We start from the raw sequence: 140,711 nt of genomic DNA on the forward strand, positions 1-140,711 counted from the left end.
CAAATCCGAGTGTGATTAGAGAGTCTGCGTGTTTTTGTAAAGTCTACTTTCTGACTCGGCCACATTGCAGACGCTGAGCCGCTCTTTTCAAAAGTAAAAGGCCGTGTAAGTGGCGTTCAAAGTCTCCATTATCAGAGGCTACAAAACACTGGAGTAGTGTGGACGAAAGACGAAAACGGAGAATAATGTCTGCCTCTGTAAAATGTGGACTTCGCCATAGTGAGCTAACATGGAAACTAATAAAGAGAAGAGAAGGTAACCGAAAGGACGAGCACAAGACCAAGCGCAGAGGAGGCCATTACACGGCGCCACATTTCACGTTTCTTCATCATAACCACTCCGGTCCTCCTGCTTGCAGGCTCTTCAGAAAGCTTCACTGTCACCTCTCAGGGAAGTCAGAAAGGAGCTATATAACAAAAGGGCGCTGGGCAATTCTTACCCGTGCATCACTGGGTCTGCCTACTGGCCACGGCTCCCGTTGCACTCAAATAGTTGAAGTTTGTCTTGGGAAAGGAGCCATAAAAAGCATTTGTTTCATTTCCTGTTTTCTTTCAACTGTGTGTGTGTGTGTGTGTGTGCGCAGCTGTGAGTACCTGTGGTAAACTCTTCACTTCGGTGCCCTCTGATTCCTGGCTGTCTGTTCTCCTCAATACAATACAGTTTATTTTTTGTTTAGTAGCCCAAAATTACACAATGGGTGACACAATGGGCTTTAACAGATGACAGCCCCCAGCCTTAATTCTCTAAGAAGACAAGAAAATCCTTGTAGGGAAAAAATAGAAGAAACTTCCAGAAAAGCAGTTCAAAGAGAGACCCCTTTCCAGGTAGCGTGGGCGTGCAGCGGGTGTCAAAAAGAAAAAGGGGGTCAATACAACACAATACACAGAAGAGAACAAATCCTCAATACAGTATAAAAATAAACATTTTAGAAGTACGGAGCAGAATTTAACAGTAGATGACATCCCATAATACGATTTGGATTTGTTTAGAGTCCTGGAGACCTCAGCCATCAAGCTGCCTCCCCCTGTTGGCCATTCCACAGCTGAGTCAGCCAATCCAATGACAGGACCCCTCTACCCCACGATTCCTGCGACCCTCCATCAGAGATGACTTTACTTTAGGCAGGCAAAACAGCGTGGCAGGTGGGCAGTGGCACCAAGTGGCACATTTGAGTACCAAGAAGAGAAACAGAACAGGTGAGGGTGAGTATCCAATTCTAACTCTCACGTTACTGATGTTTTAGTGACAACAGAGATGAAGTCTGTGCAGTTAATCAGCAGCTCTAGTCAGGGTGAGCTGAACTGAAGTGGTGAGTCTTTGAAAGCTGAGACCAAAGGGGCATCTCTTGTAGTAGCAGGCAGACCACTCCACAGTTTAGGGGTCCTGTCACTAAAAGCTCACCTCCCACTGTTATTTTATTAATCCTTGGGATCATAAGCAGACCAGCATCTTGGGATCTTAATGTGCGCTCAGGTTTGTAAGTCATAAGTTCTCAAGCCCTCATGCAGTTTCAGCAGCTGCAGTGGCACCCCTAGTGGCCCGAGGTGGCAGTTTCAAACCCTCGTGCCCCTGGTCAAAATTAGAGTGGCCTGCCCGTTGTGTGAATGTGTGTGACATTACGGGGGTCCACCTCTGACCTCGGTGTGGCCTGACCAGTGCTGCTGTCGGCACTCCCAGTTCGTGAGCTCTCTAATGGTACAATTAACACCCCACACACCCTGTTATCAAATGACACAGCGGCATTGGGACATTAAGGGACAATGAGGGCTAAATGTGCCCGGGTGGGCCCTGTGTGTGTCTGCTCTGCACTTTGTCATGATGTTGTGTGACGTCTCCGGTGGCTGGAGACCCTAATGAAGTTACAGGCTGTCTGTCTGTGAGGCAGTGCGGATGTGTTTGTATGTTTCATATCTTATATGGCGCCTTTCCGATCAACTAATCAATACAATTTGTGTATTGCGCTCTTCACTGCATGCAGGCTCAGAGCGCACATCAGCAGTATGTGTTATATAGCGCCTTTCATATCTACCTTATAATAGAACTATAGACATGTGGAATAAATGACCTCATAGTGTGGTGGAGTTTGGGGACCCCCAAATCTCGACTTGACTTGAGGGTGAGCCTCATCAGGCTGAATGGCTCGTTCTCATCAAAATCATTCAAATGTCTTTCCCATTTATCTCTTTATAGTGCCTTTGCAATCTATTTACCCCATCTACAGGGAGTGCAGAATTATTTGATTAATTTTAAAATGGAACAAACACAGTGCTATCAGTCAATCCAAAATGTTAATAAACCTGAAACCTGAATGTTTCACAACGGAAATGTGAGTGTGAACATCATCAGGGGAATACATATGTGTGCACAATTATTAGGCAACTATTAGTGTGCAGATTTATTATGCAACTAAAGGAAAAATGAAAATGTTCCCATCTCACTTGTTTATTTTCATCTGTTATAGTGAGAATAATAAACAAACACCTCAAAATTTACAAATAAACATCTCTGACATTTCAAAAAATCAATCAATCAATCAATGACCAATATAGCCACCCTTCTTTCCAATAACAGTCATAAGCCTTTCCATTCATGGAGTCTGTCAGTTTCTTGATCTGTTGACGATCAGCTTTTTGTGGAGCAGTGACTACAGCCTCCCAGACACTCTTCAGAGAGGTGTATTGTTTTTCTCCCCCGTAAATCTAGCGTTTAAGAAGTGCCCACAAGTTCTCGATAGGGTTTAGGTCAGATGAGGAAGGGGGGCCATGTCATTATTCCTTCATCTTTAAGGCCTTTACTGGCTGGCCACGCAGTGGAGAACTTCGATGCAAGTGATGGAGCATTGGCCTGCATATAAATCATGGTCTTTTCCTGTATCACTGTTTGAAGAAAGTGTCTTGAAAAACTGGCAGTAGGTTTGGGAGTTGATTTTGAGTTCATCTTCAATGCAAAAGGTCCAACTAGCTCATCTTTAAAAATACCAGCTCATACCAGTACCCCACCTCCACGTTGGAGTGGAGCTCTGTGCCATTACTGATCCACAGGTCCATCCATCTGGTCCATCAAGAGTCACTCTCATCTCATCGGTCCATAAAACCTTTGAAAAAAATCTGCCTTCAGATATTTCTTGGCCCAGTTTTGACGTTTCAACTTATGTTTCTTGTTCAGTGGTGGTTGGGTTTCAGCCCTCCTTACCTTGGCCATGTCTTTGAGCACTGAACACCTTGTACTTCTGGGCACTCCAGGTAGGTTGCAGCTCTGGAATATGAAAGTACTGGAGGATAATGGGTTCCTGGTAGCTTCACGTTGGATTCTTCTCAAATCTTTGGCAGCTAATTTGCGTCTTTTGTTCTCAACACGTTTCTTGCGACCCTGTTGACTATTTGCAACAAAATGTTTGATGGTTCTGTGATCACACACCAATATCTTAGCAATTCCAAAAGTGCTGCATCCCTCTGAAAGACTTTTTACAATTTTTGACTTTTCAGAGTCAGTTAAATCTCTTTTTTGGCCCATTTTGCCTGAGGAAAACTAGCTGCCTAATAATTCTGCACACCTTGATATAGGGTGTTGATCTCCTTAGGCCACACCCTCCCTCATTACACAAATACACATCACCTGACGTGCTTAAATCCAATAAGCATTCAAGTTAATACAGCTTGGAGTTGGAATATACGCATTAAAAATGATGATATGGTCAAAATACTCACTTGCCTAATAATTGTGCACACAGTGTATAAATATATGACTCTCGTATCTATCACTATATATAGTGCCTTCTCTTTTTATTATATAACGTGTTTACCTGATAATCAACTATATAGTGCCTTTCTTCTCTACTTATATAGTGCCTTTCATAGTTGTTTGCCTTGCCCATCTGTCTACACACACTGCTACCCCTGATCATTCCAAGCCAGTTTTATGCCCCCCCGTGCCCCCCCTTTGGAGAGTGTGTCACCGGCAAAGCCAACGTGGGCCTGAGGTAACAAGTCTGGTGGGCCGAGACGCGGCTGCAGCACCATGAAGGCCCTCTGGGTGTTAACACTGGGACCATAAGTGAACTTGACGCCAGTGTCCTCTCTCTGTGCCCACTAACTGGCTTTTTAAATCAAATACTTTAGGAAGAAATGAGGTTTGGTGGTTGTGGGAGGAGAGCTGCTGTGTGCCAATCTGCTTCAGTCCTTCATTTCATTATTTTTGTTTTCCCCTAAAATTATAAGACGCGTGTCGAAATGTGTGACACACAAATGAAACGTGTCCGTGTAGAGAGGGAGTAGTGGAAAGTACCAGATGGAAGAAATGGAGCCAAAGGCAGCGCCCCTGTAAAGGATTTCGGGGTTTATGTTTGCACTGCGTTCTCATCGTCTAAGAAAATCACTGAAGGGATTAAAAAGGCGAATAAATGTTGGGTCATATCAGCCAAACTGTTGATAGTAAATCAAGGGCCGTTCTTCAGACCGTAGCTGGCGCCAGTGAGTCCAAATATGGAGTTCTGGTCACCTGAGGATGAAGGGACTTGGGGGCCGAGACTGAGGGGACCTCCTCCAGCTATTTAACGTTAACAAAGCACAATTGTGTCAACTTAACAGTGAGGAGCGCACCCCAGTGGGCATTAAGGGGAAGGTCGTTTAGGACTGAAGGCAGGACGCCCTTCTTTGTGCAGTTGGCCTCCTGTCATTTGTCACCTTAGCGAGGCTGTGTGTGTGTCTGCCTACTCGTTTAACTGAAACAAACACATTTAAAAGTCTGAGGAGGAGCTGCCTAATGGAGATGAGCTTTACTCAAAAGCGGACCCCCAAGACGTCTGCAGAGCTCTGTGATTCACTGGAGGAGCATTCCTTACACTACCTGCAGCCTTCATTCGTTTTCGAGTCATAGAGTACGTCACTTTGTCATTCTAAGGTGTTGAGTGTCACCTGATGTGATGACGGGAGAAAAAACAAACTCAAGTGATTGTAGTCTAAGGCTGCGATATCACAAGATGTGACCGAATGAAGGGGCTGAAGACGTTCTGAGGGCAGACCATCCACCTGAACTACTCCAAGGGTCTACAGAGCAAATTCTTAGGACCACCCTACTCATACCGGGTAAGGGTCTCCTTTCACTCTCCAAACAGCCTCAGTTCTTCATGGCATGGATTCCACAAGATGATGGAAACAGTCCTCTGACATTCTGATCCAGGATGGCATCACACACTTTCTGGACCTTGGCGCTGTGGCAGATTCACAGCACGAAAGGGTGAGACTGAGAAGGCCGCTGAAGAACACTGAACGGCTGGTCAAGTTCATGAAACCAGTCTGAGACAACGTGGTGCACCATCATGCTGGAAGTAGCCATTCGAAGATGAGCAAATTGTGACCATGGAGGGATGCGCGTGGTCAGCAACAACATTCAAGTAGGCCATGGCATTTGAGCAATGATTCATTGGTATTAATGGACCCACAGTGTGCCAAGATAAAATTGCACCACCTGCCTGGAGGGCTGCATGAATTCATGCCTCTGCAGCTGTCGAGGGCCATCAGAGCAGGCTCAGTCTTACCCGTCTTGAATTGTGCAGTTTTAAAGAGCCTGTGCCCACTGCAGCCTTGGTTTTCTGTTATTGGGACCTTTCATGGTGGTCTTCTTCTGCTACTGCTGCAGCCCTCCCATCTCAAGGCTGGACATGGGGTGTATTTTGAGACTCTTTTCTAATCACCAGATGGTTATCTGAGTTACCGTAGCCTTTCTGTCAGCCTGGAGCAGTCCGGCCTTTCTCTCCTCTGACCTTTCCCATCAACAAGGTGTGTCCTGACGCTCACAGGGTGCTTTTTGCTTTTCACACCAAATCCCAGGAGTTGCACAAATCCTCAGACCAGCCCTTTCTAGCACCAACATCCCTACTGCTGTCACCATCACTGGCATCACATTTTGACAGCCGTCTGGAGTTTGATGTGAACATTAAGTGAAGCTCCTGACCTGCGCCACCGGGATTTAACGCATTGTGCTGCTGCCACCTGATTGGCTGGTTAGATAATTACATACATGAACAGGTGTGCAGGTGCTCCTAATCATTTGCTCATGAAGTGTACAAAGGAAGACACTTTAAAAGTCCAGTATCCCATGACAATGGACGACAGTTGATCCTCCAGCGTAGGTGTTACGGGGCGGACAGTTTCAAAGATCAGAACGAAAGCCGTCTTAACCCTGAAACCTCCGGCCGTTTCTTTTCGCTTTTCACGGCTCTGTTACGCAATGGGAGAAGGCAAGGAGGAGGACTTAACTAAGACTGCATCTCACATGAACTGCATTTTGATCTACAAAACCCGAACGTGGACATTTTAATGAACGCAGGGTGCGTGCGGAGTGCAGGTTCAAGTCCACCCCATTCAGCTCGGTTTTTATCCTGCGCTCTTCACCTGGTAGGTAAGGTACGATTAGAACTTTCACAAATAACTAAATACACAGTGTAGGACCTTTTTAATGTGGAGCACAGCCGCAAAATAAAGCATTGTTTCTGTATAATGTTATCTTTTCCACCAGACAGGCGTATGTAGTGTATTATGTCTGTTTAACTGGGGGACTAAAAATCCCAATTCGGGTGACCAGACGTCCTCCAAAAGGAGCACATGTCCCCTTTTTTTTTTAAACATGGCTTCCTCCGTCCTACATTCATTCCAATAAATCATTAAAATGTCCTCCTTTCACAGAATCACGAACAGAGTTGACCGTTTTTGACTAATTACGTGTGAGATACACCGAGAATGAGCAGCCTTCGGCCATTCTCCATTCATCCGCGTCACATTATGTTACGTTATCAGTAATTGTAACATCAAGTAGCGGCAACACTGTTTTATATTCTATTTCCACCCGACGGCGCAACGGTCAGCGGGTGATTGGAGTTGGAAAATATTTGGTAATTTTTGTCCTCCTTTTTGACTGTCGGTGTCCTTCATAGTCGAACCCACCTGGTCACCCTAAATTAAACGCGCTGGGAATTTTTAACATGAAACAATCAAAAGATGGAGCCCCGCAGACCTTTGTATTCAATGATGAAACACCGCGCTGTGGCTAAAGCTCGACATCCTGCCGTCCCGAACTCTAAAATGACATCGAAGCGAAATAAAAACTTCAATGTGAAGACTTTCTAATTCTAAAGCAGCTACACTTGCCCAGGGAGGCGGACTCGTCCTAATGCCAGAGGCGACACAGCAGTTAAGAGTCGAATTCGACATGAGTAGAACGATCCGGGATCTCCTAACGAACTAAATACTGAGATAATCATAAAAAAAAGACTTTACAGGTGGAGGACACCGAGACGCTGCCATAAAACTACAAGACGTCACGGAAATCGCGGAGAGAATATCCCATCATGCCATGCGGCGCGTGGGCGGGCGCTTGAAGCGGTCTTAAAATCGCTCAGGTCCCTAACAATTACCAAATTATTTAAAAACGTACAAAAAGCTTTTGCTTATAATTTATAGAGAAATGTCGTGAACATGTTTAATACAGAGAACAGTGTAGTTTATACAAGTGTTAAAATAGGTTCATTTAAATGCATTTTTGCATATAAATAAGTATCGGATACCTTTTGATGCTGATTAAAAAAACAGGAATTTGTAGAGCATCCCTGAACTGCCAGTTTTTGTCCTTTCACTTCCGTGTATGAGCGGACCGCCCAGAGGCTGAGGCTGAGGCTGTGGTTGGGGTTCGTTGTCCTTTTATCGAAGCGTAACGTGTTGCTCCTGTTGACAACTGCGTGACTGTGCGTGTGACAACGGAGGAGCACCGCTGGTCGCGATGACCTGAACTGAAAGGGAAGAGCTGGGAAGAAGATGACATTTCCTATCACGGTTTTAGGTCTGCTCCTGCAGTTCCAGGTGTACCAAGGTAGCGTGTTCGTCGTTTTACTTTTGTTTTTTTACATCGTAATGTTGCACGCGTGTGGGAATTCCCCTTGTGTTTGGAGACATGGAACTGACACGCACCTTTACACCTGACGTGCTGTCAAGAAAGTAGGAAATGTGCGCGCTAGGAGAGCAGCCAACGCGAATGAAACCTTCCGTTTCTTTGTCATTTGCGCCGATTCGGTACGTGCGAATGACCGGCAGGTTGACGAGTCGATCTCCGGTCACCTTTACCCGGTGTCGCCCTGTTCGAGTCCTTGAGAGGTGACGCAGAGGTTCTGTGTACACCGGCGAGAGCCAGAAAACGTCCCAGCCGACTCACTTGCCATGTGTAGCCCGCAGTGTCCGTTCATAGCAGAATGTCTTTAGCTAGCGTTAAAGTAAAAGGGAATGATTACAAGTACTCAACGTAAACGTGTGAAGGAATAAACCCGCAGAGCTGTACAGACACGCAAGTGACGAGTCGGGAGGGCGATTTGAACCCGCGGCCTGGCAGAGGGGCGATTTGAGTCACTTTACGGATCTGAGACTTTGGAGCTGCCCGATCAAGTGAACCGATTCGTTGGAGTCATTTCGAGTCTGCCGTGTGTCGGACGTCCCTGGGTGCCCCCACCCAAACGCTTCACAAACCTCTAATTTAGTCATTTTTGGATATTCTGTATGTATGTATGTATGTCCAAGTGTATTCGTTATGTACTTGTAGTGGAGGACTGTTTTACAAAATGTGTTCATCTTTATGCCCTGCCTGCAGTAGCAAAGCGCCTATTTGACCGTTATACCTGTGAACATGGAGGACCAGAAATCTTACATACTGACCAGGGGAGGCGCTTGGACTCTGAGCTGCTGAGACTACTTTGCCATCATTTGCGTATTAAAAGGACGAGGACCTCACCATATAATCCTTGGTCAGATGGCCTGGTTGAAAAGTTCAGCAGGACTCTTAATAGATGAGTTTCCAAAGCTCCTCCGCTCTCGCTCTGGTGAATGGGATGTTGGTTTGTCTCGAGTTACTTTTGCATACAAACCCCTCCACGCTCAGTGCTAGGACTGGATATTCTCCACACTGCCTCACACATGAGCCTGAAGCTAGGAAGGCCTTCGGAGGTCTCAATTGGTCAGAAATCCTGGCTGCAGAATCCCCATCCAGGTTTGTTTCTGGACTACTTGGTCGTTTGGAGTCTGCTTGTAACCTGACTTTCATGGCGAGTGCAAGACAAAAGTCTTATCGTGACCCCGAAACGCGTCATGAACCGAACGGTACTCCTACAGAAAGTACATTAAAAACTGGAGTGGAGCCATTCAAATTAAGCACCGTCTGGACATTGGCACCGCATACCAAATTCACTGCCCATTTGACCCCAAGGGTCACATTCAGACAGTCCACTACAGCGGGCTCAGGACACACACCTCACCTTTGTCACTTACTGCTAGGGACAGAATGTCTTCACCTAACAATGAATTTCCAGCATTCCCTTCAGAAGATCCCTCCACGGAATTTTCCTGCAGCTGATCATCCGTCGGTGGCAGAAACGATTTGGCTAAACATTCACCAGCTGAACCAGCCTGGTAAGCATCAAGCCTTGTCATTAGAATTAGAACAATCTAGACGAGAACAGGCCATTCAGCCCCACAAAGCTCGCCAGTCCTATCCACTTGTTTCCTCCAAGAAAACATCAAGTCGAGTTTTGAAAGTCCCTAACGTCTTACTGTCTACCACACTACTTGGTCGCTTATTCCAAGTGTCTATCGTTCTTTGTGTAAAGAAAAACTTCCTAATGTTTGTGCAAAATTTACCCTTAACAAGTTTCCAACTGTGTCCCCGTGTTCTTGATGACCTCATTTTAAAATACAAGTCTCGATCCACTGGACTAATTCCCTTCATAATTTTAAACACTTCACTCAGGTCACCTCTTAATCTTCTTTTGCTTAAGCTGTAAAGGCTCAGCTCTTTTAATCTTCACTCCTCACTCATCCCCTGTAGCCCTGAATCAGCCAGTCGCTCATCTCTGGACCTTCTCTTGTGCTGTTATGTCCTTTTAGTAGCCTGGAGACCCAAAACTGCACACAGTACTCAACTGTCAATCTGTCATACGGCAGAACTATGAAGTTACCTGGCGATTTGAAGAATTTGGTGACCTGAATGTTGTTGAGCGTCACTTGCTTAATTGGGGGGTCCCAGGACTCCTGTTGAAGTTTGTTGGCACTGTTGGTGTTCGCTTTCCTCTGCTAATGAATATTCACAACGCGAATGAGTTGTAACGTTGTCAGCATAAACACTGAAAAAATGTGTGGCCTGTTCCATATTTCGTTAATGTTGGTATTCACTGGGAAAAACTTTTCTTTCTTTCTTTTGAATGTTAGACTGTTCACTGTTGGTACGGTGCCTGGGAATTATCACGCATGCGCCTTTGAATGAAGAAAAGAGGGGGCACAAAAATAAAAAGAGTCGGGATAAGCTTCCTGCTGGGAAGAGGGAATTGGGGGGGTGATCTTCTTCTTTTTTTATTTCTTTTCATTTATTTTTTTGCTCTTTGGCTGTTTTCTGAAGGAGTGTGGCGCCTACTAGAGGAGGGGATGCTGGCGCACGCTTGCTGTTGCCGCTCCTCCCTGTTCACAACACTTTTTTGTAAAATTCGCCTCAGTCCTGCACTTTCTTACGCTGGTCTCATTTCTTTATTGTACGTGTGGCTCGTGGATGCAGCTGGCTTGAATTGTATGGATTTGGATTCATTTACCTTGAATGGGAACGACTGAATCTGTGGATCACGGGATGATCCCAATGTGCCCGTCTGCCCACTAAGGTCCTCAGATTCTGCCAGTCTTGTTGTGCCCACACTAATCCACACTCCATGGGTGGCAGCAGGGCCTTCAGCTGTATAGCGAGTGCCCAGACCCTGGAACGACCCACCAACACAAATCGGGTGAGCTGACTCCATGAATTCACGGGACGGCGTTTAGCTCTGCTTGACTTTATTACTCTTCTCTCAGTTTACCTCCATGTCAAGATGTCATGTCACCTGTGAGTGTGTGTGCGTGAGTGAGTGAGTGTGTGTGTGTGTGAGTGTGTGTGTGTGTGTGTGTGTGTGTGTGTGTGTGTGTGTGTGTGTGTGTGTGTGTGTGCGCGCGAGTGTGACCATCAGTTGTGTTGTCTCTTAGGCTCTTCTCTGAATTCACGGTCATAATCTTCTTTATTATCTGCTTTAGTTCAATGCTATATACTGCATACCCTGCCGTTCATTCTTAAAGCCCGTGAAGTGCCTTGAGCCTGGGAAAGGCGCTATAGAGCTAAATAAAATGCATTATTATTAAAAACAGCTGGTGTTTCCTTCTGTTGGACTCTCCTTGCTATCCTCAAGCCCAGTTGCCTCAGGCCAGCGTCCATGTGTGTGTATCCAAGCGTAGCTGTGATTGTCGAGGGTCCCCAGAGAGTTCAAATTCGGCTACCAGACGCACGTTCAGGTGACTCGCCGTTCACACACCGAAAAAAAAAGAAAGAACCCACAGTCCGAGTGTCTTTTTTTTAAATATAAAAGATTTCAATGAAATTCAAAGCCAACAGTTGACACAAAACAATAAGAGTAAAAAGATGACAATACACAAACAAAAAAAAAAAAAAGTGGGAAATGGGAACTTTTGGTGTTCTGCTTGCGGATTAAACCTCGAGGCTCCATTTCTTGAGGTTTCTCTCCTTCACTGCATCGACGTACCCATCAAACATAACGAGGCGGTGTGAAAACTGGGTGCCCCCGATGCCCGTCTGTCTGACTTGAAGCCGCTGGACCGTCACGCAGGGCTGACATTGCAGGTATTTCAGCACCTCCGTTCTCTTCGTGAAGCTTCATTCTGTTCAAGTTCTGAAGCTAAGCAAACAAAGGTGCGTTTACGACCAGCGTGAAGGGTTTGGCTCAAGCGTGTGACATCATACAGAGTGAGCGAGCGAGTGAGAGAGCGAGGAAGACGACGGGTCACCCTTCATCTGCCAGTGTCCTGTTTCCAGACAACAGCATAACAACATGTTTAAGATGTATAATTAAAATAAGGCGTTTCGTTACAGACAGACAGACAGACAGAATTTGGTGTAGTAGGCAGGATTCGATAGAGAGATACTTTATAACTTCTCAGACTCCAGCCGCAGCGTACTGATAAGAACAATATTCAATTAAAGAGTGCTAACCATGCAGGTATACCTCGGCCCCTTTCTCTCTGTCGTCCTTTCTCTCCTCCTCCTCTTCCTCTTCAGGCTCCTGTCCTCTCCGTCCCGACTCTCGCCCCCATTGGAGTGCGGTGGCCTCCTTTATGCAGCACCCGCTGTTTCTTGATTAACATCCGGCAGCGGTTCCTGGTGTGGCAGAAGTGCTGTCGACCACCGTTCTGGAGCTGTCCAGGCGTCCACCCTGGCCCCCATGCAACCCAGGAAGGCTACCCTCTCACATTCTGGGGGAAAATACTTTCCCCCTCCCGGTCCGTCCCGGTGTGGCAATGTCCCCGGACATCTGTCACAAGCGAGTGACCGCGTGCACCTCAGGAATCGTTACGCTGACTCTCGGGTCGCGACTCGTTCACCGATCACATCCCCCAGTGACACGAAGGACGCTGATGACATCCCGCAGGGTAGTTCAGCACTGCCACCGAGCTCCACTGAGTCACACGGAGAGTTTTGGGTTGATGGGGTCACTGCTGCGCCTTTGTGAGACTCGGTGGTGGCCGCCACCGCCTGCTTCTGTGCTGTTGTCTGCTGGGCCGACGATGTAGAGAGATTTGCTTGACGTGTCTCTGCTGGAGGTGCTTGTTGCTGGCGTGAGCCTCCTTGGGGACCACCTTAGTAACGTCACGTTATACGCCATCAGGTCAATTCATCAGGTTACGGGACCATAAATTGAGAAGCTGGAGGTGCCGTAAGTGAAGGAGTCGGAGTCGAAGGTTTTGTGCGCCGTCTCCACGGCTCGGTGTGACCCGTTAGGCCCGCTCTGGTTATCCGTGTGAGCTGAGCACGGCGCGGACTTGTGGCTCTTTCCCGCCGGTATGCCTTCGTTCAGAGGTCGCCATTTGCTTTCTTTATTCCAGAGTGGATCTCGGTGTGTTTGGCACACGACTCCTGTTGGCTCATTTTGTATTCCCGAGGCCCGTTGTAATTTGGATTTGAATGGTACTCGATTTCTGACAAGGTGCTGTAATGCCACACGACCCCTCGGGTCTTATTGGAGTGACATTTCTCTTTGTCCCCCTAGTGGGTGCACCACTGGACTGCCACACCGTATTTTGTGTGAGCCCCCTGTATGTGCCAGGGCACCAGGGGAAGGCACTTTATAGGGCAGCTGTGCAGGTTCAGAGGCCACCACTGGTTTGTTGTGTGTCGCGTCGCTGCACTTTTTAAATATGAAGAACGTGTGTGATTGTGTGTGAGAAAGGTGCTATATAACAGGCAGTGTGGCCAAGCGGTTAATGCGTTGGATTTCAAAAGCTGAGGTTGTGTGTTCAAATCCCACTACTGACACCTGCCTGGGCTACAAATGGGGTAACAAAAGCGATGGAGCCAATCGTGTCACAGATGTAAGTCGCTTTGGATGACGGCGTCAACTGAACCAGTAAAAAAAAACGCTAAGAGAGCGTCAGAGGTTCAGAGAGCGCACCGTGTGCCACTTGGAGGCCTCACGTCAGTGTATGTGGGTCATGGGCTCAGTGATCACACGATTGGTGGTCCTGTCCCCAACCGTGACCTTCTGTATGTGACACCGTCGCTGCCAGCACTTACACGGACGAGGGCATTGGAGTCGCTCGTTATGGAAGGCGCTATATAATCAGCTCCCTTTTCACTTTCTGGTGTCTCCGTTGTGCTGCCAGGTCAGGTCTTTACCCTGTGGAGCGTTCAGGCTGCCTGTTGACTTTTGTTTTACGATTTTTAGTGTCTGATGAAGGCCAGGAGCCCCGTGGTGTCTGTCTTATCTTTTGAGTGATGTGGCGTTGCGTGGCGTGGCATGGCAGTCTTTGGCACTGTAGGCCACTCACACAGATCTTGGTCTTTGGTGCGTCAGCAGGAAAGGGCAGATCTTCAGAGCTCCACGTGCAGAAAGCAAAGCAACGCAACACAATAAAATCTCTGAATGTGTTTAAAGGACTGAACTCCAGCCCAGTGCTTGATGACGGGCGGGGCTCCTGACCAATGACGCCAAAGGGCTGAACTGAAGCTAAACCTGGCAAGGGACCACCAGACTGACAAGGCAGCTTACAGCCTGGCAACGGTGAACAAAATGACAAGACGCAAGGTGCTCATCATCCTGCATCATCAGGGTCTCGCCCTGGCACGCAGTGTGTTTCGGGTGTCCAGAAGTATAAACGGGCAAGGCCGAGGACTGGAAACGCACTGGCCACGCCAACAAGACCACCAAATGAGAATATACCCAGCAGTACCTTCACCTGGCAGTCCAGAGGGGTCTTCTCAGAAGTGGCCATCATGGAGAATTGCCATTCCTGTGAAGTGGAAGTAAAGCAGGAAAATGTTGGGCAAAAAAAAGGGCACTGGGTGCTCTGGACTGGCGAGTCCCGAGTTGAAATGTCGGGTTTTTACAGAAGGCCTGGAGAGCGGCACACGGAGGAGTGTTGCCAGGCACAGTGGAGGATCGCTGCGGGTTTGGGGCTGCATTTCCCCTCCTCTGCCAGCCGACTCTTACCCATCATGCAGTACCATCAAGGAAACATCTGATTGGTCCCAACTTCATGACCCCAAAACCCCTGGCCAATGTCATACAAAGAAGGACAGGTAACAAATACGTCCTAGTGGGTACTCGGGCAACTTACTTTAAAAGAAAATGCCAAGCGTCTGTGCCGCCATGTTTCCCGAGTCTGCTGACGGCTCGATGCACACGTCCTTCTCAGGACAGCTGAAGTCCTTACGAGCCTGGCGTGCTGGCACCGCACCTGGCTGTGCTGATACTAGTATTTATACTTTTATCTGTGTACGCCTGTGCCATGTTGCGTGGGTCACTGCTGTAGTCCTTGGCAGGAGTCGTTACTGGGGAACGGGAAGCAGGGTGGGGGCTGCAGAACTTTGTTTGAGGACAGAAGGCACCTCCATGAAAGATTTGGGTGCTGAGGGTGAGGGACAGCGCTGTTGTGCCAAACGGGCACAGTCTGAGCGTTGACAATGGCATGTGAAGTAAAAGAGCAGACCAGAGGCAGGCAGACATGTTTTATAATCTGGAGGCGTCCAGCAGGCAGTGGCAGTGGCAGTGTGGACAAGTCTCGCCGTTAGAAGAACAAAATCCTAACAACTGACTTGACCACAAACGTCTCCTCCGAATCATTGAAGAGCAGGCTGTGCCACTCGGGGACAACAACGCCCCCCACTGCCCGAGGAAGATGCAGCTTTTTGGTGTGGATTTGAACGGGCCGGTCCATCTTGTATCGATCTCGAATTGAGACTGCTGACCTGGGATGGAAGTCTTAACGTTGACAACAAAACTCCAATAAATGAAATCGCAAAGTGAGAAGATCTGAACGGTCAGATCTGACGGACCGGAGCTAAGAAAGCGCAGCAGAGCCATCGGGCCACAAGTCCAAGGGGCTGAGGGTGCAAATCCGATCCGCTTCAAGTCCTCCTTCGGCCCAAGGTGCGGGTTACTAAAGCCGTAAAGCAGTTGGCGCCGCTCGCGTCCTCCTGCGGCCGTCATTGTTCCCCAGTCCCCTGTTTGTCACGTTCAGCCTACGCACACACAGCCCAATGTGCAGGGCGACGCTTCAGTGTGTGTCGAGTGATTGAAGACGCGGTACGTGACATCGGGTTCACTCTGCTCTTCACGCCTGTGTGACGTTTATGTATAAAGTTTACGATTGACGGCTGACTTCTCGTTGATGATTTTTAGTGGTCCTTCTGTAAAGCCTCTGGGGACGTCGGCCTTGAGCTCAGCTGGCTGGATGTTTGCTACGGTTCACCTCGGAGATGGTGGGTCCCTTCCTGCTTATCTGAACTGTAACGGTGGGCAGAGCGGCCTGCGGGCTAAAGCTGACGTCCCGTTTTGCAGCGCGTAGTCGACAGAAGTTGCTGATCTCCTCCACGTCAGAAAACGCCAAGTGACACGACTCCTTGACAACTTTCCTGCACAGTCTTCCTCACCCCTTCTTGTGACAGCCAATAGTGTGCTGCCTGCCGGTGCCAGTGCCATTTGAAGCGTTAACGGGTACAGCAAGTTCAGCCGCAGTCTTTGCCCTTTATTTATTTATTTATTTATTTTTTTCATTTTTCAGTTCTGTTGTGGCACATAAAACACAAGATGGCAGACGGGCGAGCTTCTGTTCTGCTTTTGAGGTACAAAACACAACGCGTTTCTTATTCCTCGCCAGTCCTGGATGAGCTTTCATTGATTGTCGGCAGTCGTGCCCACAGAGACCTTACGACTAAAGGCAGAAGCGAGTCACGGGCTGGTTGGACTACACAAGTGGCCGTCACGCAGGTGTAAGTGACAGGCACTGGTGAAGCCCCCTAAAGTGACAGGGCCTCTAGCACTGTGTGGCCAGCCCTTGGGGTCTGACTTGCCGGCTCACGTTGTTGCCAACTCTGGTAAGTGCAGCTCGTTGTGACACCCATGTGGTGAATGGCATTCACTAAGATTCGTCCATTACCCATGGGGCCCTGCACGACTACAAACGGGTTAAGTGACTTTCTCTGGGGTCGGCCATTGAACTGGCCTTCATCTCTTGTGTGTCCGTTGCTCAAGTCGGTCGCAGGCCTTGCTTTAGTCGGCTCTTCCTGGTTTTGATCACTCCATTTATTTTAAAGATTTCTAGATAGCTCTAAGCGTGAAGACGTGTGGTGTCCAGTGTGTGTCATTCATTGATTTCGATTTTATTGAGCGATTTTTGTACACCGACCCTCAGGTGCTGGCATTTGTGTGGGTACAGTGGGGCATCTCAAAGCACCGCTCAGATTTACAGACCCAACGTGTCTGACGAGAGGAGCAGCGGCAGGACACGTCCTTGTCATCCTAAATCCCAGGCTGGCTTCTGCTCCGCCTGTCATTGTTCTGTAGCCACTACCCAGAATCCCTGCGGTGGGGCATCCTATAAACGAACGATTTGTTAGTCCATCGATAACCAGAAGACCGTGTGCTGTGAAAAAGTATTTGCCCCTTCCTAATCTCCTCTGTGTTTGTGTGTTTTACCCAAGGAATGGCCTCAGACAGAATGCAGTATGGGAGAAGGGCACCTGGGTGAACGCCGGGCACAGATTTGAAATCTTCATTGCCCCCATAGAGGAAGAACTTACTAAAACTAAATGTTTCCTGTAATTTGAAATCCCTCTTGACGAATTTTCACCCTTCTCCGCTTCCATTCAGACATTTTGGTGGGCTTACGAGTGTCTGCTTCTCAAAGAGGATGAAGTCGGCACTCCGAGTAGGCCACGCCATGCCATCCACTTGTAGATCTGCTTTTGTGCTTTGGCTCCTCGTCCTGCAGCTTCAGGTCAGACACATGACTTAAGAATATTCTGGAACAGCTCCTAGTGCCTTCAGTAATGGCCTTCCAAATCGTCCACCCACCGTCACACCAGCACCTCCATGTTTTATGTTAGTGTCAAATGCCAGACCCGTTTCATCCAAGGAGTTTGTCTTTGGACTCGCCAGTCTATTACTCCAAAGTGGTTGGGGAGCACTCGTGATATTCATCTTAGCTCGTCGAGGTTTCCACCTTTGCTCATCTCACATGAATCCCATTTTAGACCTTGGCTGAGGCTGGAGATGCCTGCAGTTCTTTGGATGTTCTTCTGGGATCCTCTGGGACTTCTTGAAGGCGTCCTCGCTGTGCCCATGGGGTCATTTTGGCTCGCTGGCCCCTTACTGGTTCTCTATTTGATGTAATGGCTCTCACGGTGGTGCTCGTCCCTCTGTAGTGCTTTGGACGATTCCATCTAGTAAAACGTGTCCCCCTTGTCCTTTTGTATAATTTATGGTTATTAAGAAGAGCGACAGCCCTGATGGACACTACCTAATTCTGATAAGGCTCCTCTCCCATAACCCTTTGCTTCTGGTGTTTGAGTCAGTTCTTGAATGCGTCGTTGCTGTGCCCTTGGGGTCATTTTGACAAGCCGGCCTGTTGTAAATGTTCTCCGTTTAGACACCGTGGTGCCTTGGGGTCGGCTCTGTCAGCCTCTCCTGACTGGTTAGTGCCGACCGCTTCTCGCCTCGTCCTCTCTTTTTGAAACTCCTTTGTTCGAGGTGTCGTATTCTTGTTGTGACCACGTCGCAGTCCTAATGAGCGTCGGTTTACGGTGGGGTTCAGAGTGACAGGGCTGGCTGTGACCAGTCGGAGAGCTTTGATCAGCTGTTTGAGGCCAGTGTTGGATCATGTGAAGTATCATTTTAGATTTGCTGTCTTGCGTTGGTGGTATTCCACTTCATCTGATATCACGTGCGGTCTAAAGATCTGAAGCTAGACGACCAGAGGATAGCCGGCATCGTTTTTCAAGGTACTGTAGAAGGACAATCCACTAGGGTTACCTGTGCTCTTTGTTAGCTTCATTCAAATTAAACCACAGCCATTAAAATGCTGTTTGCTATGTTTTGCTATGTTCTCTCTCTCGTGGAAGTCGTGAACCTGTTTTGATAAATGATGAGAGGACGTTAAATACAGAGCCTCATCTTACTGAGTCCTGCGTATTCCTGTAGCTGGTGCCTTCATAAATCGAGTGGCCTTGGGATAATTTAGTGGGATGAAGTGCAAACTGCTTCTAAAAGTTTAAGCGAAAAATACTCCAAAAGTACTTTGTGAGACCTCGGCTAAGAGACGAAAAGGGCAAACGTCGAATCTTTAGAAACTGCTTTTATTAAAATGCGCAGTGAAGCTTCGAAGAGCACAAAAGGCACAGCGGGGGCTACTTGAACGGACAAGGCCAGCAGTGCCCCTATATACAATTCTAACGCAAAGTCACAAAATGGAGCCCAGAGGTCAAACAATTCACAAAAATATTACAAATCCAGCAAAACTCGGCAGTGCTTTCAATGAACCACAAGGGACTGAGGGCCTCCGTTAGCCTTTACAGGGCAGAAGGCGGTGCCGTGAGGTGATGGGCAGGTGGGACCGCCCACAAAACACCACTAGCAGAAGATGCTTTGAAATAAGGAAACAAAATGAACGCCACAAACATAAAAGAGACGTTTAAAACCCCAGCCGGGGAAAACCCTCGGCCTGTTTACTAATCTAAGAACTGCAATGCAAAATACGCCATGGAATCTGTGAGCACAAAAAATAAAAGAAAGAAAGCAAGCAGGTGTTTCCACCACACTACGTGTCGCCCACGCAGACTCCATGTGAGGCCATGAGTGATGCCATCGGTTTGTTTTTTTGGGTGCGTGTGTGTCATGTCATCAGAAATTCAGTTTCTGGTGGGTTGCTCTACTCCTTCAGGTTGGCCGCCCTGAGTTTCTGCTCCACAAGTGACTTTTGGTTTTTCTTTTTTGTATTTTTTATAAGTCGTATTTCCTTCCACTCTTTGACGGTTGGTATTCTTGTCACTGAGGCCCTGCTACACGGTGACCCCCCAGCACGCCTCTTTCTGGCACCTGCCATGCTTGGGCAGCTGATCCTGAGCACCTTGAGACAGGAGTCCGGGTCCCTCTTCAGCCTGGCTGAGGTGCCTCAGACACGGTGGTCTCACTGAGAGAGAAACGGCCATCATTTAGGGGCATTCGGGTGTGACTGGCAGGTTGGCAGGACTGTAGATTTGGATGAAGCTGTGGTGCCCGTCATTCTCACCTCGCAGTGGTAGACGGTAATGTAGGAATGACTTTAGGACGTTGGTGCCGACGCCAGCCTTCATGCCCCAGTAGTGATACCGATACTGAAGCAAATAACGGGTAGCACCCACTCCTGTGACCCAGGCCTGCACACGCGCTGCTGCCCCCTGGGCTCAGAGGTAACCCGACTGCCATGATATCCCCCAGTTCCACCAGGGTCCACCGGAGGCTCAGAATTTGTTTGTGGAGTTCAACCCTCAGACTTTTGAACACTAATGGAGAGCCGGTTTGGGGTGGTGGTGATGAACACGAGGTGCCAGTGCAGTGGCGTCCTTTATTAAAACCGTGCAGCACTCGTAGACCCGCGCTGTCTGGTGCGGGGTGTCTGCCAAGGCCTCTGACGTTTGTTTTTGGTGTTTCTTGGGTTTCTGCAGAGAGAGTATTATTTAGAAGAGTCTGTTTGGAAGTTGATGATGATGATGATGCTGCATCATCATGTTGGTTGAATGATGGGCGCCGCTATTTTGTGGCTTTTGTGTTGCTCATTTCTATGGCGATTCTCCCATAATGCACCGGGGCCACACTGGTTGTGATGTCATTGGTGCACCGGTAGAAAGTGTCCCCAAAAAACCCATCCCTTGTATGTGACAGGGGACCAAAGCCTAGCGCCGTCTTCTTTTCCGTGATATTCTGCTTACTGGCGCACAGCCCTGCCCTGTGATTCGGAGTTTTCCTTCGCTTTTGACTCCCAGGTTTGAACTTTGCTGGCTTTTTGACTCCATTCTGTCACCTGCTCCTCACTCGCTGGCTTTTCTGGTCTGACTGGCTGTCTTAGTCAGAACTGTCGCCAGTCCCTGAAGTGGGTGTTAAACCGGTTGATCCAGTAAATCGGGGACAGTTCTCGTTACAGTATGGATTTCAAGGAAAAACAATAAAACCAACTTTCCTGGAATGCCAAATGTTTGTAGAAACCTAGCAGGCGCGTTTAAACACACACACCTGGTGACAAGCGTGCCAGTCTGGTCAAGCGAAAGGAACTGCAGATGGGAGGTTTAACGGTAACATCTGTGACTTTGGACACACGTACTGTAGGTGGACCCAACCCCGTTAAGAACATTACCCAGAGTGCTGTGCGTGCGCGCGCTTCCACCTCTGCTTCCTCACTTTTGAACTCCCACGCAGCGGTTATCGTGCCCCTCCTGCACAGCACTGGCACACAGACTCTTACTGCGCCTTTCACCTGTGCCAGTGGGTACTTCATGGGGGATCTCGTTCTTAGTGAGTTGGTGTTTCACAGTGATGGAATCGTCATGGGGACCCCCAAACTGGTGCGCCTCTCGAAATGCAAATGGGGATGGATGAAATCGGTCCAGTAAAACAAACTGGAGAGAACGTTGGCTTCAACTTGACTGACCTGAGCCAACTCGGACTCTGCCCCCAGCTCTCTGTAGGCCTCTAATCCAAAGAGCGCCATCCCACTGGTGAAGCACGGGGGAGTCCGCATCATGGGGTGGAGGTGTTTAGCTGGGACAGGGACTGGAACACGTCATGAAATAGATGGCATCCTCATCATCTGGAGATTGTCGCGCAGCACCTCCACACATCGGCCAGAAAGCTACAGCTCGGTTACAGGTGGGTCTTTCAGCAGGTCGGTGGTCTCAAACCCACTCAAACCCAAAATGGCATGCAGACGACAATGTGACCGCACTGGAGCGGCCTGAACTGAAGAAACGTGTCCAAGCAAGCAGGCCCACAAACTCGAGTCAATGACATCCGATCTGTCGGGAGGAATGGGACACGAGAAGTGTTACGAGAAACTTGTGGAAGGTGAAGCCGAAGCACTGTCTTCATGTTGAAGCATTTAAAGGCAACCCCACCGAGTACTAACGTGGCGAATGGAAACTTTTAACCTGCTGAAAATCTGACACGGCCATTACAGGCTGAAATCCGCGGCTGGTCCAAAGTTTTAGAACACCTCGGCTTTAATGGAAATGGACACCCAGTTTAATGTTTCATGACGTCAAGGCGGAGAACAAATAAACAAAGAAGTCAAGGAATCGTTACGTTGAGAATACGCTGATCGCCCGCCTATCCAGGCCCATCAGTGATCGGTGAAAATCCACGATGTAGAAAGACCCCATAAATAAACAAAGCAGACAAGCGTGAAGGTTTGGGGTTTTATAGGCCCCGTCTACTGTAAAGTAAAATCATTTTGTCCGTGTTTTCTCACAAGTACAACAGACGGGGAAACAAAGGCAGGTCGGGCTGTTTATAGTGGCGGACAGGAAGTGATGAAATGATGGGGAAGGCCGTGATGAGTGATGGGTAATTGATGTCATCATGGAGGGACCAGAGGTAAGAAAGGAACCCGGAAGTGAGTTGTAGCAGGAGTCTTCCAGGAATGGTTATGGCGGTGGCGCTTCGTTTTTTCTGAAGGAAGAGAAATAGAGAGGTTAGTACCCCGCCATTGTCCCCTGGCACGACTTGTCGCGGTGCCCGTCGGGTCCTTAAGCCGCTCCCCATGCGCTCATGCGTGACAATAGTTTCAGCCCCGATGCTTTAAACACATGTAAAGTCATTAAAACGCACTTCGTAAACACACATGACATGTGGCTGTCAGGCTAAGGGTAGGAGTAACATCTCTTTATTATAAAACATTTTAATGTCACGCAAGACAAGGCAGTGAGACAGAAGGACAGGCAGGCTTTTAAATGGTCGACGCACAGAGCGACAAACTGAACAAGCGTCCTGGCAGAAGCAGCACAAAGCCAGCAGCTGATCCGCCCGCTTCCCCTTAGCGTGCCTTCAGTGCCAACAACATTTATTTCTGTCACACATTTTCATACAAACAGTAGCTCAAAGTGCTTTACATGATGGAGAATAGAAAAATAAAAGACACAATAAGAAAATAAAATACATCAACATTAATTAACATAGAATAAGAGTAAGAGGACAGAAAAAACACCAAAAAAAAAAACTCCAGACGGCGTGAGAAAAAAATAAAATCTGCAGGGATTCCAGACCACGAGACCACCTGACCAGTCCAAGGCAGGAGCGTAGGGCGTCTCCGGTGGGGTTTGAGCAAAGCGATCGAGACCAGATCATCTCGGAGAGACTCTCTGACGACACGCAAGACTAGCCATTCCAGCCTTGGGAAGCTAAACCTTTGAGACGGTGACTTTTGCACGTCACGCCCTGCTTACAAGCAATTTAAAACAAGTTCACCGACATCTAACCTCGCAGTTGCTGGGATGCTTTTGTCAGACACACTTCAGGTGCTCCCAGCTCTTAAGGCAACGGCAAGCCGAACACGCAGCTCGCCAGCAGATGATCTGAGCGCTTCTCCTTGGCGTGTGTTCACAAAGCAAACGGCAGAGACGTGAAGTGGCAAAAGGACAGCAGCTGTGCAGGCCTTTAAGTGACTGACGCAAAGCGCAGCAGCTGATCAGACGGCATCTCTTTAGCGTGCGTTCAGACCCCCCTTTCACAACGCGAGCAGCGTTATACGTCCTGATGTAACTACGCCCGGGGCAGGAAATAAAGGACAAATATTGTCTTTACAGTAAAAATGAAAATCCTGCACATGTAACAATTCCCATGAAAATAACAATCTCTTTAAATGGTTTATCTGGCGGGCGGGCGGGCGGGCGAAGTGAGCAGGGGGCGGAGCTCCCTAGTAGTAGTAGTAATAATAATCAATCCGCGATGTAGCGGGGGTGCGATATCTGAACCGCATTATAGCGGGGGTCACTGTACTCTGATTTTTTTTTTTGATTCATCAGAGTAGCCTGCACCTTTGCTGATCTAACAGCCAAACTGTGGTAAGCCTTTTGATTCAGAATGCCAGTCACTCTGTGCCAGTCGCCAGCTCAGCCTCCAGCTAAAGGACCCCCAAACCATCACACTTCCTCCTCCATGTTTGACAGTCGGGGGTCACACACTGAGGACTCGATGGCGTACAAACACCCTGCATGATGAACTGTGTGAGCGATCAACCACGAGATAAGCACCGATTTAAAATAAAAAGCAATTTCTTTAATATTTATTCTTGGCGAGTTAGAGAGACCTTGAGACTGCCCCCCCACCCCACCAGCTCAGACCAACTGATTTTTGTCCAGGCGGACTCCTCTAAAAGAAAAAATGTTCTCTCTTTTATCACCCAGCTTGTCCATTAGCCAAAGAGAGAACAGAACAAACATAACGGTTCATTGTGAGGTCCTACACAGATTAGGGGCGACATCTTTAATTTACGACCTACAGGAGCAGAGCAAAAAACAAAGAACTGCCAGGCACTCGCGTGTCTAAGGAATGTACCCTTCTCAGTAGGCACACACAAACCCAATTTAAATAGTTTCTTATTCCCCATTTCATTAGTTACATTCTTATAGCTTTAATATCTTCATTAGATTATATTTGTTTGTTTAGATTAATAACCCTTATTTATTAATTCATATGTGACATTTTTGTCTTATATTTTTAAGCAAGAGTGAAGATAAACGATCACATTGATTTATAATATCACGGGGTGTTAATAGCAAGAGGTTAGCATTTTCACATAGAAGAATGTAAGCCAGTCTCATATTCTGTGCATAAACTTAATTCCGTTCCTACCTAAATGAAGATCAAATTATATAGAAGTATAAATCATATAACTCCCTGCAGCATGATTAATACAAAACACAGCCATTGGTATTTTGTGAGTTAAATACTTATAATCATCTGCGGTGGGCTGGCGCCCTGCCTGGGGTTTGTGTCCTGCCTTGTGCCCTGTGTTGACTGCGATTGGCTCCAGCAGACCCCTGTGACCCTGTAGTTAGGATATAGCGGGTTGGATAATGGATGGATGGATACTTATAATCATTATAGTTAATAATGTTTTTTTCTGCTTTCTCAACTGAAGATTTCAGATTTGGATTAATCAGTCTATAAGTCTTTGTCCAGTCTGCAGTGGTCCACAGCTGGTATTTCAAGGCCCTGGTTAGTCCTTTATTGAATGGCTTTCTTCCTGCCACTCTCGCCCTGCCACACCTGCAGCACAAAGTCTCCTCTTCACAGGACAAACTGACACTCGTGTGCTTGAAGCTGTCGTGCTGTGACCCTCAGCAACGGGTCTTCTGATTGGCTGGTGACTTTAGCTCTGCCAGATCTCTTTCTACCCTATCAGAGTTTCTCCCAGCATCCAGTTGCCTTTGGATTGTGTAGGACATCACTGGACTCACTGACACTTATTTATTTATTGTGCAATTTCTGTAAATGAATGGCGTACACTTCTAAGAGTAATGATGCTGTGTGTCATTTAATTTGTTAATTGCCATTATCACTGGAATATTGTCCAAGTGGTACTTCAGAGGGTGTAGTAACTCAGTAGTCTGCTCCAGCTCTGCTTTAGGACACACAGGCTGAGGGTATTTAAGTAATCAACACAAATTGGGACACCGGTGCAAATTGTTTGGCTTCATTTACTTGAGTTTCTGCAAGACATCTGTAGTCAAAGTCAAACTGAACTTTCTTGTCATCTCGGCCATAGACAAGTATACAGATAGACGAAATTGTGAAGCTCAGGGTCCACAGAGTGACAACATGACGTGCAAATAATAAATGAAAAATAAAATTTAAAGTTAAAACACAAACAAGACATTGTGCAAAGACAAGACAAAGAAGTAGCAGCAATATTGACTTATAGTTAGCAATATGAACATTGATGTAATGTATGATATTTACAATCTAGATACGTAAATGTAGTCAACTAGCCGACGCCCGCCGTAGCATACGCCGTTGTGTAAGAATAGGAACGGAAAACGGTGAGAAAGGGATTTAGAAATCAAGAAGAAAGGAATACTTCTTGAAAGACGCAGTTGTGAAAAGGTGTTTTACTGGAGACAACAGATAAGGAGTCGAAAGATCTAACGCTAGAAAAAGCCTCGTACAGCTGACTGTGGCTGAGGACTGGTTGTTGTAGATTAATGCAAATCTGTGCAAACGTAATGAAGGCGGGATGTTGGGGTTGTGTTTGTAGTAAATGACAATGGTAACATGGAGAATCTCGGAAAGAGCTTGAGTCTCCGCTTCACCACCATAAACTCCAGATGTTGCCATGTATTAATAATACTCATGACTTGTTGTGATAACTCGACTTGCGTTGGAAAGAACAACAGGAAGAACGTCTCCAAATCTGTCCCAATGTGATGCAATGAAATCTCCTGCCCTGTCGTAGTGAGAGTGCATTGCCTTCATCAACCGTTTGTGTCGAGAAATAACCCACTGATAGGAACAGGCAGTTGCCGGATCCCGGAATAGAGATGACGTTGTACGAAAACCTGTCGACAGAGAGGACACTGTCGTTCATTTTATAACAAAGTCTTAGCAAACAACCGTCGCAGTGTAACGAAAATAGCAAGGAGCGAAACCAGGCAATGGTCGAGAGAGTACCTTCCTGTAGCAGGCTACGGAAAAGACTCCCAGGCGCAGACATGGCCGAAGTGAAAGGTCACGCGGTCAGGCTAGATATCGGGCGGTGACGTGACACCAATGGGGTCATGAGAGAGGAGCGGGGAACGCGGTAGTCCGAAGGAGGAATAGGAATCGAGAAAAGCGGTGTAGGGGTATATGAAAGGGTTTGGAAGAGGACGAATAGGAATCGAGAAATGCCGTGTGGGCTGCATGTGGGGGGGACAGGGTTTGAAGAGGAAGCAGGACACACGAGAAGAGAAATATATATACGAGATAGACATGTAATATACAGTAATAAATAATAGATATAGATAATACAGAAATAGATACTTTATTAATCCCAAGGGGAAATTGATGAAAATGATGAGCGTATGATGATCGTTGTTTAAGACGTGTAAACAACGACAGGTCAGAATGTTTCACAAGAATCTCAAATCTTTAAAGGTCAGTCCGAGATTTTCAGTTCACACTCGCCTTTACTGGACAGCGGCCTGCATGTACTAAAGTTCTGTTTCTAGAGGTGGTGGTTGAGGCCGTGTGGAAGACCCCAGGGGAGTCTGACAGCTTGGGGGTATAAAAACTCTCCTGCAGCCTGGCAGGTCGGGCTCTTGGATGGCAGAAGTCCCTGTGAGGGGTGTGAGGGGTCCTGCTCAATGCTGCACTGCGTTTGTAAAATCCGTCCTGGAGTGAAGGGAGAGGCTCTCCAATGATGTCCTCTGCTGTCCTCACTGTCCTTTGTAGGCCCTTGCAGTCAGATATGTTGGAGTTGCCATCATACCAGACCGTGATGCAGCTGGTCAGGACGCTCTCAATGGTGTCTCTGCAGGACATGGTGAGGATGGAAGAGGGAGGACCTGCTCGCTTCAGCCGCCTCAGGAAGTGTCGTCTCTGCTGGGCTTTCTTGATTAGTGATGAGGTGTTATGTGTCCACGGAAGTTCCTCAGTTTATGTGCACACCGAGGAACTTGGTACTCCTAACAGTCTCCACATCTGAACTTGTAAAGTTGTGACCTGTCAGTAGTTCTCTGAAGAAGGACCTTTTGTAATATTGTGAAGTTTCCTTTTTTTAGTTTTGCTATCCTAAACTTTAAAAATAAACCCCTGGCAGTTTGTTGCTTACCTTTTCCCCATTTTAGGTCATTCATTACATGTCCGCTGATTAACAAACACTGTGGTGTTGTAGACCTTTTGACTGTTGGTGTAAATCCGTCTCTTAGTCGTCCTTTTGGAGGACAACCCTCATGGAAATGAAGTCGACCCGCTAATTGCCCTCACACTTGGTCTGTTTTAGTAGCGGGAGGCCTGTGTGTGAAGTTTGAAAAGTTTTTAACTAAGGTGTACATAAACCTCTGACCTCAACTATATCTGCAAATATTGGTAGCTATCAAAACATCAGATCTTATCATGGCAGAGTCGGCGTCCGCGCAGAATAACCGCTGCCATCGAGTGCAGCAGAGTCCCCGTGTCACAGATATCAAGCGGATGCCAGCTCTGATCCTGGAGGGCCGCAATGGCTGCAGGTTTGTGTAGTTAGTTGCTGATTATCGCTGCTAATAGAGCAGACTTCAGTTGTCTTTGTTTGATTTGCTTTTTTAGATTTCTGACCCTTAGTTGTTCATTTTTGGGGGAGTTGAGGTCTGAAAAATATGAATCTGTCCTGACCCACAAAATACCTGGAATGGTGCACTCGGAAAAAGAGAAATGAGCAGTTTTGGAAACCTCAGGTGTGGCAGAATGAGAGCAGAAAGAGGCCATAGAAGGCAATGAGCAGCAGGCGAACGATAAGGAGGTGGAAAGCGAGCCACCAGATAACCAGCTAATTAAATGAAATGTTTGAAAAGAAAAAACGTGAACATCTGAGAAACGCTCTGATCCACAAAACCGTCTGGACAATGCTCTGAGGAAAAACGAAAATGAACGTGTCTGATGTGGCAGAATGAGAGCACAAACAAGCCACAGAATTACAGAGCGGCTTTCAGTTGGCTTCAGCTTCAGAAACCAATTCAACCAAAAATGGAGGCCTTCCAAAAACTGGGCTGGAAGGTTTGCTTTACATCTCGTTATTATTTGGCTGCTGGTTAAGGAAAAAAAAGAAATGAGGAAGGCTTGTGACTTGGAGTCCCAAAGCACACAAGACTTCAACACACCGTCTAGTGAGGAGGACAAACGCTGGGCCTTCACCAAATGCTCTGTTACACTGTGAGGCTCCAAAGACATAAAGGAGTTGCCAGCAAAGGCAATCCAGGGGCGAGCAAAGTCCCAACCAATCCATGAATCCAAACACTAAGTCAAAAAAATGAGCACAGGTTCAAAATATCCAGAAATCATAAAGCAATTCTAAAGGGTGAAAAAAAAAATCAAGAAACCCACCAAAAGCTCCCAAGTGCATTCAAAGTGAGCCACCAGGAACTGTGGGAGACCCTCTGGCATTATAGGCTGGAGAGCAGGGATTAGCAGGACCACCTGGAACATTAACATAAAACAATGGCCCAAAAATTAACATAAAAATCATGAAATGAGGGTCTGAACTCCAGCCAGGAGGCCAAAATGTAACAATGGCGAAGTCAAAAAAAAAAAAAACAGGGCAGAAGGTCCAGCAAATCTCACAGAATACCTCGCCAACTCCAGAGCACCGGCCTTCACAGTGAAGCGCAAGGCACTGTGGGATACCCTTTGGCACTGAAGGGCCGTCACCTCAGGGTGATGGGCAGGTGGCCCCGCCTCTTGGGGAACCTCCCACAAAACAGCTGGAATGTAACTTAAATCCTGTGTTTCCCCAAAAATAAGACAGGGTCTTACAGTATATTAATGTTTGTTCCAAAAGACCCGCTAGGGCTTATTGTCTTATTTTTCAGTGAGCTAAAATCTACATTTCTTGCTATTATAAACGACGATACGTGATTTTCTCGGAAACACTTTAACAAGGCCATGAGACCAAAGTAGAGCTGCTGCCCAGGCTTTTAAATGATCGACACGCAGCACGACAGCAGGAAGAGAGCGGCTGATCCGACCGCATCTCCTTAGCATGTGTTCAGCCCCCCCTTCACAACGCGAGTGGCAGAGACGTGAAGTGGCAGACACACAGCGTGCCCCTGGTGGGTGGGCGAGTGAAGCAATCCGGAGGAACAACCCCCTAGTATTCTGGAACAAAAATCTACTTGTATTAAAATGCAGTCATGCCGTCATCTTCTGGAACATCATCATCACCCTCCAAACCCCGAATTCCATTATGAATTTCTGGCGACTCCATTTCCTTTAGAACAATTGAGTCTACCAATAGATCTTTCCTTACATGAGCACATCTTGTCCATGTAGCCTGCACGGAGTGCATTCGGATATCCAACTTCTTCTCTTTGCAGAAAGCAGTAAGATTTTTGCCCTGGGACTCCTCCACAATTCCTTTCTTGTACTCGACAGCATAGCTCTTGTCAGGGAGGTCAAAATACAGGTGTTATTTCCTGTTCATCTGTGTACACACGGTAGCGGTAGGCGTTTATCGCTCATCCAGAGGCGCCTGCATGGGATCATAACGAGGGATTATTTTTGGAGTAGGGCTTATATTACGAGCATCCTTAAAAATCACGCTACAGCTTACAGTGTTTTCAGGGAAACGCGGTACATACATACATAGGCAGACAAAATGAAAAACAAGGAATAATACGCATAGTAAACAGAAACGTTAGCACAAATAATCAATCGGGCACAAAGACGACACAATAAAGGCAGCTGAACCCCAGCCTGGGGGGATCGTAGCTGAGAAATAACAACATGAAGGTGAAAGTCGTCTGGTCTGTTGGCAGCCATAATTTGCAGCCACCGTGGACCTCCAGGGTCTGCGCTCGACAGGCACTGACAATCCAGCATGGGACTTTTGTCCTGCCCATCTGGAGTGGGCAGTATGGGCACAAATCAGAATCGCTGCATAATGTATTTGTGTGCGTCCACAGATCTTTATTTGTCCCCAACAGGCTTTTTACAGAAGAAATAAATAAATAAATAAATGGCTATTGTAATATTCTAACACACCGGGATGACCAAAAAGGAAGAAAACCAAAACTTAAAAGAGTCCAAGTGAGGCGCTATAAAGGAGCCCCCATTACCTGGCAGACCTCTGCTGAAGATTTCTTTGGCTGCAAGTTCACTGTTCAGTTTTGTCTTCCTTGCTTTGGTGGGCCCGGCACGTCACATGACGCAGGTGTTAGTGGTGAACTGTGCCTGCGGGTGTGTGGTGCCCCCTGGCCTCTCTTGGACCACAAACACGCAGGTTCTACCCACTGGTGCCGCCACTGCCCAGCAAACCCAGCACAAGACGCAGCTTCTTCCAGTTTGTAACCTCTCGCCACACGGCACTCTGGGTAATAATCGTCAAGCGATGGCTCATTTGCTGCACTCGGTTTGCAGACAAGTCCAAATACAAAGACTCTTAACCACATTTTGCAGGCCCAGGCTCTGAGGTAGAACGTGTTTAACGTTTAAATGCTTTTGCAAGCTTAGCGTCCCTGTAAGACGTTTTTTAAAAAAATTTTATTATTGTAAGTAGAACGGGTTTTTATGAAATCCATGCCAGGAGAAGAATTTCGCCAAATCAGGTGGTGCACTGCCCACTTCTGCTATTCACTTGAAGAGAGAGCCTCCAGTAAACACACTTTATACATAATTAGGAGAATCTTATTTAAGTAAAATAAAAGAAAAGCAGTTTGTTTAGGTGTGTCCGCCCAATCTGATCCGTGTTTTAGACAGAAGTGCCGTCCAAAGTCGACTTGAAGGGTGTCCTCCTACCTGTTTTGGGTTGGATTTTTAGTTCAGGATTTCTTATTGTCACAGTGAAGTCGGCCACCGAGTTCAGGCTGCGGGGAGGACGCGCGATGGAGAATTGTTTTAACGCCACAATGTGAATGTTGGTGACATTTGAATCATCTCGACAGGACGCGCTCCACTGGGCACGAGTGGGAGTTTTGACATTTTGTTAAGAGCGTTCAGTTAAAGTGCGGCTTTCCTCTTGGGCTTTCTCCAGCATTGTTGTTTTCATTGTGTGCCCTGGTTGTGGTTAACAAGCAGCACATGAAACGTGGTTGTGATTTTGTGGGTGCAGCTTATCTTTTCCTTCAATCACACGTTAGCCTCGGCGAAGTTGAAAACTCAAATAAAGTTGACAGTTTTACATTTGTACCTTGACTGCTAATTTGAAGCTGCCTTGGACTTCCATTTCCCTTTTTTTTTACTTCTCTTTGCTGCCTCTTGATGTTTTGTGTGGTGACCAGTAGGGGGCAGTGCTGGGGCTGCTGCTATTTTTAATATCTAGAAATGATTTAGATAGGAATATAAGGAACAAGCTGGTGAAGTTGGCAGATGATACCAAGATAGGCGGATTGGCAGATGATTGAGAATCCATTGAATCCTCATAAAGGAACTTGGACAGCAGACAGGCTTGGGCAGATTTGTGGACGATGAAATTTAATGTCAGTAAATGTAAAGAATTACACATAGGAAGTGAAAATGTGAGGTCTGAATACACAATGGGAGGTCAAAACATCAAGAGTCCACCTTATGAAGAGGATTTAGGAGTCATGGTGGACTCTAAGCTATCGACTTCCCGACAGTGTTGAGAAGCCATGAAGAAGGCTCACAGAATGTCAGGTTATATAGCGCCTTGATGTGTGGAGTACAAGTCACAGGAGGTGAAACTCAAGCTTTATAACACACTGGTGAGGCCTCATCTGGAGTCCTCTGTGCAGTTTGGGTCTCCATAAAGACATAGCAGCACAAGAGAAGGTCCAGAGAAGAGCGACTAGGCTGATTCAGGGCTACAGCGGATGAGTTATGAGTGAAGATTAAAAGAGCTGAGCCTTTACAGTGATGAAGAGGAGACCTGAGTGAAGTGTTTAAAATGATGAAGAGGAGTTAGTCCAGCGGATCGAGACGGTGACTTTAAAATGAGTTCATCAAGAACACGTGAGGGGACACAGTTGGAAACTTCCATCTATCCATTGTCTAACCCGCTGAATCCGAATAGGGTCACGGGGATCTGCTGGAGCCAATCCCAGGGCACAAGGCAGGAACCAATCCTGAGCAGGGTGCCAACCCACCGCAGGACACACACAAACACACCAAGCACCCACTAGGGCCAATTTAGGATCACCAGAGCACCTCACCTGCATGTCTTTAGACTTTGGGAGGAAACCCACGCAGACATGGGGAGAACATGCAAACTCCACGCAGGGAGGACCCAGGAAGCGAACCCGGGTCTCCTAACTGCGAGGCAGCAGCGCCACCACTGCGCCACCGTGCCGCCCCAGTTGGAAACTTGTGAAGGGGAAATTTCACATCATCTGTAGAGGTTTTTGTTCCCACAGATACTTGGAATAAGTGACCGAGTAGTGTGGTAGACCGTACGACTTTAAGGTCTTTCAAAACTCGACTTGATGTTATTTTGATGGAATTAGGTGGACAGGACTGGTGAGCTTTCTAGGACTGAATGGCCTGTTTAATTATTTGTTAACAACAAACTAGCAGACCGTCCTCAAACCACTCGTAGACATGCGGTGGCTGGAGCCAATCTGAGCAACATCCAGTTCAAGGCAGGGAGCAACCACGAATGACTCAAAGGTTCACCATGGGGTGCCACCCACCGTCACAGTGAGAACTACACGTGCGCACACACTCACTCATCAGCCATTGGATATGTGGGTGGAAAAGTCACATCGATTAGGAGAGACGGTGCAGACGTTTGTAAGATTCAGACCCTGGGTGTCGAGTCTGTGAGGCAGCAGCGTCCATCTCTGTACCCCCAAGCCATCCAGGGGTCCGTTCACATTCATTAATGACCCTCACTTCAGGGGCACCCAGCCTGTCGTTTAGTTGAATGTTAAAATATCTGAAAAGCTTGATGTGGCCAGGAGATGGGCCTCAAACACGTGCTGAATTTCTTTCTTTGTATTTCTTTCTACGCATCCCGAGGTAAGAACAGATAAGAGTTTTTTTTGTATTTTCAGGAAGTTGCTGCGCATGTGGGAAATTCCAGAGAACTGGAAAATGGCAAATATTATCCTGTATTATAAAAAGGGTGACCGGGCAGATCAGAGCAACTATAGGCCAGTAAGCTTAATGGGCATCACAGGAAAATTAATGGAAGGAATTATTAAGGAGAAGATTGAGCAACACATGACAAGGACAGGACAGTCAGCGTGGGGTCAGACGAGGGAGGTCGTGTTTGACTAACAGGCTGGAATTCAATGAGGAGGAAACAAAAGGATACGAGCAAAGTGGAGCAGATGAGATTATTAATCTGGACTGGCAGAAAGCATTTGATGAGGTGCCACATGAGGGTGGGCATCAAATTAAAAGAAGTGGCAGTTCAGGGTGTGGAGTGTAGATGGGTGCAGAATTGGCTCAGACACAGCAAGCACAGAGGGTGATGGTGTGAGGAACTTCATCAGAACTGGCCGATGTTAAGAGTGGTGACCAGCAGGGGCAGTGCTAGGGCCGCTGCTATTTTTAATATATATAAATGATTTAGATAGGAATATAAGTAACAAGCTGGTTAAGTTTGCAGATGATACCAAGATAGGTGGATTAGCAGATAATTTGGAATCCGTTATATCATCACAGAAGGACTTGGATGGCATACAGGCTTGGGCAGATTTGTGGCAGATGAAATTTAATGTCAGTAAATGTAAAGTATTACACATAGGAAGTGAAAATGTGAGGTTTGAATACACAATGGGCAGTCGGAAAATCGAGAGTCCACCTTCTGAGTAGGATTTAGGAGTCTTAGTGGACTCTAAGCTATCAACTGACAGACAGTGTTCAGAAGTCATTAAGAAGGCTCACAGACTGTCAGGTTATATAGCGCCTTGATGTGTGGAGTACAAGTCACAGGAGGGTCTGCTCAGGCTTTATAACACACTGGTGAGACCTTGTCTGGAGTCCTGGGTGCAGGTTGGGTCTCCATAAGGACATAACTGCACAAGAGAAGGTCCAGAGAAGAGCGACTAGGCTGATTCAGGGCTACAGGAGACGAGTTAGGAGGAAAGATTAAAAGAGCTGAGCCTTTACAGGAGATGAAGAGGAGACCTGAATGAAGTGTTTAAAATGATGAAAGGAATCAGTGCAGTGGATCAAGACGGTGACTTTCAAATGAGTTCATCAAGAACACGGGGACACAGCTAGAAACTTGTGAAGGGGAAATTTTACTCCAACTGTAGAAGTTTTTCTTCACACAGAGAATCACAGACCCCTGGAATAAGCGAGCAAGTAGTGTGGTGGACACTGACAACAGTCAGTGTGGGCTCAGAAGAGGGAGGTCGTGTTTTACTAACAGGCTGGAATTCTATAAGGAGGAACAAAAGGAGATGACCAGAGAGGAGCAGATGGTGTTATTGATGTGGACTTTCAGAAAGCATTTGATGAGCTGCCACATGACAGCTGGGCATCAAACTAAAAGAAGTGGCAGGTCATGGTGTGGGGTGTAGATGGGGGAAGAATTGGCTCAGACACAGGAAGCACAGGGCGGTGGTGTAAGGACCTCATTTGAAGTGGGAGATGTACAAAGTGAGGTCCAGCAGGGGGCAGCGCTCTTTTTTAATTTCCATACTACATATATAACCACCTGATAAGAATATAATCGATACACTTGGACAAGCTTAACTGGGTGGAGTGCTAGGTAATCTAAAATCAGGTGACTTGTTACTGAAGGACGAGCACCAATAGAAGAGTTGTGATCTCAAAATGGCTGGCCTGCCAAAGTGACCCCACATGTACATTTAAAATGTCTCAGAGGACCCCAAAATTAAAGGACGGCAGGCCTCCCCAGCCTCTGCTCAGGTCAGTGTTTACAACACCAGACTGAGGAAAAAATGGAATTCTTGGCAGAGAAACAAGCTGGAGACCTCTGAGAGTAGCATCAGTGCCAGGAAACCCCGGGACGAGCCCCCCGGGGTATGTGGAATAACGACAGAGCAGTCAAAACTAGAAATTCAGGAAGGGTGGGCCGACATTTCTCAACAGCCATGTGAAAGACTCGTGTTGATTCAAAGGACGTGTTTAGTGGCAACTGTTGACCCCAAAGGTGCTCCAACCAAGCACTGAAACAGTGGGGGCAATGGTTTCTTCACATGGGTGAATGTAAGGAATGTCAGGATTTAAAAAGCGTGCTGTGCCTTCACTCGGGGTTTCTTTTCTCAAATGTTGGATTTTTGTCTGAGGCCGTTCATGGTGTCAGATATGCAAAGGCAGAGGAGAAGAGAAATGGGGACAAAGACCGTGTGAGAGCTGCCAGTAGTCCTCAGCGTGCCCTCTGTGTGGCGTCCACGCCTGTCCAGACGAGAAGTGAAAGCGGCCATGAGACCACTGAACAGGCAGGCGGACGGCTGAGGCCCCAACTCCTCTTTCATTGTAAATGAACCGCCTTCATCTGCCTTTAGCAGGTTGTCCTCGGTTTCCTTCTTCCTCCTTCCTCTGTCTTATCTTTCTTTTTTTTTCTTCCGTCATGGCTGCTGACTGAATTGTTTACAGGAATTTGCTGGGAGAATTGGAAGGATCTCTGGGCCACACTTTGACAACACCATTTGAAGGAGTCCGCTGGCTTTACTCCGTCGTCACCACCAGGACCCCAAGAGCTCCGTCTCGCAACAGTCTACCCAAATGATGCTAATTTTCATTTATATAGCGCCTTCCATAGAGAGTGGGGAGCCATTTTAACCATCACCAATGTGCCGTATCCACCTGGACGAGCCAATGGCAGCCATTTTGTGCCCGTGCACTCGCCACACATGAGCTATCAGGTGGCGAAGGGGTGAGAAGTAGAGTGAGCCAGATGGGGAGAGGGGGCGATGAGGGGACCAGAATGACCAGGCCATGGTGGGCAATTTAGTTATATTGCAGAGACCCACCTCCATATATTTATATAAAATCCAACGTCTGTCTGTCTGTCCGCTTTTCACAAGAGAACTACTTCACGGATTGAAATCGGGTTTTTTTCTATAATTTGCTTGAACATTCCAGTTGATTTTGGGACTTCTGTCATCCCGCTAAAGATCAGAGTTTGGTTGCGAATCTGAGAGATGGACTACGGGGGTCCTCCTCACTGACACGTCAGTCTCTGTTCGAGTCGTTACACCTCGCGCCACATGTTGGAGCGCACCACGCCTCCGCTTAGCTAGCAACTGACACCTACCTGTTTGTTCAGCAGACATCATCATCATGTAGAGATTGTTAAGGAGTAACGTTGGTCGTTTTTGAGAGAGCGATCAGAGATATCCCCACCACGCGGGGGCCGCTGTCCCACCAGAGCTGAACTCGATCAGATACAGTGCCAACATTTGACGCTCTGACCTTCCGCTTGGCCAGAGATACCTTCCCAACTTTTTCCAAGAGATCAGAGCTACGTTCTCGCCCCGATAGCAAAACCAAAAATATTATAAATGGAGAGGCCCTCGGATACGAAAGCTATCAACGTAAATTCTAATTCTCAATACTAATTCTGACGTTTTTTAAAGTTTGTCCTGCTTCATTCCTACGCAAGCGGAGCCGCGGGGGACAGCTGGGACATTATACGGCCCAAAGATTGTGGACACCTGACTATCGCACCTGTATGAGCCTGTAGGACATCCCATTCCAAATCCATGGGATTAATATGGAGCTGGTCCCCTTATGACATAATAACCCTAACCCTTTAGATTTTGAAGTGTGAGGTCAGGCACTGATGTTGGACCACATGGCCCGGCTCACACTTGGGTCGAGCTCAGGGCTCCGTACAGGTCACTCGGGTTCCTCCACGTCTTTATGGACCACAGGGGCACACAAAAGGGCCTTCACACGATTCCCTCAAAGTCTTTGTCTGCTGTGGCTTTGACCGCAGCTCTCACTGGAGCCAGGGGGCCGTGCCCGAATCCTGCCATTTTCCCTCTACGGTCCAGAAGGTAGCGTTCCCCTGGCATGATTGGTCCATCGGACTGCCAGAGAGTGAATCGTCATTCACGTGCGCTTTACTCCACTTCAGCCGGCACTCGCCATTGCATGCAGTTCTCTTAGTCTGCTTTCCGTTCACCTCTGAAGTCGGATTTCGGTACTGGCAGTGACGCCACACCTGAGTTTTTGCTGCAAAACATTCGGAAAAGCAGTAGGGGCACCTCCTGGAAGACCTTTGCTGCGCCTGCTCAGCTACTGAACAGCATATCACGTGATATGTAGCGCACCCAAGAACCTCAGCAATGTGTCCACAGGTAGACGCTGGACAGCACCGTGTGTACGGCTGGTACCAAGACGGTAGAGGACTACAACACTCACTCCTCTTAATGTACGGTGCAGCCATCTTGAATTTTAAAAATGGCGGTGGGTGAGCAGGAAATCCGATATGTGAAGGCGTTCCAGTTGGAGCTTCCTGCTGGTAAACTTTGACTTCCCGGTTCAAATGGCACACCTCATTCGGCTGGGCCATGGAAACCCGTTGATTGGCTCTTGCCACACACCGCTCCCGTGCTGATGCGGCTTGCAGAGGCAGTTTGGAGTGAGGCCACAGAGGAGAAGACATTTTCAGAAGTGCTTGAGCAGAATTCCACTTCATGGCCGAGCTGTTGTTGCTCCTTCCACTTACAAGTTTACTGGAGCAGATCCAGCAGAGAGGACTTGTGGGTAGAAGTGGCATCCTATGCCAGTGCCACACTTAGTCAGTGAGCTCTTCAGTGCCATCCAGTGTTTGTCAGCGTGGCTGTGTGCTGATGTGATGCACCAGCTGACCATGAGACACCTGAACCCCATCATTTAGAAGCGGGGGGGTCCACAGACTTTTGGCCACATGAGGTCTTTTTGAAAATCTCTTCACACCGGGGACGGACTTGAAGCTAACGAACATTCAGCGGGTGTGTAAAAAGGGAGATGATTTGAGTAACCGTAGGCCGGGCTGGCAAGCTCAACGTCCATCACAGGAGAGCAAATGTTAGGAAACGGCTTGTGCAGCTCACGCCAAGGCCTGCAGGGCGCGTCACCCTACAGTCACTCGGCTTCAGACGGGCAGGCCATGTGTCACTAGCATGTTGGCATTCTGTGATCAGAGAGGTGCAAATGGGTTTTCTTATCTTTGATTTTCAGAAGGTCTTTGCTATCAGAGGGTGGGCATCAAACGAAATGATGGCAAATTCAGGGTCTTGAGGGGAGCAGAGTTGGCTAGTTGGTATCATGACCCACCTTTCACATGGCAGTGTATCTGAGGCCCATTGTAATCATCTGAGCTTTGGGGGAATTGGGCTGGGGTTGGAATTTAGTGGGGTACCTCACGAACTTCCAGCTGACAGATGGCACACGTCCCTGTGATTCATTGTGCAAACTGGCACACCTCTAATCTGTCGAAAGGCTGGTTAACGCTCAGTCCTCGCACAGATTTGGTAGCAGGTAGTCTCTGCTGTTGGACCAGTAAAAGGTCACCCGCCCACGTCGCCCCTGCCCGCTGCCAGGCAGACACAGCATCTTCCTGCCCTCTCTTGTGGTCCACAGCTGGTATTTCAGGGCCCTGGTTTGTCCTTTAAGGAATGGCACTGTAGCTCAAAGTCTCCTCTTCACAGGACAAAGTGACACTTGTGTACCTGAAGCTGCCGTGCTGTGAGGCGCCTGTGATCACGTAAGCTGGTGACCCTCAGGAGCGTGTCTTCTGATTGACTGGTGACTTTGGCTCTGCCAGATCTCTTCCTATCCTATCAGAGTTTCTGCCAGCTTCTAATTGCCTTTGGATTGTGTAGGGCATCACTGGACTCCCTGACACTATTTATTTATTTGCAATTAGGGCAGCATGGTGGCGCAGTGGTAATGATGCTGCCTTGCTGTTAGGTGACCCTTAAGGGTTCACTTCCCAGGTCCTCCCTGCGTGGAGTTTGCGTGTTCTCCCCGTGTCTGCGTGGGTTTCCTCCCACCGTCCAAAGACATGCAGGTTAGATAGACTGGCGAGTCTAAATTGTCTCCAGTGTGTGCCCTGCGGTGGGCTGGCGCCCTGCCCGGGGTTTGTTTCCTGCCTTGTGCCCTGTGTTGGCTGGGATTGGCTCCAGCAGACCCCCGTGACCCTGCAGTTAGGATATAGCGAGTTGGACAATGACTGACTGACCGACTATCTGCAATTTCTCTGAATGAAAGTCCTACATGTCTAAAGTAGTAACGCTCCTGTCTCATTTCATTTGTTGATTGCCATTTTCTTCTCCCTGACACTTTGGATTTTTCTTCTCTTTAAATGAAAGGCCGGCACTTCTAAGGGTTTCATTTATGAATGTGCCTGCCATTCTCACTGGAGTTCTTGTCCAAGTGCGACTCCAGAGGGCACAGTAACACAGTAGTCTGCTTCAAGACACACGGACCGGAGGGATTTGAAGTAATCAACAGAAGTTGGGACACCTGTGCAAACTGCAAGGCTTCATTTACTTTAATTGCTGCTGAGCACCTGTAGGTCTGTTCTCTGACGAAGGTCCATTTGGAATATTCTGAAATTCGGAACAAGCGGCGGAGTGGTGGCTCTGAGGCTAAGGATCTGCGCTGGTATCCCAAAAGGCTGCTGGTTCGAATCCCCGTCACTGCCAAAAGAGATCCTACTCTGCTGGGCCCTTGAGCAAGGCCCTTATCCTGTAATTGTTCCAGGAGCGCCGTACAATGGCTGACCCTGCGCTCTGACCCCAAGGGGAATGCGAAAACTAACAATTCCTAGTGCAAGAAATTGTATAAGGCAAAAAAAAAAATGATCCTTTTTTAGTTTTTGCTTACCTAAACTTTAAATTTAAACCCCTGGCAGTTCACTGCTTACCTTTTTCACCATTTTAGGTCATTCATTGCATTTCAACTGATTACATTTGTAGAAAAACTGGAGAAACGGAGGTGTTGTAAACCTTTTGGCCAGTGGTGTAGGGTGCCTTGTACCGTGACGCCACGTCATCGCCTTGAAATGGCCGCACTGCGGCTCCTCACCCTAACAAGTCACGAGTACGAGTCCTCGGATAGCGCCTTTGGCCACTCACTTGTCCTCTTGACCGACGCAGTTTGGATCGGTTTGACGTGGGCTGCGTATAGCATGGACGTGTGCTTTGAATGCCATGAACATTTCTAAAATCCTGAGGACAATGCTGTTTTCACAGGGAATGACACGTGGCGGACTACGTTTAACTTGGGAATGCGAGATGTGAACGCACAGTCTGAGGAATAACAATTCTTGACATGAGCGATTCATCTCTCCATCCATTATCCAACCTGCTGTATCCTAACACAGGGTCACAGGGGTCTGCTGGAGCCAATCCCAGCCAGCACAGGGCGCAAGGCAGGAAACAAACCCCGGGCAGGGCGCCAGCCCACCGCAGGGCACACACACCAGGGACAAGTTAGGATCGCCAGTCCACCTCACCTGAATGTCTTTGGACTGTGCGAGGAAACCCACGGGGTGAACCCGGGAAGCAAACCCAGACGGGTCTCCTTCCTGCTACCACTGCACCACCATGCCGCCCATGAGTGATTGAGACGGGACTAAAACGAGTAAGAATGACTTTATACAATACAATACAATGTGTCGCCGCACACCTGCTATCTGAACTGTGAACTGAGCGATATCTCGCATCAAAGTTGTGCGCGTGTTAAAGAGGCAGGCAGCCGGACAAACCAGTTTTCTACCCCTAGAGTTTCATTGATAAGGAGAGCAGTTTTATGGCTCAGTTGTGTCCGTCCTTGTTTGTATGAAGGCCTGATGGTTCAGTTTGTTTCATATGTGTGTGTGAGTGTGTGTGTGTGTGTGTGTGTGTGTGAGAGGAGCCGCAGAGGAACAGTAAAGAGGGAGGCCTGCGCTCTCACCGCTGTGTTTCCATCCTGAAGACAGCAGGCCAGAAAGAATCGAGTGTAGCTACAAGTTTATGTGCCGTCGCGTGCCATCAGGCTGCACAGTTCGGTTTGTAACCGACGCTCACGTTGCTCTCGGCTTTCTTGTAACGTGGCCGCGTTATCGGTGAGATGTAATTAAATGTCTGGCTTTACTCCTGCCAGTTCTTTTCCCCGCTCTAATTGCCTGAGGCCAAAGACGTAAAGTGAAGGCGGGAGGAAGCACTGAAGTGCAGCACCGGACTGTGCGGTAGGAGTGCGGGACTGAAGACCGCCTGGTAAAGAGTAGGGTCACCTGGGGCACCATACCGAGAGAACAAGCGTAGGTCAGACCACCCACTGCTCGCTCCCTGTGCCTTAATTTATTATCCTGCGGTTGTTTTCCTTTCCAGGCTGAACTTTGGGAAGGTAAACCTTTGCTTGCTTTATGGTTTTCTTTCAAATTCCCTCATTGTTGGCAGTTAAAAAAGGCTGCCATGCCCGCTTTATCAAAGGTGTAATAATTCAGTAGCTCCAGAAAATGTCATTAGGACCCCCAGAGGCCCCCTGGGTGACTTAGCTCTTTAACAGAGAGTTGCTCAGACCTTTAACATGGCAGCTCCTTTAAAGCAGGGTGGCATTTCTCACTCATGATTTTTTGGAGCTTCATTGCCCCCGGTGGGAGGGGGTGGTCCCCCCCTTAGTCATTTCAACTCATTGATACTCAGTCCTTTCATTGAGTGTGGCATTAATGATGAACAGGCCTGTTGCCATCATAGGCCCCTGGGCGCCTACCCAGAATGCCCGCCTAAACCGACCCCCCCACACGGCCTGTTTGCTGAGTTTCTTAATTTCTTGCCATCATAGGCCCCTGGGCGCCTACCCAGAATGCCCACCTAACCCGACCCCTTCGCACAGCCTGTTTGCCAAGTTTCTTAATTTCTTGCCATCATAGGCCCCTGGGCGCCTACCCAGAATGCCCGCCTAACCCGACCCCTTCGCACAGCCTGTTTGCCAAGTTTCTTAATTTCTTGCCATCATAGGCCCTGGGCACCTACCCAGAATGCCGCCTAACCCGACCCCTTCGCACAGCCTGTTTGCTGAGTTTCTTAATTTCTTGCCATCACAGGCCCCTGGGCACCTTTCCAGAATGCCCGCCTAACCCGACCCCTTCGCACAGCCTGTTTGCCAAGTTTCTTAATTTCTTGCCATCATAGGCCCCTGGGCACCTACCCAGAATGCCCGCCTAACCTGACCCCCCCCACAGCCTGTTTGCGAGTTTCTTAATTTCTTGCCATCATAGGCCCTGGCCTACCCAGAATGCCCGCCTAACCCGACCCCTTCGCACAGCCTGTTCGCAGAGTTTCTTAATTTCTTGCCATCACAGGCCCCTGGGCGCCTACCCAGAATGCCCGCCTAACCCGACCCCTTCGCACAGCCTGTTTGCCGAGTTTCTTAATTTCTTGCCATCACAGGCCCCTGGGCACCTTTCCAGAATGCCCTCCTAACCCGACCCCTTCGCACAGCCTGTTCGCAGAGTTTCTTAATTTCTTGCCATCACAGGCCCCTGGGCGCCTACCCAGAATGCCCACCTAACCCGACCCCTTCGCACAGCCTGTTTGCGAGTTTCTTAATTTCTTGCCATCACAGGCCCCTGGGCACCTTTCCAGAATGCCCGCCTAACCCGACCCCCACACGGCCTGTTTGCCGAGTTTCTTAATTTCTTGCCATCATAGGCCCCTGGGCGCCTACCCAGAATGCCCACCTAACCCGACCCCTTCGCACAGCCTGTTTGCCAAGTTTCTTAATTTCTTGCCATCACAGGCCCCTGGGCACCTTTCCAGAATGCCAGCCTAACCCGACTCCCCCCACACTGCCTGTTTGCCAAGTTTCTTAATTTCTTGCCATCACAGGCCCATGGGCACCTTTCCAGAATGCCCGCCTAAACCGACCCCTTCGCACAGCCTGTTCGCAGAGTTTCTTAATTTCTTGCCATCACAGGCCCTGGGCGCCTACCCAGAATGCCCGCCTAACCCGACCCCTTCGCACAGCCTGTTTGCCAAGTTTCTTAATTTCTTGCCATCACAGACCCATGGGCACCTTTCCAGAATGCCCGCCTAAACCGACCCCTTCGCACAGCCTGTTCGCAGAGTTTAATTTCTTGCCATCACAGGCCCCTGGGCGCCTACCCAGAATGCCCGCCTAACCCGACCCCTTCGCACAGCCTGTTTGCCAAGTTTCTTAATTTCTTGCCATCATAGGCCCCTGGGCACCTTTCCAGAATGCCCATCTGACCCGACCCCTTCGCACAGCCTGTTTGCCAAGTTTCTTAATTTCTTGCCATCACAGGCCCATGGGCACCTTTCCAGAATGCCCGCCTACCCCGACCCCTTCGCACAGCCTGTTTGCCAAATTTCTTAATTTCATAACTTCAGTCTAGCGGGACTTTCAGATGCTTTCAGATGCCCTCACGCGGTATTCGTGGTTTGCATTCACTTCTGCTTTTTCTGCTCTGTCTGCCCCGTCTATTACAATAAATCTGATAACGGGAGCATTCCATCCACGTGAGGCCGATGCAGACTTGTGTCACTCCGTACACATCGCCATCCAGCGGGCAGGATTTCACAATCGAGCTGAATGCCCTGCAGTATCTGCTGTCGAGTCTCGCCCAGCGCCGCTGTGCCAAGGTGTGCATCGACCGCCCCCTCGCTTTCTCAGAAGCTCGTCTCTTCTTATTTGTTCCTGTGCTCTTCCCAGAACTGACTGCCGTAATGTCACGCCTGCTGATGGGGCACAAATGCGCTGCGGTGAGGAGTGGCTCTGCGGTGACCTCGTGCTCGGGCGTGCAGACGATTTGTTTTGAATTGTTTTTTCTGTTTTAATCATTTCTTGTAAGTGCCAGCTGTTTGCACATGCGCTTCAAAGAAGCGACCAGCACTTTGTCACTTCAATGATCGTCACAACCTGGGATCTCGATTGGGTTGAGTGTCACACATAAAAATTCCCCCCCAAACAAAAGAGAAATTATAAAGCCAACAAAGATTAAAAGGTCAACAATTTGTAAATATTTGCTCCCCTCGCCACGTCCCCTTCACCTCTCGCCAGTTAGTACAGCACTTCATGTTTTTGATGAGTCTCTCCATTTGTTTGCCCCTTCAAAACAGCTCAAGCTGTGCCAGGGTTGCTGGCAAGTGGCAGTGGCCTGCAGTTTTGAGGTCTCGTCACAGATGGTACGTGAGGTGAGGTCAGGACTCCGACTGAGCCGCTCTATTGTAGCTTTGGCCCCTTGGCATGTCGTCGGCCAAACGTCCTCACCAGTTGGCAGCTTTCTGGCAGAGAGCAGCAAGGTTTTCCTCCATTTTCTTTCTGTGTGGCACCGTGTTCATCTTCACAGCAGTCCTTGTGTGGCCCTGCCACAGTGTTGGGACCGTCACCTGGCTGATGTGCCATCTTCCACTTTAGTCTCATTGGAGCACAAGACTCCCTGATGTGCCTTTGCAGGATCTCCAGGTGGGTAGACTCTTTGGAGATGGTTGAGCCGGGCACGTCCTCACCCTTGAGTGAACAGAGAGTCCAGTGTGGTGCCAGCCGTCAGTGCCGTTTGTGTGGGGTGCTTGATCCACTTCAGTATGACAGACTGCACTGAGTCCCCAGCGTGTTCTGCCCAGTGCCCGTGCGGTGGCCTTGTCCTCTTTCTAATTTTGTCCCAAACAGGTTTTTAGTGCCACTTTGTCTTCATTTTGGTTTTCTCTCTCCTATCGGTGGACCTCAATGACAGAGACCTCCAACACACAGGGGCAGCTCATCAGGGGAGAGACACGGCACTGAGCAGAGGGGGCGAGACCAAGGGAGGAAGACTTTAGTAATGTCACCATTCTGATGTGGCCTTCAGAACAAGCCGTTGAAGGTTTTCATTTTGATTCTCTTGATGGACGCACCTCTGCAGAAATTTCAGAATCGGAGACGCATTTCAGGGTCCCTTCCTGCCTGGACGTGTGGCAGAGGCACTTCACCTGCTGACTCAATGAGCGACACCATCTGGCAGTGTCGCCCCCTGGTGGCTACGCCGTTGAGTTTTAAAAATACGGAGGTCGGGTCATCGTACTTCCCAGTCACTCGGTGTGTTTGCACACACGTAACCAGGAGGAGGCGGCGAGTATCCCAGTCTGCTTTCTTAACAGTCTGCCTTAACGTGAGCTGGTAATCCTCTGGAGGTCATTCAATTGTGTGAAAGTGAGTGAAATGTCGTCCTCGCTCTTGGCCGGCGTGAATCCAAAAACAAGCCTGACGCCGGCGATGCTCTTGTTGTGTCCTATAAATACGTGTAGTGATTTGTGGGCTGCGAGCCCCCGATGATTCGCGGTATGGCTACTGTGTCCCCCGATCACATCGTCTGCACGTATCAATAGCTGACATCGCTAAACTGACGCGGCTCGCCTTGCTCTGATTGGCTGTGTGATTGAGCCCGGTTAAGGGGTGATGTACCGAATTACGTGAGCGTCTCTCCTTCCACCCGGTGCCGCTGCAGGAATATTGTCAATAATAATAATAATAAGTAAATATCGTGTTAAGTTCCTCGTTCCTTTAAAAAGTAACCAAACGTCTCGAGATTGTGTTGAGCACTCTGCGGTCCGCTCATCGACATAGATGTGGTGATTTCTGAAATTTTAAGAGGGATTATGTCAGCCAACAGACGGGATATTGCAAACTCCTCACAAAATTCATCCTTATGGACTCTTCTGCCTAAAAGCTCATGTGAAGCCAAGCAGGTGACCGGAGTGCAGTAGACCAGCGTGGACTCCGAAATCCCAACTGTAACCCGCCACATCAGAGAGCTTTGACGTCTGTTAACCCGGTTTCTCTAACCAGAAAACGCTGTGACCACCAGGGGGCGTAGCAGCAGCCCAAACTCCCCAGACACAACTACACAACCCAACCCTGGGTTCAAACACAAGACCGTCTCCACCGTTGTCCACAATTCCCAGAACTCCTCTGTTGCTTCCTTCCGCACCTCCCTTGGAGCCTCGTCCACACTCCTCCCGACTCTCGGCTTTATAGTGAAGCGTATTCTTCAGATTGGTAATCGACGCGCACTCCAGGAGTGTTCTAGGCACGTGAGCACGTAACGATTGTATTTCACTAAGCACTCAAGGTGGAAGAGCTAGGATTCAAAAGGCTCCGTCTGCACATTTTTATTATTCTGTATGAGCCGAAAACCACCAATACTTCACAAGTCAAAGGGCAGACATGCAGGTGAACTGGGAAGGAAGGCGGAGAGAGGGCATTTGAACTTTATAACTCTCGCCAGTAGGGAGTCCAGGCAGGCCTTGTCAGACAGACATGATGGACACACAGGGGTTGGAGCAGATGAGGAAGACTAACGACTTGTGTGAGAAGTGAGTCTGTGTGCGCGTCGTACAATAAAGAACTCTGCTGCCTGTCCTGAGACTCCGAGTGCCGCCTTTGGCACCGACGATGCCCATGCCTGCCTGCTTCTACAACTTCTTTAATGCCAAACCTGGCAGTACTACATCGGCCATGGCATTGCACACTGGAAGCACTTCCGGCTCAGGTGGAAGTCTCTTGAAGATGTCATGTTGATCCCTGGTAGCTTCCCCTGGCGGCACCCAAGAACTCCAGCAGGGCTGACCCATAGGACTACAATTCCCATCCTGCCCTGCAGATGTGCCTATGGGTGTCCCATTGGTGGGATGCTGCCACCTTGTGTGCAAGGGGAAGAATAGAACGTTGGGCAGCAGACACCTCTTGTCCTTCCATTATGGCTTCCTTTTCTGGCTGGAAGCCAACCTCACGCCGGGTTTACATGGCGTTTTTGAAACTCGGGTCTCTTTGAATAAGCGGGTTGTTATAAGGTGCCGTGAAACGCACTCACTGTGTCAGAGACAGATGGCATGCACCGTGTTGATTGGCACATGCGAGGAAGAACTTCATTGCACATTCTTGAGCTTTGAGGAGAAGCCCAAGTCTACGGGAGGGACTGGCAGAGTTTTGTGACCATTCACTTATCACACAGACTGGGCCGGGACCGGAGTGCCATGAGGTGCCAACGCCGACACGATCAGCCATTTGACTACAGCAGGGAACAAATGGGAAGAAACACATGAAACACATAGCACAGAAATGAAACAAAGATGTGAGACTGCGTTACGAAGGAGCCCTGCAAACACCTCCAGTGTCTGTGTGTGTGTGTGTCTGTGTGTCTGTCTGTGTGTGTATAAACCATAAAATCCATAAACCCACAAGCCGCAGCTCCTGGTCTCAGACGTTCACATGCACAGGTGTTGTGGGCCACACGCTTGAGGGGATTTCCAGCTGCTCTTCTCTTTGTTTGGTCCACTCGCTTGTGTTTGCATTGAAGAGAGTCAGAGGGGGGGGGTTACTGAACCAGCGATGAAATGCCGCAGAGACCACCGCAGTAGGCACCCTTGGGCCTGTGCAGGGGTGGACTGACTGAATGGGCCCTTGTGTGCAGCACCTGTCACACTGAACGCCGCCATCGCCCAGCTGTTCTCCTCTTTGCTCAGGGTGAGTGCCAGCAGGTGACGTGACTCACTTGGGGTCTCACTCACATTTTTATATTGCAGCTTTTTTTCAAGTGCAGACCGTTTGTCGCCACATTTTGACCACGTGAATACTTAATGAGGGTCACAAAGGGCATCAAGGGAGTGGGCAGCCACCATCAGTGGGGGGCACAAAGCTTGATGAGAGGTAGTCAAGGGTAGCAGGTGGTTGACTTTTTAAATAAGAAGTGTGAGTGAAATGTAATGGAGCATAACCTCACAGCCATTTTGGGGTCCCAATGGGCTAAAGCCTCTCCCGGCAGCACTGGGTTGCCGAGCAGGAAACAGGATGCCAGTCCAGTACAGGGCCCACTTTGGAAGCTGACCATTGAAGCCCTCCACAGATTTTATCCTAACAAACTCTGCATTTGGCCTGTCATTTAAGACGTCTGCTCTGTGCAGGGCAGATGCCATCTTTTCCACCAATGTTCACAGACCTCAGAGTAGGTCACTTTTTATCGACCACTTGCTGAAATACCCGCCGTTGCCCGGGAGGAAAATAACGTGTTTTTTTTTTTTTTTTTTTTTTTATTGTTTGAGAACAACATAATTAAAAAAATAAAAACTTTAAAAATAAATTAACAAACAGTAAAGACTCACTAATGTCCTTGTCTTGCTGTCTTGTGTATGTTATCATCCAGTTGACGCTCTGAACCGGCCTACTCGATTTAATTTGAAAAGCAACAGGCGGGCGCAGTGGTGGCACTCAAACATAAAGAATGCTGGCAGTCGCCTGCTTTATACTAAGCACAGGATCCTAGAAAGTATTAAAATCGCCCAAACCACTCTGGGCATCTCTCTGCTATGAGGATTCATGTTGCCGACGCGCTAACATCGTGTGTGCATTAGCAGCTAAGCGACTTGTCTTTCTTTGGAGGTTTCGTTTTGCTGGTGTGCTGGTCTCGTTTGCTGGAGCCCTCACCCCGACTCGACGTCTCACTTCCGGGCCGGACAGACGCACGCACACACTCCCACCATAGACGTTTATATATAAGTGGCTGTTTGAGTCACAAAGACAGAATGAGTCCCAAAAATAGTTGTATGCCAACTCGATTTAATGTCAAAAGCAACAGGCGGGCGCAGTGGTGGCACTCAAACATAAAGAATCCTGGCAGTCACCTTCAGTTCGCCCTCTGGTGGTCGTTCCGAGTGTCAACTGAATGGTAACTGGCTTACAAGACCACACAATCACCCCCCACCCTACTCAGGAGGCCACCAATGAGGAACATGTGTACCAAGTTTCATGAAAATCACTCCAGCCGTTCAGACGTGATGGTGGATCATCCATACAGTCAAAGTAAGAAGTTTGTGAACCGTGTGAAATGATCCTGTTTACTGCGTGAATTGGTCATAAAAGTGATCTGCTCTTCATCGGAGTCCCTGGTCCTGATCTACACGATGAGCTTAAGACAAAGACACACAAACAATTCTACTCTTTCATGTCTTTATTTTACAAACGTATTCAACGTTCACAGTGGTAGTGGAAAAGTAAGTGAACCTTGGGATTTCATAACTGGCTGACCCTCCTTTGGCAGCAGTGACCTCAACCTGGCGCTTCCTGTAGCTGCAGATCAGACCTGCACATCGTGCGTTTGGGGGAATTTGAGCCCATTCTTCTCTGCTGAGCTGCCTTAACTCTTCATATTCTTCAGTCGTCTTCTGTGTGGCTCTCTCTCTTCAAGTCATTCAATAGGACTGAGATCTGAGCTCTGACTGGGCCGCTCCACAAGGCCGAGTTTGTTCTTCTGAAGCCATCGTGCTGTTGATTTGCTGCCATGTTTGGGCTCGTTGTCCTGCTGCATCACCCGGCCTCTTCTGAGTTTAAGTTGATGGACAGAAACCCTCACATCATCCTGGAGAATTTGTGAATTTGTGAATGGAGAACTTGATAATGGCAAGCTGTCCAGGCCCCGATGCAGTAAAGCAGGCCCAAATCCTGATGTTCCCTCCACCATACTTTACCGTAGGGATGATGTTTTGATGTTGATATGTGGTGCCCTTATTACGCCAATTGAAGTTTTGCTTGCTCCTTCCAAATAGTTTAATTTTAGTATCTTCACTCCACAAAACATTTTCCCAGTTCCGTATTGGAGTGTCTAAGTGCTCGTTCAGCAAAGTTCTTTTTTGATAGCAGTGACGTCTTTCTTGGTGTCCTGCCATGGACTCCTTTCTTGTTCAGTGTTTTGTGTATAGTTGACTCGTGAACGGAGATGTCAGCCAGTTCTGATGACTTCTTCAAGTCCTGTGCTGTCACTCTGGGGTTCTTTTTGACCTCATCGCTGACTTTGCTTTGGGGTCATCTTGGCAGGGCAACCACCTCTAGGCAGAGTAGCCACAATACCAAACGGTCTCCATTTATAGACAACGTGCCTAACAGTAGACTGATGAAGATCTCAGATCTTTGAGAGGACTTTGTAACCCTTTCCAGCCTCATGTAGATTATGAACAATTCTCCATCGTAGCTCTTTTTTATTTTTTTTACCGTGTCCTGTTCGGCTGTGAAGCAATCAGAATTGATGTCTGAATGCTGGCGACTAGCCTTACAGTTTTTCTCTCGGGTGGAGCGTTACAGCTTCTGCTGATGTCACGCCTGATACCAAAACTTTATTAAAAAATATTTTTAGATGTTTTTAAGATTCGAACCGGACACGGAGACAAAAGTGAAAGAAAAAGAAGAGAGAGAAGGAAGAGATGGAGGTAAAGGGGGAGGGGGGGGTTTCGTATAGAATAAACAATAAATGAACCAGAATCCGCTTCTAGACCTGCAGAAAGAGAGAGAAACCACAAGACAAAAACATTGCTGCATCAGCTACATGAAGATATATAAAAGTAATAATGTCTGCTGACAACCACACAGTAATTATTACTAAGGCGTTTAGGGCCAACCACAACCTTAGATCATGTGCTGAAGACGTCCAAGTCATACTTCTGAAAGCACCAAGTGAGCACCTGTGTGCGTACGCACGCTTGTATGTGTAACGTTTCTCTATAGGAGCGTCCAGTCGTGAGTGTGAAGGGCCACAGACCTGCCCCCAAAAACGTACAGAAGATGGAGGGAGTTCAAGCCCAGAGATCACCCCAGAGCGCGGAGACCCCAGGGAGGCCATCACCAGAGAAGCCCCAACCCCCTCGAGAGGCGCAGAGGATCACCCCGGGGGGCCACAACCAGCAGCCGGCAGAGTCCCGGGAGATTCAGAGAGCTCTTTAGTGCGAGGCGTGACTCCCATCTGGATGTGCTTCTTGTCAAAAGCTCAAAAGTCAAACTTTATCGTGTTTGTGATCAATCAAAGTCATTCTGGACCTCCACACCTCTGAACTCGTCTCATTAAATGGTGTGCGAAATTTGGACTGCAGTGAGCTTTTTAAAAAGTCCTTAGCTGAGGGTTCACTTACTTTATCCAACCTTCAGTTTCACAGTTTGAACGATTTACTCAATACGGTCAACACTTCTCTGAAAATCTGTGTGTCTTGAGTTCTAGGAGACGGTGTGTGTTCATTATGGGGACTGACATGAAGATACGAGCAGGTGTTATGTGGGAATTGGACAGAAACAGAGAGAATTCCTAGGGGTCACATACGTTTTACTTTGACTACACACACACATTGACTTTTATATACACACATATATATATATTGTACACCAGGCCTGTCTATTAAATAACGAGATTGTGTTTCTACCTCATAAACAAAGCAGTGAGAGCCGATTCTGAGCCGTTCCCATTCAGGTTTAAACCGGTCCAAACCCGCACGACAAGCGACAGCACCCTCTGCCGTTTAGTTGATGGCCAGTCACCGTTTCATGCCGTTGTCTTTCCCCTCATGCGCCGGAATCCTGCTAAGTTTAAAAATGGAGCAACGTGTCCGTCTGAACTTTCTAGTAAAATCGAGCAAAACGCCAACGGAATCTTTTCAAATGCTGACCGAGGATTATGGGGAAGGCCGCATGTCTCGCAAATTGAAATCGGTGCGTAAAGAGACACCTTCTGAGTCAATGGATGCAGTAAAAAGAAGAAAACGTTTGAGGTGTTGAAACAGCCGACAGGACCTGATCCGCTCCACGCCATCGAGCAGTAGAAGCCAAGGCTGCATGGGTGCGTAACTGCAAATGGAGACAGACGAGCGTTAGAGTTGTCACACAGATAGAAGTCTCGTTATTTAATAGACAGACCTGGGTGACCTGTGCTACAGAGACATCACAATCCCAGTGGCTCACACGTTTCTCTACACTTCGTTCATATTTGGTTGCATTGCCTTTAAATTGTTAAACTTGAACCCAACATCTTGGGCCGCCTTCCACAAGAAGCTGCTGGAATTCTGGCCCATTCCTCCACTGGTGTAACTGGCACAGGTTGCTGCCCTGACACCTCGCCTGTATGAATGATGATGGATCCCAGCTGACATTCCTGATTTCCTTCACCTGCCCAGGCGCTGTTGGGATTTCTTACCCAGCTGGTGGGCGCTGAGGGACCACAGAAGGTCCTCGCCGAGGGCAATGCCAACTCTCTGTGCTTCGGTGACGCCAGCGTGCACAGCTCTGTACTGTTCCGCCCTCTTCCACAGGTCTGCAGTCACAATGTGACTCGGTGTGACCTGAACAAAAGGTGACAAGTGACGCTTTGAGGGCGGATGTTGAGTGTGATAATGGGCTGTAAACATCGAGAAAACACAATTGTTACTTTACAGGTGTGTCGTCTTTGCTAGGAGGTTTGTTTGACTCATCGACTTGGCATTGAATCCCAGCGTGTGTGTGAGAGTACCACAGAGTAACCAACATCTAGAACGGCATCGACATCTGGCGAGAGAGCGAAGCGAAATACTCGGTGGACGCCATGTCTTGCGTCTGTTTCAGTATTTTGAGTTTAACTCTTGACTTGTCAGACTGCGAGTTCAGTTCAGGAGATCTAAAACCGTAAGTGCGGTACCGGCATCAGTGGATTGATCGATCGATTGGTCGCCAGCTGATCCGCTGCTGCTGCCACCGACACGGCCACTAATGCTAACATGTGCCAACACGCGCCAACATGGCACTGCACACAGCATGTTGGCTTACATGAGAAACGATTGCTTTGTGTGTTTTTCAGAAGTTTTTTGGAAAAATATTCAGCACTGGGAGAGAAAGGGAAAAAATAATCAGCGCTAAAAGAGTTCAAAGTTAGCAGAAGATTTGGAACTTTTAACACAATGTATGTGAAGCCTCCGAACAGCCCTGGACGTTGCGCCACGTCAAGATATTCTTAGTCGCGTCAGACCTACGGGCCACACGTTTGTCACATTTACTGTAACTAAGACAGGCAGCCCGGCCAGATACTGCAGCAGGATTGGGGACGATAAAAATCCCAAAGCACAGCACGGGGCCTGCCGCCATGTCGACTCGGTGCCCTTCATGAACTGCTCTGTCTGTGTTTGATTTTCTATTTCTGTTTATTTAGTGGGCTCGCTTGTCCTAGACGTGCCCGCCCGAGGGAGGCTGTGTGCTCGAACCCAAACTCTGCCTCTGCTTATCTCCCTTGTCACTCGCCAGGGCACCTTAGGGCAGGTCTTTCAGGCCAACAAGCTTTGCCAGTCCAGTTCAGCTCATTTCTCCAAATATTTAAAGGCCGTGTGCCCGTGGTTTATGATTGACTGCAGGCGCCATCCCGAGGCGCGTCTCCACCCCGGACTTGTTTGCTCGTGTTTGGTTTTTTTTTTTTTGTTTGCCTCTGTGCCTGAGCCGCTGGCCTCATGGGTTACAGTAATGGCTGCTGCCGGGACGCCCTTCTTTCACAGGAAAGCCCCATTTATAAAATATGCCATGCTTGAAAAGTAGCGCCGTTTAGGGAGCAAATTCTGTTCCTCTTGCTGAAGTCGCTGGTGAAAGATCCGTGAAAATCAGAAAGTCACTGTAAGGGTCTGGAAGTGCGTGCAGCTGAAATATAACATCCCTGGATGAATCCTCAGAAACGTGTTTAGGGTTAGGCGGTCCATGGAGTCCAGCGATTTGAGGTCTGGGTTAGGGTGACACCATGTGGCTTTTCTATGGGTGCTGCCATTCTGGTGTACTGTTGCTATGATACAACGCCCAAGGTGCAATTTAAATCTGATGACAACAACAGCAACATTTATTTCTATAGCACATTTTCATACACAAAGTAGCTCAAAGTGCTTTACATGATGAAGAATAGAAAATTAAAAGACACAATAAGAAAATAAAATAAATCAACATTAATTAACATAGAATAAGAGTAAGGTGGTCCAATGGCCAGGGGGGACAGAAAAAACAAAAAAAAAACTCCAGACGGCCGGAGAAAAAACTAAAATCTGCAGGGATTCCAGACCACAATACCACCTGACCAGTCCCCTCTGGGCAATCTACCTCACATAAGTCAAACAGTCCTCTTTGGATTTAGGGTTCTCACGGAAGGATTTGATGATGATGATGATGGTCACGTAGACTTCTGGCTTTCAGTCCATCAATGTTGGAGCATCATGAAGCTTTGAGTAGGTGGAGGTGGCGCAGGCCGCCATCACAAAGAAACTGGAAAAAGAAACAGAAGAGAGAGTAGGGGTCAGTACGGATTTTGGAGCCACTGTGAATAATTATTATGAGGAAATTGAACATACAGAGTATCAGTATTAAGTTAAAGTGAAGTTATAAAAAGGCCATGTTAAAGTAATGTGTTTTCAGCAGTGTTTTAAACTGCTCTACTGTATCAGCCTAGTGAATTCCTATTGGCAGGCTATTCCAGATTTTAGGTGCATAGCAGCAGAAGGCCGCCTGCCCGCCTCACCACTTCTTTGAAGTTTTGTTCTTGGAATTCTAAGGAGACACTCATTTGAGGATCTGAGGTTACGATTTGGAATATAAGATGTCAGACACTCTGATATATAAGATGGAGCGAGATTATTTAAGGCTTTATAAACCATAAGCAGAATTTTAAAGTCAATCCTGAATGACACAGGTGACCAGTGTAGTGACATCAAAACTGGAGAAATGTGTTCGGATTTTCTTTTCCCAGTTAGGATTCTAGCAGCTCCATTCTGCACTCATCGTTATTGATTTCTGTCTTTTTTAGGTGGTCCTGAGAGGAGTGCGTTACAGTAATCTAGTCGACTGAACACAAAAGCGTGGATTAATTTCTCAACATCTTTCAATGATATAAGAGGTCTAACTTTACTTATATTTCTTAAGTGAAAAAATGCAGTCCCAGTGTTCCTAGACAGGAAGCTCTTCTTTACACAGTGACATGTGGGACTTGGGGACAAACTACCGAGACATGGAGTGGAAGAAGAAACCTGGAGAATGTGGATGAGATATCGGGACAGCAGAGCTGTTAGCTAAACAAATGGGCTCGATAGACTGAAGGGTCTCCTCTTGTCTGTCAGATTTCTTATGTTCTTACCTGTCCTGGAGTCTCGAAAAACACACATTTTAAAATCCCCTTCCTTCAGCAACACAGATGTGGAAAAACGTCCTGTCGTAGACTTCACGAAATGAAACCACAGGCTTCGGTATGATCTGGAATTTATTCTTTGGTGCAAGCAGGACCCCAACACCCCCTTACTGCTTTGATCCAATCTAGAATTCATCAGGGTCCCCCTCCATTTCTTCAAAGCGATCAGGACTTTATATGCTATCAGGAATTTAGCAGTGCATAGTGCGGCACCAGGGAAGCGGGAGTAAGGCCGGGAGGTTTTGGAGTTATCCGTGATTTGCCTTTGAACCATTTTCGTCTGCTGTGGCTTGGCACCCTGCCCAGGGATTTGTTCCTACCTTGCGCCCTGTGCTGGCTGGGATTGGCTCCAGCAGACCCCCGTGACCCCATGTTAGGATATAGCGGGTTGGAGAATGACTGACTGACTGACTGACCATTTTCGTACCAGTACTGTGGTCCAAAAGCTGGCATCGATACCAGTCCACATGCACTTCAGATCAGGTCACCCACCTGAAGCTAAGTTGGCTCAGGCCTGGTCAGTACTTGGATGGGAGACCACCTAGGAGAAGCTTACGAGGTCCTAACCATGTGGTCTGTGTGTGGATCCTAATGCCCCAGTATAGTGACGGGGGGACACTGTACTGCACAAATGGCGCAGTTACTTTGGCTGCAGTGTTAAACTGAGGTCCTGACTCTCTGTGGTTGCAAAGATCCTTGGGTTTCCTTCATAAAGAGATGCGTGTCTTAGGATTTTCAGACTAAATTGCCCACCTCGGCCTGGTGGATGCTGCACCTAAGCGGCCCCCCCAATGTGTGAAGCTCTTTGAGTAATGAGAAAGCTTTAAATAAATGGAAAGTATTATTATTGTAAGTCAAAATCTTAGCGTCGATCCAACACTAATTGGCAGCCCTGTGTTTTAGGAACATCGCAAAAGGGCGAGCAGTGAAACGCCTTCGATTTGTCAGAGTGCAGCGCAGGATCAGACAGCAACAACGAATAAAGGAAATGCGTGGAAACGGCGTAAACACTGAAAAGCTGGCGTGACTGGAAAATCAGCTCGAAATAAGTGGCTTTAGCTGAACTTGACCCTTGACCCTCCTAGCAGTGCAAGTCGACTCCCCGTGACACCGATTAATAACCAATGAGTGGCGTGTTAGCGGCTTCCAAAAGGCCAGCTCTCATCAAGACAAAGACTGTTAGATGACACTGGAATTACCAAACCACATGCACTCCCAGTGCCCTCCACAACGCTTGGCACAAAGACACTTTATTTTATTTTTTTTTCCTTGATTTCCTCCTCTGTTCCACAGTTTAAATTTACAAATGAAACGATTCAGACGTTGAGATTTAAGTGCACGGCGACGACTTTCATTGAAGGCGATTTGCAGGCGTTTGGGTCACACCACGTAGAGATGGCAGCACGTTTTCTGCCATTTACCACAGTTACGCCACACTGCTGATTGCTTAGCCAACCAACCACCGCTCACTCTTGAACCAGTGATGACATCCCACCGGCGTCGCGGTCCCCACTGCCTCGCACACACTAAGACGTGAAGATGGCTTTGTGCTCCCCTGCACCGGTGACCCCCACCTGACACACAGAGTGCCATTTGTAATGACCGGTGCACTTGATGACCGACATACGGCCAAATGGCCGGTCCCAAATGGAAGGGGAAGTTAGGAAAGGGGGCCGTTAATGACGTCAGGGTCAAGTCTCACAGAGATCCGTTTTGTTGTTCAGCTTTGGACGTCTTATTAGAACATCCTGAGTATTTCCAGTTATTTCAGACGATTCTGTACGTGAAATATCTGAAATGCAAGGGTGAGTGGAGGTTTAAGGCGTTGGCACCGAGGACAGGTGGGTCGCATATTCTACTTTGTTTTTTTTTTTTGGGTCACATTTCATTTCCTAGCCCCCCGCTCATTTTGTTCTCCTAGTCAGAGCAGATGAAAGGATCAGCTCAACTGTAAATTTGCAGCCTGCCCAGGACGCGTGTGCCACACAACTTGCAGCCTTAACCACAACACCCCGGCGGTCTTCTAAGAAATGAAGCAAAATGGCGTGTGTGGTTTTGTGCTGGCAGCCCACCTCCACTTCTTGCATAAGCCACTTGGTGAAGAGGGGTGCCCAGCAGTTACCGGCACAGCCTCGTCTTCTAAACTCCAGGGGCCTGGTGGGATTGTGCCATCCCAGTGTGAAAGAGTTGAGGAAGTAATGAAGAGACGTGAGCCTCGATTAGGTAATGAAAACGAAGCCCAGTGCGATTCGAATGGACTTCCAGTCTAGAAACAGGCAGGCACAGCAGGAAGAAGACCACCTTAGGAAAGATCAGAAGTGCCTTACAGGGCAGGAGGAGGGCGCTAATGAGACACAGAATGAAGAAAAAAAAAAAACGGAGGGTAAAAACCTGCAGCCAGTGGGGATTCCCTGGTCTGGTGTCCTGTGGTGGTCCAGGTAGCATTGGCCGCTGTTGGTTTTCCTGTCACGGTTTCGTTGGACCCTCTGCCCCAGCTCTGCCCTTTTTTGGTTGTTTCCCTGGTCCTTTTACCCATGCTTGTTAATTATTTTGAAATGGCCCCGGGCCTGAGGTTGGTCTGAAGCTCACATGCGGGACCTCGACTGAATGTGATGAAGTTCATGAGCATTGAAGGCACAGCTTGTCAGATTCCAGTTGGTCTTCCACTGACGTTCAGCAGCACACCTGACCTTAACGTTTTTGTTTCCTGTTTCTTTTCCAGCTGCTAGAATTGTACCTCAGCCAGAGAACGTGAGGATGGAGGCGCTGAACACCCAGTATATTCTGAAGTGGGACTGGGCGCCGGCCCTGTGGAAGACCACCGTCCTCTTCACGGCCGAGTTCCTCCCGTGAGTTCATTCTGACCAGAAACAGTAAGCTTGTGTGTGTTTGATGTGTTTGGGTCTTTCCCTTCTTCACAGGGACTTGTCAGAGATGACCCTGCAACAGTTAGGTCATCCATGGATGTGTTTGGAGCATTCGGCCGGCCGTTAGCTTCCCAGGGCCTTCACAACGTGCTCAGGTGCACCTGCATAACGCAGGTCAGGGGAGGCAGTTTAGTAAAGTCAGCGCACATTTGGGTTGTGCAGGAACATATTTACAGCTTTTACTTTGAGTGTGGACTTCACCCTAACCATAGAAAGAAAAAACTCAAAAGAAAATGTCCACAGAGCTCTAAAAAGGACAAGACATCCAGTCCGCCTACCCTGGTAGAATCCATACACACGTGGCCAAAAGTATTGGATCCAAGATTTGCCCCTTTATCTTTGCAGAACTGCTCAAGCTGTGCCAGGTTAGGTGCGGAGTGGTGGTGACGTCTCCCCACAGTTGGGACTGTGACTGGGCCTCTCCAGGTCATCCGTGGTCACCTTTGGCTCTTTGTTCTGTTGCTGTCCTCCTCAGTTTGCACTTTCTGCCTGACAGTGTGATGCTGCATTCATCTTCCCATCGGTCCGGCCTGTCCCACAACGGGATGCTGCCACAGTGCTGGGCTGGTGGTGTCCCACACATCCTACTTCCTATGCAAGACAAAACATTCCACTTGAGTCTCATCAGACTTCCTGCCACATCAGCAGCCACACCACATGGAGGTCACCCACCTGCAACTAAGCCTGCCCAGGCCCGGCCAGTACTTAGATGGGAGACCATCTAGGAAAAAGGCTGGGTTGCTGCCAAAAGAGGTGTTGGTGAGGCCAGCAGGGGGCGCTTACCCTTTTGGTCTAAATGTGGATCCCAGTGCAGTGACGGGGAAACTGGGCTGTAAACATGGTGCCATCCTTCAGATGAGACATAAAACTGAGAGCCTGACTTTCTGTGGTCATTAAGGATCCCTGGGCATCCTTCATAAAGGCTAGGGTGTATCCCGATGTCCTGGGTAAGTAGCACACCATCGCCAGGTCACTCTGGCCCCCTAATTGGTTGTCTCTGTCACCCCTTCACCACATAACAGCTAATGTGTGGTGAGCGTACTGGTGCCAAAATGGCTGCAGTCACATCATCCAGGTGGATCCTCCTCATTAGTGGTGACTGAAGTGGCTCCCTACTCACTGTGTAAAGTGAATTCAGTACTGAGAAAGGCGCTATATAAATGAAAAGAATTATTGTTATTTTCTTTGCAGGATCTTCCAAGTGATGTTTTCCAAATTATTTACAGGCGCGGATGTGCTTTTTATTTGTTCTGCCAGGGCTTCTTCATTGCCGCTGTACCCATAATGCCATGCAACCTTATAGACTGTTGAGCCGGGCGCATCCTCCACAACTGCAGTCTCTGCCTTCACTAGCTGCTCTTACAAATTTAATATGCAATAAATAATTTAAAGCAGGACTAAGTGCTCAATAAAAATAATTCAATGCCGCCTTTCACACACCCACAATTCTCCAGAACCAACCCCGGTCAGTCTGCTAATGGGGTCTGGCAGACCAGTCGGCCCCAACACACCTCAGCTCGGCGGCTCCTAAGCGTTCAGAGAATGCAGAACGGCCTTGTCTGCTTCCACCACAGCACCGTAGCCCGTGTGGTCATTCTGCTGACCCTCGTGTGCTCCCGGCCGCGCCCCCATTGGCACGTGCCCTCTTTTTAAGATGAACCTAGACTGTCATCCTGTGGGCCTGTCACCTGTATGTGCCCGCACTAAAGTGACGCACCTCTGCATCCTCATTCTAATCATCGTCGGGTCTCTCCATGCACTTCACAAACCAGCTGGAAAGCCGCAAACTGAACAGCCCACCCGTCCACAGCCAAAGATGAAAGTCCAGTAAAGAGCAGAGCAGGACGCCACTGCCAGTCACATGAAGGCCTTGGAAGTTTGCTGCAGGATTTTCACGGTGGTCTTGGTTGCTCACAGTCATATTTACCAAGGCTGATGGCCCGAGTTTCTCAGTAGACGTTCCAAGTAGCACATGAGCAGCTTCTTCTTTTTTTCCCTCTTTTTGAAACAGGGGCTATGCTAAAGACTATGGACCAGAAAAGTGGAATGAGGTGTGCGCCAACACAACAAACACCCAGTGCGACTTTTCTGAGTATTTTATCTATCATGGAATCTACCATCTGCGAGTGAAGGCCATGGACAACGGGTCAGCATCGGCGTGGGTGGAGAGGGAGTTTTGTGCAGAGAAAGAAGGTGAGGAATGAGTGGACACCAGGAATGTTTAACCACTGATATAGCGCCTTTCATAAATGGTTAGTACAGGCGCATCTCAATAAATTAGAATATGATCGAGAAGTTAATTTATTTCAGTAATTCAATTCAGAAATATATTATATAGATTCATTACACACACAGGGATGTATTTCAAATGTTTTGTTTCTTTTCATTTTGCTGATTATGGCTTACTGGTAATAAAAACTCAAAATTCAGTATCTCAGAAAATTACAATATTACATAAGAGCAATAATAAAAAAAGATTTTTAGTACAGAAATGTTGGCCTACTGAAAAGTACGTCCATACTCGGTCGGGGCTCCTTTTTAATGAATGACTGCATTAATGTGGCGTGGCATGGAGGCGATCAGCTTGTGGCACTGCTGAGGTGCTAAGGAAGCTCGTCTGCAGTGTTGGCTCTGTTGTCCCTCATCGTCGATTCTCTTTGGGGTTTACTGGCCAATCAAGAACAGTGATACCACGGTCATTAAACCAGGTGTTGGGACTTTTGGCAGTGTGGGCAGGTGCCACGTCCTGCTGGAAAATGAAATCAGCATCTCCATAATGGAGGCGGCTGAATGTGTGTGTGTGGAGTGGTGAGTGCCGGTGGTGTTGATTTTATTTCAGTTGCAATGCCTTTGCCGCCTTGAAGTCCATGTAATGGGGAGGTTGACCTTTCTTTCAGGAGAACTGAGCCCTCCCACCATTACTAAAGTGAAGTCCACTGATGGGATGCTGGAAGTGCAACTTGAGGAGCCAAAGGACAGCAAGAACCGCTCCATGCGAGACAAAGTGCAGATGAAGGTTCTGATTCTCTACTGGCAAAGTGCTTCAAATAAAGTGGTAAGTCCTAAGACCGCACCCCCATTGCAGACTATAAAGTGACATCCTTCGGTCGGCCTCAGGCTTAAAATATTCCAAATGATTAAGACATCGGGCAGCACGGTGGTGCTGCCACCTCACAGTTAGGAGACCCGTCTGGGTTCACTTCCCAGGTCCTCCCTGCGTGGAGGTTGCATGTTCTCTCCATGTCTGCGTGGGTTTCTTCAGTTCAAAGACATGCAGGTTTGGTGCACTGGTGATCCTAAGTTGTCCCTGGTGTGTGTGTGTCCTGCGGTGGGTTGGCGCCCTGCCCAGGATTGCTTCCTGCCTTGTGCCCTGTGTTGGCTGGGATTGGCTCCAGCAGACCCCCGTGACCCTGTATTCGGATTCAGCGGGTTAGAAAATGGATGGATGGATGGATGGATCTTGTTCACCAGGGGTTGCCCATAAGGTACACCAAAGCAACCTCTGAGGTGGACTCCTTTGCCAAGTTAGGATGTAATGCGGATTATGAGGCTTTAGCAAGATGAACTTGGGAAGACCAGGATGGACCCCAAATTGTTTCAAGCCAAGTGATGACTTTTTAGCAAATTATGAAATAAATTTTTAAACCAAAGCTCTTAATGACACTAGTAATGTCCCAGAATTGCTTGTGGTTATTAGTGGTGGAGAAAAAATAAGTTGTGGGATACTGCAATTTCTGTGTAAAACACCCATTAAAACAGTCAAGTTTTAATAAGACTGGCAGGCCCAGTGGCCTACTGGTCCAGCACTCTCTTCTAAATGCAAAAGCGTCACCTTGTTGGAATGAATTGAACAGAGAGGACCTGCAGGCCACAATCTCTAAGTCATCCCTTGTGACTTGCATTCTCACGGGCCTCATTATCGACACACCCACTCCAAAGTGTTTGCTGTGCATACTTCTAAAGTGTCTTTCCAACAGATGGTGCACACATCCAACATCATAACCTAATAAAGGAATTTTTTTAGACAAAAAGTGGTAGGAAGTATAAAAGACTGATACTGGAAGTGCTAATTCCATTGAAGCAGATCAACTGTCAAACAGAGAAGATAGTAAATGTTAGATGAATCCTTTGCTTGATTGATTTAGGGCCGGTATGGGCTTGGGGCTCCTGCCTGCACTATTGAGGTACTTAGCCTGATTTTTTGTGGCTTCTATTTTTGATTTCATTAGAAAACCAATAAATGCACGTACTGCCCTGGGGCCTCATGCATAACAGCGTGCGTAGAATTCACACTCAAACATGGCATACAGACAAAAGCAGAAATGTGCGTACGCACAAAGAAATCCAGATGCATAAATCTGTGCGTACGCCAACTTCCACGTTGTTCTGCTACATAAATCCCAGTCAGTATGAAATGTAACGCACACGCCTGCCACCCCACCCGACTCCTCCCACAATTACTCCTCTTTGAATATACAAATCAATATAAATAGACCCTTATGTTTTGCGCTCTGTGAAAAGACAATGACAAAAGCACGGGGGGAGAAAGAAGAATTTCAGCAAATACCAAGTGGAGGCAAAGGAAAAACGTGCTATTAGTTGGTTTAAACAGTGGAATAAACAACAAAAGGAAGTTGATCGAGTGACATAGCATGTCAGAGTAACTCGAAAGCTCAAGTTCACAAAGTCGCCACAGTGCCCGAATCAGATATCAAGGTTGCGGTGAAAAGGGGAGTCGTAACCCACCGTCTGAGTGTCATATGAAAGCTTATTAGGGTACAGAGAAAAAAAAAATAGGGACACAGTGGGGAAAAAAGTGCGAAATGTCAACTTTAATCTCATAGTTTATTTTGTCATTAAAGTAGAACGTCATAAACTTCATGTTTAAATCGTTTAATTTACTAGTTTCTCAGATCCCATAGTAACTAAAGTAGCACGTTAAATGCTTTGTATTATCTGTGTTCTTCTATACTCTTATGTGTGTGAATCACTACGTGCTTCTTAAACAGGCTTTCTCTTCCTCCGACAGGACACAGAATCCATTACATTCGTGATATTACAGCTCTCTGAACAAAATTTTAAGATGTATAAATGATATAATTTTCATAATGATAGGAGTTAAGGCATGTTATTAAACATGGGGACACGGTGGCGCAGTGGTAGCGACGAGAGTGATTGTTCCTGCCTCCCGCAAGATGCTTGCTGCGCCATGTGCGACCTTCAATGAAATAATTTATTGCAGCAGTCCCGTCTCGGTCAAACTTACTAACCTCCAATTCCTGTCCTTCCTTTTCTTTCTCCAAGTAACCAATCGCCACACAATCAGCTCTTTAATAAACGTCAAGCCATCTGTAAGCTTAGAATGCCGATTCTTCAAAACTTTTAAGGAACATTGAAATCTCTTTGTAGTACGTGTTTAATTATTCCATCCAGAGTCACGCTAGTCCCAGCAAGCATACAGCGCGAGGCAGGAACAATCCCTGAATGGGGGGCGCCAGCTCATCGCTATCACTGTCCACCGTGTCCTCACATGTTAAATTATTAACAATATACCTTATTTTAATGAAATTTAAAACTTATCTGTATAATGTAATAAACATACTATACGGTGTTTCATCTTAAAAATGACATCGAGAGCTCCAAGAAGATCGATTCTCCAAGAATCTAAATCGACTTAGAAGCCAGTCGTCTTCACCTGTAAATACGCGCTTTATAAAGTGGCTCAGGTTGTGTAATATTATAACTGCAGTGGGGTGATTGGACTTACAGTTGTGCTTGAAAGTTTGTGAACCCTTTAGAATTTTCTATATTTCTGCATAAATATGACCTAAAACATCATCAGATTTTCACTCAAGTCCTAAAAGTAGAAACCAGTTAAACAAATGAGACAAAGATATTATACTTGGTCATTTATTTATTAAGGAAAATGATCGAATATTACATATCTGTGAGTGTAAAAGTATGTGAACCTCACGGATGATCAGTTAGTTTGAAGGTGAAATTCGAGTCAATGGGGTGCCAATCAGGTGTGAGTGGGCACCCTGTGTTATTTAAAGAACAGGATCTATCAAAGTCTGCTCTTCACAACACATGTTTGTGGACGTGTATCATGGCACGAACAAAGGAGATTTCTGAGGACCTCACAAAAAGAGTTGTTGATGCTCATCAGGCTGTTAAAGGTTACAAACCATCTCTGAAGAGTTTGGACTCCACCAATCCACAGTCAGACAGATTGTGAACAAATGGAGGAAATTCAAGACCATCGTTACCTTCCCCAGTCGTGGTCGACCAACAAAGATCACTCCAAGAGCAAGGCACACGTGTAATAGTCAGCGAGGTCACAAAGGACCCCTGGGTAACTTCTAAGCACCTGAAGCCTCTCTCACATTGGCTAATGTTCATGTTCATGAGTCCACCATCAGGAGAACACTGAACAACAATGGTGTGCATGGCAGGGTTGCAAGGAGAAAGCCACTGCTCTCCAAAAAAAACATTGCTGCTCATCTGCAGTTTGCTAAAGATCTCGTGGCCAAACCAGAAGGCTATTGGAAGAATGTTTTGTGGACGGATGAGACCAAAATAGAACTTTATGGTTTAAATGAAAAGCGTTATGTTTGGAGAAAGGAAAACACTGCATTCCAGCAGAAGAACCTCATCCCATCTGTGAAACACGGTGGTGGTAGTATCATGGTTTGGGCCTGGTGTGCTGCATCTGGGCCAGGACGGCTTGCCTTCATTGATGGAACAATGAATTCTGAATGATATCAGAGAATTCTAAAGGAAAATGTCAGGACATCTGTCCATGAACTGAATCTCAAGAGAAGGTGGGTCATGCAGCAAGACAACGACCCTAAGCACACAAGTCGTTCTACCAAAGAATGGTTAAAGAAGAATAAATTGAATGTTCTGGAATGGCCAAGTCAAAGTCCTGACCTTATGTTGTGGAAGGACCTGAAGAGAGGAGTTCATGTGAGGAAACCCACCAACATCCCAGAGTTGAAGCTGTTCTGTACGGAGGAATGGACTCAAATTCCTCCAAGCCGGTGTGCAGGAATGATCAAAAGTTACTGGAAACGTTTAGTTGCAGTTATTGGGAGGTCACACCAGATACTGAAAGCAATGATATTCAATCATTTTCCTCAATAAATAAATGATCAAGTATAATATTTTTGTCTCATTTGTTTAACTGGTTTTTCTTTATCTACTTTTAGGACTTGAGTGAAAATCTGATGATGTTTTAGGTCATATTTATGCAGAGATATAGAAACTTCTAAAAGGTTCACAAACTTTCAAGCACCACTGTATGCGTATAAACAGGTCTACAAGGAGCACTTGATGGACTGATGAAGTGCGGTTAGAGTTCTTGGGATGAAACTGTTTGTGAACCGCGAGGTCCGTACAGGAAAGGCTCTGAAGCGTTTGTCATGTGAGAACAGTTCAATAGACAGCATGGCTGAGGCATCGTGTGCGTGATGCTGTGTACCGATAATCCGATCAGCTGCTGTAGATTTGCGATTCCACACTCGGATACAGTGAGTTAAAATACTCTGAGTGGTGCACTGAGCAGCTAAAGCAGTTATGGTATTCACAATAGTTTGGCCATTCTGTGCACCATTATATTGTTACTGGTTAATTACGATCAGACGCCTTAAACTAATAAACAATATGCGGTTAATTTCAGTGTATTTATAAAACTGAGTCAGGGATGTGAATCTAAAAAATAATGGGAAGCCACCCAGGAACAGTAGCACTGTTTTGACGCAGGGTGCCACCAGTTTGCCAAACCGAGCAGAGAACTTGCGTACCCCAGGGTTTGAGTTGGGGTGAAAATGTGCGTGGCTTTATGCCAAGTTGATGTGAGTGTGGAAACGACCATACGCAACGTTTTTGTGCGTACGCACAGTTTGTACACGAGGCCCCTGGTGATATCGTGTCCGACAAAGCATATTGGCTCTGCTCGAAGATTTTTTATTTATTTTTGTCTTCCTCCTGTCTCTGGAACTACTGAAAAGCTCAGTTTTGCTCTCATCAGACCACAGAGCCATCGTCCAGCTGAGTTTTCCTGTAGAGATGCCCGGTGTGTTGTGTTTTTTTATTTGACCTTTTTAGTTTTCTCTTGGCCACTCTCCCATTGAGCTGGTGAAGCACCCAGTCACAGTTATCACCTGCACAGAGTCTACAATGTGCCTCACTGTAGCTTGTGACTCCTTCAGGGTCATCCTCACTTGTACACCTTTTAATGCGGGAGTTATAAGAGCATCACACATCACATATCTGCGTCTACAGGCTTTACATCACCTTGCCGTTGGTATTTATTTGCACTTCTGTTTTCATGGACGTGAACTCAGATTGAAGAAATTTAATACACACTTGGATTTAATTGTGGGGTCCTTCAATCAATCAATCAATCAACATTTATTTATATAGCACATATTCATACAAAAAAAATGTAGCTCAAAGTGCTTTACAAAATGAATAGAGAAATAGAAGACACAATAAAAGATAAACATAAGTCAACATTAATTAACATAGAATAAGAGTAAGGTCCGATGGCCAGGGTGGACAGAAAAACAAAAAAAACTCCAAAAGCTGGAGAAAAAAATAAAATCTGTAGGGGTTCCAGACCAAGAGACCGCCCAGTCTCTTGCACAGGTGCAGAGTGTTAAGCTGCCGGCCACCATGTGGGCACACAAACGTTGCCCTGCTGGACCTCTAAGCACCATCACGGAGTTTTGATCAGCTGTTGTGAAAACCGTTTTAGAAAGACAGAGGTGGGTGTTCACATCTAAATGAAGTCTACAACACTAAACTGGCAGACTTGCAGAGTTGGAGGAAAACATGATTGAAATGGTAAGCAGAGTGAACAAGAAATTTCTGTTTGATTCTCCAGCTCAGCTACGAAAGCTTCGATGGTCATAACAAAGCGAATTGAACTGAACGTTATACTGGTAGGCGATGAAAAGAGCAGGTCTGAGGTGCGAGGTTTCACGTTATCTTCTAGTTATGAGGCACATCTCAGCAGGTGTGAAAATCACTGTGCCATTCCCATACTGTCATACTTGAACTCAGGATGGCACAGAGAGTCGTTCTCATTTGGGACATGTGCCAACTTCTGGCGTCTCTCGTTTGCCCATTGAAGTGGGAGAGAAAGAAGCAGAAAACCACAGATAATCTAGAAATGGCGTTCAAGGAACTCGACTCGACCACCCAGTCAGCCCACAGCCTTATCTCCTCATTTTCAATTTGCTCGGCACGTCTGATATTGATCTCATTTTATTTCCTTGACTTTATCACACGTGTTGCTTCATTTTTATTTATTTATTTTTTGACAGATGAAAAGATAACTACTGTGCACACACACTACGGGTACGGGTGGGCCGCAATTACAAACGAATTCTGTTCCTGCTGATATTTGTAACCTGATTTTTGTAGGTTAGCTGGAAAAATTGTCAAAAACGCATAATGCTTTATTACTTACTTTATAGACAAAATGTTCAAAACATATTAATAAAATGGCAGTTAAGTTTTGTTACTATTTAAACCACAGGTACGCACTAACATGTTGACCTCCCACTGTCCATGACAAAGCACCTCATAGAGTAGGACAAGGCTTATTGGGCACACAAACCCTCCACCATCATCCGATTGACCCCTCAGCAGGGACATGCTGTGTTTGCTGTCACCTCCTCTGAGATGACACAGCTGCGCGATGCACTAAGGATGCTGGGATTTACAAGCTGGGGCTTCTACCAGGCCTTTAAATGGACAGGCGCCTGTCGAGCTGCTTACCTGTGACGGAGCTCTTTTTGCGGCTGCATGTGCATTCGGCCGACACGGGCACATGAAGGCACAAAGCAATTGAAAATGACGCACTGTGCAGTGCTATTCCTCATCGTTCGTGATGGCGGCGCGAATTTCCCCTTGGGATTAATAAAGTATCTATCTGTCTATCTGTCTATTTGTAAGTGAAAACCAGACGTTGCCAATGAAAAATTGAATTGAATTTCAGTTCAAAAGAACATGTTATGGGTCTTTATGTGCTCGGCCACAACACGTGTCATCCACCTGAAGCTCAGTCTGTTCAGGCCCGGCCACTACTTGGATGGGAGACCATCAAGGAAAGACTTGGGTTGCTACTGGATGAGGTGCTGGTGAGGGCACATTACCCTGTGATCTGAGTGTGGACCCCAGAGCAGCGATGGGGGGACACTGAGCCATAAACATGAAAAGATCCCTGGGCATCCCTTGTGAAGAGCAGGGTGGAGTCCAATGTCCAAACTAAATTACCTTCCGTATCCTGGTCATTCTGGCCCCCTAATCATCCCTTGTCTCTGATTGGCTAATTACCTCTTCACCAGTTGATGTGTGTTTGGTGCACTGGTGCAAAACTGGCTGTCATTGTCTCATCCAGGTGGGCGCTACAACCTTAAGTGGTGTTTGAAGTGACTCCCCACTCACTGGAGTGCTTTGAGTAGTAAGACAAGTGCTATGCAAATGTAAAGAATTACTATTATTATTATTATTATTGTTTGTAGCAGCGGAATCGCCATAAAGTTGAGAGCCGCCATTGCCACTTGATGGGTGCCGATCAACGGCGTATCGTGGAGCTGAAAGGCCACTTCAGAGTGTCTGGTCTTTGTGAACTGCCTCTGACTATGGAGGTGAATTTGTTCATTTTAATGGTGTTTGCTGTTATTTTAGGAAAGACGGAGTCAAAGTGTTCTTTGTGTGTTACGAGAGGTCATGTCCTGAGAGGGTTATGCTAGTGAAGAGGAGGAAGCCTGTCATTAATAAATCCGCCTGGCATAGTGAGCTGCTGTCACAGTCGTTGCGCCAGTTTACAGCAGAGTGACTTGAGGCGATTCGTTCTTAGAGCTGAGGGCCGTTGAGAAAACAGTTGGGTAACAGTGTTGTAGGAATTGCCAGCCCAGCCACAGTGATAAACCTAATTATTTTCACAGGGTCTCGTGCGTATATTTTCAGACTCTTGGAAGGCCCCTTATGGTTTGTTTTGATCAGCGCTGCTCCACGTGGCTAATTCTTCTGCATTTGGCCCACAGACACCAGTGCTTCTCAGTCGTTATGGTCCTGCACCATAACCACAAAAGGTTTGCCTTGCTTTAAATTCATTGATCCCCCCTCTTGCAGCAATTCCCAACTGCCCCCTCGGTGAAACAAACTCACTTAGAAATGGGGAAACACATCATGTAGTGCTGCCAATTGCTTAGGCGACCCACTGCAACCCACTCACCAATGATGGCAACCCAAGACCCAACGGTGTTGAAACAGACACCCGAGACTCGACGATCAGTACCACCGGTGGTCCACACCAGACCCACAGAGCATCTGCTGCAGTGACTTGTTGACTGACTTATGCTAAAATGGAGCCGTTAGTCGACGTGTGACTGTACATATGCTGATGTCACCTGTGAAGGCACTGCATTTATAAAGAGTCGCCTCGAGGAGAATGTGTGTCTTCCTGTGGAGAGAGTGTCGACCTCGTCATCGAGAGGTTTACTGACCTCTGCAGTGACATTCATGTGACTCTGGTGACTCTTCATATGAAGTCAATAGAAGGATTGGGAGACCATGGGGGTCATGAGGTCACTTTAAAGGGGTGTGTGGCGCTCTTGATATCTGAGGTCCAAGTCTTCAGAGTCCTGGTGCTTCCTGTTTGCGAGACATGGACGCTATCCAGTGACCTGAGACGAGGACTCGACTCCTCCTGTGTGTCTCTTCTGGTTTGACTGTCTTGCTCATGGAGTCCCAAATGAGGCACATGACCTGCACTGTGAGGGAGTTACAGCACTACAGCCATGTGGCGCGATTACCTGGGGGTGACCTGGCTCATTGTTGAGGACCCCAGTGGCTGGACGGGGCCACCGTAACACCTGGCTGCGGCAAATAGAGGGTAGGACTGGACCAGGTGTTGGCCCTGGGGGGTTGCCAACCAGGATCCCAAGCTGTTTCGTCATGTGGTGGGTTTCACAACACGCCGTATGCCAGTGCATGCTCCCCGACCTGACGTGACCTTTCACAATTTGCCAAGGATTTTAATCAACTGCAGCGTTGATGATGATGATGATATTCATGTGTTCATATTTCACTTTGGGATAAATCAGAAAGCATGTCTTCATAAGTCTATACCTATGTATGTGGGTAAATGCATTGTGCCAAATACAACTAATCATATTGGAACTTTCAGGACGGTTTTACGGGACCAGAACAAACTCGCCCATCCTGTACCTCTCACTTCTCCAAATCGACACCAAGTCTTACTGCCCACCAGCCTGCTGATCCCACGTGTCTGTGGTGCTCGGTGTGTGACGAGTTTCGCTCCGTGTCCTCGGGTTCTTTCTGAAGAGCGCATTTTAAAGGAACAGCAGCAGCAGCAGTGATTGACCCACTGATGGCCCATCCTGTCACCTCCTAATCTCTGTACACGTTCTTTAGGGGTGTGTGTGTGCGTGATGAAGTCTGCTGATCCTCGACAAGCGACGTGATCTTATTTTCTTGTGTTAATAATGTTTTATGAAAGTCGCCGCTGACTGAATGTGTTTCTCTCTCTCTCTCTGTTGTTAGCTCAACATCACAGATGACAGAATCTCAATGGTGACACTTAAAGATCTTACACCTTGGACAGAATATTGCGTGAAGGCCAAAGTCTTTGAGGAATTCTACAAGAAGGAAAGTCAGTTCAGCAAAGACGTTTGTGCTAAAACAACACTTGGAGGTACGGGTTTGACGTGTTTGATGTCTTAAGGGGGCCCCCCTCTCGCTCTTTATTCAGGTTCGCCTCCTCTGTGGTAAGCTGGTGCCGGCCTACGGCTCATCAGAGTCCATGTTAATAGTTTAAGAGTTCATGTCAGTGGGCTGAGAAAGCTGTGAGACCCCTTCGCTTTCTGCACACTTTATTGTGTAGTAGACTTCATTTAAAACTGATACATCGGACAGTCCACACTCGATAACCCACAGTGACCGTGAGTGTGAGAAGATGTCGTCACAAAGGTTTGCACGTTCATTCAAAATCCCAGAAGTATCTGAGCCTTTGCTGTGTGCTTTAATCCTCTGTGTCCAGAACTTGACTGGAGTCCACCTGTGGCCAGCTGAATTGGCTGGACATCACCTGGAAAGGCACATGTGGACCAGTGTGTAGAAGGCCCTACAATTCACACTTCTTGTCAGGACAAACACTTAAGCCAAGATGACCAAGGAACTCCTTGTAGGCCTCTGTGACCAAATTGTGGTGAGGTAGAGATTAGGTGGAGGGGATCAAACCAACTCTAAAGGTTTGAGTGTTCCCAGGGGCACAGCAGCCTCATGAATTGTGAAGTGCAAGGAGTTTGGAACCACCAGGACTCTTCAAGGTGCTGGAGAAGCCAGTGGCCACTCTAACAGAGAGGGAACATCTCAACAGCACTCAGGTGTTTATGGTAGCCACTCTTGTCTGAAAGTCAAGTTGACAGTTCAAAGGACTTTGGCAGCATGATGAAAAAAAGTCTCTGGTCTGATGAGACAAAAATGGGACAGTTTGGGTGGAGTGATGGCTCTGAGGCCAGGGATCTGCACTGGCAAATTGGAACGTTGCCCTTTTGACTTCCCGTAAATGCCAGAAGTGATTCCACTCTGCAAGCAGGCAGGTCCCCCAACTTAGAGGGGAAACTTGGGTGTTGGTGGCACAATTGCTACTTCGGCAACCGTAAAAAAAACCTCTCGCTGTTCCAGTATGGTGCTGAGGTGTCACCCGCTGCACTCGGGTCCCAATCCAGGTGGTTTGTCATGTGATGGGTGCCGTAACGTGATGCTATTAGCGCAAGTCCCCAATCTCTCTGTCTCTCGTCTTTGGGCATCACTGTTAATGATGAAGACCAGGCACTGCTCTTCATCTGTGTAATAGCAACCCCACGGTGAAGCATGGCAGTGGCAGCATCGTGATATGAGGGACAGGGGGACTGGTCAGGGCCAGATGAATGCAGCCAAATACAGAGAGATCCTCTGAGTATAGTGACAGTTTAATGACATGAAGTATACAGCCAGGATAACACTGGAGTGGCTCTGGGGACAAATCTGTGAATGTGACCCCGACTTAAACCTCAGAGAAGGGGATGGCAGTTGACAGACACTTCCTATCCAGTCTCGTGGAGCATAAAAGGATCTGCCAGGAATTGACCAAATCAGGGTGTGTGAAGCTTGTAGAGACGTACCTAAGAAGATGGGCACAAATGGCAAACTTATTCATTTAAAATGAAATCTGCAATACAATAAAGTATGCAGGAAGTGAAGGGGTCTGAAAACGTATTGAATGCGCTGCATGTCAGTGTTGGGAGAAGCCTGTGCTATGTGTTTTACTTGTAGTGTGTCCTTATAAAAACTCAATGGCAAACCACAGGGTCATGTGTGCCAACCAGAAGATGAGTGGGTACACCACAACTGACAAGGTTCATACTCAGGATATCAAATAATCCTGTCCTGAGTTGAGTTCACTCCTATAGTAAAGAGGGTGTAGGCCAACCCCGGGCAGCCTGACCCCAAACACAACATTTTATCAGACTGACGTCATGGCCTGGGGGTTGAGGTGCTAAGAGTTTTCAACCACAAGGCTGCCACTCCTCACTGGCATCTCTAGGACTATTGGGACCTCCCTGTGCCCCTTTTAAAAAAATTAAATTCAAAAATGATTTGAAATCTCTTTAGGTCATAATTGATACTGTAATTCATATGCATTTGTTATCACAGCTTTAATGTTTTCTTTGTAAAATGGATTTACAATAGAGTTGTATTTTTTTCCCCTTTGCAGGTTCCAATTTATGGTGGTTTTCCATGCTGCTGTTCCTTACGACTCTGATTTTGACTTTTGCTGTTGTTCTGCTTTGTTACTTTTTGGTGCACAAATCCTACAGAGTTGTGCGATACACCTTCTTTCCAAATTATGAGCTTCCCGCCAACATGCAAGAGGTAAGCGTCCTCATTTGCTCACCTGCTTTTCCTTGTAATGTTCGCTTCCCCACATCATGAAGCCCACCAAGCTGAACAATTGGCTTGTAATGAAAAAGTCCGAACGCTGCTGCTACAGCTGGGGTGGCCATGCAGTGTGCCGGGTCATTCTAGCCGAGTGCAGCCCAAGGCCTGTGGGAGAAGAGAAACCCGAGGTCTGTGGCCAAGGAAACCTTCACAATGGAGCCCCCCTTTGTTTTACACTTCGACTTTAACAGGCAAGCACAAGTGACACTCACTGGTTAAGGATGGCGCAGGAGACTGGCGATGTGTGGCGTGCTGATCAGCACATGACGGTGTGACAGATAGATAGATAGATGTGAACGGCACCATATGATATAACTAATAGATAGATATAGATATGAAAGGCACTATATAATAGGTAGACAGATAGATGTGAAAGGCACTATATAATAGATAAATATAAAAGGCACTATATAATAGATAGATATGAAAGGCACTATATAATAGATAGATATGAAAGGCACTATATAATAGATAGATCGCACCGTGATGACCCTACATTGATGGATTAAAAGCCAGAAGTCTACATGACCATCATCATCAAGTCCTTCCAAGAGAACCCTAAATATTAAGAGGACTGTTTCATTTATGTTAGGTAGAATGCCCAGAGGGGACTGGGCTGGGTGGTCTCGTGGCCTTAGTACCCCTGCAGATTTTATTTTTTCTCTCCAGCCATCTGGAGTTTTTTTTTTTGGTTTTTCTCTCCTCCCTGGCCATCAGACCACCTTACTCTTATTCTATGTTAATCAGTTTTCTCTTATTTTAATTCTTACTTTGTATTTTTTTCTCTTTCTTCATCATGTAAAGCACTTTGAGCTCCATTATTTGTATGAAAATGTGTGACAGAAATCAATGTTGTTGTTGTTGATAGATAGATGTGAAAGGCACTATATAATAGATAGATACTTTATTGATCCCAAGGGCAATTGAAGATACTTCATGCTTTATGCGTTCTTGCGCACACCAGACTACGATACACACAGCGACACAAAGTGAGCAGCCGCTGCACTAAATGTAACATTACTGCCTGGGGGTATGCATTTAAATGAGCCCCTCCAGGTTTGCATGGAGAAAGGACAGAACAACATTTCTGAGACAATGGGGCCCAATAGTGACCACCACTGGATAACAGCCGACGTCCATGGAAAGTCTTGCGTTAATCACATCACATGATCCACGCGTCCGCTTTCCAGCCAAAGGCTCAGAACGTTCAAACGGCATATTGACGAGGAGTCACTTCCTGGGTCTGCGCAGTCCTGCTCCTTGAATGTTAGGGTTAGGCTCGTTTTATTTTAATTTGTGAGACGATAATTAAATCTGAACTCTTCCGTTATCGCCGTTATCATTAAAGACGCTCCTCAGACCTGTGCTGCTGGTGCGCGGAGGGATTTGGCCTGGCCGCTCACAGTTCACATTCGTCAAAGTGGGTCACTTTTTATCGTGGCGTATGTCAGATTTAGTGACTGCGGTCGCCGAGCTCGCCGCTGCGCCCTGTCAGATTACACACTCGTGTCCCGTTTACCATGTGGCGCCGTCACACTGTCCTCTTTTTCTGATAACCAATAGCGTGCTGCCTCATGGAGTCACCGCCGTGCCAACACCAACATTTACTTCTAGTGCATGATTCCGTACAAATGCTGGAGCTCAAATTGCTTTACAAGATGAAGAAGATTATAAAAATAAGAGTAAGCAAAACTAACAAAGAATAAGAATAAGGACAGAAAAAAAAACTCCAGAGGGCAGAAGAGAAAGAAAAAATAAAATTTGCAGGGGGTCCGAGGCCACGAGACCACCCAGCCAGCCCCCTCTAGGAATTCCACCTCGCATCAATGATCTCAATCAGTCCTCAGGGTTTTCAGGCTTCACATGATGATGATGATGATGATGATGCTGGTCATGTGGACCTCCAGCCTTCAGTCCATGTGCGTAGGGACATCAGGTGGTGGGGGCGCAGATCAGCCGAGGATCAACAGCTGGCGCGAGTTGAGCAGCGCTCGCTGCCCTTTATTTTCTATATGATGAGACATCAGACAGACGGGCTTCTCTCCCGTTTGCGAGGTTCACAACAGCCGCGTTTTCATTCCTCGCCACGACATTCTGCGCATTGAACTTCCAGCAGGCCCCTCATTGGTTCTGAACTCTCGCACACAGAGCCCGCCCTCAGCGCTGTCTGAGTTTATCTTAGCCAATCACAGACCGGCTGATCTCAGTCGTTGGGTGTGTCCCATTAGATGGTCGACTCCACAGGAGTGTGACGTCGACTGGCTGAGATTACGTCGGTGACGGCAACGGCTGTCGTGTAACGTGACCCAGACGTGATCCTTGTGAATTTGTTGTTCGTCTCTTTGAGGTTCTCCCGATTTTTCTTTTTGTGCCCAATGGTCAGTTGTGTCCAGCGAGTGCAGATATTTGAGTCGGTGCCTCTGATGCACTTTGTCCTCACCGGATTTCTTTTCTTTCTTTCTCCACTAGTGCTTGTTTGACAACTCGCCGCCTCTCGCCTCAGTGCTGCTGTCCGCCGGCGATGAAGCCGAGCTCTGCTGCGATAAGGTGGCCGTCCTGCCCGAAGGCGTCCCCGACATTTTGTGCTTCGCCGCCACAACTCTGGAGACGACTGCCATCTCGCACTTGCGCCAGGGGAGCGATGACTCGGGAGTCTACTCGGGTGAGGAGGGCTCTGGGATTGACGGAGGTGCAAGTAAACCAAAGGAGGCAGCGTGACAGCCCCCCGGGGGGACGGTAGGGGTGGACAATGTGAAGACAAGCAAAAAGAAAATGGCCACAGTTCTCCCCCACTAAAGTGGGCAGGCTGCAGCAGCTCGAAACGTGAAACGCATTTTGCACTTGAAATCAAATTCTGAACGCTTGACTTCATTTCCTGTGCCTAAGCTTTGCAGCCCACTTTTATGTCTTAACGAGTTTCTGAAAAGCCGTGATGGATTTCTACAACGTATTCTGTACCGTTACTTATAAAGATCATTCAAATGTCTGATCGGAGAGGGCATTGGGAGACCCTGGCAGAAGATGCCCATTCTGTGTTGTCCCAACACCAAATGTGGCCTTCCTTCCTGGAGTTCTTGTCTTATTTATACAGAATGAACTGACAAGTTTGCAATGCAATTTTCTATTTTTTTTAACAGACAGCTGTGTAAATAAACAAACAAACAAACAAACGTGTATTTATACCATTCACTTGGTGGCATCGTCGCCTTAGGAGTAAAGGACAGATCTGCAGTTTCCTGGTTGGATGATTGCAGCGTGAGGCTTTGTGCTGAGCCACTCATATAAAGAGACCACTTTGAGTTGTAGGTTAACATTCAGATGTGCCAGCATACCCAGTGCACACTGGTACGGGTTTGGGCTTTTGAACTGCCTGGGTCTTGACTGCCAACCATTCTGGGCTTTGGCTTAAAACAGGCCTGGAAGGAGGTGGAGTGCAGCCCCACATGACATCAACGCAGCTCACCTTAAATATAACGGTCTGTGCCACGGCTAGCAGATTCCAGGTCTGGCATCCACTGTGATGCCCGTGGCTTTGTGCTGGACCAGCGTATTATTTAAAAAAAAAAAAAAAAAAAAGATTCTGGGTAGAAGTGTGTTCTTGGACCAGGGGACCTTGGTCTCCTCGTGCCCTGTGCCAGTCTCTTAACGTTTGGTCTTTTTCAAGGTCTAATTATTCTTTTTCACAGCATGGTATGCATTGATGTGCTACAGGAATTTGTGCCCATAAGTGAAACCTTTTTACAAATTTAAACGAAGATCTCGTGCCTATGGGTCATTGGTGCCAATGACAAGAAAAGCCTGAAAACCCAGCCGAGTATTGATGCCCATCTCGAGATTGCTCCGAGTATCCATGGGGTTTATTATTTTATTACTCTATGAGATTCTGCTCCTCGGGCACAGAGCACGGCGTCCTGTCCTGACACTTGTGTGTCCCCCAACACAATTTCCTAAAAACGTTTATAATTGTGAAAGCGAACCGCCTTGACACGCACAGAAAGGTTTGGGGCAGCCACCCGTGTACTTGAGCCCAGGCTGTAAAGGGCAAATAAATTCAGAGCTGTCAACGGGTTTGAGTCCAAAACAGAACGGACTACACAATGCAGTTGTCGGGGGTTTTAAGGCAGGCCGGCGGAAGTGACGTCTTTGTGCCCGGATCCAGAAGTGACGTCGTCATGGCCAGCATGGGAAGTGACGTCATCGGACTCCGGCAGGATTTCTCGTATTTGACCTGCAGAGATAACCGATTCCGGATCAGTGCACACTGCCACCCCCTGGCCTGGCGTGGAATTCCCTTTATGTGGTCCTGTCCGCTGTCTCCCAAAGCACGTGTGTGACAATCTGTACTTCTAAAGCATAGCATCTGACCGAGGCTGCTGCACATATGTCAAGTTCAGTGCCACGCAGTCTAAACGGTGACATATCATGGTGACAGATGGCACAGCCATGGGCGCCGTTTCATCAGGTTACCTGCATGCAGTGAGTGGTACAGAATTTATAGGAGAGGCGTTCTTGAATTTTTTGACATTTACTTTTTTTCATTTCATTATCTTGATTACCTCAGTGGTAACGTTTGCAGTGAACTTGTCTCTGCTGTACGCCATTTGGGACGGGAGTAACGGAAGCAGTGCTAGTTAATGTGTGTGATGCGCCATCTGTTAGAACGATAGACACAGAAACTGGACAGACACACAGACGCTTATCCTTTTCTTGACATGTATGTAAATATAGAATGAAATATTTAAGTATATAAAAATGAAACAAATACGCGAATGAAAGAATATACTGTATTTTGAAATGTGCTTCAGATGTCCTCTGCTGAGATGGGAGAACTCGTCAGAAGGACAACCAGCACTCCATCAATCAGGTGTTTATGGTGGCCAAAGTAATGTCAGTGTGGAGTTTAAAGAGCCGAGGAAGAAGATGCCCTGCACTGATGAGACAAAACTTTGGGCAGAACTCCAAGCACCACGTTTGACAAAGCCCAGGATCTGCTCAGCACCTGCCTAATGCCAACCCTACAGGGTGGTGGCAGCATCATGTTCTAGGGGTGCAGGGACAGGGAGACTGGTCAGAATGGAGGGTAGGATGAATGCGACCAAGCACAGAGAGGACCTGGAAGAAACCTGCAGCAGAGTGTGTGCCACCTCAGACTGTGGTGACAGTTCAATGACCTGAAGCGTTTACCCAGACAATGTCACAGACTGTCGTTTAGCGGCCCAGCCAAAGCTCACAATTGTATAGGGAGACCTGAAGATGGCAGCTCACAGACACTTTCCATCCACTCTAACGGAACTTGAGAGGAGCTGCCAGGAAGAATGGCATCAACTGCCCAAAAGTGGGTGTGCCAAGCTTGTCGAGAAGTACCTAAGAAGAACTACCAAAGGGGCTTCTACAAAGTACTGAATGAATGAAGGCTTTTGTGAATGAGAGGTTCAGGTACCCTTGGGTAGCTCTAGTGCCACAGATCTGGAAAATCTGTGCCAACCTGAAACTAAAAGAGCAGCCCTTAGATTCCATTTCCACAAGTATACACACAAATTATCTTCATTATTTTGAATTTAGAATCAGTTTGAATTAATGGTGGCACAGTGGGCAGTACCCATTAATTTGATTTGCCCCGGTGATTATGGGTGCCCAGGCTGGTTCCTGACATCCATTTGCATTACATTTCCATTTATTCATTTAGCAGACACTTTTTATTCAAAACAACGTACAAATTGGGTTAATTTCAGTCAGTGGGGACTTTTGGGTACAACTGTGACAGGAGAAGGTGGCAAAATTGACCGTGACAAATGAAGAACACACTTTGAGTTACACTTCCTAGATGATAGCAACTACAATCATCAGATAGACAGAAACTAAGTGAACCGGAGAGTCTTCAGACGCTTCTTAAACACTTTGAGGGAGTCAGACGTTTGACTGGAGGTGGGCAGCTTGTTCCACCAGCCAGGAGCCACACAAGAAAAGGGTCTGGACCGAGATGTGATACCAGGCAGTGGTGGCATCACCGGACGACACTCATCAGCAGACCTAAATGGCCTCCATGTTTGGCGGTGCTGCTGACCCATTGACTACTCTGGAGCTGAACATTAAAGGATTTGAACTGAACTCTTAACGCTACATCTGAAAAGAGGAGTGGCATGTGCCAGCCTTGGATACTGGAACAGCTGAATTATCTGCCAGTCACCCCCCTGCTAGCAGAGAGATGCAGTAGTCCACATATCCCCAAACCGAAGCCTTGGCCGGGAGTGGCGTCGCCTGCTCTGTCAGATAAGCCTTGATCTTGTGGACGTTGTAAGGCGTATAGAGACAGCAGCTCACCGATCACACCTCCCAGGGTGACTTAGTGACAGTGACTCAAGCTGAACAGAGCTGGCGTTCTAAATGGATGGACTAGCTGGAAGATTGAGAAGGTCCATCTTTGCCCGGTTTGGCTGAAGATGGCGCCAGCGAGACATGCCGAGATTGTAGTTGAGGCAGTGTGGTCCTCTGGAGGGAACGACACGCACAGCTGAGTGTCATCTGTGCCCCATACTGCTGGCACTGCATTTCTGGCACCTTAATGCTCGGTGCCGTTAGGTGCGTTTTTGGCACAACCCCAAAAACGAGTTTGAGTTGCCGGAGCCTCGTCTTTTGGTTTGATGGGGAGCTGAAGGACGTAGACTTTGCCTTTTATTACCCGAATGGAGGCGATGAGACCTCTCAGTGGTCGGTGTCCGCTCAATGAATGACCACTCAGTGCCCGGCCAACAGTCAGACAGACGGCGGTAGGCGGCGATCAGCGAGTCACGTGACACGCGCCTAGTCTTGGCGTCTGCGCACAGTGGGCGGGGCTTCGTTCGTGCCGCTTGGAGACATCCGGAAGTGTGAAACGCAGACCCGTCGCCTTGCGAAAGACCCCAACTGTGAGAGCCATCGAGACTCTTCTCGGAGTAAGACAGATTACTTTAGTGCGACGGAGAACCGGGCGGACGCCCGCAGAGATGAGTCCTGCTGCACAAGCACAACATGAGGCGCCTTCTTCTCTGGATGCCGCTCGTGTTGTGGTTCATCGAGGCCGGTAAGTACAAACCGTGTGAACGAGCGAGCGAAAGAAAAGCTGAAAGCGAAAGTACAATTACGGGCCTCGCGAGCTGAAATTGGGATGACATGTTGCGATTATGCGAAACTCTGAATTGACCGCCAAACCGGCTGTCTCTTTGAACCCATTTTAGACTTCGCGCTCCGAAATAGACGAGTAACCCGCGGGGAGGCTTTTCAGGCTGCTGTCCGCACGCACGCCCGCCCGCCCGGTCTGACATTGAACGCGAATCAGCTGCTGTCGTTTGACCACCTGCTCTCAGGTTTTACGTAATCCCCCGAAGACAAGAAAAGTGGGTCTGTGTGAGGGTCTCATCCCGGACACTTCACCGAGATTGAGTGCCCCTGCTCAGGGTGGTCCAGTCTGGGATTGGCAGCGTCGGAGGACACTGCAGGAGCCGATTCTGGACTGGGATTATGAAAGAAAGAAAGAAAGGCGAGCGCGAAAAGGCCGTTTTTAATGCAGAGGAGAGACCTCCCTCCGTGTAGTGTGATTTAAAAACATCTTCGTTTATACGAAAACTCCGAACTATAAAAAAAAAAAGGCTTGACGAAATCAACGAGCCCCAGTTTCGGACGCCTTGTTTGTATTAAATGTTTGACTCAAAAAGCTTTTATATTTCTAATATGACAGACTAGACAGATCGCTAGTTTACGTTTTGGAGCTTAGAAATACTTGAAATTTGACAAGTTCAGCAATAGGCGGATGAGGTGATTTCCGTCACGTCTGTCACCACAGTGGACTTCCGGCCTGACAGCCGCACGATATGTCTCTGTCAGTGTGTCACGTGGCTTCAGGAATAACTCGAGATGTCTTACAGATGTTAACCTCTCTCTACAGTACTGCACCTTTTTAAAAGCAAAAGAAGATGGGCACATTATTAGAGCAATCAAATGGGAGTGAATGAATGATGGGTTGGGAAACTGGCACTGGGAGTGGAAACCATTGGGTTAGGATACAGTGGGTGACACTGAAGGTGAACCTTTACAGTCTAAGCAGATAGAAATTAAGAGGGGACATGACTGAAGTGGACCCCAGCTCTGTGACTTGAAATTGAGAACACGGGGACACTAAGAAGTTTGTAAATGTCTTTGTTTAATGTCAGGTTGAAATTGCGTTGGGAATGTCATGTGTTCCAAGTCAGTTCTGGTGTTGCATGTTTCCCATGTTAGCAATAATGTGGTTCTGGAAGTTTGTTAAAGGTAAATTGTATACAAAAGTTAGGAGGTTTTTCTTCACACAGAGAACCGCAGACACATGGAGTAAGTGATGAAGTCGTGAGGTGGGCACAGAGTTGGCTCTAGGCAAAGGCAGAGTAGGCACTGGGCCATGGGCGCCATTCCTGATGGTGGTGGCAAAGCTCATAAAAGGGCAGCCTCTCCTTTCACTGCTGTGGACGCACCGACATGTGCAGAAGAACTCGCTAGCTGTGACCTCCAATGAGGAGAAGCTCACAGTTCAGTTATATCTACGGTGCATCCGGAAAGTATTCCCAGCGCTTCATCGCTTGTTCCACATTTTCTTATGTTACAGCCTTATTTTAAAATGGATTCAATTCATTTTTTTCCTCAGAATTCTACACACAACACCCCATAATGACAACGTGAAAAAAGTTTACTTCAGGTTTTTGCAAATTTATTAAAAATAAAAAAACTAATAAATCACATGTAGAATTCTGAGAAAAAAAATGAATGGAATCCACTTTGGAATGAGGCTGTAACGTAACAAAATGTGGAACAAGTGATGAAGCGCTGGGAATACTTTCTGGATGCACTGTACGGTTCTTATCTCCATGGGGGGGGGCTGGTGCAGGCGTGATGTCATATACATGTCGGGGGGGGGACTTGGGGGGCCGTCTGAGCTCAACTTGATGTTATTGTGGAGAAATCAGGGTGGGCAGGATTGGTGAGCTTGTTGGGCCCAATGGCCTGTCCTCATGCCCAGTATACAGTGTGTGTGCCTCGTACTGTACTGTACTGGTGCTGCTGGTGAGGCTGTGGCTCCCATCCATCTCCCTAACCTACTTATACAGAGCCGGGTGGCAGGGCAGCTGGAGGGCACAAGGCATGGTGCCAGTCCGGGCTGTGGCTGAACTGGGTTAGTAAATCTGGACACAGATGAGCATTCATGTTAGTGAACTGGGGTCTTACACATTCCAGTGTCGTGTTGGTTCATTCATACAGGACATGATTTCCATCACTACACTTAACATCTCCATTTGCAGGTCTTTTGATATTTCATTCTAGACTCTTCTAGACCCCAGCAGCGGCACAAGCATGTTTATTAGTTGTGCATTTTAACAACATTTATTTCTATAGCACATTTTCATACAAATAATTGAGCTTTACATGATGAAGAAAGAGAAAAAGGGACAAAGTAAGAATTAAAATAAGACAACACTGATTAACAAAGAATAAAAGTAAGTGAAGACGGAAAAAAACAAAAACTCCAGATGGCTGGAGAGAAAAAATAAAATCTGCAGGGGGTCTGAGGCCACGAGACCACCTGACCAGCCCCCTCTAGGCATTTCTACCTCACATAAATGACCTCCGTCAGTCCTCATGGTATTCAGGGTCCCCATGATGACGGTCACGTGGACTTCTGGCCTTTAATCCATCACTGAAGGGACATCACGGTGCTTTGATCAGGTGGTGATGGTGCAGGTCAACACCACAGAGAACCGGAAAAAGAGCGGCAGAGAGAGAGAGAGAGAGTAGGGGTTAGTATGGATTATGGAACCACCAGGAATAGTAAAGATACAGTGCATCCGGAAAGTATTCCCAGCGCTTCATCACTTGTTCCACATTTTGTTATGTTACAGCCTTATTCCAAAATGGATTCAATTCATTTTTTTCCTCAGAATTCTACACACAACACCCCATAATGACAACGTGAAAAAGTTTACTTGAGGTTTTGCAAATTTATTAAAAATAAAAAACTGAGAAAGCACATGTACATAAGTATTCACAGCCTTTGCCATGAAGCTCAAATTGAGCTCAGGTGCATCCTGTTTCCTGATCATCCTTGAGATGTTTAATTGGAGTCCACCTGTGGTCAATTCAGTTGACTGGACATGATTTGGAAAGGCACACACCTGTCTATAGAAGGTCCCACAGTTGACAGTTCATGTCAGAGCACAAACCAAGCATGAAGTCAAAGAAATTGTCTGTAGACCTCCGAGACAGGATTGTCTCAAGGCACAAATCTGGGGAAGGTTACAGAAAATTCTGCTGCTTTGAAGGTCCCAATGAGCACAGTGGCCTCCGTCATCCATAAGTGGAAGAAGTTCGAACCCACCAGGACTCTTCCTAGAGCTGGTCGGCCATCTAAACTGAGCAATCGGGGGAGAAGGGCCTTGGTCAGGGAGGTGACCAAGAACCCGATGGTCACTCTGTCAGAGGTCCTCTGTGGAGAGAGGAGAACCTTCCAGAAGGACAACCATCTCTGCAGCAATCCACCAATCAGGCCTGTATGGTAGAGTGGCCAGACGGAAGCCACTCCTTAGTAAAAGGCACATGGCAGCCCACCTGGAGTTTGCCAAAAGGCACCTGAAGGACTCTCAGACCATGAGAAACAAAATTCTCTGGTCTGATGAGACAAAGATTGAACTCTTTGGTGTGAATGCCAGGCGTCACGTTTGGAGGAAACCAGGCACCGCTCATCACCAGGCCAATACCATCCCTACAGTGAAGCATGGTGGTGGCAACAGCAGGAACTGGGAGACTAGTCAGGATAAAGGGAAAGATGACTGCAGCAATGTACAGAGACATCCTGGATGAAAACCTGCTCCAGAGCGCTCTTGACCTCAGACTGGGGCACGGTTCATCTTTCAGCAGGACAACGACCCTAAGCACACAGCCAAGATATCAAAGGAGTGGCTTCAGGACAACTCTGTGAATGTCCTTGAGTGGCCCAGACTTGAATCCGATTGAACATCTCTGGAGAGATCTTAAAATGGCTGTGCACCGACGCTTCCCATCCAACCTGATGGAACTTGAGAGGTGCTGCAAAGAGGAATGGGCGAAACTGGCCAAGGATAGGTGTGCCAAGCTTGTGGCATCATCTTCAAAAGACTTGAGGCTGGAATTGCTGCCAAAGGGGCATCGACAAAGTATTGAGCAAAGGCTGTGAATACTTATGGACATGGATTTCTCAGTTTTTATTTTTAATAAATTTGCAAAACCTCAAGTAAACTTTTTCACGTTGTCATTATGGGGTGTTGTGTGTAGAATTCTGAGGAAAAAAATGAATTGAATCCATTTTGGAATAAGGCTGTAACATAACAAAATGTAGAAAAAGTGATGAAGCGCTGGGAATACTTTCCGGATGCACTGTAATTATTTGAATATGCAGAGCATCAGGATTACACTAAGGTGAAGTTATGAGAAGGCCATGTTACAGTAATGAGTTCTCAGCAGTTTCTTAAAGTCCTCCACCGTATCAGCCTGGTGAATTCCTATTGACCGGCCATTTCAGATTTGAGGCTCATAACAGCAGAAGGCCGCCTGCCCGCCCGCCGCCTCACCACTTCTTTTAAGTTTCACTCTTGGAATTCTAAGCAGACCCTCATTTGAAGATCTAAGGTTACGATTTGGAGTGTAGGGTGTCAGACATTATGAGATATAAGATGGAGCAGATTATTAAAGGCTTTATAAACCATTTTAAAGTCCATTCTAAATGGCACAGGTCACCAGTGTAGTGACATTCAAACTGGACAGATGTGCTCAGATTTTCTTTTCCTAGTTAAACATTTTAAGCAGCTGTTTTAACCCTAAAATGTCTTTCAGTCCACAGCATATTCTACAGTCATGTGAGCAGCCAGTACAGCCCATCAACTGGTTTGTCTTCTTTACCATAGGTGGGCCCGTCGAGGTCTGATCTTCATTTCAGCAGTATCTGTAGAGGATGCTGATGTGATTGGGGTGGACACCATAAAAATGTGACTTTCAACACAAAATGAACAGAAATCTGTGGAAAAAGCAGGTCCACCCTTGGCTCCACTTGCTGCACTTGCTCCCTGGTGTTGGCATTTCCTCTGATTGTCTCTCACACCACCTGATAACGTTTTTCCCGCCCCTTTGGATGGAATTCTCTGAGCCGTGCCCTCTGGATGACACCCTTACTCCTGAAGGCCCCCGAGGGCTCTTTTGATGCCAGCGTGGCGATAACACCGACACGGCGGCCGGGGTCAGACGAGATCCTCTTTAATGAGGTTGGCCTCGCTGGTTTGACGTAGCGATAAGCGGAGGGCTGCCCTTTGATTTTTCAAGTTGCACGATCTGCCTTTCATTTTATTTCATTTATACAAAGGCCTTATTATTTCACGTCCATCTGATTCTTAAAAATGACACATATGTTAAAAAAAAACTGTACTTTTTGACATGACAGCAGCGAGTAGAAAAGCCCTAAAGTCGCTGTGTGTTTGTTCAGCGGCGCGCTGGCCGGCCCGTCTCGTGCCAACGTCGACCCAGAGCTGACGTGACTTTGCCGTGGGCCTCCAGTGACTCCTAGAAGCGCGAGAAGTGGCGCTCTGTGTGAAACGGACAAGTCTGCTGAAGCTTTTATTGATGTCGGCTGTGATCGGGACAACGAGTTGCTTCTCACGGTTTATAAGATGCAGCAAGCCACAGTCGTTCAATGACAAAAGTAACGGGTCACTTTTAAGAACAAAAATGAGATCCAAATGAGTCGAGAAGCAGGCGTCTGTCAAATAGAGGGTGGCCAGCGAGACGACCGCATGACGTGGTGAAGAGAGAAGCGATCAGATTTGGTACTCGCCTCTACAGAAGATGCTGGACGTCGGTACGCCTCCCGTTTCATGTGCGCTCCTGGCAACGTCATGGAGTCGACTCTCTGTGCTGCATCTTCAGTGTTCATTTACAGTCCGCAGCCCTTTAAATGGCTACCACCACAAAAGTGGTCGGACAGCAGGCGACACGATGGAGGGGGGCCGCCCTGCACGTTGACCAGAAGCCTACGTTTTAACAGTCCAGCCGCTCGATTGATTCAGTTTGTTTTTGGCATTAGAATTTGTCGTAAACTGTCTGTGAAATGTTTAAGTACTGTGGCCAAAGAGATGCTTTGTATGATTTGGGAGGCTTCTTGGCCTGACACCATTTATCCTGTCGAGTTTTGTTACGTTTGGGATGGTGGGCTTCTCAGAACTGCTTGAAACAGAATAGCAGGACAGGGGGAGAACATTCCAGTAAAGTCGTTCACTCGGATCGGTCCGCCTCGATGGTGAGCCGAGGTGTCTCTGCTGCGTTCCAGTTTGAGGTTTTCTTTATTGCTTGTGATTGAAGTTCTGCCTCCCACGCCTGCCTGCTTGATGGATGATCCACGATTGCTATCTGACTATCATGGTGTCTCCTCCAGTAAAGCTGCTGGGTTGACGTATCTCATACTGGCTTTGGGTACCGTGAGCTCCAAAACTCTGAAAAGACTGTCGCGCCTTCAAGCATACTGTAGACTTGACGTTATTGTTAACAAAGCAGTCTGTGAGAAAATCAAAGATCCAAGTTCACATTTTCAAATCTTGAGCAATGGAGCGGCCACATTGTGTTCTGGCCATCTGGGGCCTTCACTTGGAAAGCCATTTCTGTAAAAATCAAGATGTATAAAACCCAAATTTGCTGTGGAAGTTGACTTAAAGATATGGAACATTTCAACCATCTGTTAGTCCTATGCAGACTTTTATGTTGTGGCCATTTTAGTTAGTCCTGGCAGCAGGATGGTGAAGTTCAAGTCCAAGAGTATTTATTGTCATTTCATCCATATCCAGTAGTACAGAAGACAGTGAAACGAAACAACGTTCCTCCAGGATCGTGGTGCTACATAGAACACAGGACAACGAAGAATCCACGACACCAAGGTGAATGTGAGACAAATGTGCAACCAACACTGCAGAGCAGAACACACATAATGTCAGATGTCAGGCTGGTCCACGAGTGCTCAGGAGTCTGACTGCTTGGGGGAAGAAACTGTGGCACATCCAGGTGGTGAGGGCCCGACTGCTTCGGTACCTTTGTCTCAATGGCAGGAGTGTAAACAGTGAGTGTGCAGGGCGTGTTGGGTCACTCACAATGCTGGTGGCTTTGCAGGTGCAGCGTTTGGTGTAAATGTCCATGAAGGAAGGAAGAGAGACACAGATGATCTTCTCAGCTGTCTTCAGTATCTGTTGTAGGGCTTTACAATCCCTGACCGTGTAATTTCCAAACCAGACGGTGATGCAGTTGCTCAGGATGCTCTCTAAGGTTCGTCTGTAGAATGTTGTTAGAGTAGCTGGTAGAAGATGGGCTTTACAGCCACTGCTGGGCTTTCTTGGCTAAAGAGCTGGTGTTGCAGGACCAGGTGAGGTTCTCTGCCAGGTGGACACCCAGGAATTTGGTGCTATTGATGATCTCCACAGTTGAGCCGTCAGTGTTCAGTGGCAGATGGTCACTCTTAGACTTCCTACAGTCAACAATCATCTCCTTTGTTTTGTCTGCATTCAGAGACGGGTTATTGGCTTTGCACCAGGGTGTTAACCGCTGCACCTCCTCTCTGTATGCTCACTCATTGTTGTTGCTGATGAGACCACCACAGTCGTGTCATCGGTGAATTTTATAATGTGATTAGAGCTGTGCATTGCTGCACAGTCAGGAGTCAGCAGTGTGAACAGTAATGGACTGAGGGGCTCCAGTGCTCAGTGTGGTGCTTCTGGAGATGATGTTTCCAATCCTGACTGACTGTCATTTTAGCGGCACGTCCATCCATTTCCTAAAGCTGTAACTGATCAGCCATTTAATGATTTCTGCATAGTGGTCTCTGTAATTTAGGCTCTGATTCCATGAGGACGGCCCTAGGATGTCTAAATGGGCTTATAAGTCAGTCATCAGCACAAGGGGTTGAGGGCCGATGGCAGTTAAAGTCGACATCCAGGGGCAGATGCTGATAAAATACTGGTGATCTGTGCAAGAGAGGACAGAGCCGACTATACTTCGTTAGAAGACTGGCGTCCTTCAACATCTGTAATAAGATGCTGCAGATGTTCTACCAGAGGTTGTGGTGAGCTCCCTCTTCTACATGTTGGTGTGCTGGGGAGGCAGCATGAAGAAGAAGGACAAACTGGTGAGGAAGGCAGGCTCTACTGTAGGCACGGAGCTGGACAGTTTGACATCCGTGGCAGAGCGACGGCACTGAGCAGACTCCTGTCAATCATGGAGAATCCACTGAACAGGATCATCTCCAGACAGAGGAGCAGCTTCAGTGACAGACTGAGGAGACCCCACACTATGTGACTCGGGGGGTAAACGTTAACATTATACAAAGTTATTGTCTGTTATACCTGCCTGGCACTCTCCATTTTGCATTTTTTAACTTGCACTGCTATCTTATCTATCTATCTATCTATTATATAGTGCCTTACACATCTATCTATCTATCTATCTATCTATTTATTATATAGTGCCTTTCATATCTATCTATCTATCTATTATATAGTGCCTTACACATCTATCTATCTATCTATCTATCTATCTATTTATTATATAGTGCCTTTCATATCTATCTATCTATCATTGTATAGTGCCTTTCATATCTATCTATCTATCTATCTATCTATCTATCTATCTAGTCTATCTCTGTATCATTTTATAGTGCCTTTCATATCTGTCTGTCTGTCTATCTATTAATTATATAGTGCCTTATCTATCTATCTATCTATCTATCTATCTATCTATCTATCTATCTATCTATCTATCTATCTATCATTTTATAGTGCCTTTCATATCTATCTATCTGTCTGTCTGTCTGTCTGTCGTAGACTTTGGTAAAACTCCCAGGTCCGTTCTGTTTAGACCCTCTTTGCTAGGAGGTCTGTTAGACTCGTTGACGTGATGTTAGGCCCCTGTGTGTCCGTGAGTAGCTTAGAACAAATAACGTCTAGAATGGCGTTGAGAGAGTAACGCGAATGTGCAAAGCAAAATACTCCGTGCGTATTATTGATTGTTCGCATATTACTGCTGAATCGGACTTGAACTCTGATTTTGATGCGAGTTATCTGGAGATTGAAAACCCAAGTCAGCTAATCGGTCAGCAACTGACTGTGCAGCTGACGCACCTACGGTAACGTTTCCCTGGGGGGACTTCACACATACGTTTACTGAACTCCGATTTTGATGCAAAAGATGTGGAAATTGAAAACGAAAGACGGGTACCTGCATTAGCTGATGGGGTCCCAGCTGATTGTAATGCTCCTGTACGTGACGGGTCTGTGGCACAGTTTGCCCCTACATAGACGTACAGTAGATCTGACTACTGGACTTCAGGTGACACGGTGTACTTGTGGATCCCCAGCCACTCGAGTACTTCAGTAAGCACCCTTCAGCTTGTAAGCATTAATGTAATAAATATGAGGTGTGATCAAAAAATACGGTGAGTGTTTTAAAAAAAGAAACGTTTATTGCAGTAAAAGATTTCCAACTCCTAGTCCCCCTCAACATACTCTCCTCTTCCACTTGGAATGCACTTAATCCCGACGCTCCTGCCACTTTGAGACGCAGTTCTGGAAGTTTCCTTTTGAGAGGGTCTGTAGTTGGGCTGTCATGGCTGCCTGGATGTCCTCAATGGATTGAAATCGTTTGCCTTTTGTGGTCTTTTTCAGTTTAGGGAGCAGCCAGAATTCGCACGGCGCCAGATCTGGCGAATAAGGTGCATGCGGACACAGCGTAAAGTTTTTATTCGACAGAAATTGTCGTACTAGAAAGGGATGTGTGATGAGGAACGTTGTCACGATGAAGAATGAAAGCATTTCAACATTTTCCTCGGTTATTGATGTTGAAGGACGTCCTGATCTTTTCTCGTCTTCAGCCGAGTCAGTTCTGTTACGAAATCGATCAAACCACTCGTGAACGGTCTTCATTGTCAGTGCAGTGTCACCATAAACCCATTTTAACATCTGATGGGTGTCCTCGGCATTTTGCAATTTGAAACAAAATTTCATGTGAACGCATTGCTCAATATCCGTTATTAACGACACACCTGAACTTGACAGCGGCTCACAAACGACTGACAGCGTCAAACGAGTTGAAATAAGTTGGACCTGTCAGAACCGGCATTGACCTGTTTGCCGTTGCTCTTGGATTGCGCTCTGCATCGACATTCACCAGACTTTTTGATCACACCTCGTGTGTGAGTGTACTTACTGTAGAGGCTCATCTCTCTATCCATCCATTCATAAAATCCTGTCTGTCTGTCCGTCTGCTGCTCACATGAGAACTACTTCACGGATTTAGATTGTTGGTTGTTTTTTTTTTTCTTCTAGAATTTGTTTGAACATTCCGGTTGATTTTGCGACTCCTCTCATCGCGCTCAGTATCAGCGTTCACTTGCAGGAGCGATGTTCTCGCGCTAATCCGAGGGGACAGTGCAGCGTGACGTCAGGAGTGGGGAGCCGGGCAGGACCCTCGTCACTCACGTGCCAGCCTCCATTCGAATTGCTCCGCCTCTGGCCACGTTTTGGAGTGCGCGACTCACTCGCCTCTGCTCACCTGTTTGTTCATTGATTGTTAAAGTTTGTTCTGTTTCACCGCTGCACGGGCCGAGCCACAGGGAACGGCCATTAGAACATAAAACAGAGCGACGTTCACCTTCAACGTTGATTTATGGGCAAAACTATTGCTGTGTGTTTTTCAGAACACTTGGGACGAAAGGAAGGAAAAAATAATTAGCCCTAAAAGAGTTAAAAAGTAACATTAACAACATTTAAATGACAGAAAATGTGTTTTTCAGTTTGTCTGCATCTTTGTAATTGTGGTATCGTAAGCACTTTCTTTCTTTTATGAAGGTAGCGATTGTAGGCTTAGCCGCACATTTGGGGTCGAACGTCGGAGTGTTTTGTGTTGTTTATTTTTGTTTTTAATATTTTGTCACGTTGGTACGCGTGATGCAGATTTGCTTGGGTGGACAGGCCGCAGGCAGGTTTAGTCAATAGAACCAACCCACAATGCCTTGAGCCATGGAGCGCAGAATTACATTAAAGCCACTTGCAGCCGCGCTCTCGTCACTCTTCTCTTCCACTTGATGCTTTTGGACCACACGACCCCTGTGTGTGTATAATGCTGGGGAACCTTTTTGGTTTGGATTTGATGGATTTGTTCATTTTGTTTACTGGTCTTTTCTCTCTCGTGTGCGCTGCTGCTACTGTGGTGGAGGAGGAGGATGAGGAGCAGGAGGCTTATCTGGTTCCTTCTTCACTTCGACTGGCAGAGGTGGAACAATGGTGAGAGTGCCCAGCTCAAAGATTCAGCATCGTTGCTTTGAGTCCAGCACCCAGTCTTGTCCATGTGGAGGCTGCTCGTGGTTTTCGTGCCTGCGTTGGGTGTTTCTTCCACATCCCAAACTCATGAGGGTCTCTTTGATGGGCGACTCTAAAGTTGCTCTGTAGTGGTGTTGGTGTTGGACTGGTAAAAGATGATGTTGTTTCGTCCCCCAGACGCTGAGTGTGTAAAGCTGTGCTGGCACGGAGTACCGGGGACCTGTGTGTGACAATTCAGCTCTTACTAGTGCAGTGTGTCTGTCAAACCTTACAGCTGCCCGTGTGCTAAACGTAGAAGTCACTTTACAACTAGACAAGCGCTTCCTCTCAATTTACACGCATGTCCTCGAGTGTGAAAGAATTGCCTTTGCAGGTTTTGATCAGATCCCCCCGCAGTCTCCTCTGCTCAGACTAAACGGGTTTCATTCTCTCTGAAGTCTGCCATGGCGGGCAGGACATGTCCTCGAGTCCCAGGGTGCACCTGGCTGCTGTCTTCTGCTCTGTGTTTCTCAACACTCAGATGCGGTCTCACTAGTGCGTTACACATCTGAACATAACATCCCTTGATTTCTATTCAGCAGTTTTCACCGCATAACCTAACATTTTACAGTATTTGCTATTTTAATCACATTTGCGCATCTCTTAGATGAAAAAGTGAAAGTGCTGTGTCCACATAAAGCTCTAAATCCCTTTCCGAGGTCTCTTCCTGTAGCTCGGTGTCTCCACTCTTGTATTTATTCATGACATTTCTATGTTAAACTCCATTTTCTAAGTGTTTGCCTGTTGTTTGTAGCTTGTCTAAGTCTTTCTGGATTCTTTTTGCTGCTCTTCCTCCAATTTTAGTATCATTGCCAAATTCCACAAGTTTGGTCACTACACCGGAATCAATGTCATTAATATAAATCAGAAAGGGTCATGAGGGTCCAAGAACAGACCCTGGGGGACTCCACTCCACTCTGCTCTGCTCTTCTCTGTACTCTTTGTCTCCTGCTAGGGACACCAACTCGATTGCCAGGTTTGTCGGTTACTCCTGACGCCTGCAGCTTCTACTTTCAGAATTGGCCTTCAGCGTTTCAAAATGATTAGAATGGACAACAAAAAAGAGAAATGAATTAAAAGTGCAAAACTGATCACCCCCTTCAGCCTGCCTGCCTTTCTGTAGTGTAAAGTTGGACTGATGTTCATGATTAGAAGATGCTCTGTAAGGCCACGATGGGCCCATGAACTTTGACATCAACATGTGGCCGCCATGGCCAGTACTGTAAGACCCTTTATGATATGGTGGTGTTTTGTTTTTTTTTTTCTTTCTTCTAGTTAAGGGAGGACTGGAGGTGCCCCAGAATGTGAGAATACATGCTGTGAACACTCAGTACGTCTTAAAATGGGACTGGAGGTCACAAGGAGCCCACCGGAACGTCACCTTCACGGCAGGATATTTACTGTAAGATCTGTCACGTGTCCAGTGTTACTTAGTGAGGCTATGCTTTAGAAGACTAAAGGACACTCCTTACGCTGTGTACTTAATGTGTTTCTATCTGATAGATATGATATGAAAGGCACTATATAATAGATAGATACTTTATTAATCCCAATAAGGGGAAATTCACAATATGCAGTTCTCATTATATTACAAAAGATGGCACCTAACCTTGGGTCGGTCCTTCTCTTTGCACCCAGTGTGTCGACATTAGGCTTCTATTTCCTGCTCCTCTGCAAAGGAGAAATCACGTTCAGAAAATCTGATCCTCATTTTAAGAATCCTTAGTTGTTTTTATTTTTTCCTTAAAATAGCAATGGTGGTAAAGCACATGGGGGGCCCATGGCAGTGTGTAATTTATAAAAACAAAAAAGTGTGTAGATTTGGCTCAAATGCAGGAAGGGTGATGGTGTGAGGAACCTCATCAGAACTGGGTGACATTAAGAGTGGTGACCAGCAGGGGGCCGCTGCTATTTTTAATATATGTAAATGATTTAGATAGGAATATAAAGAACAAGCTGGTGAAGTCTGCAGAAGATACCAAGATAGGAGGATTAGCAGATAATGTGGAACTTGGACTTGGACAGCAGACAGGCTTGGGCAGATTTGTGGAGATGAAATTTAATGTCAGTAAATGTAAAGAATTACACATAGGAAGTAAAAATATTAGGTTTGAATACACAATGGGCGGTCGGAAAATCGAGAGTCCACCTTATGAGAAGGATTTAGGGTCATAGTGGACTCTAAGCTATCAACTTCCAGACAATGTTCAGAAGCCATTAAGGAGGCTAACAGACTGTCAGGTTATATAGCGCCTTGATCTGTGGAGTACAAGTCACTGGAGGTTACACTCAAGCTTTATAACTCACTGGTGAGGCCTCATCTGGAGTCCTGGGTGCAGTTTGGGTCTCCATAAAGACACAGCAGCACAAGAGAAGGTCCAGAGAAGAACAAGTAGGGTTATTGGAGGCTACAGGGGATGAGTTATGAGTGAAGATTAAAAGAGCTGAACCTTTAGAGAGATGAAGAGGAGACCTGACTGAAGTGTTTAACATGATGAAGAGGAGTTAGTCCAATGGATCGAGACGGTGACTTTCAAATGAGGTCATCAAAAACACGGGGACACCGTTGGAAATGTAAGTGTAAATTTCACACAAACATTAGGAAGTTTTTCTTTACACAAAGAATGATAGACACTTGGAATAAGCGACCAAGTAGTGTGGTGGACAGTAAGACGTTAGGGACTTTCAAAACATGACTTGATGTTCTTTTAAAAGAATTGGGTGGAATGGACTGGCGAGCTTTGTTGGGCTGAAGGGCCTGTTCTCGTCCAGATTGTTCTAATATTCCATTGAGCAGAAGAAAGGAGGCAAAGCAGTCAGGAAGCTCCATGCAGAGCATCGGATAGGACTTGGAGCAGGCAATTGCTCTGGTGAGTTTCACAGAAGCTGATGGAGGCTGATGGTACGAGGGAGCAGGGCTTACGGGGTCCTCACAGATGCTGATGGATGGCATTGAGAGACGTCCGCGTCAGCTGAGTTGATCCCATGGGTGAGCAGAGAAGATGGGTTCGAGGAAGGATGCACTGGGGCTTGAGTTTTAAAATAATTGATCCTGACTTTGTTCTAATTCTTGATTTTTATCTATTTAATGGATTACGTACTTATTGGATTTTAACCTCCACAAAGAGACTGTTTTATTAAATGGTTTATTTACTGATGAACTGGCACCGCATCTTAATTATCATTTGGACACTGTTTGCACCAGCGTGTCCTCACTGCACTTGACAATCGATGACCCTGGTCAAGAATATGCTAAGGCTGCAGTTACCCTGCAGGGGGTGTGGTCACTAAATGATGTCACAAAGGTGTCAATTTATCATTTTGTGACATCTAAGATTAGATTGTGGATTTGCTTTCTAAAACCTCTAACTTGTATTTCCCAAACGATTCTTTGGACTCCCTACAATGTGAGGCGGAAATAAGAAATTCAGACAAAGTCAAAATAAAGCCAGATGGGTTTAGTGTTGATTTTTAAGACAAGTGAAGAGAAAAGTCCCACAATTAGACGCTTATTATGAAGGCAGAAGCACTTCATTCGTTCAAAGAGCCCATGACAAGTGAATGTGAATTCAAACTCCCAGCGTCCACCTCACAGCAAGTCCAGCGTATAAGCGTCTGATTGTTGAGTCCCGTTGGCTAATTGAATATACAAGTAGGTGACCGTCTGTCTTTATGAAGTTATACAAATAATTTAAACATTGTATTTTCTAAAGTATATGCTCGTTGGGGTTCTATAAAGCAACAAATCAGCAAACTTCTAACCATAGGAGAGGCAAGTTGAAGTCTGTTGTCCTCCATTGTTATGATGACAAATAGAAATTGGATTTGTGGTTTTTTTTAGCAGAAAATCTATCAGAAAAAAAAGTGGATTCATTTCAGTGTGTGAGCATATTATGGAAACTCACTGCGATTTCTGCAAGATCCCTTTCCACTACAACGGGTTGTTTTACTTCCAAGTGCGAGCAGAAAGTGGAGATGAACATTCATCGTGGTCACAGAAAACGTTTGAACCTGAGGAGCACGGTAAGGAAAGTCTGCATTGTAGCAGCCATTGCTGAAACACCAGTTTTCCAAGTAACTGTTTTGCATTCAGTTAAAGCTGGCACAGTTCATTGGCATGTCTGCTTCACTGCTGCAGAGACCAGGGCTGTGTCACTGCCTGTGAGGAGACTCTGTGATCCTCCCCATCGTGTCTTTGTTCTCAGATACCCTCAAACAGTGCAAAGTCCTGCGTGTTAAGGTAATTGATTGGCTGTGAGTGAGAGGATGAAGATGAGCTAAACTGGCAAAGGTAAAGTTCACTTACTGTGTTTAGTAGGCCAACTAGATTATAAATCAAACATGTCTGTACAGTTTGATTATATAGAAGATGTGTGTGGGGGCAGAATGATAAAAAAAAAATAACACAAATGACAAGTTCTTTCATCTTCCAGTGAAGGTTTCAATATCCAATAACTAGGCCTTAAAACTTGAGGACAGCCTTGAAGTACAAGTTAGGTGTGGGCCTGCGCCCTCAAGAGACCAGGAAGGAGGCCATTACAATTACTGACCGAAACTGAAGGGAAACATTATTTAAGACATATTTCATTAAATTAAGTAAAGTCCACAGAATTCAAAATATGAGTTTCAAAATTCACAAAAAATACTTAGAGGTGGCCCTTGGGTTCATAACATTCATAACCGGATTTTGTACTGAAAATGTCCATCAACAGAAATTAAAAAAAAAAGTATAATGCCTTATTATGCATTTTACAAAAAAAAGGATTTAAAACTTATTCATAAAACCACAGTAAAGCAATAATACTCTTCTTTAATTCGTGAAACATCACAATTCTAGCATCCTTCGTGCCAAGTTCACCCCCAGAAGGTGAACCAAAAACACTGAATGTCTTTGAACAAGAAAACGTTATTACGTGTAAGAGAAACGTGTGACTGGTGTACAGTAAGTACAGCAGCAAAGGCCCGTCCAGTGTCCCCTGCTGTGCTGGTTCAGATTTAGTGCCCGTCCTTAGCGTGATGCACTTGGAAGCAGACGCCAGCACACGGCCCGACATTACAACCAGGGCAGTAGACGCGTGTTTTTCTTATGCTTTTTTTCTTTTTCTTTTGGTAGAATGTCAGTACCTGATCCACACGATCAACGCGCCCCTTGTGTTACTGGAGGCTACCACAACACGTGACTTAGTGACAGTGCTTAGGGGACCTTCCACTTGATCACGATCATGTTGCACCAACAACAACATTTATTTCTATAGCACATTTTCATACAAACCGTAGCTCAAAGTGCTTTACATATTAAAGAATAGAAAAATGAAAGACACAATTATAAAACAAAATAAATCAACATTAATTAACATCGAATAAGAGTAAAGTTCAATGGCCAGGGGGGACAGAAAAAACAAAAAAACTCCAGACGGCTGGAGAAAAAATAAAATCTGTAGGGATTCCAGACCATGAGACCGCCCAGTCCACCACACTGAATTGACCACACATATCACAGCAGTTGTGCCATAGGCTGCTTTATCCATCACTTTCGTTATGCGTGTCATTCACGTTGTCATCCCTATCGCTTGATTCGGCTCAATTGTCCTAAAACTGTTTTTGTTACAACTGCACATGGCAGCAGCAGTTTGAACTAGGATGGAATTGGGAGACGTAACGCGATTGTAATTATGAACCAAGGATGTGATGTAAATAAACAGTAGCCAGGGTGTGAGACAAAATCGTACGTTGAGATGAGAGCCAAATACCAAAGTGTTACACGTAGCCTCAGTGAAAATGCAAGACGTAAATTAAAAAAGATCAGAAGCCATTTGTAACCAGGGAGACCTGGAAAACAATGACACAGTCAGTGTCGAGTATTGAATTAGTCACAGACTCGGAATTTAAAAAGAAGTGTACCATGAAGACGTTTGTGTAAATTACATGATGCGTCACACACTCCCAGAGTCTTGTCTAGCAAAGACGTCAAACGTGCATTACAAATAAGAAATTGTGGTGCGACAAAATGGCACCTTGGGAAGTATTTCAAAATTAAAGTCCTAAATCAAAAAACTGACCAGAACATGAAATTCCTTGATCTCTAAAACCCTCAAAACAATTCCTCCATTAATTTTAGAGGCCAAGGAAAAGGGCATGAAAAATAACTAAAAAGTAAAAACAAATTCCAAATCATGACCGCTTTACAGCTTCTGATTTACGCACTGCAGTCGTGTGTTTATGCTGACGGGTCCATCGCACTCGTGACTATTGATTAAGTACTACCGAGTGCCCAAATGCATTGACTTTTTTTTGCAGCAGCAGGAGGATCAAAGCCCCTTCTGGGCAGAGGCTGTCCTGGCAAGGGCCAGGGGTGCCATCTAGTGGTCAGTGCACATTACTGCAGCTCCCAGTAGCCATTCCTATCTTTACTTTAGTGAAAAGTCACGCAAAATGACACCTTTTATTGGCTAACTAAAAAGATTACATATTGTAATCTTTTTGCTAACTAAGAAGATTACATATTGTAATCTTTTTAGTTAGCCAATAAAAGGTGTCATTTTGCGTGACTTTTCACTGCATTCATAATGGCTAACACGGTACAACACCCTAGTACTATCTTTACTTTAGAAAGATTTGTCTGAACCTGACCAGAGCACAAAGAAGTGTTTCAGTTGTGTGCCTCAGCATGGCTTGCATCGTCTGTTGCATATACAGTACTAGTGTGGGCAGCGCTCAGCCTCCTCCCTACCTGTGCGCCATGCGGCGTGTGTGACTGTGAGGCACTGTTAGCCACTGCCAGGACTAGGACTCAGGACTCGCCTCCTGGTCTTCCACGTGACACTACAGCCTGCCAGGTGGACACACATAGCTGGGTCCCAGTCCCCTCCTCCTCCTCTTCCTCTTCTTCAAGCACAGTGCTGCAGGGTGAGTGACGAGGACCCGGGTGCAGTTCCAGACTCCAGTGAGTGACAGAGTCCATTCAGGTCAGTGCTGGCTTGTCTTGCTCTTCAGGTGAGAAAGTGATGTCTTGGAGGCTGGGGCACTGGCACTGCAGCAGGGGCACTGTGGGCACTGCACCACCATACATACACTCCAGGGGGACATTATGCAGGGACACATTTAGGACTATACAAGCACCGTGCCTTTTTAAAAGACTTTTTATTTGTAATGTTAAGTCCCTCCATTTACCAGCGACGGGTTTCTAATATTATTTATTGTCCTTCCTTTTTCTTTATGAAGTTTTGTAGAGTTATTTACGTGTTAAGTGGTTCTATTTTGTTAATTTATTGTTTGTTTTGTACGTGTTGTTACATACACAGTTTACATACAGTAGAGTTGTTTTGTTGTAGTATTATCACTTTATTATTCTATTTACATAAGTAAGTAACTAGCCTGTGTTAGCAGCATATTGTGTGTGTGTGTGTGTGTGTTTGTGTGTCTCTGAAGAGTGGAAGGTGGGGGGTCAGACGGATTTTCTTGCCTGGAGTACCAAATGGGTCAGAAACGGCCCTGAACTTGATGTTCTTTTGTCCACTAGATGGCAGCAGAATTCTGTCCTGGACCGTATCCGTGCTTAACGCTGTGCTCAACCCGAGAGGCACTTGGGAATTTCTGTTTTTATGTGGAATTCCGAGCCTGAGAGATCCTCAGGTCAGTGCCTAGGAGGTTAAACGTCCTACAGTTTTTGATAATGAGCTCTTGGAGTTTGAAAAATGCATAATGATGGTCATGAAAAGCCACCACTAACTGGCAATTGATCCTTCAGCAGAGATGTGTTGTCTTTGTTGGGGGCAAGCTGTGAGCATCACCTCCCATTCCAGCGGCTGTACTCCCTTAGGATGCTGGGATTTACAAGCCGTGGCTTCTACCACTCAGCTAAACACATAACTGGCTATCTAGCTGCTTACATGTAACAGAACATATTGTGCCATTGCACACCTGCCACCTACATTTAGTGACAGGTGCCATCTTTGATGAGGGATTCCTAACTTTGTCCCCATTCTCCTCCCAGCAGCTGTACCCCCTGAGAGGGTCTGGCACAGATCCCTACTTGGGACTCAATTGCCAGTTGAGCGGCTTACTAAAGACTGAGCTTATAGTGTGTGCTGCTGGTCACATTCAGTGACGCGTGTGCACAGAAATGGTGACAAAGTGTGCAGTGCTGTTCCTCACCATTAGAGTTGACCGCATCAAAACTAGTTGGCTTTGTTCGTAAATTAAAAAAAAAAATAAATGGAAGTTTTTAGATGGAAATTTAATTAGAAATTATTTGAAGAGAAAAAAATGTGAGGTTTTGTGTGCATAACTTATAAACATGCATACCCAAAGAGTCTAAGAACTCAATTATTACAATTTATTGTAATAAATCTTTAGAACTAAACCAGTCCAAACAATTAGAACAAGCAGAAAACGCCAAATCTGAAAAGAAGGAAGCACAAAGAGTGAGGCAGACGACAGCAGCCAGGAAGATTAGCTAGCGGAGAGCAACAGGCTTTACAGTGTGTGTAGGCCACACCGGGTCACATGTGGCTATAGAGGAAGGGCCTGGGCAGAATTGCAAGAAATACAATAAATGCAAACAATGGAACCAAGGAAAATTCACAAAATAATAAAAAAAAAAAAAATAAAGTGAAAGTAGGAACAGAAAAGGGGACAGGAAGTGTGAGTGTGTGTTGATGTGCTCATGTCTTCAAGGAAGTGACTTGTATGTGAATTGTGTGTCCTAATTGAGCCAACCTATGTGTGCTACCCAGAGTGCAGTGCAACTCAGCCTGGTAGATAATAACAGGAAGGACGTACAGGAGGCTGTGGCAGTGTGGTGAGAGATAGAGAGATAGAAAGAAAAGCTGTAACTTGGATTGGTTCAAACGCAGTGAGTACCTGCTGTCAAATCCATTTGAGCAGCAGAGCACTCCTGTGGGCACAACTTCTGTATCAGGTGTACATTTATTTTTTTTATTTGTGACAAAACACACTTGTCTCACAAGTATACACCAATGCATTACACTGCTGTCTACTAAAAACCGTCACAACATTTCGTTTGACCGTTTCCTGGATTTTTGGCCCTCCTAGCCTAACGTGAGCGAGTGTGCCCTGCAGTGGACTGGTGCCATTTTTTCTCACATCCGCTCATCTCAATAAAAGTTGGTGCAGTAAAAGGATGGGATGAAGAAAAGCAAATGTTACCGATGCAGAGTGGGATTGCTGTGTTCAGGATAGAAACATAACAACATGAAGGGCGACCTGCTGTAACGTCTACTCCGGTCATCGGACCTCTTGGCTGATTGTGTGTTTTTTGGTCTTTCAGCGGAGTTGGGCCCACCTTCTGATGTTCACGTTGTTCCAGTAAACTACATGCTGAAGGTGAACATAACGGATCCGAAGGACTGCAATAATGCCTCGATGCGACAGCACTTGTCCTTTTCATATGTGATAGTGTATTGGAAGAATGCATCTGATCTGAAGGTAGGCTGGAGTTGTACGTTGCTGAAGCAGAGTCTATATAGTGCCTTTCAACATAAACCCTGGCAGAAGCAATATGTGATGTTACAGTGCAAGAGCCATGCTGTGAAATGGCATCTAGTCTTTGTTATGACTGGCACTTTCATGGCGTCCCTTTCCTCCTTTTCTGTTTTCAGTACTATTCCCTTAATGCTGCTCTGTGTGTCCCTTCCTTTAATGTCATCATATTTGCTCACCTCTTGGTGGTCTTTCTTGTTAAGTGCCCATTAGTAGCTTTCACGTCGGACTTTCTGCCCTTTAAACATGCTTGAGCCAAGGAGGTCTTGGAGGCTGGGGCACTGTGACCGCTACACCTCCACACATCCATGCCAGTGTTTGAGCCCCCTCTCATATTTCAGTCCATAACAGATCTGAAAAGCTTTTAACCAACTACCCGTGGTTTTGTCTAATGGCCTTGTTTGATGGTCTGCGTCACTGTTTTGAAGCACACACACACACACACTCTTCCTCTTTTAGGTTTCTTTTTATTTTGGTTGGACTTACAGCGGATATAAAAAGTCTACACACCCCTGCCAGAATCACAAATTTTGTGTAATAAAAAATGAAACTAAGATAAAACCTGTCAGAACTTCTCCCACCTTTATTACAAATTTGCAGTCAACACAAAGAAGGTGAATTTCACCAAGTTTCAGGGTTCAAAAGTAATTTAAGTGAGAGCAGACCTTTCTCAATACATTCTCTTGCTCCCTTTGACTCAGAACAATTAAAATTCCTGTGTGTAAATGTTACGTGAAATTCTCAAGTTGTGCAATATTTTAGAAGTCCTTAACAGCTGAGCCACGTCCGGCTCTTTGAGTATCCATTGTAATGCATTCCAGATGTCATCCAGGCCTTTTCTTTTTCTGTTTCTCGTCTCCTTCAGGTCTGCCAAGCATTACTGTCTATCAGCCTGTCATCCTTCTGTCCGCCAAGCCATGTGACCTCATCACTGGACTTGCGTCATGATATCGTGTTTAAGGCCAATCTGTTGGTTAAGAGCGTTTAGATTTATACTTATTTGTTAATATTCTTGCCTAATCTTTTTTTTTTCTTTGACATCCTGTAAAGCACTTTAAGCTTCACTGAGCTTTGACATAAAGCACTTTGAGCTCCAGTGTTTGTATGTAAATATGCCACGTGTCGTTGGTACAGACTTGTCCAGACGTCGCCAGTTTCCTCACTTTGATCTTCTCCTGTTCAGCACCTTCCTGATCTCTTTATTGCTAACCATGACCATCCAAGTTAGTCCCATAACTGTGCCTTGAGATTCCTAAAAATTTAAAGTTTAATTTGTTAGACTCTTATTTATCCTTGTTGTTGTACATTCTCAAGTCTTTGCCAGCCTGATGTTGACCCGATGGCCCATTGGACTATGGGGTGCAAAGAAGAAGAATCTGTTGGAATGTGTTTTGGAATGCATGAAGCAATTAAATACAAAGCATTTTCATTCCAACAAATGGTGCATTACACACATGAGCACTGCTGTTGAGAAGCGGGTAGATAATTCTGTGTATCTGAGGCAACAGAAAAACTGACACTGTAACAATGTAAATAGGCAAAAAAATCTCCATCTATGTAGGTCGACGTTCTTCTGTCCAGCAGCTACAATTAAAAGAATCTCGCTTCCCGGTAAAACCAGTTTGGCTGAAATTCATGGAAAAAGGTTTTCAAATAAGTTAGTGGTTTGATTAAAGTGTCAAGCGTGTTTAAGCAAGCAGTTCACAGACCTGAGGCAGCTGCCACAAGAAAAAGGTACAACAGGCTACTGAAACTCGACATCAAAATGATTACAACAGGTGGCAAGTTATCATCAGTTATGAACACAAAATCCCATTTAATAAAAATTTCTGAAAAATTAGAATTCACGTTAGAAAATGAAGAAATTCTTTCAGAGCCTTCTGTTGTGAATTCTGCATAAACGTTTCTGATAAGAAGGCCACAGCTGCGTACATTTAAACTCTTGACCAATAGTAGGAGATTTCTCAAGGACCACGCCAGCAAGTAGGTCGTATTTTTTGCAAATCATTTGATTCGATTGTAACTTCATTTCTCTGAAATTCCAAATGGTCAAGTGTTATAAAAATACCTCAGTAGAGACCTAAAGAGGTGGCTTGCACTCCCTAATGTTCAGTTTTACTAACGTGCTGCAAGTAAGCCGGACTAATAGGATGCTTCATTGCGCCCCCTACAGTACGTGTGAAGTACACGCCCAGGGAGGTTGTACAGAAGCTGTGTCACACACCCCTGAAGTATTACGCACAGCTTTGGTTTCCATGTTACAATAAACACTTCACAGCTCTGGAAAGCATCCGGAGGAGAGCCACCTGGCTGTGAGGACAGACTGAGGAGGTTAAGAGGCGGCAGGACTGAAGCGTTTAAATTATGAAAGGCATTTGTTTGTACAGTTGACCCCAGTTATTACTTTAAGATGAATGCTTCAGAAAGAACTCGGGGACCCAGCTGGACACTTGGCTCAGGGCTGATTTCACACAAATACTCAAATGTCTTTCTTGACACCGAGAACCGCAGACACGTGGAGTGAGTGACCAAGTAGTGTGGTGGGCAGGAGGACTTCAAGGGAGCTTCATATCTTGACTTGGTGTTATTCTGAGGAGTATCCTGAGGAACTGTCCTCCTCACAGCTGTTTTAATGTTCCTCCACAGCCATGTCCTGCGCTTCTCCTTTAATTCTTTTCTTCCCGCCGTCTTGAGCTTTCTACTCACTGAATTTAATGACGTGTCTCCTTCTGTTGTTGCAGAATGAAAGCAAAGTTACAAAACTTACCACGGTTGTGCTTTCCAACCTGGCACCGCATACCACCTACTGCCTGAAGGTGCAACTCATCAGTGACAAATTCAACAAGACAAGTAACTTCAGTCGAGTTGCTTGCGAGAAGACATTGGGTGACGGTAGGCATTTCTTTTAAGACCAGTGCCACTTGGTTTGTGAGTCTGTGCTTGTGGTTTTGTTCGGATGTCACAGGAGTGTTAGCAGCACATTCACAGGAGGATTTCAGTGCAACCAAGGAGGCTTTAAGAAAGGTAAGTAGTGACAAGTCAGGCAAGATGACCCCTTTTATTGGCTAACTAAAGAGATTACAGTATGCAAGCTTTCAAGGCAACTCAGGGCCTTTCAGACGAGATGGAATGGAATGTATGTATGCCATGGATTGATGCCATCTTGCCTGAGTTCCCTTGAAAGCTTGCATATTGTAATCTCTTTAGTTAGCCAATAAAAGGGGTCATCTTGCCTGACTTCTCACTACATTGTAATGGCTAACACGGTACAACACCCTAGGACGAAAGAAAGATAAGACATTGGACAAAGGACAGGAGACCCGTCCACTCCATGAGGCCTGTTTGTTCAGCTAATAGCTACGCTGTCCCAGTGTACTCTCTTCTACCACAGCTGACATTACATTTTAACCCACAAAGCAGGATATCTTAAGAGCCTCTTTAGCCAGTTGTTTTTATTTATGCTGCTGTTATTTTTTTTTATACAAAATCATCTCTGCAGTCTCTGCATAAAAGTAGAATATCCCATACATAATGTTGCATAGTTTGCTGTCAAATAATGCAGAGTATGCGACACGTGTTTCGCCCTCATTTGGGCTCATCAGGCATACACACTCACTGCACCCCTCGCGGGGATCGAACCTCGGACGTCTGACACAAAGTCCCTTTACGCTGTGCCGTGACATGTGGTTCGTTCATTTGACAGCCTGCAGATCGGAGTAATTACATTCATTGCAAGTCTGAGTCCCGACCTGCTTGTATGGGTGGCTACCTACCAGGTAACACATGTGGTTGGTCGGGACTCAGACTTCGATTGCAGTGAATATAAATACTCCGATCTCCCCGCAAGGGGACCAATGGACTGTGTACGCCTGATGAGCCCAAATGAGGGCGAAACACGTGTTGCATACTCTTTGCATTATTTGACAGTAAACTATGTAACATTCTATGATCTGCTTCTCGCAACTGAAAGAGGGCCCCGTGGTGGATGTTTGCCGAATGGCAGACCAACCACATGCATTACCTGGTAGGTAGCCACCCACACAATTCAGGTCAGGACTTGGACTTCGAATGCAATGAATACCCATACATCTATACTAATAAAAGGCAAAGCCCTCACTCACTCACTCACTCGTCACTAATTCTCCAACTTCGATATTCATGAGATACAAGTTTAATGAGAAGACACGAGGTATAAACGAGACTTTGGATCACTTTGTAACGGAGTTAAAATTGCTGTAGCGAGAAACTTTTAACTGCCGGGTCTTAGCTAACATTAAATAAAGCCATGGACATCGCAACATCACACAAGAGAGCGGCTCACGTGAACTGACTATGAACGCAGTACGAGTGATCACTTCAATGAATGAAACCTGCTCAAAAAACGCATTACACAATTGAGAAGGCAGCAAAAGTATATGAAGTGAGTGACGCATACAAGTATATTCATAAGTGCAGCTACTGCGGAAACAAAGCACGGGGTAAACCTTAAGTTTAAAATTAAGGTCATAGACACACTGCCGCTGGCGTTTGTCATGCCCACAACGAATACAATATTCACGAGATACAAGTTTAAACGCAGGGTTTAAACGAGACTTTTGATCACTTTGTAACGAAGTTAAAATTGCTGTAACGAAGTTTAAATTGCTTGTATGCCAGGTCTGAGCTAACATTAAATAAAGTCGTGGACATCGCGAGATCGCACGACATAGCACAAGCACAGCTGAGAAGCTTCGATGCATGTACTCCGAGCGGCTCACGTGAACTGACTTTGCAGGACTGCAAAAGTTTAAATTAAGTTCATAGACACGCTGCCGCTAAATATTCGCAGGCAAATCCACAACTTAATACCAGGAATGCCTGTTAAACATCTTAGATTCACGAGTAGTGATTTGGGTAGTGAACACTTCGATGAATGAAACCTGTTCTCTTTACAACGGTTGACAAACACAGAATGTAACTTGAACACAACACATCCTCCAAATACGAACCTGATTGAAAGAAATAATGAGAATCAAATCCTTGCTGACAGCAACACTCATAACAGTCACAAAACTATTACATTGGTGTGTGTGTGTGTGTATAATATATATATATATATATATATATATTATACATACACGCGCTATTTTTAAAATGTTTCCTTTTCTTTTTCATTGCTTCTTTAACACACTACTTCTCCACTGCGAAGCGCGGGTATTTTGCTAGTAATATATATAATGGAGACAGTCAGCCATCTTGAATGCTATATGTTGATTGGCTCAAGATAAAGCAAACAAAGGCTTAATTAATCAATTTGAATCCATTTTAGTTTCCCATTACAGAAAACGACAAAGAGCACATTTACTTAGGAGGGCTGAAAGTGAGCTCTGTTTTCATGGACTGTCTAGCAGCGAGCAGTTTGTCTCATTCTGTCTTTTACATGCAGTGTGATGTGAACCGAATTGAACATTTTCAAAAACACATTAATGTATTACTCAGAGACCTGCACGTGAACATTTAGTCAAAGCCATTTTGAAAGGAACTTCCACAGGTTTGTTTGTTTGGTTTTTTTATCCTTCCTCAATACTCCATGTGTGCCCCTTATATCACATGGCAAATGTCAACCCTGTATTCTAACTGAGGGGTTCTTCGGTTCAGTCCTGGGGTACCAGTTTCATAAATCAATGAGGACATTTACATGTAAATTCAAAATCGAGATAAAGAGACTAACCCGGTTAATGCCCATGTCACAACAGATGACACTTCCAGCGATTTTCAGTCATAGCCTTCATTTACATAATGTTAGCCGGTCGACAGCACATTCCTGTGAGGAAGATGATCTGATGTGATGTGACTAACACCCAAGACCCACTAGGCTAAACTCAAGCAGGTTCAACTTTCTCGTTAGTCTGAGGGATGGGCTGACATCCAAATGATCCAATGAGTGCTCATCCAAAAGTACAATGCATAGAATGTCATGATGAGGGACAAGGAGCACATGTGATTTGACCATCACAAACAGAAGAGAAGCTCATCTGTCTCATGTCTCATATTTTATATACCGTGACAGAATTGTAAAAAGAACTAAAGGGCAGAGATTGTTGCTAAACTTGCTGCGTCTACCCATCATAAAGCACCGCTCCATCAGGCAGCACATTATTGGCTGTCAGAAAAAAGGGCAGAGCACGGCAGAGCTGGAAGATCGGTGCTCAGTCGGTAAATGTGACACGGGCCTATTGCACATCACAGGTAAATTAATGGAATGAAACATTGAGTGACATGTGCCAAGAACAGGAGTTTTACTGAAGAGACCACCACATGGGTTCAGAAGAGGGAGGCTGTGTTTTACTAACATGTTGGAATTCTATGAGGAAGCAAAAAAAGGTGAAGCATATAATGCTGTTTATCTGGACTTTCAGAAAGCATTTGATAAGGTGCCATGCGAGAGGGTGGGCATCAAATTAAAAGAAGTGGCAGTTCAGGGTGTGATGTGTGTCGATGGGTGCAGAATTGGCTCAGACACAGGAAGCAGAGGGTGATGGTGTGATGAACCTCATCAGAATTAGCTAATGTTGAGAGTGGTGACCAGCAGGGGGCAGTGCTGGGGCTGCTGCTATTTTAATATATAGAAATGATTTAGATAGCAAAATAAGGAACAAGCTGGTTAAGTCTATAGACGATACAAAGCCTGGTGGATTGGCAGATCATAGAGAATCCATTGAATCAGTACAGTGGATCAAGACGGTGACTTTAAAGTAAGTTCATCAAGAACACGGGACACAGCTGGAAACTTGTGAAAGGTTGATTTCATACAAACATTAGGAAGTTTTTCTTCACACAGAGAACCACAGCGACCATGTAGTGTGGTAGAAGGTAGGACTTCAGGGACCTTCAAAACTCGACTTGATGTTAATTGGATAGAGGATGGGTGAGCTTTGTTGGATTGGATGGCCTGTTCTCGCCCAGATTGTTCTTATGTGAATTTTGTGTCCAAAGCAACTTGCAGATCGCCAGGGCACAGAGTAGTAGTTGTCATCTCTCAAGAATGTGAACATTGGCATGTAAAATCATTTACTCAGAGCCTCACAGCGAGGTGGAGAGAACTGGCAGCCTTGTGCACCAGGGAGTCGCTCTGTGTCCCTTTTCATTTATTTGTTACTCTTAACCAAATTGAGCACAGTTTTGTGTTGTAATCCATTTTTGTTTATCGTGGCACTGCAGAGTGGCCACTTTTTGCATGTTGGTTCAATCAATCAATCAAGTATCTATCTATCTATCAACATTTATTTATATAGCACATTTTCATACAAATAAATGTAGCTCAAAGTGCTTTACAAAATGAATAGAGAAATAGAAGACACAATAAAAAATAAACAGAAGTCAACATTAATTAACATAGAATAAGTAAGGTCCAATGGCCAGGGTGGACAGAAAAAACAAAAAAAAACTCCAAAAGCTGGAGAAAAAAAATAAAATCTGTGGGGATTTCAGACCACGAGACCACCCAGTCCCCTCTGGGCAAATGGTTGGGCCCATAAATAAGAATTTGAATGCCCTCTACATCTGACAGCATAACAACTGTTCCTACTGCTAAGGCTTCTTCTGACAAATGAAATGCAATTGAATGTGAAAGTGTTATCTGGGAGTGAGTGCCCATTCTTGACACTAATGATTGTTGTGAACTTTTCCATTTTGCAGATGACGCTCCGAGTGGGCTAAACCCTGACCCTCATCCTGCCCCTGCTCTTCCTGTGTGGCCCTCCTACACTCTTATATTTACTTTTCAAAGTGATCAAATACGTCTTCTTTCCATCTCGGCAGACTCCGGTCTTTATCAAGGAGGTAGGTGGGCACAGTGTAGCAGGGTCTTTACAGATTCTCTTCACAGTTTTGTTTATTTGATCTCCCTATGAGTTTTATTGCCAACGTCAAACTCTAATATTTACATCAAGTATTATTTTTCAGTGAAAGATTAGATTGGATTGGAGATCTTTATTGTCACATACACTTCGAGAGCACAGTGAAGTTCTTGTGCCACAGTTGCAGGTAGTGGGGGGACAGTGAAGTATATATAGGCAGTTATACAAGAAGACAGTAAGATGAAGATCTATATATATAATTCACTAAGGCAAGACAACCATGGAAAGCACGCCGGAAGGGGCGTGGATTCACTAAGCCGCCGACAAGTGAGACACCTATGGCGCACGCTGGAAGGAACCACACCCACCAACTCCAAGACCATTGGATACGACGACAACTCACAGAGCCACGGCCACGAACTCGGACGCAACGACACAAAAAAACGCCGTCATTTATATTCGTCTGTCGTAGAGGTCACATGCATCTCCGTCCCATGTTGACTGTTCATAGAGGCGTGTTTCTCGCAGAGGTGAATCGCCATATGCAGCGTGTAAACCGGTTTGCGAGGGGTATCCCATGGGATCATTAAAACATTCCTTTACAACTGAGGCTAAAACACAATGAAGTGAGCAGTCTTTAAAAAAACGAGTTTTCGGTTACGATGCACAACCGCGTGACCATAGCAAACTGTTTTACACGCTACATACAGCGATTCGCATCCGCGACAAACATGCGTCGTCTTAGATACTCCTGCACTTTGTACACACCACCCTCCTACCTCGCTACCACCGTGGTCGGGTGTCTTGGTGGATTATATATAGAAAGGCAGCCAAAACCACACAGAGCAATGAAAAGTGTACGTGAGTCACATGTGCATCTGGACTGTACAAAGACGACAACGACTCGAGTGACAAGTTAGAGGTGGGCACATGAGCGGGCAGTGCATACTGAACGAGAAATCAGCAGACTAGCATGACGAAGGGAGCGGAGTGGACGTCCTTCTCCTCTCCTCCTGTTCCACCCTGAGCGCCGCACGGACGATTGTGTGTTGGTTCGTACCTTGCATTGTTACAATGTTGCTTTTCTTGCTGATTTATTACATTACCGATTTTTCAAATGTTAATTTTCTCCCTGTGCTTAAAAATTATTAAAAAACCGACCTGATTATGCGGCATATGGTACGTCGCGGGTTGGCTAGTATATAAATAAATGAGTAGCAGAAGATGACAAAATCCAGAATTAGAAGAAAGTTCAATGCAGTACAATTACACATAAACCAGCAGGTGGGTATGGTGCAGGGCATGTAAGAGCAGGGTACTGCTGGGTAAAAGCAGCTCTCCCTGCAAGTGGTGAGGCTTCTCAGAAGTGGGTGAGTTGAATGGCGGCCATCAGTGACGGTGGATTCTCAGCTCTCCTCAGATATCTGGAGGATTAAATAGCAGTGGAAGGTCCACCCCAGTGATTATAGAAGCTGTGTGGACAGTCCTTTGGAGGAGACTCCAGTCCTGTCAAGTCAGGTTACCAAACCACAGCGTGATGTGTCCAGTCAGGATACTTGCAGTGGTAGAAGTTCACTAGCACTTTGATTCCCACCCCAAAGCTCTTTAGCTTCCTCAGGAAAACTGAGAGCCTTTGCTGAGCCTGTCTGACAACACGGGTGGTGCTGAGAGACCATGAAGTGGCACTCGGTGACCTGGACACCCAGGAACCTGAAGCCGATGGTGTGGAGTGTAATCGCCTTTGTTCTTTTCTGAAGTCCTCCTTAGTTTTGTGTACATTGAGCGAGAGATGGCTGCTATGGCACCACACAGTCAAGTCTTTGTGTCCCTCCTGTAGGCAGCCTCGTCCTCGTCACTGAGGAGGCCAGTCTCAGTGGTGGTGCCTGTTGATGATGCTCTACTACACAGTCATAGGTGAACAGCCTGTAAAAAGGTGTTTTACAGTAAATTTCACATAAATGACCCCAAATTTGATTAAGTCACGTTGGGACATTTTTATTTCATAAACAAGTGATGACAAAATCATTTTTGTTTAATTACACCCTGATTACAAATGAGTGGAAAGCTAATTGGGTTCATTTTTGATGGCACATTTGCCTTTTGTTCTGCTCCTTTACATGTTAAATGTTAAATCGGCACCAGTAATCGATACACGCGCTTAGAGTTCGGGAAGCTGTGAAGGGCCTGGTGGCCAACTGTAACAGGACGGGCCAAGTGTTGGCAGCTTAAATAGTCACTTGGTGATGACGTTACACATCAAAGTGACAAAGGCAGCTGGCCTAGTGACAGGTAAATACTGTGGCAGTGACACGAACAGCCAGACAAACTCAGAAGGGTGGTGGGATGATGTCGTCGTCATTAACATGCAATTAAAGCAAAGCCGAAATAATAAATGAATAAAAATTAGGCAAAACTGAAACATCAGGTTTATCACCCCCATGCATTCTCACCAAAGATCTAGTGAAGTGAAGTGAAGTGAAGTGAAGTGAAGCGAAGTGAAGCGAAGCGAAGTGAAGCGAAGTGAAGTGAAGTGAAGCGAAGCGTCCCGTTCCCACCCATCCTGTTCAGTTAACCCCGATGTCTGACTGGTTTGGTTTATTTGACAAGGCCCAGTTGATGCTCGACACCGTTGAACTGAAATGGCGTAATGTTATTCATAATATTGTTCTTTAATGTTGCTGGGGATAAAAGTGTCTGCTAAGTAACTAAATATCAGTGTAAGAGAGAAATGATGCTAAATGAGAAGGGCCAGGTCAGGCGTGTGAGTTGTGTGCACAGTTGCAGATTTCACGCCACGCTTATCCTTTTTGTGTTTTCTTTTTCCAGTTTCCAAATGGATCGATGCACGTCCTCATGTTGCCCCATGCAGAAAGTGTGCAAGTCCTGTATTTTGATGACATAGGTCCCGTTCCTGAGGAAATGACCGAACATGCACCCTGCACACTGCCGCCAGTCCCTGTGTTGCTGCCCCAAACGCTCAGACAGAACAGCAGCGACTCTGGCGTCTACTCGATGGAGGGGACTTCAAGTGGGCTCTCAAATGAGAAGCTCGAGCAAACATTTAATGAGCCTCATCTACTAAACAGGTCACCGCTTTATGAGCCTGCTTGATGATGGCCTTTAAAGGGACGACATCCGCTAGTCTTTGGACTCAGACGCATGACGATACTTTATAGGAAAGGTCGAGTTGGACAGCGTTGGCACGTTGGGTGCAGATGGTCATCTGCTGTATGTACCGGCACTGACTGTGCCCAATGGGAGGACCAATGCTGCCAGTGTTACTTGATGGCCGTGAACTTGCCGTGCGTACAGAAGCGCCTACAAAGACAACAGCCTGACCTCTGGATGTGCTCATGGTTGTCATTTTGATGTTACAGTCCTCTGGTTTCTTTCAGGCATTTTTAAAGGGGACACTTAGAGTGACTTGACATTAATTTAGCCTTATTTAATTATTCACGGAATTACTTCACATCACGTCAAACATTAACGCACATTAACAATCTGCTGCAGGTCCTGCCACTGTAGAATGAGCAAACTCCACCTGGACGATGACTGACCGCGGGTTCACAAAACTCAGAAGCAGGCCTGACAAGCGTCAGTAGGCCTTAGCCAACACAAAGGAAGCCTGCCCAACTCGAGAAGCAAGCCCAAATCTTTGAGATCTCAAAATGGAACACAAGAGCCATGAAAGCGATGGCACAAAAGGACAAAAGCAGACGAAACGAAGTTTACTTTGAAAAAGATTTCATAAGAAAAATGGCGCATTTTGTAGGAGACCGTATTCAAAAACAAGAGCAGAGCAACAATAAGCTTCAAAACTTGCAAAAGAGTGGAATAAGAAGAGAAAAACGTGAGCTAAAGCCCCGGCAAGGCTACGGAGGCAGGCAGGCAGGCGTTCACTTGTGCTGCTCACCTGCGCCCGTCCTTTGTTTCTGTCGCTCCACGAATTGTAAGCTGCAGCCTGCCGTCCGGCGATGTGAAACGTTGTGAATTCACCTTCGTTTGTGTCGTCGCAGAGAGTGAGCCTGGCCTGCTTTCATTAGTGGCGTCCCGTGTCGTGGTCGTCCCGCTTGTGGTGATCGTTTGAGAAACACGGACTCTAAAGCGTAGACCACCTGCCTTGTGTGGTCGTGTTGTTGAGGCTTTCTGTCTACTGTTTCCCTTAATGCCGTTTCTTGTTTCAGCGTGATGTGACCCGTTGTCCAGTGGCCGAGTGTCCTCATCTTGTGACGGGTGGGTGCTCTTGTCCTCAGGTGTCACTCATGTATTTCTCGCTCCACTTCTTGCTCACACTCACTCAAACGTTTTCTTCACGACGAGAGCCTGGTAGACGGACCGCTGCTTTCTCGTTGAGGGTCACCTGTTTGCAGCACGTGCCCAGTAAGGACCGGTGCCATCTACAGAGGAGCTCCTCCCATCAGATTTCTTGTTGACTTGGCATGGCTGTTTTAGGTGGTCACTTAGTTGGCTTTTCTGTGATTATTTAACACTGAGCCCCAGTCATCCTGTGTTTTAGTGACGTCAGCGCTGGCCTGTCATCACATTACATTTGTCTACCCGACACTGCACTTTGTAACTAAGATAGCGTTGTATCATTTTTTTTTTTTAATATAAAATAAAGATATATTTTTGTATTCTAGTTGTTTGGTTGAGTGTCGCCTTCAGGTCAGTCACTGAGTGTAGGCACTGTGACAAGTTCACAGGTGGGCACACAAACAAACTTGACATAATGAGGACACACAAAGACAAAGAGAAGTTCAAAGCCACAGGGCCGGATGAACAGAAATGGAGCCCAACGACATCAGTCCATCACTTCAGTGTTGAACTCTGGACAGCAGGCAGTGGAGGAGCAGAAAGCCAAAGACCAAGACGGACAGACCTGCTGGACCTCCAATCTGAAGGTGGCTTCTTTCCATCTGATGATCCCTGTGCTTCCCAGTAGCTGAGAGGACTTGTCATGGGCAGGAGAACAGTGGCACCAAGTGGACATCGAGAAGGGTTAGTGGCAGTTTATACACCTTAAGTGACTTGTCGTTCTGAACAAAGGATAAGCAGACAGAGAGGCGGTGAGTCTTGTCAGGATATGGAGGACTGAAGTCGCCAGTCGTCAGCCTGAGACCACTTATAGCAGCAGGCAGGTCAGCCCACAGTTTAGGGGCCCTGTAACTAAAAGCTCGACCTCCCCCTTTAGTAACCCTTGGAATCAGAAGCAGACTGGCATCTTCATGAACGTTCAGGGTTGTGAGTCATGAGAAGTTCAGATCATTAGGGTTAGGCCATTTAAGGAGGATTTTGAAATGTGCCCTAAACTTAACCAGGAGCAGGTGTAAGGACTCGAGGGCAGCAGTTACTTATTCACATTTTCTTGTTCTCGTGATTCCTGAAAGCTGCATGAAGAACGATTTGAGCAGCATTGCGGTTGTCAATCCTACGAGAAATCAATGCAGGAATTCATTTTTCAGTATCCTGCATATTTAGGAAATGCTGGAAATTTTTTTTTTTTTTCATAAAGATGGTGTGAAGGATGGCCACTACCTGGCCAAGACACCAGCAAGGTGGAAGGACCAGGGGAAAGGGCATTGATGAGGCAATACCCGCCCTGGGACACTAGAGGGCAACCCTCCTGAGTGGCTGTGCCACCACGGATTCCCGCAGGGCATGTCAGGGAACTGGAGTTTGGCGAAGCCCTGTTGGGTTCTGTGGGGGCCGCCAGAGGGAGCTGTAGGAGCCTGAGGAGGAGTGCAGGTGGACGGACTGTAAATAAACACGGGTGTTGAGTGAACCTGTGGCCAGGGGTTAGGGTGGCGGTACGCCCCCTAGTGGCTTACAATGGATGAAACCTGCTTTGGCTAGTTTTGGAATTTGTGTTTTTAAACAGCATGCTAGGGTCAAAGGCAACGCTGAGATGGTGGACAGTCAAACTGAGATACAAAGCGACAGAATGTCACTACAGTCTCCTCGTTGTCCCCATTTCTGTTCAAGTCGTTCCCATCCATCCACTCCTTTAAGTCTCTGATACAACTAATGAAGTGTGTCCTTTGGTCTAAAAGACATTGAGTGAAAATGAACGCTGTGTTCTCCCATGAGAGAGAGTCCCAGTGGCAGCAAGCATGTAAAGGCTCTGCAGGACACCATATTGAACTTCTGAGTGTAATGATGGAGTCCTGTGCTGGGATTGACTTGAGAAGTTAGAACTGAACCACGGTGGACAGTCACTGTAGGCCCAACGTCCAGCCTGCGTCATAAGATCGAGTGGTCAGTGGGGTCAGATGCGGTGCTTAAACCTAACGACATAACGGACTTTTCCTCGTCGGAGGATATCAGAATGTCGTTTATGATACGCGCGAGTGCCGTTTCTGTACTGTGACTGGTGAGAAAGCCACTCTGGAATTTGTCAAATAACTTGTGATGTGCGAGGCGAGACTGAAGGTGGTTGGCGACAGAGAAAGGGGTCTGTAATTACTGTCGGTTAGGGTCCAGCGGTGCCATCTTTAAGCGACGCTCTGATATCCGACACCTTCAGTGCAACAGCAGCTGCGCCACCCAGTGGTGAACAGCAGAACAGCCCTGGAGCTTCTTACTGGTTGTGTCAGGACTGCTCTAAGGGTTCATTTTGGAAATTAAAGTTCTGACTTCCTGTTGTTAATCATCAAAGTTAAAATTACCAGAGTGGCGAGCGCCAGACGAGACGGGGTTTGCCAATCTCGTATTCAATCTGTGCGGTGACGCTGAAATCTTATTGTCGATGTAAGAAGTCCATGAACTCTGCTCTGCCAGCGTCTGTCGCCATTTTGAGCTGCACTCCAGCATTCCCGTTTGTTAGACGCTGTAAACGACATACGCAGATCATTACGACTGTCGTCTCCCGAGTGGTCCTCGGCCTTGTCTGTTGACGTGTCTGTTGTGTCACCCAAAGCAGCCGTGCGCGCCATCGTCAGATAAGGAAGACCACGTCATGTTAGCACACAGCACACTATCAAGGACGGCCAGGTCTTCCAAATCCTCAAACGAGAAGTGCGTCTGGGACTGAAGCCAGGAAGAACAACTTCTTCATGAAAAGACTTGTGGGACTCCTGGGGTTGAAGGAGAAACCTTGAAGAGCAGGAGACCCTGGGACAGCGGAGCTCTCGGCTAATCAAACGTCCCGAGCGGCCGCCTCTCACGTGTCGCGTTTCTTACAGGAGGTCTGGCTGATCCGTTTATTGTCTTGTCCAGGTCACAGGGGAGTCACCTGACAGCGCCGCTCACAATTTTCTCGGGTATACAAAGGTGGAAGACTGAGGGGGCCGAGTTGAGGATCTTCTCTCTTATTGCCAGCAGGCCCGAGGCTGGGACAGGTCTGTACAGCTCCATTTTCAGAGTGCAGTGAAGTGTAAGCTCTGGGATGACCACCACAATCCCACATCGTCTGACCAGGCTGCCATTTGCTGGACGTCCTGGGGTGCTACTGGCCCACTGACGTATTTCAAAGCCACCTGAAGCCAAAGGGTTCCTCGTCTCGTCTACTGGTTGTCTTGCTTCCTGGGCAGATGACAGACCCTGTAGAAAGTTACCAACGTAAAAACTGTGGTGCTGATGGACCCCCGATGGGGTCACTGCTGTCTATGAGGAGTTGCTGAAGAACACAAACACACAAGAGGGGTCTGCAGCGTCTGAAGACCTCATAGACCTCAGGACAGCTGGTGGGTCGTGCCCCTGAGGTCTCTGCCGAGGAGGAGGAGGAGGTTGTGTAGATGAAGGCTCTGGTGCTGAAGTGAACATTTAAAAGCCGACTAGCCACGTGGTGGGACTCTCCGTCACCAGCTAGTTCTTCACAGGTCACTTTGGTCACATATCCCACTGCTGCCACCTCTCTGTCAGCCGTCACTCGCTCTTTCTGTGTTCTTACAACCTCTAGAGTAGCTTTACATCTTCTGCGTGACGGTGGCCACCTCCATCCAGCACAACTTGGAGAAGGTCGAGGCGTCGCTGGTCTTCTCGTCACTTTGTCACCCTGTCACCCTCATTGCTATGAACGAGAGCAGCTAACCAAAGTCCTTCTACGTTCTTAAGCAGTTCAGCCATCGGCGGGCTGGCAGGAGACACCGTTGTGTACTAATCTGACGCTGGAGGCATTTGGCCGGACCCTGAAGTGTCCACCCCGATCACGACCTGATAGCTGCCGGCCCCCCAAGATAGGCCAGTGGGGCTTATTGGCACTAATGCTTTATTATCAGATCTTTACGGTGCCACCATAGGGTTGGAGTGTTGTGACAAGCGTAGGTGGTCAGCAGTGACAGGTCTCTGGAGCGGGTGACTCTCACAAGGCTGGGGCGGGCGCGCGTGTGGCTCCGTGTCACTCCGTGACGTCCCCCTGATCGATTCCAAGCATACTGGGGGACGTAATTGGAGAAGAGCAGCTGGCAGCGGCAGGATTGTTCACTCTGATCCGTCGCCAAGCACTGCAGAGGAGCCCAGAGTGGCGACACAGACCTCTGATCACCTCAGTCGGGTGCCAGGCCGTCTTAACAGCATAACAGACCCCCGGGCGAAGCAGGGCGCTGGGATCCCTACTTAGAAAACCACTCAGCAAGTCACAGCACACAGAGATTAGTGTGGGGTGACTGCCCAGTGTGCCCATGCGTTAAGTCGGGGGGCTCTGCAGACATTCGGCTGGACTGGCGCGGCAGATGATTCCTCCTTTGGCGCCTCATGAAGCCCTCTGAGGTGATTTCAGGGTGCAGCCTGATGAGATCTGTGTGTCAAAGTACCATTAGTTCTGGACAGTAGGACCCTGGCACCGGTGACGTGCAGAGGGCTCTCAATGAGGGCAGCGCTGAGGCTTCTGCTCCGTTTGGGGGGTAACTCTGACTTGAGGGTCTCGGGTGATTAGCTGTTTATTCCTCGTCTCTTTATGCCATTTAGTCTCTTGTGCTGTTCTGTCTTGCTGAGGGTTGACTTTCATCTTCCTGGCACCAGGACTCAAATTGAGTCCGCTTGGCAAGGCCTAGTCAGGTGTATGTGGCACGTCTGTCTGCGGAGTGACTGGTGGTGGCTCGGTGAGGGGACGAGCGTGGGAGCCACAGTGCCATTCGACCTCAGCCTCTGGACACCCTCTGAGCGAGGCCTGGATGAGAGTCGCCATCACACTCGCCTTCCAAAGTTCTCGGTGAGTGCAGCTATCGTGTCACCTTAGGGGGTCTGCCACTGAACGGCCTCCTCCGCGTCAGCTGGTCTCCTAGAACTCGGGACTTGAGGAGATGATTTCACCCTGGCAAACTCACTCGGGTCACGACGGGTGAAGCCCACAATAGCTGCGCTCGGCCCCCCAGTATTGCATTTTTTGCTTTAATTGTTCCTCATCACCGGCAATGGCCTACAATTCTGTGAAGGCACCTGAGCCGAGTATTTAGCGATCATCAGCTGCGCGCCGTCTTGCCAGTTGGCACTGAGTGAACTTCACGTGACATCCAGCTCTTGTGTTTCCTGGCTGAAGTGGTCGTTTTGGACGGATGGAGAGGGTCCGCTGCCACGCTCTCGATCTGAATGGTCGTCTCTGTCCATGACATCAATTTGTTCATCTTGAGGACGGACGAGAAGACGCAGTGGCATCGGGACTGGCGTAGTCCGTGGCAGTGACTCTGATGCCGCATCTGTTGCTTGTCTGTCAGCGATACACGGATGTGGCCGTCTGATGACTTGGCATTTCAGGAGACATCTGTCTGGTGGCCACCGTAAGTCTCGTCATCTCCTCCTGGGCGTCTCTCCGTTGTTCTATTTGCTTATTCATTGCTTGCTGTGTCTGCCACGGCCGCTGCTTCATGTAGTGCCAGTCAGAACCTCCTTGGCAGGTCCCAAGTGTCCCTTAATTGGCTCCTTGTTCAGATCTTTTTGTGAAATTGGTGAATCTTATGGATTTTGACTGGAATTACGACTTCTGTGATTGGCTGAGCAGGCTCTGTGATGACAAAGGGGTGTCACCTTAGCAAGTCCCGATTGGCCTGCTGTCAGCTTGGCGCTGTGTGTCCTCTGCTGCAGGCCGATGGGTGGCCCTCTGTGGGCGACTTGAATCACTGCCAGTTTGGAACTGAAACATCTGGGCCACTTTAAACAGCGCCATCCAGCTTGAAGGACCACCATGTAGGAGAGAGACCACTCAAGGACGACTTCGGGTTGTGCAGCAGTAGGTGGCATTCGCAGCCGAGTGTCCATTAAAAGCCTGGAAAGAGGAGTTCAGGTCCAAACTTTAATATGAAGACAGATGTGCAGGTACGGGTGGGTGGGTGTGTGTGTTTTGGGGGTCCTACGATACAAAAATCAAAGGTGAAACGAAACCAACTTCCACACAAAGGACAACGGCTGCCAAACAAATAACATTAATCACAGGGTGGCAATGCTGAATGTGGTCACTAGATGTCACCATTGTCACTAAAGGTGCTACTGAGAAGCATTTTACGAGAGTGAAGACCGCACAGGCGTAAACCGGTCAGGTCAGGATGGGGCACACACACTGGTACAGCACACCCGCCACACGATGAAACGGCCAACCCCAGGCAGATGCACTGCCCCAGCGCCACCCTCTATCTGTTATAGCCAGGTGTTATGTGGGCGCCCCCTGGCGTGGCCCAATCCTCAACAATGAGCGGGGTCACCCTCGGGTAAGTGCGCCACATGGCTGTAATGACATAACTGATGCCCCCTCACAATGCCACTAATGTGCCACATTCGGTGCCGTGGATGGACTCCTACTGTATGAAGCCTCGTCAGGGCTGCTCCTGTTGGCATTGAAGTTGTTTGCCCAGCTAAGAGCCAATAAGGGACTTCCTGGTTAAAGTGAAACGAGTGAAGACCAGAAAGTGACGTCCACATCTTCTGAGAGCTTTGATCGTCTCTGCAGCTCCTTTGAGGCGCCATCAGCTACGAAGATTCGTTTATTAACAACGTCTGTGATTGTCAGTGGAGAGAACGTCGAGCTCGTCATTGAGAGGCTTACTCACCTCGGCAGTGACATTCATGTGGCTCAGAAGGTGGACTGGGAGGGTCACGAGGTCACTGGAAAGGGGTGTGTGGCGTAAAAGGACGAGGGTCCAGGCATTTAGAGTCCTGGTGCCCCCTGCTTGTGAGACATGGACGCCATCCAGTGACCTGAGATGAAGACTCGACCCCTTCATGTGGGTCACTTCCTTCCCTTTTTCATTAGGGTGTCTTTTATACCGTGCAGGATCACACAGCACGTGACATCATTAACAGCAAGGAACCGGTCAGGGACTTTGGTGCCCCCAGAGAACCTCGGGGTCTGGCGACTAATCGAGGGGTGGATGCCCACAGCGGTGGTGGCGTTTCATGACTCTGATGATCCACGGTGTGCACAGTTCAGATGTCATCCAGGCCTTTCAGGATATCCCGGTGTGACTCTTTGCTGTGAGCGAGTCGAGTTTATCGTGAGAGTTGATCAGCGGAGCACACGAAGACAAGCAAACAAACTGGCCGGCAGGCAGGACGTAGAGGTGGGCACGGGCAGAACTTCACTTCTCTGTCGAAGCAAGACAAGAGAACATTCCCACAAACGAGACCTCCACCTCTGGTACCAGATGGGCACTCGGGCAGAGAAGAAATTCAAATCAATGATCTCAGAGGCCACAAACACAGCAAAGGCGTAAAACACAAAAAGGAATCCAAACGGAGGACTACAAGTCACTACTGGGGGTCTGTGACAGGTCAGGTCAGGTCAGGTGGGTGAGCACACACTGGCACAGCGCGTTATCACACCCACTACACAATGAAACACCAAGGGATCCCAGTTGGTAACAGACACGCGGTCCCAGTGCCACCCTCTCCCTGCACAGTCAGGTGTTACCTGGGTGCCCCCTTGGCCTGGTCCAGCCGCTCAGGTCCTTAACAATGAGCCGTGTCACCCACATGGGCATAGTGCCGTAACTGATGCCCCCTCACAATGCAGTAATGTGCCTCATTTGGGACTCCATGAGCAACACAACGTCACACCAGTGGCTCCGAAGTGACCCACATGAAGGGGTCGAGTCTTCATCAAAATCGCACACCAAATAAAAGAGGACCCATAGAAACAGAATCCAGTAACACAAAGTAATAACTCAGCAGCGTCACAGTTGCAGGGCACGTCACACGGCATGTCACATGGCACGTCACACTGTCCCACCTTCAGAAGATTTTCTTCCTTGTTTTCCTGACAGACGAGTCCTTGATGAGTGAGGCTGGCAGAATGTCACTTTCAATGGTCACCAGAGTCTGTCTTGGCCCGTCTCGGTCTGTTTTGAACTACTGTAGTCCCAGTTTGGAAAGTGAACGCTCCCCGCTAGCCTTCGTTACAGGCAAAGCCACGAATATCCGGAGTGCTAGTGGATATCAACATTTGGAGGAACAGACCCCCATTTTCTTCCTCGTATAAGTTGCAGCAGTGACCTTGCTGAGATGTCCTCGTTTTCATTAATAAATTCTCTGAATTTCGTCCACAAGATCTTCCTCCAGATCACGCGCATATTTCTTCTGCAGATTAGCCGCTCCAGTTTGAAGATCTTCTACAGAGATGGAGGGAATATTGTTCAGAAATCCAAACGTCTGCTCAGCGTCTCTGTAGGAGTGACACCTGTTGGGATCAGAGCTCAAGATAGCAGCCTGCCATCCGCATCGTACTGAGTGTGGGGTGTGGGTGGAGCTGTCGGTGTTTGAGGGGTGGAGTTTTGAATATAAATGGAGGGGGTGTGGTTGGCTCTTGGCTCTCCTGGTTATGGTCGCTGTAAGCTGCAACAAGCATCTGAAAAGAAAGATTGAATAAAATGAACTTTGGAGTGGTCAGGCCTTTTGTGTGTCACTCCCTGCTGTAAATTAGAACAAGGGGTCTCAGGGACAGGCTTTTACCTCAGAGCACGTTGCTCTGGCCCTGGAGCTTCTCACCACTGGACACGAGGAAGGAGAAGCTCCCCTGTGTCACCCCGACCACAGTCCGGAGACGGGCAGGAAAGGTAACACACCTCCGATCCAGTTCGGCAACGCGTCGGTCTGTGACGGCGAGAAAACCTGCTGTTCTGAACTCGTCTCGGCCTGATGGCTCACAGGTCACAGTCGGTGGATTCGTCTGCCAGTGTTGTTCCTTTATCTGTGCCTCTGTGTGTCCACTTTGTAGTGTTGGGACACAGCTGGTGACATGTTCTTTGCACCAGTCCTCTCAAAGCTGTCAAAGTGATCTCTCAGGACAGCTACATAATTCCTCAATGAGCGTTACATAAATCCATCACACCCTTATTGGTGCAGCGAGAGGAATAAACCCTGTAAAGAATTGACAAGGGGGGCACACACACTACTGGGCACCTCGTTACTGGTCGGATTTTGGGGTCTTTACCTTGCCAAGCCCCCCAAATATTCCAGATGCCCCCTAACCATTTTCTTCTTGAGCTGAGGCATGCTGGCCTCGCAGGACCCCCGCGGTCAGAGCATCCGTGTGACAGCCAGTGGGCTCACATGTGGCAGCAGCAGCACCCGCGCTATCGGCCTCTCTTATTCTCTGCCTTTTATCAGTGCAGGTGTTGGGTGTGCGTGTGCAACGCGTTTTCATTTCACGCCAGATACGTGGTGACATTAACTACGATCACATTTATTAAACACGATTTTTATTCTGTATTTGGTCAACAGCAGTGTTTCCCAACCTCGGTCCTGGGGGGCTCACTGTGGCTGCTGGTTTTTGTTCCAACCAGATTCTTAATCAGTGACAACACCTGATAGCGCTGATCTCATTGAATTAACTGCTATCATTTTTCTTTTATTCTACGTTCACAGCACAGCAGCGTGATTTGTACATTTATTAAGATATTTAGAACTATTTCTGCTTTTGCTAGTGATTGAAATGCTTAACTCTCTTTTGTTGATTTCATTCTATGTTGCCCTTTCTCTGTGCTGTTTTACCCTTCGTTGTATCACATTAATGACAATTAAAAATGAGCAGAGCAGAGCAGACACCCAGGCGATCAACACTGAATCGTGAAAGGCTGCGAGTACTTTAGCATCGGACCCCAGGGCCGGATTAAGATGACATTGGGCCTGATGCCGCAGCACTAAAAAGGCCTATTTGTTCTCGCCATTGGCGCCTGTGTATTCGACACTCGCCGTACAGGCGCACTCAGACCGACCGAGGAGACTTAATCACTTGTGACGCAACCAGCCAGCCTTTACTGACCATGAATAATAGTAATAATAACGACGACGACGACGTATCGTAACAACTCGAGATTAACAGCAACTGTCTGAAAAGTGCACTTAATGCAGAAAACCTAACAATGAAATACACTAAATTTCACAATTCTCTTACGAAACAGAGGAAGAAAAAATGAATTTGCAGAGACATTGGGTCAAAGTGACTCAGTTCAGGCTCTTTAGGGGAAAAATTTGTCCATGATTTAAATTTCCTAATAGACCAGAAACCAGTCGAGGAGTTTAAAAATTCTAAACAGCCATGCTGGGCCGACTTTTAGTTTTACCTTCACAGATAACCATTGTGGAACTGGACCCGGACACAGACACCCAACACACGTTTATTTACAATACTATTTACAGAGTTCATACGTGCACAAGCCAAAGTCCAGGCCTCGCAGTCCTTCATGCCTTCCTTCTGGCCGCCTCCACTCCTCTCTCTGTGCTCCGTCCTCTCCCACCCGACTTCCGCTACTGAATGAAGGGAACCCGGATGGGCTCCAGCTGCTTCCCGGCAATCTTCTGCGGACACACCCCCGTGTGGCGGAAGTGCCGGCTGCGCACCAGGAAGCCCTCCAGGTGTCCCTGCTCCTCTTCCCCCCCAGCACTTCCTGGTGTGGCGGAACTGCTGAGGTCCAGGGTTGTTCGGGCACCGGGGTGCCGCCTGGGTTAGGCTTCCAAGCCCTCCACCCGTGGCCCCCAACACAACCAGGGCGGTCACCCCCTCGTGGTCTGGAGGAGGCACAAGCCCTCCTCCGGTCCTCCCGGGTGTCCCGGCTGAGCTCCACCCCCAGCCACATGCGACACCATTTAAATAGCCATCGACGTTTTACTGCACAACTAACTTTCAAGGTGAATAATTGACTACGTGAATCCCCAAGATATTGCAAAAAAACGCAGCTAAATTACTCAGTAAACTGTTTAACGTAAAATTGATAGCATTAACTTGAAAACGACGTTATAGTTATGTCACAACGCAAAGAACAATAGTAACTGTATAATAAGTAACGCTGTGTCTAGGCGTTAGAAAGTCGGACTCCAAATTTCATTCTAAGAATTATTTTGAGGTTAATATGGCAAAGGAAAACTGTTCAGCTTCCGGAAAATTCTCGTCTGTTTTCATCTGAGCCTACTTCAGGAACGGGCCTAATGCTGCAGCATCACTAGCAGCCACCTTAATCCGGCCCTGTCAGACCAACTAAATAGTAAATAAAGGATTAATTAAACAATTAGAACACTTAGAAAAGTTGAATGAAAATCAAGATGAAAATATTGTTAAAAAGAAAAAAAATACATTATTCTCATAGATCTGCTTGGTACATTTTAATATATATTGTAGCGACCCGTGGTGGAGTCTTTAAAGATTTTAGAGCCGAACTCTGCCGTGCACCTCTCCCAAACTGTCGGCCAGCGGATTGCCAGCGTTATGCACGCAGCTGCACCCAGCTCTTTAGATAACGAGCACTCGTGTCCCATACACCGCACGACTCCGAGTGTCTCGGCAATAATTGTTTAGATAGAATCTTAGCAATGATACAGCTCTGTCCTGTTGTATCTTTTTATTAACAGATAGCCAGTAAAACAAAGCTTAAAACTCATTGTATAGCTATTGTCAAGGTCATTTACAGAGCCATCTTTCTCATTGATGGTGACTATTTACAATAACAACAACCCCACTGATTGAGCACAAACACATACAACACTTACAACAAGAAAGACAATTAGGTTACTAAGTTAATTTCGACACAACAATAAGCTTTACATAAATTACCCATAAATTCTCCACAAACTAGTTACATAAATTACCCATACGGCGCCAGCGCACTGCCGGGTCGTTACAATATATATATCCATCCGCTTCCAAACCGGTCGTTACAATATATATATCCATCCATTTTCCAAACCGCTGATTATATATATATATATATATATATATATATATATATATATATATATTTACCACACTTAGTTTTCTAATTTCTGTATTGTTCACTAAACACAGAACGTGGGAAATATAAAACCAGAAGCTGGTTGGAACAAAAACCTGCAGCCACAGGACCGAGTTTGGGAAACACTAGTCGATGATCGTTGACCTTTACCCCCGATGTGACGTCAAGCATACGTTTTGCGCGCCTCCTGCGCCTCCTGCTCATTACCCGCCTGCAGTTAGGAACGCTCCTTTTCTCACTTTGCTTACCCGGCCTGCTATGTTTGTTTGTTTTCTTTTTCTAGGAATGAACTTTGTATGCCGTTCAAATACGCGACGTGTTATTTTATTAGGTCATAGTAATATTTTGGTATGTTGTAACTTGTGGGTGATATTAATGAATATAGCGTTTTAATATGTTCAGTTTGCATAACTTACTATATGATTGAGTCGCGCCGTGTTTGAGTGAGGAGTGCGCTTACGAGTGACGGCGGGCTGACGGCTTTTGATGACATTTGTCGTTCTCGTCTCATTCCTTCATATTGACGGCCGGTCTCGGAGCTTTCGACTCCAGTGTGGTCACCCGGCTTTCACTTCGACACAAAGCCCAGTAGACGTCGTGATGTCCCGGCGCAGTAGAAGAGCGATGGCCGCTCAGTTAGTTGTGTAACATCTGGTAAAGGAATCCTGCGGTGCACTTCAGACGTATATATAGAGAGAGTGTGTGTGTGTGTATGTATATAAATTTTCTTTCTTGAACTTCAGTAAAGTATTAACAAATAATGTACATCTGTCTATCCAGTGCCGGTGTGCGCTTAATTTTTTGCCCCACGCAGAGCTGGTTAGTCTGCCAGCCACTGCTCACCCGTGTGACTGGCTCTATCTCCCCTATGCCAGGGGTGGGCAGCGTGGGTCCTGGAGGTCCACAGGTCTCGTGTTTTATTAAACTGAACAGTGCCTGATGAATCCACAAGTGAGATGGAGATCTGCTGGCTCCTTTGTCATTTATTTCTTATTGCTAATAAGGAGCCATTTAAAACCAGTGAAGGCAGCTGTTTAAGACTGAAATGAGCAATTAAGGGTGGGGAACCTGAACAAGCGAGACCACTAAAATGTCACTTGAGCAATAAGAGCTTCCTTCATCAGCAATAACTGACTTCTCATTAAGAAACTTAGTTGGATCAAAAAACCTGTGGCCCTCCAGGACCGACGCTGCCCATGATGAGTGCCAAATTCACCTTAATGGTGGCACCGGCCCTGTGCCCGTCTATTGCAAGGGTATCCAGTGCCAGTCCTGGAGTGTTACTGTGGTTGCAGCTTTTCATTCCAAACCTTCATTAGCTCCATGTTTTTGCTGCTTCTTTTGTCCTTCATTTTTAATGCCTTGTTTTGTAAGATTTAGTCCTCTGAGTTACCTTTTTTATTTATTTCTTTTTCTTAAATGGCACCCAACAGAAATGAGCTGTGAGGCCGATGAGCCAACAGATGGCCAGCTAAGTTGGGGCCTCAAAACTCCAAGTAGTTTCTTAATCAGAAGCGGTTTCTGGGTGTTAATTAAAACTGTAATTTAATTCTACGTTTTGTTTCCGCTCTCACTCAACCACAGCAGACATTTCCAAAATTGTGGATTTTCTTTTTTTTTCTGAGCACACCGTTTTAAAATGTTTTGGTGACCTGAGCAGATCAACATTACCGAGACCTTCGCCTTTTGTTATTTGCGGATATTGTGTGATGGACAGTTGCTTAGATGGTTACGTGTCGGCTCGTTTTGTATCCCGTTACTGTTTGTCTGCTAATTAAGGAAAAATGAAATAAATGCGGGCTCTGTGTTTTAAATGGCAAGTCAATTCGCAGCAACAGTTAAATAGCAGCACAAAGTGGGCACTAAATAAGAAAAGGATGAGAATGAAAACCTGCAGCCACTGTGGCCCCCCAGGGCCGGCGCTGGAGACGGGATTGACGCCCTCTAGTGAGCGTGTGGCGGACTGCAGTTCTGTGCTGCTGAATTCAAGTTAGACATTAAATGTCAAAATGTTTGTCCCCTCGGTGTCCGTCCTCTTTGTGACTGACTTGGCCAGCACTTCCTCTCTCAATGGCTTCCCCTTTAAGCCTTCTTCTCAGACTCGCCCTGTAGTTAGGATATAACAGGTTGGATGATGGATGAATGATCATTTGAACATTTTTCATTTTATAAAAATAACTGCCCACCCATCACAGCTGCTCATCTTCTGTTTCTAAAGACCACTTAAGCCAAAGGGTCCCAGTGATAACAGAGTTCCGTGGGTGAACGTGCCTGGAGGTCACTGAAAGACCTCCAGTTGTCTTTTTTTCCATCCATTATCCAGCCCACTATATCCTAACTACAGGGTCATGGGGGTCTGCTGGAGCCAATCCCAGCCAACACAGGACGCAAGGCAGGCAACCAACCCCGGGCAGGGCGCACACACACCCCCACACGCCAATTTAGGACCGCCAAGTCACCTAACTGGCATGTCTTTGGACTGTGGGAGGAAACACTGGGAGAACATGCAAACTCCACACAGGGACGACCTGGGAAACAAACCTGGCTCTCCTAATTGCGAGGCAGCAGCACTACCCACTGCGCCACCATGCTGCCCTGCCCTTTTTTCAATTGTACTAATTACTTTATTTTTTGTGTGTTTAGGCTCACATTTAAAATAGGACTTTTAAAACCCTTTACCTTTAAACGTCTCATTATAATTTTTTTTATCTCTCCAGTGTATCATCATCCAAGAAAAAACAAAAAAGACATCAGAAAATCCATTTCTACTTTCAAAGGTGAGACTTAACAGGTCAGCGATTACGAGGGCGGAGGTGGAAGGCCTTGTCTTTGGAGCTTTGTGAAGAGATGTTTATGGCGTGAGGGGCTTAGTGAAGGTGTGTGAGACCCGCCTTGTTGTGTGTTTAGGCTCACGTTTTGATGTCGGGTACTCCTGTTCACTAATTCTGGTGCTGCGTGCCGATTAGCACAAGAGAGAATTTCACTGCACTCTGCTCATGTGACAATAAGGACCCAGCAACTGCGTTCCACCCTCATTTTCTGATTGGTCAACTACCTCACGACTTGGGGCCTATGGACCAATAGTGAACACACATGATTTAAGACACACCCCCTGCATCTTCGTATTGGTCCTTTATGTCATTGGTTAGATTATGGAGCTTGTGAGTGGATGCAGATTCATTAAGTCCACACTGGCCATTTATATATAATAATCATTAAGATGTGGACCCATTGGTCCCCTCTGTTTCCTATTGGTAGAGAGGGCAGTAAACTGTCCTTTGGGGTCCGTCCGGTAAGCAAGATGGAAGTTTTGAGGTGAAGTGCTGATCCTCTCCCATCGTGGTGCTGGACGGTGAGGCTGTGCTGCTGTGTGTTGATTGGCACAGGTGAGGTGGAATTTCCATGGCCTCTAAACCAGCGGCCCTATCACCAGTAACAGAGGTCAGACACTAGAGGGCGATGCAGCTGCTGCCCTGGTGTATCGTCAGTAGCCGCCCAGACATTAGATGGCAGTGCATTTGCTTGTCAAGGGTACCAGCGTCCACAGGGTCCAGACACGAGAGGGCGATGTGGTCCACGCTGCTGTCGGTGTAGGGCCAAGCAGTGGCGACGTGTTTCATGTTGATCAGCACATGCCTGTAAGAATCTCGCTGTGCTCTGTGTACAGCAAGCCAGCCATCCACCTTAATAAATGGACAACCGTCTGTGTGTCCGTCTGCTTCTGTGTCTCTCTTTCATTCCAACAGATGGCGCATCCCAGACATTAACACTGCTTTTACGAATCCCATTCAAAATGGCTCATAACAGAGATGGGTGCACTGTAGACGTTGGCACAGATGTCTGTGTTGATTACTTAGATTTCGACCCTTTTAGACGGGTGGCACAGTTAGTGACTCTGTGAACTTATCACGGAGTTCAGACACTGGAGGGTGAAGTGGCTGCTAGCCGCCTGTGCCATCAACTACAGAATGACGTTCTGTCATTTCAAGGTAAGTTATTTCAGAAAAGGAAGGCCAAAGTCAGGTATTTCTACTCATTGATGATGGCACTGGTGAGTGGCAACACGCTGCATGTTAAAAAATGTGTGACAGTAAGAGTTTCACTTGAGTCTGCACGTGTGACATTATATATAAACCAGCTCGGCACTTTGTGCACTTTGTGATCGTGAACGGCGCCCCCTCTGGGACGTCTGTGTAGGTCCTCTTCTCAAAACTGGCCGTGAAGACCAACTAGCTGTGTTGTGGTGGCAGGCCAGCGCTTAAGGGCCACTTCAAGCAGGACTGAAGACTCTGACATGTCCAACTGTGAATTACTTGTTTCTTTTTTTAATAACTTTATTATAAGAACTTAATAACAAATGTAATTAATATATTTAATGTACTCTGAGCATCAGAAGTTGACTTGTGTATGTGGAGGCCCCCACAAATGCCTGGAATTTTATTATAAAACGTACAGCAATTCCCATTTGGTCCTGTCCTTGAGATTTGATCCACTTGTCCTAACACTCGTCCCAATCCTGTACTCCTCCTTTGTTACCCTTGTCATTTTTTTATTTTTTTGGATTTCTTCCACAATAGCAAATCTTCTTCTCTTTTGTTATGAACTGAGACTCACAAAACAATAGAGACTCCCAGCATGCCCACTAGAGGGGGCATCAACCCTGGACTAGACAGGAGGGCAGACGCAGGACCTTCATAAAGCCTGAAGATTAGCCCGTCGCCCTCCAACCTGCTGTATCCTAACACAGGGATTACTTCATTAAAAAAAAAAAATGGTCAGCAGTAACAGTGAAGCTCCATGGAGCACAAAAGGCAGTTGGTGTTGCTCACAACAATCAGGCAATCCAATGCTTGTAAAGTCTCAGTGCAGCAGAACAGAGCGGCGGGTCAGAAAATCCAGAACAGCAGCATTTCAGGACTCAAGAGTTTTATTCGTCACACACAGAGCTATACAGCTGTGGCCAGAAGTTCTGAGAAGGACCCGAGTGTTGGTGTTCATCAAGTCTTCTGCTTCAGTGTCTTTAGATCTTTGTGTCCGATGCTTCTCTGGTGTACTGAAGTAGAATTCCAAGCAGTTCAGAAGTTTCAAAGGCTTTGATTGACAATGACATGACATTTATGTGGCGCAGCGTCCAGATTTGCAGCATTGGCCCTTCTTTCTTTTTCTGTAATCCCCCTGGCAGGCTGTCTGTCAATCAACTTCTGGGCCCAATCCAGACTTATGGCAGCCGCCCATTCTTGCACAATCAGTGCTTGGAGGGAGTTTGTCAGAATCGGTGGGTTTTTGTTTGTCCACCCGCCTCTCAAAGGGATTAAGGTCTGTGCAGTTTCCTGGCTGTGGACCCCAAATGTCGATGTTTCGTTCCCTGAGCCACTCAGTTCTCACTTTGGCCTTATGGCCCGGTGCGCCATCATGTTGGTCACCAAACTCTTCTTGGATGGTTGGCAGAAGTTGCTCTCAGAGGATGTTTTGGTCCCACTCTTTATTCAGGGCTGTGTTCTTAGACAAAACTGTGAGTGAGAAGCAACCCCACGTGACATGAATGGTCTCAGGATGCTTTACTGTTGGCCTGGCACAGGACTGATGGCAGTGCTGCTCAACTTTTCTTTTTTTCTGGACTTTATTACCCTTCTCTCAGTTTACCTCTCTGTTAAGATGCGAGAGACCATCAATTATGTTGTCTGTTAGGCTTTCTCTGAATTTACTGTCTTAATCTTCTTTATTTATTTATCTGGTTTGTACAATGCTATATACGGTATACCCTGCCATCCTTTCTTATATTCTGTAAGTGCCTTGAGCATAGGAAAGGCGCTATATACATAAAATGTATTATTATTATTATTTGGGGAACCACCCACAAGACACATGGCACGTAACACAGGCATAGAAAACAAAGCAGATAATTAACAAAAGTCATATTATCATGAAAGGAAGGAATTGAACCCTGGCTGAAATACAACACCTTCGGTGGTCTCTGCATTCACTTCAAGAATAACAAGAAGTCACATATGGAGGAATATTTCGGACAAAATTAAATAAATAAATAAATGCGTAAATAAATAAAAGTACTGTGAAATGTAAGCATAAATAAATAAATGTGTCACGAAATATGTTTTTCGTTGCTTATTTATTTATTTCATTTTGTCCGTAACATTCCTGCAAACCGTCATGAAATACGGCTTGAAATAAAACTGTCACTTTCACTCGTCAAAGTTGAGAGGGTGGGCTCTAACACGCCCTCTAGTTACTGATTGGTGAATCGATAGCACAAGAATTAATTAGAAAAATGCTTACTACTGCCGATGAAATGGATTCTGCCGAAGATATTACGTATTTCAGAGAGAGAATTGAAGATTTATCGGAAGAAATTACAATGTTGGCGGCCCTTTTAGAACTGAGTATTTGACCCTTGTTTTACGAGTAGAAAGTCAGTTGCATATTCGCAGCTACTTTTTCAAACAACTGTACAGCTCTGATCAGTGGTAAAGTTGTTCAGTTCAAAATATTAGGTGGAGCTGCTTTGGGCATTCCATGTCAAAGTAACTAAACTAATAGAGCCGTTGCAGCTTACCGAATATCAAACTGGCTCATTCGCCTTGTGATCGTCTTCTCTGATACATCATATAGATCTGCAATCAGTCGTACTTTTAAACCGCATAACAGAAGGTGTTCTATTGACTCAGCTGGAATGTCAAAGGATGGACGTCCAGAGCAGGGAACTGAGTCACCTGAACTGGAGTGTAGTCGAGTCTGGTCCACCAGTTCTTCGATAATTTCAAAAACAGTTTCATCTATATCGGAGTCTAAAAGGGCCGCCAACATTGTCATTTCTTCCGATAAATCTTCAATTCTCTCTCTGAAATACGTAATATCTTCGGCAGAATCCATTTCATCGGCAGTAGTAAGCATTTTTCTAATTAATTCTTGTGCTATCGATTCACCAATCAGTAACTAGAGGGCGTGTTAGAGCCCACCCTCTCAACTTTGACGAGTGAAAGTGACAGTTTTATTTCAAGTCGTATTTCATGACGGTTTGCAGGAATATTACGGACAAAATGAAATAAATAAATAAGCAACGAAAAACATATTTCGTGACACATTTATTTATTTATGCTCTCATTTCATGACATATTTATTTATTTATGCTCACATTTCACAGTACTTTTATTTATTTACGCATTTATTTATTTATTTATTTATTTATTTATTTATTTATTTCATTTGATCCCACACTACTGCGCTGATACAATCATTTTATATTAACATATAAAGCATTAAATGGCGGAGGTCTGGTTTACTTGTGTGAACTTATCATGACTTACAAACCTGAGCGCACATTAAGATCTCAAGATGTCGGTCTGCTTAGGATTCCAAGGATTAATAAAATAACAGTGGGAGGTCGAGCTTTCAGTGACAAGACCCCTAAACTGTGGAGTGGTCTGCCTACCACTATAAGAGATGCCCCTTCGGTCTCAGCTTTTAAGACTCACTACTTCAGTTTAGCACACCCTGACTAGAGCTGCTGATTAACTGTACAGACTGCATCTCTGTTGTCAGCCATTAGCACTAAAACAGAAGTAACATGACAGTTCTAATTGGTTACTGACCCTCATCTGTTCTTTTTCTCTTCTCGTACTCAAATGTGCCACTTGGTGCCCACTGCCCACCTGCCAAGGTGTTTTTCCTGCCTAAGGTAAAGTCATCCCTGATGGAGGATCACAGGAATCGTCAGGTAGAGGGGTCCTGTCATCGGATTGGCTGGCCCGACTGTGGAATGGCCAAATGGGGGAGGCTGAGGACTCTAAACAAATCCAAATCATATTATGGGATGCCATCTACTGTTAAATTCTACTCCGCACTTGTAAATTTTAAAAATTTTTATACTGTATTGAGCATTTGTTCTGTTCTGTGTATTGGATTGTATTGACCCCCCTGTTTTTGACACCCACTGCACGCCTTAACCCACCTGGTAAGGGGTCTCTCTTTGAACTGCCTTTCCGGAGGATTCTTCCATTTTTTTCCCTATAATGTTTTTTTTTCCTCGTCTTCTTAGAGTCGAGGCTGGTGGGCTGTCAAGAGGCAGGGTCTGTTAAAGCCTATTGCGGCACTTCTTGTGTGACTTTGGACTATATAAAAATAGATTGTATTGTATTGTTTGTGAAGATCTTAATGACGTTTCTAAAGGTCTGAAATGACGAGCCCTTTTCTGAAAAGAGGAACTGTTGTGACACGAGTGCACCAGAGGGGAGGCACACGGGTGACCGTAAGAGATGTGCGTCAGTCAGCGTTTCCTGGTGTTTTGAAACCCGTTCTGCATGGTAAGCTCAGACCACAGCTTTATCACTCCTCGGTGCCTGATGGTGACGACTGATGAAGATGATTTCTGTATTTGTCACATTCACAGTTGTACAGGTGCGGCGTGCGGTGAAATGTCAGTCTGCCTCGCTACTCAGATTACGCAAAAGAGATTCAAAAACAGATAAGAAATGCAGAGAAGTAGAACAGCAAGTGAAGGAGTAAATCGAATCAACTTCAGCTTTAAATCTACACTAACAGTACACCAGGTGTGACGACATACAGTGGCCTGATAATATGTCATTTATCATATTGTGGCATAATATGCAGTACAGTCGCGTGAAAAAGTAAATACACCCCATGGGAATTGTTGTCTGAGCAGGCAGAGAGGAAACTGTGCTGACAGAAAAAGGAGGTAAAGCTGAATAAAAACGCAAGGCGACTTGGCAATAGACGGGGGGGGCAGTGGCAAAAGGAAGTCCGCCCTTGGCATCTGAAGCTGCTACTGCCCCCCTTTTAGCAGAAATGGCTCCTCATTGGCATTTCTTAGAACTGCCCACCAGTCTCTAACCTCAACTTCACCATCCAAAATTCCTTCAGTGGTCAGATGACTGGTTGGCTTTTCTGGCACGTCCTGCCTGTTTCAAATCCCCCCCAAAAAAACATCTTCACGAAATTCTAATCAGGGCTTTGACTGGACGAGTCCATGACCCTCCCACTTGTCCTTCTTCAGCTACTCCTGCTAGTGTGCTTCAGGTCCACTTCTGGTCCAGACTCAACTTCTGATACACTTTATTAACCCCCAGGGGGAAACTGTCTGGCTGCATGACCTTTGGGGGGTCAGAGCGCAGGGTCAGCCATTGTCCAGTCACCCTGGACTAATTGTCAGATTATGGGTCTTGCTGAAGGGCCCAACAGAGTAGGATCCCTTGTGGCAGTAACAGGATTTGCACTGGCGACCTTCCAGATAGCAGCAGAGCCACCACTGTGTCCACAGACGGACAGATGGATGACCTCACGTTCTCCTCGAGCACACTTTGATATGACGCTGACTTGCTAAGTGTAAGCTGCCCAGTTCCTGAGATGGTAAAGCAGCCCCAAAGCATCACATTCCCCCCAGCAGGCTTCACGGGTGCCATGAGGACTCTTCTCCTGAAATGCCACGTCTACTGTGAGTGTCTCAGACCCTCCAGTTTAGAGCACCTTCTTCTGGAAGGCCTGGTCTGTGCCTCCATGTTCATTGGTAAACTCTTGTCTTGTCCTAATGCCGGACAGCAAAGGCTTTTTTTGCTGGCACACCTGGCATGCAGTCCATCTCTTTCTGATTGTAGATGATGGCACACCATTGCCTGCAGATCCTGTGATGAAAGGTCGAGGTACTTGGAGATTTCTTTTGGTATCGAATGGTCAGCTCCTGGCCAGCAAGCCAGTCCTAGAATTAGCAGCACGTGGCACAGTGGGTAGCGCTGCTGCCTCGCAGTTAGGAGACCTGTGGGTTCACTTCCCGGGTCCTCCCTGCGTGGAGTTTGCATGTTCTCCCCGTGTCTGCATGGGTTTCCTCCCACAGTCCAAAGACATGCATGTTTGGTGCACTGGTGATTCTAATTTGTCCCTGGTGTGTATGTGTGTGCCCTGCGGTGGGCTGGCACCCTGCCTGGGTTTGTTCCTGTCTTGTGTTGTCTGGGATTGGCTCCAGCAGACCCCGGTGTTAGGATATAGCGGGTTGGATAATGGATGGATTGGTGGAAATCAGCGCCACTTGTTGATGAGCGTCCTCACAGTGCAGTGACTGATTTCTAATAATAATGGCCATCTTTGGAGATCCCTTGGCAGACTACTAGGCCACCACAACCTTCTTTCTGAAGCCTTCAGAGAGCTCTTTAGGTTCAATTGACAATACGAATTATCTTTGATTAGCCCAAAATCAGACAAGGAGGGCCGCATTGAGCTTTTATTTTTAAACTTTCAGTGTATCAGCCAGACATGCGTAATTGTTGAGGTGTAATTCTGCTTATGGATTACCATTTTAATTGTAACATGTATGACACAAACAAACAAATGACGAACCTTTACGAAGCTGCTAATGTGTCAGATACTCAAAAGACGCTTATCAAGACGTGCTTGACTGGACTCCTTCATGTGGGTCTCTTCAGAGAATCCTTGGGCTCCGCTTGGTTTGACTTTGTGTTGCTCAGGGGGTCCCGAATGAGGAACATGACCTGCATTGTGAGGGGGTACCAGTTATGGCACTACGGCTATGAGGTGTGATTACCCGAGGGCCAGGACCCGAGTGGCTGGACCAGGCCAAGGGCTCGCCCACATAACAGCTGGCGGTGGCAGATAGAGAGTGGCACTGGACTGCGTGTCTGCCTGGGAGGTTGCCAGCCGAGATCCCGAGCTGTTTTGTCATGTGGTGGGTGCGGCGATGCGCTGTACCAGTGCCAGCTCCCCATCTTGACCTGAACAGCTCTTACAACTAAAAGGCTCGTTTGGCTGTTAAGCTAACAAGTGTGCTGTTAACTAAGCAGCAATTTCAAACTCTTTGATTTCTTTTCTAATCTTTTCTAGGTCTTTGCTTTTGACGTGTGTGGTGTCATCGTGCCAAGAGAACAGCGGACCCTCGATATCGGTGGCTTACGTCAGACCCCACAAGGTGGTTCTCATCATTGGCACCTCATTGGATCTGAAGTGGTGGTAAATGTCAAGGTGGGTTTGCTTTATTCATTGTGACAGTCCTGCATTTTTGTTCATTTAGACGATGAGAATGAAGACACCATGACAGTTTTAGGTGACAGTTGTTCAAGTTGATCCCTTTTTTCTGATGGCAGCGTATGCATGAAGTTAAAAAAGTCAGCAGTGTCCATGGGGTGTACTTACTTTCTGAAATGGCTGTACAAGGTGGTCCAGATCTAATTATGCAGATCCAGATCGTCTGGATGACTTTGATTTAGGGGATGAGGGGATGATTCCAGTTCGGCGTGAAGACGATTCTTCATGTCGTCAGTTCGCACTTTTCTCAATGGTCCGGGATTATTCGGGTGATTTTCTATGTAATAAACTTAATAAGTTACAGCGTAATGGAAACTGCATAATTAGATCTGGACCACCCTATACAGACAAGAATCACGCAACACAAAGGCATGACATGTACAGTATATAACATGTGTACGTCAGTCAAAGGCACCGCGTCTTCATCCGTGTCTACGCCGTGAGCTGTGTGACGAGTCCTCTGTGCCCCCCTCTGCCTTTCAAAGCCCCTCCCACCCTGTCTCCCCTCTGCCCAAGTCACTTGCTCTCTGTGGCAGTTGGACCTGGTCAAGTCTCTCTTCTCTGGACCCCCTGTAGTGCCATTGTGGCCCCTTTTTGTCAAAACGCTCCAGATAAGCTCAGGGCACGCGAGGCTGAAGCTGCCGACATGGAAAATGAAGTTCTGCATTTTGGCCAGCAGGTGCCGTTGCTTGCAGTAGTCCACGGTGACCCGTGGTGATGGGCTCGGTGATGTGAAGCATTACACGCGCCAGTCGTCATGCCCTCATGTTATAAGTGGTCTCGTCATTTCACCAAGATGTTGCGTATGCATGCGCCAGAGTGGCCGCAGTTACACACACGTGTTCGCCAGTCATGTCTATTCGATGTCCAAATCAGTTCACACGTTCACGAAACTGAGGAAGACAAATCGTCAAGAAGCTCACACACTCGGACAAAGCCCGATACGAAACAAAATGTTTAAAAAAAGACAAAACGGGAGCAGCAAGGCTGAAGGTAAACAGCGAGCGTCATCTGCCATTCAGGGGAGAAAAATGAAAGCTTTCAGGTGAAGATATGCTATTCTTGTACAGGAAGCCACAGTGCAGCTCGATGAAGACAGCGGGCACCACGCCCACCCGCACACACACACACTTTCACACTCGCACACCACAAACCAACGTGTTTCATCAGTGGCCTACCGATGTGTGACCTGAAAGCAGGCCGCAGTCACTGCAGCACATGGCTGTTCCATGGCTGGCGTTCGCCTCGAGTTTACTTTTTATTCTTCTTTAATTGTGAGGCTGTAAGTTCAATTCCAATTAAATAAAACACTGCGGCACGTCCTCACAGGCAAATACGTTTGCTTTATTTAGTCAGAAAAAGTAAAATGGGGCTTAGTGTTCATCTCTACAGGCGCTCAGCACATGTGGGTCACTGGTTGTTTTTATGGACACCCACCTGGCTGTCAGATAGATAAGGCACTATATAATAGATAGATAGATAGAAAGGCACTATATAATAGATAGATAGATAGATATGAAAGGCACTATAAAATAGATATATAATAGATGTGAAAGGCACTATATTACTGATAGATAGATAAGGCACTATATAATAGATAGATGTGAAAGGCGCTATATTACTGATAGATGTGAAAGGCACTATATAATAGATAGATAGATAGAAAGGCACTATATAATAGATAGATAGATAGATAGATAGATTAGGCACTATATAATAGATAGATAAGGCACTATATAATAGACATATGTGAAAGGTGCTATACTACTGTTAGATGTGAAAGGCACTATATAATAGATAGATAGATAGATAAATAAGGCACTATATAATAGATAGATAGAAAGGCACTATATAATACATAGATATATAATAGATGTGAAAGGCACTATATTACTGATAGATAGATAAGGCACTATATAATAGATAGATAGAAAGGCACTATATAATAGATAGATAGATAGACAGATAGATAAGGCACTATATAATAGATAGATAGATAGATAAGGCACTATATAATAGATAGATAAGGCACTATATAATAGATAGATGTGAAAGGCGCTATATTACTGATAGATGTGAAAGGCACTATATAATAGATAGATAGATGTGAAAGGCAATACATACTGTAGATATGAAAGGGAGTGTATTTTAGATAAATGGACAGGTATGACGGTGAATACATGACAGATAAATGAGAGAGGCACTACACACATGTTTCATTTGGGAGGCACTATATAATATCAGACGTGTACATCACAGCACACCACACTAGTCACACTCGTGTCCCCACATTGTCGTCACAACAGTTTTCCACATTTCCCATTTCGAGCACTGGGATTCACGCTGCTTCTCCTCAGGACTCTGCTGGCACCCTTGTGACTAAAAGTCCCCACCAGAGCCACAAGGCCACACTTGTTGAGAAGCAGGTAGAAAGGCACTAACTCTGAAAGGCAGTCAGCCGCACAGGGCCGATGTAAAAGGCGCTATACGACCGTAAGCACACGTGACATCTTGGCTGTGCCCGTCACATGTGGGTGTTTACGGCTTCAGCAGTGGGAGGCCTGAAAGCCAAAGTGAGACAAAATCAGGAAATCCCAGTGGTGAGAAAGAGAAGTGCAAGTGAAACCACAATGGCAAGCAGTTTGATCTGCGCAGGACACTCACACAGCCCAATACCTCATCACCATTTTAGCCAGTGCGTTAAGTTGGGGGTCCCCATGATGCCACAGGTTGTTTTTGAGCTCTGTGTCCTCCCTTTCCAGATTTGACACTCTTGGCTCGACGTAAGCTCAGCGTGTTGTAGGTGCTGAGTGAATTCACGGTAGGCTGGGAAAGCCCCCGATTTCCCCGTTCATGGACATGAGAGAAACGTGGACTTTAGTCAGCGCCACACTGAGGCCTTCCAGCGACTTTATCTAAGAGCGCAGCACTGCTAATGAAGCCACAATGCCAGGCCTGCCCCCACTGTGCGGTGAAGCTGCAAGTGGTGAGTGGCATAGGGCACCCGGGCACAAATCTCAGTCAACATTTACAACGTGGCACTCCTGTGGATGGTGAGAACAGCTGATGTCGGCCTGTCAGACTGAACTGAGCTGTTCAGCAATTTCAATATCTCAGTCAAAGACCAGTGGGAGAAAAGCCTGGGACCCCTTAGAGTCACCAACCACCATCATGTGCAATGGGCCAACTCACCACAAGAAGCCTCAGCTGTAGTAGTGAGGGGTCCGTCCAATCTGCATGGCCAACCAAGGCTCAGCCCTTAGGGGGATGGACTGCTTTGAAGTTCTGAATGATCTCGGCAGTTGACGTTTCTGTTCTTCTATCAAGGGGACATCATCAGTGATGTCACCGAGCAGGTGCCCCTCAGTCAGTCAGCAAGTGTGCACCCTTAGAGGGGAGGCCCTGCACCTCCATTGAGAGTCACGAGCTGACTGGCACTCCTGTGAGGACTGAGCTGGAGAGAGGGCCATAGAAGTCAAATGTGAAAGGCACTATACAGTATTCATGCATGAATTACTACTATAAGGGAAAACTGCTACAGAAATAAAACATATTACTATTATTATTGGGGAAAGAAGCTGTGTAAGTAAATGCCATTCATCTTTACCCACTTCTGTGTGGGGTCGATGTGCCTGATGGACCTTCTCTACAGCTCAGTCCTGCACCACCATGCCAGTCAAGCGCTTTTCCTTCAGTAAAATCCATCTGTCTGTTCTCTAAACCTGCCTATCCTGAGCAGAGTCGTGGGCGTTGGGGGGCTGGAGCTTATGTATGGGGTGAAAGGAAGGGACAACACCAGAAGAGGGCGCCAGTCTAACACAGGGTGAGTTCACCTAAACTGCAGCTGTGACTTTGCACTGTGGGAGGGACCCCCATGAACATGGCGAGGACATGCAAACTGCACACAGGCAACACCTGAGACATGAACCAGACAACAGCACTGCCACTGTGCCACCCAATTAATATTATTATTATTACTATTCTTGGATTGTTAGCCATGTGACCTGCTGACAGGTGACAGGGTGAGTTTTAAAAGATTTGATATCTCTTGTCCTACGTGTACCGTCAGTGTTTCTCCTACGTCTTTCCCGGGTATCCCTGTGTGTCTGGACCTCTCATGCCAGGCGTTTCTTCTCTCAGTCGCATTCCTGTATCATTTCGAGGTGCCTTGCTTGCCTCCTGTCTGGTTTTTGACTACCACCAGTGGCAGGCGGACCACCATTATCCGCTGTGAAAATGTCATTCATATTCTTGTAAAATACTTCCCATCTTTGAAGATGATGTTAGTGCGTCTCTTACACCTCCACCTCCTCGTCGTGTGGCTCAACCTCGTTTGCCTGGCACTTCCCAAGTAGAGCCAAACTGACCAATCAGATGGCTCCGAGAGACAAGACACACACACACACACACACACAGACAGTCGTGTTTATTATCAGACAGACAGACAGACTGCCCCCCCAGCCCATGTTTATGACAAGTTGACGCCCATGGATTTCATGATAAACAAAGATGGGGTTACTGAATGTGGGATCTTTGTGCTTTGGGTGCTATAAAACCCAAATCTGGCAGCCTATTCTTTAATAATTATTCTTTATTTTATTATTATTATTACGACAGATCCCAATATGTACAGTAGTGTACTGTATATAAAATCACTTGACATTGAACTTTAGGTTTTTGGGTCTTAATAATTTTCCAGTACCTTGCTGAATGTTCAATAGTGGTCTGTGTCACAGACGATCAGTTCTGATGGCTTCCTGAATGTCTGACCCCGGACTGGCACAATAATATGGAGGGGATTTGCTTCGATTTGATTTGCGGTGCGTGAATTCCTGCTCAGGCGTTTTTATAAGGACAATTCAGCACATGCGCAGTAGTGGGCCGTGAGGTCCCTTCTGATCGCGGACGAATGTATTGC

At 46.7% G+C, this 140,711-nt stretch overlaps 2 protein-coding genes across 3 annotated transcripts; both read left to right on the forward strand.

Annotated features, from left to right (window-relative positions):
- The first annotated feature begins 7,648 nt into the window (after positions 1-7,648).
- Positions 7,649-75,996, forward strand: LOC120524100 (interferon alpha/beta receptor 1a-like). The gene is made up of 7 exons (XM_039745967.1): positions 7,649-7,863; positions 57,601-57,727; positions 59,817-59,998; positions 60,703-60,860; positions 70,388-70,538; positions 72,603-72,760; positions 75,296-75,996. Exons 1-7 carry the CDS (start codon positions 7,809-7,811, stop codon positions 75,542-75,544), a joined length of 1,080 nt encoding a protein of 359 aa, XP_039601901.1. The 5' UTR covers positions 7,649-7,808; the 3' UTR covers positions 75,545-75,996.
- A 3,623-nt stretch (positions 75,997-79,619) lies between these two features.
- On the forward strand, positions 79,620-113,220 carry LOC120524101 (interferon alpha/beta receptor 1a-like). 2 transcript variants are annotated; one of them, XM_039745968.1, is made up of 7 exons: positions 79,620-79,886; positions 92,518-92,644; positions 95,084-95,265; positions 100,532-100,689; positions 103,485-103,635; positions 108,421-108,564; positions 111,408-113,220. In XM_039745968.1, exons 1-7 carry the CDS (start codon positions 79,835-79,837, stop codon positions 111,473-111,475), a joined length of 882 nt encoding a protein of 293 aa, XP_039601902.1. In that variant the 5' UTR covers positions 79,620-79,834; the 3' UTR covers positions 111,476-113,220. The 2 variants fall into 2 exon arrangements, with proteins under 2 accessions (XP_039601902.1, XP_039601903.1); XM_039745969.1 differs by having other exon boundaries at positions 79,621-79,886; positions 95,087-95,265.
- Positions 113,221-140,711: the final 27,491 nt, after the last annotated feature.

This window comes from Polypterus senegalus, chromosome 2, assembly GCF_016835505.1.
Source record: "Polypterus senegalus isolate Bchr_013 chromosome 2, ASM1683550v1, whole genome shotgun sequence".
NCBI lineage: Eukaryota > Metazoa > Chordata > Cladistia > Polypteriformes > Polypteridae > Polypterus > Polypterus senegalus.

Coding starts and splice junctions, on each gene's coding strand:
- LOC120524100 (XM_039745967.1), top strand. CDS start 7,809: ATGACATTTCCTATCACGGTTTTAGGTCTGCTCCTGCAGTTCCAGGTG. Junction 7,864..57,600: donor GCAGTTCCAGGTGTACCAAG/GTAGCGTGTTCG, acceptor TTTCTTTTCCAG/CTGCTAGAATTGTACCTCAG. Junction 70,539..72,602: donor TGCTAAAACAACACTTGGAG/GTACGGGTTTGA, acceptor TCCCCTTTGCAG/GTTCCAATTTATGGTGGTTT.
- LOC120524101 (XM_039745968.1), top strand. CDS start 79,835: ATGAGGCGCCTTCTTCTCTGGATGCCGCTCGTGTTGTGGTTCATCGAG. Junction 95,266..100,531: donor GTTTGAACCTGAGGAGCACG/GTAAGGAAAGTC, acceptor TTGGTCTTTCAG/CGGAGTTGGGCCCACCTTCT. Junction 108,565..111,407: donor CTCCGGTCTTTATCAAGGAG/GTAGGTGGGCAC, acceptor TTCTTTTTCCAG/TTTCCAAATGGATCGATGCA.